General features: G+C 41.6%; 3 protein-coding genes across 4 annotated transcripts; 1 reads left to right on the top strand and 2 right to left on the bottom strand.

Moving 5' to 3' along the window:
* Positions 1–15,713: 15,713 nt before the first annotated feature.
* Positions 15,714–32,230, bottom strand: TRAM1 (translocation associated membrane protein 1). Its single transcript, XM_075416017.1, has 11 exons — positions 31,996–32,230; positions 29,035–29,098; positions 28,339–28,460; positions 28,029–28,145; positions 27,149–27,207; positions 26,673–26,757; positions 22,878–22,948; positions 22,690–22,794; positions 21,945–22,088; positions 20,816–20,976; positions 15,714–17,584 (listed from the first exon to the last, which is right to left on the bottom strand). Exons 1-11 carry the CDS (start codon positions 32,116–32,118, stop codon positions 17,511–17,513), a joined length of 1,125 nt encoding a protein of 374 aa, XP_075272132.1. The 5' UTR covers positions 32,119–32,230; the 3' UTR covers positions 15,714–17,510.
* A 5,583-nt stretch (positions 32,231–37,813) lies between these two features.
* LACTB2 (lactamase beta 2) lies at positions 37,814–52,633 on the bottom strand. 2 transcript variants are annotated; one of them, XM_075416016.1, is made up of 7 exons: positions 52,391–52,633; positions 51,911–52,074; positions 50,528–50,651; positions 48,107–48,285; positions 43,162–43,310; positions 41,489–41,566; positions 37,814–38,784 (listed from the first exon to the last, which is right to left on the bottom strand). In XM_075416016.1, the coding sequence occupies exons 1-7, from the start codon at positions 52,510–52,512 to the stop codon at positions 38,710–38,712; spliced, it is 891 nt and encodes a 296-aa protein (XP_075272131.1). In that variant the 5' UTR covers positions 52,513–52,633; the 3' UTR covers positions 37,814–38,709. The 2 variants fall into 2 exon arrangements, with proteins under 2 accessions (XP_075272131.1, XP_075272130.1); XM_075416015.1 differs by having other exon boundaries at positions 41,485–41,566; positions 52,391–52,631.
* An 8,061-nt stretch (positions 52,634–60,694) lies between these two features.
* XKR9 (XK related 9) lies at positions 60,695–75,352 on the top strand. The gene is made up of 4 exons (XM_009940536.2): positions 60,695–60,794; positions 63,747–64,310; positions 73,009–73,232; positions 74,305–75,352. The coding sequence occupies exons 2-4, from the start codon at positions 64,012–64,014 to the stop codon at positions 74,946–74,948; spliced, it is 1,167 nt and encodes a 388-aa protein (XP_009938838.2). The 5' UTR covers positions 60,695–60,794; positions 63,747–64,011; the 3' UTR covers positions 74,949–75,352.
* Positions 75,353–137,251: the final 61,899 nt, after the last annotated feature.

The following is a 137,251-nucleotide window of genomic DNA, read 5'->3' as shown; positions in this document are numbered from 1 at the left end:
TCTTCAGCGTCCCTAAAAGTGAACCAGGATTTCCTCTGAGTACTGAAGCTGACTCTCTCTTGCCCGTCACCCACTGTTTTTTTTCTTTTCTTGTTTTGGGATGGGGTTTTTGTGGTTGCTTTTTTGGTTTTGTGTGTTTTGTTTTGTTTTTTTTTAAATTTTGTTTTCCAGAGGGACAAAAAAATTGCACCTATAATGTTTTATTTTCCAAACCAAATTCAGACTTCTGGTCACCAGCACCTGTACCTCAGCACCGATTTCTGCTGGCTCTTTCTTGACTATTCCACTAGAAAGCGTTTCTGCTCCACAACATTTCCCAAGTTGCTAAAACATTTCTAAAACAGCATTACTCCTTTCCACGTTCTCCATGTGATGCTGTCAGAAACTTTCTAGTGGTATGTTTGTGAATCAAAGCTAGTATTTTACAGGGAGAAACAAACAGTAAAGGTCTAAGCTTGATCTACCTTTTTAGAAACTAGCATATTCATACAACGAATATGACTAACAGGAGTTGTGCTCCTCTTTTTCTCCTTCTCACCACTGCCTTCGCTACGAGAATGAAAGCCACGCTATGATGCCTGCAAAAATATCAAAGTGACCAAGGACACAGCTCCCCTGGTCCAGTGGTGCTGGAGGGGATTTGTGTTTTCAGAAAATTCTCTGAGGCATACAAACTACCATGACAATTTAGCTTCCTCCAAATGGATTATAAAAGAGAGAAGGGCAACGGAACAAACCACATATCTGTTACTGAAGAAAACACACATCTCTTAAGCAACCAAGCTTCCATGAGAAATGACACAGGGAAAACGAAATAATCAGCAAAACAGCTAGAAACAGATATAAAACCAAGCTTTTGTGCAAAGGATTTTCTGACTAAGGCAAATTTTCTTTACTCTATCTATGTAAAGAAAAGCAGATCCAAACTGCCCAGTCTTTCTGATTTAAAGCATATTTCTGGTTGTATTACAAAAAAAGCCTTCTTCAGGATACACCCATTGGGAAGTTCCAACGTTTTTGGTCATGTTGGCTGTCAAATACGCACATAGAGCTTTGTTCATGGGAAGGACCATTTTCTGTTTCCAGGCTCAGGCGCTTATTATAGCTTAGATGAAACCCTGTAATAAAACCCTTAACAGCCGCCAATTCTATCATATGCAAATACTTAAACTTCTGCTGAATCCCTGAGCCTGATAGGCCATCTACAGCCTTACTTGCCCCAAGAACATTGCCAAAGGTGCATTTGTTCCTCATCATTTCATATTCTAGGCACGGCCAAAGTGTAAAATTCAGTGTCGTGTTCATCTTACAGCAGGAAAAGAACTCCCTTAACATTACAAGCTCACAAGCAAGAAATTCAGAACAAATTCAAATTTCATATGTTGTTAATGGCTGAAAACTGGGTTTTAAACTAACAGACCCACATGGTTTTGTTAGCCAGCCCCTGTGAAATCTTGGAAAGAGCGTGGAGCACCACTAAGTGCGCTTGCAAGAACCCAGAAAACAAAACCCCCTAGAGCAAGCTGCCCACGGCCCTCCCCTTTACCCCTCCGAAAAAGACACAAACTCCTCTGGAGGAAGAGGACACTGCTTGGTGTCCAGAGGCTGCACCAGGCTAGCAAGTGCTGCTGCAAATACACGTCAGTTCTTATTTTTGCCAGAGAAGGGAACCCACGAACAGTGACAAGGCTGCTATTAAGGGAGCCATGTCTAAGCACTACAGACCAACTCTCTAGCCTGCAATCAACAGGAAGATACATCAAAAAGACCCCCAAGTGAGAGCCATTGCATGAGAACATAATGCAAAACGGCATGTAAAGAAAAATGAAACACAAGAACTGCAGCGTCTTTCATTTGCAACGCCACCTTTAAACGTTACTTAGGCCTTCTTCATTTGGTATGTCAAGAAAGCTCACATAAACTCTTTAGGCAGAGCTGGGATGAATACATAATGACAATAAAAGGTTTCTGTTAAACCATATCACTATCTGCTGCCAGATCACCAAGACTTTTTTGTCAAGGGCTAGATAAGAAGGCAGCAGATGGTCATCTAACCCAGACCTGTGGGTACCATATGGATACCTACAGCAGCCATTTGGTCATACCTACAAGATCTGAGGATTTTTAGGATCAGCTTAAGGCCACTTCCCAGTCTCAGGCTCACCAGCCCTTACACTTCTTCTCTGGAGAGCCACTTCTTTCCCCACAGCAACTGGGAATGCCAGCCTTCTCTGCCAGGTTCTCCCCACGGGACCTTGAGCCAAACAGCAGAAGACTTCTCCTTCCCACCCGTTAGCAGTTCCCTGACCAGCAGCCAGGCCTCCTTGCTCCTCTCCCCTCCTTTCCACACTTCTTTCGTTTTTCTGCTTTCAAGCTTTGTATCCAACATCTCCCCACAGCAACCAGCCGCTTTCCACCTGCTGCTCCCGTTTTGCTTTGGTTTATGACTGCTATTGCACAACGGGATGTATGGCCATTAGCCTGTAGCTGGTGGAGGTAACCAGACCCCCTCCTTAGGCCTTTTGCCTTCCCCTCTGCAGGTGTTTGTATCCCAGCTCAGGAATCACCTAATAAGGTGGCCAGCATCCAGGACTTCAACTTTTTCATAGATTAACTAGAATATTTTAGGGGGGGGGGGGGGGGGGAGGGGGGAAATACACATGGAAAAAATGCACCAGCAGCCCGCAGCAACAAAACACAGCCATTTGCTTTCTGAACTCATTTGCTGTTGAGTAAATTATGAAATAAAATTATACTTCCAATTGCTGCCTCCGAGGGAGCAGAAGGGAATTGGAGAGAAAAGCATAGCTCCAGCGAATGAGGAGATCATAGAATTATAGAATGGTTTGGGTTGGAAGGGACCTTAAAGATCACCTAGATCCAACCCCCCTGCCATGGGCAGGGACATCTTCCACTAGACCAGGTTGCTCAGAGCCCCATCCAACCTGACCTTGAACACTGCCAGGGAGGGGGCAGCCACAGCTTCTCTGGGAAACCTGTTCCGGTGTTTCACCAACCTCATGGTGAAGAATTTCTTCCCAATATCTAATCTAAATCTGCCCTCTTTTAGTTTAGAGCCATCCCCCCTTGTCCTATCACTAGACACTCTTGTGAAAAGTCCCTCTCCATCCTTCCTGTAGGCCCCCTTCAGGTACTGGAAGGCTGCTATAAGGTCTCCCCGGTGCCTTCTCTTCAGTTTTCAGCTCTGCTAGAGAAATCCTCCGACATGAGCTGTGCCTCATCCAGGCCATAGGTTCGGCGTTAATTAACCAGGGTGTGGTGGACGTGCTCTGATCAACTCCACTTTGCAGTTCTCAGGTGAAAGCTGATGTCGTCGAAGGTTTGTAATTGATGACGTTGCGCTTTATGCTTTTTACTTCACATTCTGTGTATCACGCACTTTGCCAAGAGACACTGAAACCTGAAGACAGAGCAGTGATAAGCAGGGAAAAGAAAGGCTTTTAACCCTGTAAGCGCCCAGACTTCCTGCAGACAGCATCGCTCCTGGGGAAGCCAAACACCGCTCCCTCTCGTAGCTACGGCTGACTGTCGCGAACCTGCCGTGCTCCACAGCTCGTCACAAAAATTCACGAAATAACAGCTTATTCGCCTACATTTGCAGCTCAATGCGCAGTCACAGACACGTTCGCACATGCAGAAGTAGAAGTATAATAATACGCCATGCACAGAGTTCATATCGGACATAAAATTTCACCTAGCATCTCTGTGTTAAAAGGCTACAAAAAAAACAACTCCTTCAAAAGGCTGATAAAACCAGAAAAGAAAACTTACCAGGGATCTGATATGCAGAAATCTACAACTCCACACAAAAGAGGCTGTACGCGATCGAGTTCTTCACATCCAAACACTGACTGAACTGTTGCCTTCTAGATAACAAAGAGTTAAACTCCCAGACTAGCTTGGAAATCAAAGATGTAAAACTACTGGATTCCTTCACAGAATTAATACAACCCCTTAAATCTCTTCTCGGGGTGTGCAGGATCCGATACAAGACTTTCTGTGAGCAATGTGGACAAGGTCCTGTGCAGCCTGCTCTGGGTGACCCTGCTTTGGCAGGGGGGGTTGGACTGGATGACCCACAGAGGTCCCTTCCAGCCCCTATGATTCTGTGATTTCAAGACTTTGGCGGCTCCAGAGACCTCAACAATTTATTTTTTAATTCACCTGAATGGCCACTGTAAGTCCAACATAGAGTGCAATGACACAGTCCCTTACCAATTAGGTATGAGATGTGTTCTTAGTGCTGTTTAACAGAGCTGTACCAATGCACTCTAATGGCTTGAAGCCCCCTCCCTCGCCCCAGTTTCCAACTTGACAGCAAAACAGAGGATGGCCTGTCATTTTGTCTTAATGCCGTGGACCCTTCTTTATGCAGATTTCCGTAACAAACTTGCATAACCAGATCCCCAAAGACAAAAAATAAAATAAGTAGTACTACTTCCAGTCAAGCTGCAGTTTCATCAACAGAACAATGAATTATTTTCTATACTTTCATTGCTAACAAATCACAACTTATATAAAAAGCCAAATATATTAGAATTTTTGTATGAAATATTACTGTACAATAAATTCCACCCCCAACATTGCAGTGTGAAGATAAGAACAGAAGATTATGGAATTACTAATATTTGTGTTCTCTTTTAACCTAGTAGTAAGTTATTTAAACAAGAAAGCATTATTTCATTACACAGAATAAGTAACATGATTATTCACAGAAGTAACAGCTAACTCAGGTATTTTCAGCCGATATCACTAAACGTTCAAATTTATCTAAAATACATAGCTACTGTTCTTTGTTGCAAAGAATGGTTGGAGACCAAGAACTAAAATACTTTGAACATAGGACATACAATGTCATTTAAACCCAGACAAAAAAAGCAAATGTGAGCTCTGGGATTTTTCCACCCCACCCTCTGTAAACGTCTTTCCAACTGTTCATTGCAATCAAGGTGCAAATGCCCTTGAAAGAGAAAAATAAAGAGAGCATAAAGGTGCTATTTTGGGAGCAAACTGAAGCTATGTATGTCCATGCTTTCCAGGAACTTGCAGCTGTTTTTTTTTTTCCCTCAGGAGTGCCTGCAGCTGATCTCGTTCTTTTAAGAAAAGTAGACCCATCCCTACAGCAGGAGTTTCCCCTCAAACAGCCTCCCCACTCTCCCCCATCATTAAGGAACCATAATTCAAGTTTAAATACTTTGGAAAGAAATTCCATTTTCCTGCAGCAGAGGAAGACTGATGCACAAACATTAGAGCAATCTAATTTTAGACCATTCAGACAATACGCTGGATCCTTACGCGCATTTATTTAAGGCTATTTATAGTCCTCCAGACGCTGCTGGAAGTGTAGTCATCCATTGCGGAGCTACTCCGCTGTACTCCGGTTTGGGAGGGAGGGAGGGAGGAGGCAATCAAGAGTCTGATTGTTCTGGGGAACACAGGTACGGAGGTGCTAGACGAAATGTTCATCAGCAGTCTGAGCGGAGATCAAAGGGTTTGCCTGCTTAGCGGCTCTGCTGCTGCCAAGAACCATGGGGACACCGCCGACCTTGGAAGTCCCAGACCGCACCAAATTACAGGCCCAGGTACAAACGCTGCTCATAGCTGCAGGCATGGAAAAGGGACTGTGTGCCAGAGCGGGCTAGAACACCCTGAAAAAGTTTTCAGCCCCCTGGGGACGCTTCTGAAACAGCATAAATGGCTACACTGTACCTCAGAGCCCGACTGCTGGAGTCAGCAGCTCCCTCGTGGGCACGTGACTTCCAGAACAAAGTTCTTCTTTTCGTTGTAGGCGCTTGCAAGCTCATCTAAACATTGGCACTCCACAGTCTCTAGGGCTGGGTTACCAGAAGGCCTCTCAAACCCCAGACTTTCTTTAGTTCTTCTTTTGAGTTCATTCTTTTTTTAAAAAAACCCACAAATATCAACAGATCTGCTGGCTTCAGATAAATTTTAACAATGCACCTAAGGCAACCTTTCCAAGGCACACACGCAGTGGTAGGAGGAAGAAGGGTCCCACCACGTCACACATTGAACCATAATTCAGGCCGGGCTCTCCATGGTACCACAGCAGCCTTTGGGCCATCAGCTCCAGCTCTTCTGCTGCAAGATGAGAACATATTGCTTCTCCAGTTCTCCTCGTCTGATACACAGACCATCTTTTATCACATCTAGATGCAAGTCCTGGAGCTGTTAGCAATTCTAGAGCAGACATGTTATTTTAACTCGCAGTGTCGTTCAGATATCCAGGTCAAAGGACTCTGAGTTAAAAGTATGGAAAATCCAAAGTGCTACAGCACAGTATTTTGTTGTCATCACAGCAAGTCTTGAGTAGAAAAACCTGCTTTTGAAATTATGGATGATTTTTGACAGCTTTCCCCATGCAGCTGAGTCACCTGGCCATGCAGAACCCAACGTGTTACCATTGTTCTTTAAAGCAGCAACTGCAAGGCACAGCAGATACAAATATATTTGTAGGTCACAGATCCTTAAGTCAGCATCCCAGTATCTCTGTGTGCTAAATATGATCCACTATTTAAAGAGAAACAGGTAGAAAGTTTAAAATGACTAGTCCAAGGTTCACCAAAAGACTCAGATTCAGAAACTGAACCTAACCCGCCCTGGCTTTCAAGTTAACGTCTTAACCACACTATGCAGCAGCTCAGTTTGGTATCAGCTCAAAGTCCAACCTTGGAAGCATGAGCAGGCTGCTGTTGGGGTGATCAAACCATTCTGCTCTGAACTCCAGAAGACAGCTCCTCGCTGGCAGAGAACAACTTCACGTTTTCTGAAATTACCATGGGCAAAGATAAGTAACTGATAAAATGGGAAAAGGACAAAACAAAGTGGCATAACAACTAATCAAGTACCTCTACCCTGCAGATTTCTGTTTCTAAAAATGATGCCTCGTGATTAGTTACGACCCTTTAGGCACTAGCTGATCTCCAGTGAAAGAGATCCAGGCTGCTGCCAGCGATGGGGGCAGGCCAGCAGCCCTCCTGCCAAGAGGGGTTAATTTGTTACCCTGCCTTCTTTCCAGACCTCCTGATCCCAGACCTTTGAAACGGCCAGTGTTTGCTTTCGAAACATTGCAGAACTAAGGTGCTATGGCCAGTTTCAGCCATATGCTTGCAGGCAATTGCTACTGTTGAAAAGCATTTTCCTGAATCATCTGAAAAATGTTTTAATAGCATCAGCAAGAACAGCAGCAGAGAACCACCAGTGCACGGGCACTACGCTAGAAACAAAACCAACAAGCCAAGGTAGACCAGGCTGTGCTCAAGACCAAACCTTTCGCTTCGATGTTGGCAAGTTACTGTTTATTTTCCTTGTGAGGAACTATTGTACCACTGATCAATGTCCTAAAACCAGTATCGTAATATCTCTGTTCTAGGAATGTAATTACACAACTAAACTAACATGCAAAAGCATGTGGCAAAACTGGAAAAGATAATGTGAAATATATATCAGGAAATGAAGTTTAAAATTAAAAAAAGAATCACATTTAGAAGTGAATGCACTGTTACGAGCTTCTTTCTGATGCACCTAAAATATAAGCCCAGAGATGAAGCATCCATTTAGGTGAACTAGGAAAGGTATATAAAAGCACAGATCATCAGATGTACACAACAGTTTCTGCACAAGAAAACACTCAGCAGGCTGGGAAGCCTCAGGCTTGAAACAGAGAGGTCTATAAAATCACGCGTAGCACGAGAGAGATGAGGAGGGAATGATTATTCACTACTTGAGACTCACACAAGGAAATCATCAGGTTTAAAACACAAGCCAAAGGAAATACTTTTTCCAAACAAGGCATAGTTAAATTGTGTAACTTACTGAGTGTTGTGGATGCCAAGTATTTAAATGGGTTCAAGAGGGATTATATAAATGCGTGTAGAATACTTCCATTGGTGGCTATAAAAAAAAAAAAAAAAGGGCAAAAAAGACACAACACAACAAAAGTTTTGATGCAACCAGATGCTTCAGAAGTCCCTAAGCTGATGACTGCCAGAAACTGGGTGGATGAAACGGGATGACACTTCTCTCAGCCACGTGTCCCTTCCCTGAAGAGCCACGAAGGCAAGGCACTGGAGCGCGTGGTCTCCTGGGTTCGTCCAGGACAGCAGCACTTTGCGAAGGAGCCTTACAGCCGCGGAGACAAGAAGTCTGCCAGGCTCCCCTGCAAGAGGAACCTCCAGGGTTAACCATAGTTTCTTTCGGCCCTCACTGCAGCTCATTCCCATGACTTCACTGACTTGTGGGGCAGAGAAGGGGAAGAGGGGAGAGCGAGCGAGCAGGAGCAGAGAAGATCAAGAGAACTATGGCACCATTCATGCCGCATCTAGAAACTACACCAACATTCCCTCCACCTTCTAAAAAATTTTCCTCTAGAAAGCTTCTGAGAGTTTTCTTGACAGCACAGACAGTTTACAATGTCTGAAAGGTTTTTTTTATGGCATGCTATGAACAAAATTTAAATACCAGTGCCAAGAATTAGAGTGATTTACATCATTCTCTCCAGGGTGGGGCACACTCTCTCCTCTGTTCAGTTCAAGGCTCCTAATATCCCCTGAGCTGCTGAGCTGCGTTTATCGCTGTAAGTTAAAAGGTTTCCATTTGAGATCTCCTCAGTTCTCGAAGCAGGGCAGACTTGGTGGTGGGGAAGCGGGGGCACATATTCCAGACCTAAGGGAATCAGCTGCTTCCAGCACAGCCGTAGCTCCTGGCTCCTGCTGCACTCCTGCAGGTCTCCGCGCAGCCGTCCGTCCCAAAAGCGACGGCCGGAGCAAGGGGAGAGTGCTCGCCACTGCACCTTCTCAGTGCAAGCACCCCAAGTCTTGCGACCCGCTTTCAAACGCGTTTCCGCAGGCGTGGAGCCACACAAACCGGCTTTTTGCACAACGCCTGTCTCGGAGGTCGGTGTAGCAACACCGCGCTGGTGATCGGGCCAGGCAGACGTTCAACCTGTCGACGGCAATTTAGCGAATTACAAATCAAAGCACATTCACAGCTCATAACGTGATTCAGCTAGTTTGCCATCTCCTACCAGGACTACTCAAATCCAGATGTTCAGGAAAATTCTGCCCGGACTCCACCAAAGTCCCACGACATTCCTGAAGGAGAGCCATATTCCTTATTACTCTTCCAGAGCTAGATTACCCTGCGCTGCAACGCTTTCCAGCAGCAAAAACGATCCTATCAGGGCCCAGAACAGCGGAAGCCAGTGCCTGATGTTTTCTTCCAGGCAGACTAGGGTAAAGTTACCCCAAAGACAACACCAAAAATTAGCGTAGCACACAATGTGCTACCCCAAACCTCTTTCTTCTATGTAAAAGGGCGCATATGCTAAAGGAACAAGCGGCTTCCTTCTTATTGAAGACAAAAATCTATAAGCTGCCAACTTTAATTTATAATTTCTGATAAGTTGCTTTAACTACTGCAGCTCCTGCAGCATCTGAAGGGAGATGTCCACAAGCAACGCTCCCACAAAATACAGGTCTCCTACTGGCAGACAAAAGCTGACATTTCTTTTCAGTGTAGGAAAGAATTTTATAAGCACCTCTAACACTAACTTTGTTTGGAAAGCATCTAAAACTGGTGGAAATACAGAGAGCAGGTCTCCCGTGCTGCCCTCCGCCCAAAGGATTAAGCAAAGAAATCAGCATCTGCCACAGCACCGCGTGCTTGCCTGCAAAGCTGAACACAGCCCGCAGATGTAATCTGAGGCTTGCTTTGCATTCTCAGCACTGTTTTTAATCGAAGATGTTGCGCTTTGGGGTTAAGATAAAGCTTTAATGCTGGAGGTCTACATCCTGCTCTCTCAGCCAGAAGCGAGGAAGTAGCTACTGGCCAAATAAGAACATCTTCCAACCCCTGCAAAATATAACATGGGTTTCATCATGATGTCACCACCAAAATCCAAAACTACAAGGAGTCGAGTCTAATTTAATTTGATGCTCTGTTTTCCGAGTTACAGCAGAGATACCGCTTAATAGGAAGCAAGTAGTTTCTGCTGGGAGCGCAGCACAGCCCTGGGCCTGTGGGTGGGTTTCTGCTGGTTACTGGACGCCCGGGCTCGGCCAGGCTGCGGTGGCCTCTAGTGGCTGCTCTTCCCGTGTCCCAAACTCATCATCATCGCACAAGTCGCCCAAACTCATCGCCGCCCGAGTCGTCTTGCGAGACGGCGGCTGCTCCCCTTCTCACCAGCATCTGCTGGATCATTCCGAAAGCCGCAGCAGGGCGAGATGATGGTCTGGGGAGGCGCAGCAGGGGAAAGATAGGGCAGGGCTTGTTACAATCGGCTTAGATACCATTTACGCATCAGTATCTGCCTGTCCTCACCAGCTATGGCGGAGTTCGTCACCCGACAAGGACACCCACTGGTAAGTGAGCTCTGTTCTTAAAATTGGATGTTTTCCATCGGTACTCTAACACATTTTAAGCTACAGCTTAACCTACACTGTCTAACAAGGAAGCCAAAAACCAGATCCGTATTCATGGCAGACTGATCTGCACTTACCATTTTCTTTCAATTAACTTGAGGATTTACACATTATGAATGCAACTTTTAAGAACGATTAAGTACTTCATTAGTTCTTCAAAAGCAACCATCTGCTTATCTTGAGGTGATCACAGAGATCCTGCATTCAGGGATCTGTAGCCAAGCCCCCACCACCCATGGGAAGGTAACATTGCCGGCCAAAGTTTGCTGGAAGCAGTCTACCTTTCCCTAACCAGGGTAAGAGCCCTCACTCCGTTCCCTACCACCTTGCCTCGATCACCAGCGCATCGGTGTAGAGGTTCACTTTCAGACTGGATGAAATTCTACTAAAGCTGAAGTCTACGAATGCTTTAATAGCTGCTTAGCTGGAGAGAGTGGACACACTTGAATTTGAATTGTCATCTCCCAGGCCACACCAGACACTGTGCAGTGCAATTTTTGTTATTCTCCAAGTTCATGGTTAAGCTTGAAAGCATCACCCAAAGGATAGGCAAGCATTACAGCACACAACCCCCACCTTCCCCAGAGGGAGGACCAATGGTTTCTCAAGCTGACAGAAGATGAGAAACTCAGAATTCCTGGTAACTTTATCCAAGCTCCAGCCCGAGTTACAAGGCATCGCTCTTCAGCCTAAGATGATGTCCTGGCTCTCTGTTTGCCGGTTCAAGCGAGTATCCCCAGACTGAACATTGTATTCGTCTTTGCCCAGGATCTCCCTGCTCCTGATGCTGCTCGACTGTAAGCAAGGCCAGATGCAATTTACATGCCTCCGTTTTTGTAACAGACTATTCAAGCATAGTTTTAATTTGATACTCTTTATTATGATATCCAGGAAAACAGTAACAAGGTGATTGCTTATTACAGCTTCCACAGGCTGGGGCTCCAGGCCTAATTGTCCTGGGTACACACACGCACACACACTCGCATACAAGAGACAACCCTTGCCACAAAGAACTTACAATCTAAATAAACAAAGATAATGATTAACTGAGAAACAAAGAGGAGGAATCGCCTGCGTGAGAACACACCAGACAGTCTTGGCTTGCCTTCTAGCCTCGAGTTCAAGAGCTGAAATTCCCATCCCGCTACAGAATTCATATCACCATGGGCTGAACTTTTTATCTGTTAATTACAATGCAAAATACATTCTTCAACATTTATAACTGACATGAGGACACACAAAGCTTAAGTTCTAGACCATAACTTGTCAAGTGGTATATAGCAAAACTACAGTCCAGAGAGCTCTTAAGTGCCCGCTTTCCCAAATGCGAAAGGCAGTAATAGTGCACTGCAACATGGAGAACACAACCATTCAGGAACACCAATTTCTGCTACACCAGTCAAGACTTACTAACATATTTTTTCACTTCAGAATATCAAATTGCCTAACACTCTTGTGTTTGGAATGAAGAGGTGACAACTGTGTTGTGCTGCGTGACAGTGCCTGACCTTTAACCACAATAAATAAGGAGAAAGCATAAATACTGAAGTGCTTTCAAATTATAAAGCTACACTTTAGCTGCTCTGATTCTGCAAAAAGTTTCAAACACAAAAAGAAGAAAAAGGAGTTGTCATTTCTGGCACTCGCATCACAGATTTGCCATCCTTGAGCTGGATAAAAGTGAAGTATTTGTGGAAACCTAAAATAAAAGTGACAGGACACACAGAAAGAGATCAAGTGTATTGGATTCAAAACTAGGTAGCATGTTTTATTTTTTTTTAAACCTGAAATAAAAGCTGTTGCCTTTTGTCAACATCAAAAGAACTTCTAGGAGGCAGGAGCCTGCTGCAGCTGCAGCCCAGTGCTCCTCACCCAGCACTCCCAGCAGGGGAAGCAGCGACAGCTGGAGATGCTAACAGCAGTTCCACCTCACTCGAAGGCACTTGCTGTCTGGACGGGTGCTATACCCAAACGCCACACTGCAATGCAAGTTGTATCGTCATGTATTCATCCTGCAGAGTTTCAGTTCCCACTAAGCGGGTCTGATGACACCCGGCAGGCATACTGATGCGCTTATTTCGCGCATGTCTGATCCAAAAACACTCCAGCACTGCTTCTATTTCAGTCCTGAAGAGAGTGCCAAATTCCTTCACGTATACAGAACTAGGCTGTACATCAGATCCTGAAGCAAGTAGTTCAGGGAGCAATGAGAAGAGGGGATACCCACCAGACACCCACCACAACAACCTGCAGTACAGAGTAAAAAAACCCCAAAAATAAAAAACCACCCACAAGCATGGGCTAATCCAGTCCTCTGAAGAGAATTCACAACTAGCAATGTGAGAAATTCAAATACGATGAACAGATAACTGACATCAGTCCTTTCAAGAGTCTTATTCTTTTTAAAGGATCTCCTAAGCTTTCCCCAAGCCTTAATTCTGTAGGACACACTTATACCCTGCACAAGCAGTAACTGAAGGGTTTGCACACGAAGACACCTGTTACTACAGTCTCCGGGCACCAAACCACAGCCCCCTGCAATGCAGCATCTCTTCGGCCTGCGAACGTTACGACTGTCTCTACTTCATGTTAGAGTCCCTTCAAGACCAACGTTTTCCACTGAGAACAACTAGGACCGCAACGACCAACACTGCGCAGGGAGCCTACCAAAGCTGCCAGTCTCCATCTTCTACAACACGGGCCCAAAGGGCTGAGTCACAGATGGAACCAAACCCAAGCATGACCGAGGAATCAGCTGGTGAACTTCTAGCAAACAGGAAAACGAAATGAAAGAAACAAAGCAACCCCCCCCCCCTCCACGTACCTAGACAGGCACGGAGTGCAATTCTTGCAGAGCTCTCTGGAAGACCCACTTCAACACATAAAGGGTTCACATGGAAAGAAAAAAAAATCCCACAACAAAAGCTGCAGTTTCCTGGCTGTTAAGAAAGTAATCTTGTTTTTTTGACCCAAGAGCAACTACATTTTCAGAATTCCTATTTCTACACCACTAGTATCACCTTGCACTGCTTGGAAACCTCAAAACTATGACAGATAGAAGTTATGTCAGTACAGTCATGCATATGGAGTATTTCCCCTTCCCCCCACAACATCTGCCAAAAATCCATTAGCACTTCAATAGTTTGGCATGCAGGAACTACCAGAGAGACCAGCCCCCTTCTGGCATTGATGACTGGAAGCCCTTCAATGAAATCTCCCAACTCATACTGCAATCTTCTGTAATTTTCAACCAAACGTGCAGCTGAAAGAGGTAGCTGCCTTAGAGCTTGATTCACCTTTCCCCTGCATCTTTTCTTCTGGCTTATACATAAATACTTGAGTACCTCCAGGGTTACTACCAGGCAACTAATCCAGCAGAAAAGCCACTAAGCGAACAAGCCAGCTGCAGCAGCCCCTGACCTAGCTCACCATGCACCCAGAAAGGCTTCTGCTGGACAAGGCAAGGGACAGAACCCCAATTCTGGCAGCAACCTACGTTACTTTCAGCTTCGCATGACCGTGAAAGCGCTCCCTTCTCTTGAAATTTTGCCCCTGACAAAAATCACCTCAGGTGTAGCTAGTCAGAAATCTGCACAGAGCAAAGGGACTGCAGATGTGTATTAACCCTCTTTAGACAAGTCCGATGACTTGTACTGAGGTACCACAGCGCTTATTACATTTCTGGATAACGTAACTCCATAAGCACAACTAAAATGATCAAAGAGAAACATATTTAGGAAAATTATCAAATGCTTACCAGTAACTGACTTTCCACATGCATCATCCCAACCCACTTCATTTACTTTCGGCATATTCTAAATTCAGCAGAAATAGCCCACACATTTTCTCTGCACAGCAAACCCCTTGATCATTCTTAAGTTTGGGCATGGGATCACCTGAGAAGCCCTTATTTCCAAAGAGCCACGTTCATGAATAATTCACACAGGAGAAATCAATCTTTGCAACTAGTCAAGAGGAGAAAGCATCCAGATAAAAGCAGAAACTCTGAAAATTAATTTCAGCTGCTCTGCATTCCTTGTTTGTGCTTTGAAGCTACATATAATTACTTAGAAGTAAAATACTGGGTTTGACAGTAGATTCTAGCACATAAACCAAACATACATTGTTGGGGGGGTGTGTGTGTGCTTGAAATCATCTGTTGTAAGTCTTGAAAAATTCTGACAAGATGGGGCAGGGAGGAGAGGGTTTAAGAAAAAACCAAACACAACAAGCCCCACCCACAGTCTGTATGAATTACTCAGTTCAAATCCATCTACAGGGCAATTTGTGGGACCCGGTAATTGACCAGGATAAATTACTACAGACTAAGCAAAAATTATTTTATTAGGCACAGGAATATAATGAGCTCTTCAGTCATTTCCATTTCTAATTTTCCTGATTTCATAATTAAGAAGGTATGATTAGACAACTAATCCTCCATCTTACTGAATCCCAGATTACAAAGAGCCAAAATGCAGTAACATTTGAAAGTCAGTTTTAAGCGACTCAAAAGAAGTTATCCAGGCAAACAACATTCTTATGCCAAAACAAGTAATATTATACTGGAAACAGAAGTCTCAAAATCTTCTAAATTCATGGGGGTTTCTGCCCCACATTAGAAAAATTAAAAATTATTGCTTTTTGCCTCATCCAAAATCATAAATGGGTATTTTTAGCTATGACACAAGACAAAAGAATCTGGCTTTCAATAGTCTACCCAGATTCTAGAACAACTGAAATTATTCCCCATTACTTGCCAGAAAGCAACAACTCCTATAAGGCAGGATGACAATTAAGCCATTGTGGAAACAAAAGTGTTTTTTTCAAAGTCCACAGGCCAAGAACATCCATAAGGCCAAAAGGAGACAAAAAGCAACATCAGGATTAACAGGCAAGAACACACTTTCTCTTGAAGTTTTTGGAAGTCAAACCAAAGTTTACATTCCAAGACTACTGTGACAAAGAATGAGGTTTACAAGGAAACAGTTTGCCTTAGGGAAACAACTAGTACAACCCTCAGACTTCAGTAAGTCTAAAGGATCTCAAGCAGAACCTTAAACACTCCCTTCATAATATGTTCCTCCACCCTGCACAATTTTGAGAGCCCCACAACAACCAGGTATCACAAGCAAAATGATTTAAAGTACCAGACTAGAAACTTCAAAAGATTGCCCGTTTTGGCTTCAGGTACAACTTGAGAGCAAGGCACACAGAATCCATGAAGGTCTTTTTAGACACAACAGACATGAAACGTGATTTTGTGCAGCGAGTATTTAATGCATACAATTCCCTCAAAATTTCCGAGTTCCAACTTTCCAGTTTCATGGTCAGATCAGACAGATTCACAGTCTCCCCACTTGAGTTTTATTTCTTCAAATCAAGATATGGTATAGCTACGGCCACTGAAGCATATTACCGGGCATGCTGCCCCAGAGTACTTAAGTTAAGCAACTCCAAGTCTGTCAGGTCCACTTCAGGAGCTGTGAAGCAAGCAGTTGGGAACTGTGACTGAAATTAGCTGAAACATATAATAAATTATACTGCAATAACTCTAAATAGCACTAAACAACTGAAGGATGAATAGTTACTTGTAGTCAAGATTTTGTACTAGAAACATTTATTCTGTACAGTAAGCAACCGAACTGCAGAAGATACAGAATGCAGATTTATTATTTTGTTGGGTATAAACTCAACTGTAGTAACAGTCTTTAATTAAAACTATTTTATTTATCAGCTTGATTGCTCATAATTACTCCTCTCAATCAATAAGCAGTCCAATACTTCGGTTAACTTGAAAGACTAATTTAGCAACTTCTTCTTACGACTGAATTAAACCTCTAACTCATTCTCTCAAGTGAAATAGATTGAATTATACCCATTACAAAAGGGTACAGAGGAAACATTAACTGCATATTAAACTGGAAAATTAACTGGACAAAGCTTCACATTTAATACAATTATGAGAGATGGATAACAGAAAAAAAAAATCTTAAGATTTTTCCAGTTGTAGCAAAGGGCACAATAAATCAATTTTAACAAGTTGTGGTCTTAAAATATTTTTTCATTAAAATATATACAGGAGAAATCAAACTATTTCCTAACAGAGGTGAAACAAAGCAAAGCAGTTAGAATGAAGGAATGTTTCTCATAACTTGATCCATTTATCTAACAAATTCCCTCTTCACGGAGCATTAGATGCCTCCTAAAACAATCACAACACCACACTGTAAGACCCTCCACCCTCTAAAATCAGACAGACAAGTTCTTAAAGAAGATCCAACGCACACTAATTCTCCAAGATACGTACACTTTAAAAGCACAGACAGGCGTTAACAGTGCTACTCAAATCAACTCTTTCTATGACCACACACACTCCCTTCTAATTTTCAAGTGCTAAAGCTACATCTCAAAAAGGTTTTTTGCTCCTTGTAAGAGATTTCTAACCAACAAACAATAAGACTCTGCAACATTTCCAATTAGTTCAGTTCAGTTTTGTTTTAATGATATAGGGTAACTCTTAGAGCAGATGTCGTGTAGCTAATAACTACAAAATAAAGAGGTTTACTGGTGTGGTCTTGGAGTCCCAATTTGAACTGTAAATTTGAATCAAGGTAATTAACTGAAGAGCCAGAGTATCTGAAAATGCATAATAAGGTTTTACTTCAATTTTGCATTACTTCCTGAAGACCTTGGAAAAAGTGAAGTTGATAGAACAGTATATATCACCAAGATTACAAAAACTGGAAGGAAATAATACATGGCAACAGTGATCCTCATTAAGTGAAATTATTTCATCACAATAAATGTTTAAAAAACTGTCAATGTTATTTAAAAAGTGTTGTATCCCCACCCCCCAAGTATTTGAAGACAGATAAACCTTTTTCTCTAGTCAAAATGGCTTTTAAAAAAAGTTTCTCAAAACAACAGCAATAATCAAAAAACATGAATTGTATTTTCTTTAATCCATAACATCTCTAGTGCTGAAGGGCCATCCATGTAAAAAGCTGATTCTTTGGGGACATTAGTCAATTAACTTAATAAAACCCAGTTTTACGAGGATTTATCCTTCCTGCTACGAGGCGAGTCTGCTCCATTTGAGGTTACTGTTCCATTTATTCCGTTTTCTAGAAAAAAGAAGAAAACATTTTTCAAATACAATGAGATGCTTCATATTTTATTACATTTTTGTAGGTCCTACACAAAGAGTCTTTTAACCTCTTTTCTGATGTATCTGCTTTGTCAAACCTCATTGTTATCATTCATAATGCAACAATATAATGAAGTTTTTACAAAGCGCAAAATTTAAAGTTTACTAAAGTCTGGTTTCCTGACATGGACAGACACTGAAATGCGTGTATTATATACGTCTAGACTGAAGAAGGAGACCAGCTATAATATTTTAGAAGATATTCTCTTAAGAAGTAAAATACTCAACCTGCAGATGAGACTGTGCTGTGAAATACTGCAGACACACAGTACACACATAACTCTCTGCTATAGGTCTTCCTTGTTTATACCACCTATTTCATATTTTAACTCTTGCTAAACCTACACTCCTTCACTTACCTTTACAAGCTTTTCGTATCTATAGGAAATTTTTATATACACATACACACACAATTTTTTAAGTATATACTTTCACACACAGAATTAATTTATGTTCTGATGAAGATATTAACATAGAGAAAATGGACAGAAGTAAAACACCAGTTAGATTTCAGAATTCAAGCACAAGACCAGGCATCTACCTAAGAATACAAAGCAAGAACTTGTCACCACCTGCAACTCTCTACTTCTCGACCAACGTTAAGCTCTCAAGAGTTCTAATCTGTACAAGCACCACAGTGACTATTTGATAGTGAAAGTTTGCCCTAGAACAATGAGCCACAATCTATGGATTTAGAATGCACACAATCTACAGTAACACGGAGCAACATGATACCACTGTGAATTTGAAGTATCCCCTTTGTTCAATGTCACCACAACCCAAGGAAGCAGAGATGTTGCCCGACAGGAAGCATATTTACAAAACAGACTGAAGAGCAGAGCACATAACAGGCTATAACGCTTGCTGCTTAACATCTCTGCTCTGACTTAAGAGCATCATTCTGACTTCAAGCAACCGTTGCGGTTTTTTGTACAAAACAACTGCTTAAATTAATGTTTTCCATCTGCAGATGTGTTCCAGATCACCACAGAGCATAGCAAATCCACAAAAACAATTGCTGATCTCTCCCTCTCTCCCACTACACCCACAAGCTCCCATTTATGCAAACAAGCAACTAAGAGAAAATAATAAAATCTGAAACACACATGAGAATGAGACAACACACAAGCCCAAATAGTCACACAGGACCAGTTCAAAGTCCATCCAACCTATTTGGCAGTAAACAACACAACCATTTTAAGCCTACGTAAGGTGGGCTTTGGATACTTTTCAAAAAATTTGTGTTATTCTTAAATCAAGAAGCATACAATCAATGAGCTAGATCCAAGCCAGCTAACTGAAATCATATTTCCTTAAAGTTAAGTCAAAACAAGTGTAAGTAAAACAAAGAACAAGAATCCACACGTGCCTGGGTACCCCACCTACATCACCAGTAGAACTTTTTCATTGTCATTTCTTGCGTTTGGCATAGAGTAAAAGTAACACGTTTTGTTGTACCCCGGCTCCCAAAAATCCATCCAACCACAAAAAAAAAAAAAAAAAAAAAAAAAAAAAAAAAGGAAGGAAAGAATCCCCCAAAGTCACTGTTTCAAAATGTTTAATTGCATACATTACTCCTTCAAAAACACCGTCTTGCTGCATCCTACGCAAGTGTTCCAAGCATATAACATTACAGGAGTCTTCAAAACAGAAGAATCTGAAACAACACTAACCTTCTGGATTTCAAAGTTCTTTCCTTTTCATTAAAAAATCAGCTGTAAAATTCACCAGTCTTTAAGATAAGCATAGCTCAATTATTTTGTGAATATAACCACAACTCCGATTAACTGCCTTTTTCACTATTTGTTTACCACTTGTAAGTCTCCATTGAAGATGGGTGAAAACCAGAAAATTCACCAAATTATATAGAATAGTTTAAGAGATTTTGAAAAGCTACTACATTTTGGACTCGCTGATTAAAATGCTGCCTAAGTTCATGCTTTACAAATATTTGCCATTAATTCCACAAAAAAACCAAGACACAATGAACATGAAGGTCTGATTAAGTGGGACATCTACATAGGAAACTACCTTCACTCAACTAAAAAAGTCCAACTGGATTTTCTGACAAAAACAAAAAACCTCAACAACACACAAAAGCCAAGTTGTGTTAATTACAGATCATCAAAGGGGAATATAGAAATACTCTAAACCCACAGAATTTTAATAAAAAAGAATCTTGGGGGTGGGGGAAAATCACTGAATTGATCTCTGACCACTGATCTCCATTCTCAGTGCAAAGGGTCTTCACACACATTTCGTTCAGTATATTAAAAAGTGGAACAGGTTGGCAATACATGCTTGGTAGCAAAGGATCATGCTGAAACAAGCTTTTGAAATGACTCAAGCAGTTTCAAGGAAGTGCAGAAGTTATTCAAGTAAACAGAAGTTTAACTGTTGGTACAACAGAAACACTGTAGTGTGGGAATATTTTTTTTTAATGGAGCACATAATTTTCCTTAGAAGAAAGGGCATTCAGTTTTATCTTTCATGCCCCTTCCATAAAAAAGAGTGTGACATAATCAAGAAGTCAAACCTGGAGTCATTAGTTCATTTCCAAATGCTTCTACATGGGTTTAGAGTAGTAAGTAGTTACTATCTCCCCTTGAAAGATGTATCAAAATTCTGTTTTTAGTAAAAACAGTTCAATATAAGCTTATTTACTGGATCATCGAACCACCTCCTTGCCCTAAAACCTTGGAGTTTAGTGATAATGAAAAACACGTTTGAAAGCAATTGTGAAAAAAATTTAGAAGTAATTGATTATGATAACAATCTAAAAATAATTCTGTTCCCTTTTTTGTAAGGGAACAAAATATAAGCATGACACATTTTGCTCAAGTAATAAAATTAGATATAATAAAAATCTCATGCTGCACTAACTAAAGAAACGGTAATTCCTTCATTCAGTCAATTAGAAGAGAAAAACCAAACAACTAATACATAGCTAATTGTTTTCATAAAAAAACAAAACCCCAAAGCCCACAACAATATTCACCAACACTGTTTCTGTAACTGAGTCATCTCACCTGCAAGTGAAACAAAACGTTAAAAAACACATAAAGCTGAAAATTTTTTAAAAAAAGCTCTCTATTACCTAAAGTTGTTTTTGAGAAGTCAAGGCAACAGGAAAACTGAAAATACAAACCTCGTTCTTTTCTGGAGGTCTTTCCTTTAGCTGTTACAAACTTCTTTTTCACTGACTGAGGCTGAGAAGAAGAATGCTCTCTCCACCTCCGAAGCTGGAAATTAATGAACTTCCACATCATAAATGCTTGAGTCATGCAGATGGAGGCCAGCACACTGATTCTAGAAACAAAACACAGGTAAAGGTTTATCGGTAACTTTATCTCATTATTCCAATAGAAAAAGAAAAGTAGAAGGCTACCTCAGAGAACATTTTGTATGTCATAAACTGCCTTTTTACTCAGGTTCCTCACACACATTAGAGTGATTCCTTCTAGACAACACGAATTTATAGGAGTTCAAGGGTTGGTGGGGGGTGTTTTGTGACCTCCCCCCCACAACATCCATTTTCTAAGCCATGCAAGAGTTAGCTCACATAGGCTGACTGGGCTTGGCACAGCTGAAGAGGACTAGATTCACAAGTGAGAGTGAAGTGTTTGCCTCTCCATAAAAACTGGGAAGCACTGAATTTCTTTCCTGCTTTCTCCTGTCTCGATATTACTCTTAAGGTACCAGGTAATAACAGCTGAAAATGGTTTAAGAGAGTCTTGCAGTTCTGAGTATCAATTCTGCAGGGTAATGCTGACATTGCAAATGTTTTACTAACTTCTTTTTCTGAATTTAATTCATAAAAAGATGGTTGGCAGAACGTTCTGCATCACACAGCAGCAACAGAAGCCATAATAAAGGCAGAGCAAGAGGTAGGAATCTTCAACCAGGACCAAAGATGCTCTGGACATAATGCCTTGACCTCTACGCATAAACTCCCTGCAACTATATCTAGAATTCAATTCACTAATTCTAAAACATTTGAAAGTAATCTCTGTAATTGGATATTCCTTTTAATTCTGTTTCTTCCGACAAAAAAAGCAAGTAACCAGTTACAGATTTCTCAGCTGTAGACTGTAAATTCTTCAGTTCATTTCACTGTACCTTATAACTTTGTTACAGAAAGTATTCCTGTTGATCCCATCAGTTGCATGAAAACACCTAACCATTCGGAATTACTAGCATTAACACCTTACTGCTTATATTGTGTATTTAATACCGGTTTAGAGCTCATGCTTAATTTGTTCCAAGGTTTACTGTACCTAACAGCCAGGATGTTAAAGTTTCCAGTACTGAAATTCAGCTGCTGATCTTCTGCTCTTGCCAGTCCAAAGCCAAAAGTGAGGACCGAGAGAATCAAGGTGAGAAGCCTTCCCAAAACAAAAAGAACTGCCCACAGTGAAAATCTACAAAGAAAAACACCGCAAACACTAAATGACTTTTCCGTTCACAACACAAGTATTAACAATGCAAATATTTACTCTACCACTAGAAATCATTTTAAATTGAAGAACTTGCCTAAATTCATCGTTTTGCACCTATCCTAAACTAGTCTTGAATTTTTAGCACTCACAGAAGACAAAAAGCAAGAAAAGCTCTGCCTCAGAATCTTTCTTTACAAATCAAAAGTATGTTCTGAAAAGTCATTTCAACTCAACAGAAAGTGCTTTCCATTACTATTGGAACATAAGCATGTTATTAGTTGCTACAGAACTGGGTATATTAGCAACCTACGCTGTTCCTTTCTTCGCAAATTTTTTTTTTTTTATTATTATACATAGTGTAAAATTTTATTTCATTTTATACCACTACTAACATTTACTTTAATAGGGAAGTAAGGTAAGAAAATAGTTATTTTAGAGATATAAATACTAAAACTAGCCTGGAAAACCGCTGCCTCTAAGCAAACACTGTTCAAACTTTCTTGTAATTTTGATTTCTGGTCAGTTAAATGCACAAGGCTTTGAGTCAGAAATGACATGATTTTAAAAGATAAAGTCTACTTACCCTTTCTGGTACCTTTCATCACTGAAGTAGAAAAGACGGGATATGTGGAAAAGAAATTCAACGAAGTAATGCAATACCAAAAGAACAAGTCCAAGATGGGTCAGACTATCAAAACAAACAAAAAAAAACATTCAGACATCTTGTTAGAAAGACAGAGAATGAAAGCAGCAAAAGTTTAGTTTACTTACTTCAGGAGATAGGCTCCAGCAATATGAAAGAGATAAAGTCCAATATAGACAATCTGGCGAAAGATATCTTCCTGTTAGGAAGAAAAAAGTAATCATGCATTATACACGATGTTATACATTATTGTACAATGTTACATATTGTTACAAACTATTCCCTAGTCTGGCAAATTCTTCTTTGTTTATCAACTACCTTAACATGGTCTGTTCTGGCACCGAATTACTCAACCCAGATCATCTAATTCCACACATAACTCACTGCTTACTTATCAACAATATTTGGTATCTTAGACAGGTGCTATTCTAAGAAAGCACATGAAACATCAAAAAGATGCCTTTTAAAAGGGCCCGTTTCTATCTGATATGACTACTGTGAATTTGTACTAGCTATTACAACACTTATTTGTTATGTATTACTGTATCATCAGATAACTTCCTACAGTTCTGCGTGTTTGCTGCCCATCAGATTGCTACAGAAATTAACAGTCTATGAACCAAAATGAAAAGGTCTCCAAGTGTTGCCATCTATATTAAAAATTCAAGATCATCCAAGATTCTGGCACACTGTTGCTGGCAAATAGAGAATATAGTGTTATTAATCAGTCACGGTGCGCCACATGGCCACACTTCGAGTCACAGGTTTCAGCCAGTCCCATTCAACTGAACGCTTACATAGAAAGGAAATAATAAACAGGAAGGGACATGAATTAAAGTATAGATGTACAGCACATGGAAAGCAGAAGGTGCCATCTGTGAACAGGGAATCACTGAAGTATGTTAGATCACAGTAAAAATCTGTCTTGAAGTGGTATGCAGAGCATATTCAGTTGTGCTTACGAAACTCCTACTTTTTGTAAAGATTCCCTAAACTTCCAGCAAGGGGCTTCAGCTTTGTCTTGTATATATGTAATTAAAAAAGGGCCTAAAAATTTAATCGTGCAAGATCTATGCTATGTTATGCAATACTCCACCTCAAAGCCAACAAAGGCACAAAATCAAACACCTGTGACAACAGCAAACACCACACATACTCAAAGAAAAAAAAAACAACAGGTGGAGAAAGACCTACGCTAAATGATCTGAAAGAAAACAAAAGTCTGAGTGCTTTCAGACAAATCAGCGAATAGTACAAATGCTCAAGTTTCTCCAAGTGCTACCACGACAAGCCTTCTGCACTTATCTCCAGAACCAAGGTAACATTTAAACAGCCCATGCTGTCTGCTTAGACAAATTGTCAGAGGCTGAAGGCCTGCTGGAATAACATAGGTGGAGCTATACACTACTATAGCGAAAGCTAAGAACCTCCTTCTTATCTATGTCAGCAGTACAGACAACCAGATCTGAGTAACAGAAGCCAGTTCCTTCAAGAGGAGGAATAAGGCAGAGAAGCCAAGATGGCAGAGGTTAAACTGTGGTGAAAGAAATATCAACTATGAACTTGCCAAAACAAATGAACTGTCACTCTTAAAACTTTGTGCAACAGACAGAGGCCAAAATTCTAAGCACTGACCCAGTAAAACACTACTATTCAATATACGGCACTTCTGCCACTGGTGACAGCTTTTTTGAAGTTACATTAAAAAAATCTCCACACTTGGATGTGAAGTCAAATTCGAGAAGAACCACTAGCACAATATGGGAACATCAGCTGCAGTGTATCTGCAGAACATCAATGTTTATACTGCGTTGGATCAGCATGAAAACAAAGCATCTCATTACAAGTTTCCCAAGCCTCTTCCAGGCTCTTGAACAAAAGACCTCCGGTTACGTAACACGTTTTGTTTCCTTGAATAAAGCAGAAATCTGGCAGCAGAGACACAGTCTAGTCACAGAGCAACAACAGCATCACAGAATGGTTTGGGTTAGAAAGGACCTTTAAAGCTCATCTAACCCAGCCCCCCCTGCCATGGGGAGGGACATTTTTCACTAGGTCAGGCTGCTTAGAGCCCTGTCCAACCTGACCTTGAACACTCCAAATGATGGGGCATCCACAACTTCTCTGGACAACCTGTTCCAGTGTCTCACAACCCTCATCGTAAAGAATTTCTTCCTATCTAATCTAAATCTACCCTCTTTCACATTAAAATCACTGCTCCTTGTCCTGTCTCTACAGGCTCTGATAAAAAGTCCCTCTCCAGCTTTCTGGTCGGCTCCCTTCCAAGTACTGGAACGCTGCAATCAGGTCTCCCCACAGCCTTCTTTTCTCCAGGCTGAACAACTCCAACTCTCTCAGCCTGTCCTCACAGCAGAGATGTTCCAGCCTTCTGACCATTTTTGCTGCCCTCCTCCGGATCCGCTCTGAGAGCGCCCACTGAGGGCTCCAGAGCTGGATGCAGGACTCCAGGTGGGGTCTCACCAGAGCAGAGTAGAGGGGCAGGATCACCTCCCTCGACCTGCTGGCCACACTGCTTTTGATGCAGCCCAAGATATGGCTGGCCTTCTGGGCTGCGAGTGCACATTGCTGGCTTGTGTGCTATGCTTCACCCACCAGTAACGCCCAAGTCCTTCTCGGCAGGGCTGCTCTCAAGCCCTTCATCCCCCAGCCTGTACTGATGTTGGGGATTCCTGTGACCAAGGTGCAGGACTTTGCGCTGGGCCTTGTTGAACTTCATTCACAAGGTTCACACAGGCCCAACCCTCAAGCCCTGTCCAGATCTCTCTGAATGGCATCCCTTCCCTCAAGCAAATGAATTGTACCACTGAGCTTGGTGACATCTGCAAACCTGTTGAGACTGCACTCAATCTCGCCATCTACGTCACTAATGAAGATGTTAAATAACACTGGCCCCAGTACAGATCCTTGAAGAACATCCCTCGTTACTGGTTTGCACTTGGATGTTGAGCCACTGACCGTTAACTCTTTGGAAGCAGCCATCCAGCCAGTTCCTTATCCATCTAACAGTTCACCCATCAAATCCATCTCTCTCCAATTTAGAGGTAAAAATGCTGGGGGGAATATATCAAAAGCCTTAACAGAAATTCAGGTAGGTGACATCAGCAGCCCTTCCCTCATCCACTGATGCTGCCACTCCACCATAAAAGGACACTAAATTAGTCAAGCATGACTTGCCCTTGGTGAAGTGACGCTGAAGAGTTTAAAACAGAAAAGTTTAAAAAGGAAACTCTATATGCAAAATGAGTCAGAGCAAAAACATGCAAAGAGACTACTTAAATTGGTCCAGAAAGGCAAAAAACGTGCTATTAAAAAGTACAGTAAACACAGTGTTTAGAGAACCTCAACGGAAAAAAATCCTAGGGGGAAAATGATGCTGTTAAAATTTTAGCGTTGAAAAATCTCATTACACATCTAATCAAAACTTCTGCTGAGGACAGTGGTATTTAAATCAAATCCCAGAGTTTAATATTCCTTGGATTTATTAAGTTATCCACTGCTTATATTCTACACCTATCTCCCAATTCATGAGGCAATTCTAGGTTTCGCTAAGACTATCCACACTACTAATTACAAGAAACAAAAAAAGTTTGAAAAAAAAATCTCACGTTCATCTGCTCAAGGGAAAATTCTTTTAGTAGATGAGAATCACTAGTAATTTCTACTTATATAACAAATATAGAGCAATTTTACTACAATTAGAAATACAGGATTTAACTGAAAAGAAAAAACCTACCTTCTCCCATGGACATCTGAGCACCCAGAACTCCATCACGAAAAATGAGTAACACAAACAAGAACTGAGTAGGGAATCTAGGGTAACACATTACTCTTTAAAGAGATTAACTATTCCACTGTTCAAGTTGATTTGTCTGGAGTTCTTTTGATTTACATTTTGAACTTACTTTTTTAGTTTTCTGGAAGTACAACTCTGGAAAAGTATGAAACCAGTATGCCAACTGTAAGATGTAGAAAAACTTCATTTGAAACCTGTACAATACGGCAAGAATTGAAGAATATTACTTCTTATTCATGAAATTAAAACATCTCAGAAAATTTCTAGTGAACTTATTTAATCACTGTCTCTAAAGAAAGAAAAATATAGATCCTTCCTGCCAGCCAACTCAGAAGATTTTAAAAAAATAATCATTAAGATAAATCTTGCAAAAACTCTCTTCTTCAAGAAACAGCCCACAGAAAGATAACTATGTATGCTACAAATTGACAGCGAAATCAAGTTCCTCCATAAATACGTGCAAAAATAATTTAGCGACTAATGTAGTTTTACAGACTACTCATTCTACACAGATCGTATGTGACACACCCTAAGTTTAAAACACTCCCTCCTCCCCCCAGCAGTCCTCTAAGGAAGAGGCCTTACGGAATCAGAGTGTGCGGATAGTCCCTCCACAGAGAGGTTGGATCTGATATATAGTTCTCCTAAAAAAAACCAAAACAACCCAGTAAACCCTCAAAGATGCTACTTCCTAGTTAGAAAGAATGAATAAACATATATACATGTATGTATTTATGTGTATGCACATGTGTACACACAAACGTGCACATCTACACACACAAGTAAAAGCTGCAGATCAAAAGATTTCCTTTTACAAAAAACCCCCAAAAGACAGCTGTAATGGCTTAGAAAAATAAAAAACAACCAAACAAACCAAGCATTCATTCAAGCTAGAGTGTCCTTATGAGATAAGAGGTTATTTCATCATCACTGCAGTCTTCCTTTGTAAACTGCTGACAAGCTTCGAGCTTAACTAAGAGAAGGAAGCTTTTTCAGGAGTCACTATGTTAAGGGAAAAATACAGTCATACTCTTCCCCTTCTTTGAAACTAAGCTCATACACATACAGCCACCAACAAAAAGCATGTCACCTGAAAGCACACACTACAGCAATCTGCCCATACACCCACATTCCCTAGGCTGCAAAAAATGCTGTGTATGATGCTTTTTCAACATTTATTTCACACTAGTAAGCCAACACAGAAGAACTACAGAGAATTAAGTACCATAATAAAGTTTTACCTTATTGAGCTGACAGCAAATCAAGTTAACTCAGACTGAGCAACAATAACACTATTAGACCTTCTACTCAGTTACGACTACAACCTACACCGAATCCCTAAATGTGTCCCCACTTTAATATTAAATCCAGCTAAAACCAGAAAAATAAGACAAAAACATATTTATCACCATAAGTGAAGTTTTTTGAAACCTCATAGCACAAACAGAAGAAAAAGCATACTTACAGAGACAAGAATACTTGTTCCCCAAATGCAGGAGAAAAGGTAGAATGCACTAAGTTGCCCAGACTCATTGAACTTGCTATGCTTTGTTTTTGAAAAGTGCATTTTCCTGTTAATTTTCTGAAACGAAAGTCCACTGTTATTTATATGCTGTAGTACTTAACATTTACCCGTTAACCGCATTAGAACATCTAAAAGTTTCAATGCATGTTTTAGCGGTTGCAAGCTTTAATGCAAGAGTTTACTTTTAAGTCTTAAAGTAATTAAAACCTGACAATTACCTTGATGAAAGGAATTAATATTTTGTACTTACATCCAGTACGTACTCCTGAATTATAGCATGTATGATTATTGCTACAAGCATGTAAAAGAAAATCGTAGCCAAGTCTTTGATGCCATAGTGATAGAGAGAGATTGTTTCTGCAGATTGTTCTTCTAAAACACAAACAGAATTAACTGTTAGGTACCAATACAGTTTAAGGGCTAATAAGTTCATTTCTCAAAGTGAAACCTTTCAGACAGCAGTAGTTTGTCGTCAGCTGAACAAACAGAAGCCACATTACTATCACCAGCAAGGTCATGAGGCCATTCACAGTCATCTTCTCCAGCACATCACAAACTAAATTTGATTCTGGAAAGACGTACTATCAAAATGAAAACTTCAGTGCACTTAGGAAGCTTATCCAAATGCATTGAAAGGGGACTATAAAAATATGTTAAACTATCACCCCGCTTTGACTAGTAAAGAATGTCACTTGCAAAACCAGAGGAAGACTTAATGTGAACTTAGATGGTGTTTTAGCACTAGTGATGAATCCAGCAGAACAGAAACACTGTCCCTAACCTAAGTACTTAAAATGGAGTTTTACTGAAAATGAAGTGCAGTCCTTGAAAACTGCCTTTTATCTATTCAAACCAACAAGTTCACTTCCCTTCAGACTAGAAAGTATTTCATGCTAATAACGTCTGAATACACTGTCTCATAACTAACCTTCTGCAAGATACCTACCTGTGGCAGGAATGGTAACATTATACTGAAGTGTAACAAAAATGACAGCTGCTTTTGCTGTAATCTGAAAGAGAAAAACCAAAAGTGCCATAAATTATCACTGAAATAAACTACATTAAACTGAAAACATTTGCTCATGGTTTTAGCACCCTTTCCCAGCATGCTTGTCCCCTCCCATAAAATTGATCAACTCACATCATCACACCAGTCCACCTGACTTTCCAGAGGCAGAACACATTGTGGGGTCTCTACAGGCTTGTTTACAGAATACCCAATCTCCTGAACGAAATATCCTCGAAAATGCTACTTATCGATTGTCTATTCTACAATATTAAAACAAAAAAAACATGCTGCAATTCTTTCTCCAGCCCATCCCGTATTATCATGTTAACAGAATGTACAATATCATGTAATCCTGAGACCACGATGCATACAGCAATGACTGAGAACAAACTTCATTTAAAACTGCTTTTTAATTTGACAAAACTTGAAGGTCAGGATCATATTAATAAATCTGTGAGTGATTTGAAAGAAGTGGACAGAAAAGGAGAAAACGCATAAAGAATGGGGAACCGTTTCAGGCCAGCTGCATACCAACTCAATACGATTAGCGTTCTTTTGACCCTGGGGATCCTTTGGCAAGAAATGCAAAACAAAAGAAATGAAATTTAGCAGTAGTGGTTGTGCTCCTTTATGACAGACAGTAAGAAAAAGCAGAATGAAAAAAAGAGGGGGGTGGGAGTTTGTTTCAAAGGCTTTTTTTTGGGGGGTGGGGGGTGGTGGTGGTGATACTATAAACCACTCAATAAACAAGCAGCAGCACAAGATCTTATTTATCAATATTCATAAATCAATTTTAAACTGTAACGCATACTTCTTGAATCCCAATATGAATCAATATGTCTTAACAGAGAGGGAAAAATAACCATGCTTTACAACATTTATTATCTGACCCGTTTCCCACTGCTGTAAAAACCTAGCATCCTTGTTGCATTTATAGGACCAACAGAAAAAAAAAAGCCACAAAAAACAGACTTCTTTATGAATCTTTGATGGATACTTTGGGTATCTGAAGATAATGATTAGGTTGCTACCAGCACTTATTATCATTCACAAGAAATAAGATTTATTTCTTTACAAAACTAGCACTTTCTCTACACAAGTACTAGATTTTCTAGGAATCCCTGAATACACAGTGGGCTGTACATGTAACTTCAGGGAATCCAACTAGTTTGCCTGAATTAGTGAAGCTGCCCAGGGTTCCCTATTCATCAACAGAGCCTTCAGAGGACAATTAAAAACGTCAGGCAATTCCAAACCGCCCTTTGAAGGCTGTGTCAGCTACTCACAAAGCCGTAACTCAGTTGCACAAATCAGGCAGCATAAACACCTTACCAGACCAACATTAACCACAGCGGGTGATTTCCAAGAGCTATATCAAAGCATTTAAAAAATGGCAGCAATCTCCTCAGCCGTACCACATCTGTACCAGCAAAGGCATACAGCCCTTCTACGCTGGGGCAGAAATCACCCTGGATTTAAAAAAAACTTGAAACAAAGACACATCCAATTCCTTCAAAAACTCCAACCCTACCAGTAACACTGTAAATACAGTAAGCCAGAAGCAGACATAAAAGGTTATGGTTTAAGTCCATCTCTTTCACCTCAGCCCCCAGAAAATCACCATATAGGTGACTTTTGATAGTAAACCCAAACACAGCAGCTTTCCTGGTCTGCCCTGTTTTTTCTTTCCCTATATATACAATGGAGCAGGCTGCTCAGAGAAGCTGTGGCTGCCCCCTCCCTGGCAGTGTTCAAGGCCAGGTTGGATGGGGCTCTGAGCAACCTCGTCCGATGGAAGGTGTCCCTGCTCATGGTAGGGGGGTTGGAACTAGATGATCTGTGACATCCCTCCCAATCCAAACCATTCTATGATTACACACACATATATATATATTCTTTTTTTTTCCTAGCTCCACTGGCCCCTAGTGCTGAGAAGTATCCACAGCTGGATAAAATTATTCTGAAAACCATCTGTGTAAGAAAAGGGCCCAGAACCCCGAACAAAACGGCTAAAACGTCGACAGGCCGACAAACGCCGGCCCCTCGCTCTGACGGGACGCCGCCGCCACCGCTTCGGCAGCCACGCAGGCAAGTGAACTTCTCAGCCGCCTCGGACGGTCACCGAGACGGGCCAAAAAAAGGCGCGTTTCGGCTCCGCGGCCCAGCGGAAGGCCTCGCTGCCCCCACCAGAGCCCCCTGACTTCTCCCGTCATTTCGGAAGAGCTTCAACCGCCGCATCCGACAGCGGGGCCCAGCCACGGCGGGAGGGGGGTGCTCGGGGGTGAGTCGGGCGCCAGCCGAGCCGCCCGGAGGGCCGGCCCCGCCGCGGGGTAACGGCTCCTCCAACCGCCCTCAGCCCCGTGAGGCGGCGCACGGCCCCGGTACGCGCACGTCACCGCTCCCCCGCCGCGCGGCCTGCCGGGAGCCGCAGTGCCGGCGGGGCCGCGCACACAAAGAGCGGGGCATCGGCCGCGGCGGCCGGGCCGGGCCGGGCCTCCCGCCCCCCCCCCGTTCCTCCTCCCCCTCCCCGCGGTGCGAGCGCGGCCGCACACTCCTCCCCCGGCCGCCGCGCTCCGACTGCCACGTAACCCCGCCGCCGGCAGGAACTCCCCGTCGCCGCGGGAGGAAGCGCGCCGCCCCGCTCCCCGTACCCTCACGGCGGCGGGGATGGAGGGGGGGGGGGGGGGACGGCCTCCCCTCACAGGCGGCGAGCGGAGACGGGTCCCGGCGGCAGCCGCGGGCCGATGCGGGGAAGAGGGCGCTCCCCGGGGGGCCGGGCGCGGGGAAGCGAGGATGAGCCGCGGGGAGGGCGCCGGCGCTGGCTCCTCCGGCCGTGCGGCGGGGCGGGGGGGTCGGGGTGGGGGGAGAAGCGGGACGGAGCCCCCGGTGCCGCCTCACCTCGAACATGAGCCCCAGCAGGAAGATCATGGCCATGCAGGACACGATGTCCGCGTGGTTCTGCACGACGAACTCGTGGCTCAGCACCGGCGGGTTCTTGTTGCTCTTCTTGCGGATCGCCATGGCGGGCAGGGAGCCGGGCGCCGCCGCCGCCGCCTCCTCCTCCTCCCCGCTGCCAGCACCGCTCCCCTCGCTGCGGCCAGGAAGAGGCGGGGGCGGCCGCGCAGCCGGGCAATGGCAGCCGCCGCGCCCGCCCCGCCCCGGCCGCCAGGAGCAGCCCCGCCGCCCGCAGCGCCCCTGCCGGCCGGAGGGCGCCTCCCGCCCGCCGCGCAGCAGCGGGTGGCTACTGGCTGGCGGTAGCCCGGAGACCGCGGCCGGCACCGGCTCAGCTCCCCGCTCCCGGTGAGGCAGCGGCAACAGAAAATGGCCGTGGGCCCCGCCGAGGTCGCTGCGGTGTGGGCCAGACTCGGCCGCCCCCGGCAACGCCCCCCCCCCCGCCATCCCGGTTCGCCGTCCGTTTGTCGCCAGCTCCCCGCGCGGCTCCGGCTGAGCTGCGCTGCCGCCAGCCGAAGCGGGGCACCCGGTTCGTCACGGTGGTGCGAACCGCGGGGTACGGGCGTCCCCGGGCTCCTGCCCACCCCGCGCCGTCATGGCACCGCAACGGTGTGACTGCACCCGTTACCCGGAACGGGGAACCCCGCGGCGGGAAAGCGGGAGGGGAGAGGAGCCGGCCGGGCAGCGCGGGAGGAAGGGCCGTGGAAACGGGGGCTGGCTGGGCACGGGAACCCAGCCCGAGCACAGGAGGCCTTGAGCGGGCTCAAACCGGTGAGCGAGGAGGGCCGAGGGACCAACACCGAGGCAGGAAACTGCCAGGCCCAGCCGTCCCTCGAACCCCCTGAAACCCGTGCTGCGTTCATTTAAGAAAGCTTCTGGCTGAGTGATACTCCCCGATGGACACACGGAGGAGAAACAGCTCGAAAAGTACTGTGTCCATCTGGAGTACTGCGTCCAGTTCTGGGCTCCCCACTTCAAGAGAGATGAGGAGCTGCTGGAGAGAGTCCAGTGGAGGGCTACAAGGATGATGAGGGGACTGGAGCATCTCTCCTACGAGGAGAGGCTGAGGGAGCTGGGCTTGTTCAGCCTGAAGAAGAGAAGGCTGCGAGGGGACCTTATAAATGCTTACAAATATCTGAAGGGTGGATGTCAGGAGGATGGGGCCAAGCTCTTTTCAGTGGTGCCCAGCGACAGGACAAGGGGCAACGGGCACAAATTGAAGCACAGGAAGTTCCTTCTGAACATGAGGAAGAACTTCTTCCCTCTGAAGGTGACGGAGCACTGGAACAGGCTGCCCAGGGAGGTTGTGGAGTCTCCTTCTCTGGAGATATTCAAGACCTGCCTGGACAAGGTCCTGTGCAGCCTGCTGTAGGTGACCCTGCTTCGGCAGGGGGGTTGGACTAGATGACCCACAGAGATCCCTTCCAACCCCGAACATTCTGTGATTCTGTGAAGTAGAATCCTTTTTGCAGTGTAGTCTTCCATCTATTTCCCGCCTCAGCCTTGAAAGAAATCAGGTCACCTCATCTCCACAGAACATAACAAACAGGACCTAACCGGGACCAGACATCCTTTCCTCAAGCTGTCATCAGCAAGTGCCTTGCGTGTCCGGCTGCGAGTCCTCTCATACGGGTGCAGAGCTCCTCGGCTGCAACTTGGTTTTGGTTGGACTTGATGATCTTAGAGGTCTTTTCCAACCTTAATGATTCTGTGATTGGTTTTGTTTCTGTCCTGACGATAGTGTGAATGGCTACACCGGAATGGAAAACAAGGCACCCTGCTGCCTCATACGAACAGTTCCCACACCTTCCTTCCACTGGAGTTCCCTCTTCTGCCGCGTGCTCCTTCTGGCCCTTTCGGCAAAGCGCGATGATCTGAAACACGGGACGCTGTCAGCCCTCAGTCCGCTCCTTGCCAATGGGCCGCTGGTCTGTGTTTCCAGGTTTCTTTCCAGATGCCTGGAAATACTGGCTTCAAAATGATCGCGTCGCTTAGGAGGGAAGTTCCTGACAGTCTGAAACAGGGGAAGCTTCTGGCATCTTCTCACAGAAGCCACCCCTGTGCCCTCCCCCGCTGCCCAAACCTTGCCCCGCAAACCCAATACATGGTTCCAGGTGGTGAGACTGGGGAGGACTCAGTGGAAAACGAAGGAGGCGATGCATGCTGAAGAGGCTCCACCACATAATAAACTACCAGCAAATGAGAAGCAGTATGCCCTGTCCACGGATGGGGCCTGTCGCGTTGCGGGGAAGCAGCGGAGGTGGAAGGCTGCTGCATGGAGCCCTACATGCCGAGTTGCTGAAGCCGCTGAAGGAGAAGGTGAATCGAGCCAGTTTACAGAGGTGAAAGCCATCCAGCTGGCTTTAGACATTGCTGATTGAGAAAGGTGGCCAGTGCTCTATCTTTACACCGACTCCTGGATAGTGGCAAATGCCCTGTGGGGGTGGCTACAACAATGGAAGAAGAGCAACTGGCAGCGCAGAGGCAAACCCATCTGGGCTGCCCCACTGTGGCAAGATATTGCTGCCTGGCTAGCTCAGGCAGTAGAACACGAGACTCTTCATCTCAGGGTCATGGGTTCCACGTTAGGGGTCTTCCACTCCTCGCATCTGTGAATCACGTATTTAAGAATTATCATTGAAATCCACATTCATCACAACATCTTCACAAACTTCAGACACATTAACCAAAAAAAAAAGAATTCCCCACACCAAAATCAAAATAACATCATCACAACACCAAGCAGAAGTGGACAATTTACACACAATCCATCCCTTGTCCCTTCACCACAATTACAACAAAATAATTCTTCACAATTATTCCACTCTCTTCACATTGTCATCACTCCCCCTCCTCAGCTGGACAGGGGAGAAGAGATATGATGAAAGGCTCCAGTGTCGAGACAAGGACAGGGAGAGATCACTCACCAATTACCGTCAGGGACAAAACAGACTGAACTTGGGGAGAAAAGGGAGCTTAATTCATCACCAATCAAATCAGAGTAGGAGAGTGAGAAATAAAACCAGATCTTCAAACATCTTCCCCCCACCCCTCCCTTCTTCCCAGGCTCAACTTCACTCCCGTTTCTCTCCCTCCTCCCCCCGAGTGGTGCAGGGGGACAGGGAATGGGGGTTACGGTCAGTTCATCACACGTTGTCTCTGCCGCTCTTTCCTCCTCAGGGGGAGGACTCCTCACACTCTGCCCCTGCTCCAGCGTGGGGTCCTTCACACAGGAGACAGTTCTCCATGAACTTCTCCAATGTGAGTCCTTCCCACAGGCTGCAGCTCTCATGAACTGCCCCAGCGTGGGTCCCTTCCCACAGGGTGCAGTCCTTCAGGAACAGGCTGCTCCAGCGTGGGTCCCCCACAGGGTCACAAGTGCTGCCAGCAAACTTGCGCCAGCATGGGCTCCTCTCTCCACGGGTCCGCAGGTCCTGGCAGGAGCCTGCTCCAGCGTGGGCTCCCCATGGGGTCACAGCCTCCTTCAGGCATCCACCTGCTTCGGCATGGGGTCCCTTCCACGGGCTGCAGGTGGATCTTTGCTCCACCGTGGACCTCCATGGGCTGCAGGGGGACAACCTGCCTCACCATGGTCTTCATCACGAGCTGCAAGGGAAGACTCTCTGCTCCGGCATCTCGAGCGCCTCCTGCCCCCTCCTTCTTCACTGACCTTGGTGTCTGCAGAGTTGTTTTCTCTTACATCATCTCACTCCTCTCTCTCAGCTGCTGTCTCACCACAGTTTTTTTCTTCCCCTTCTTAACTATGTTATCACAGAGGCGCTACCACCATCGCTGATGGGCTTGACCTTGGCCAGTGGTGGGTCCATCTTAGAGCCAGCTGGCACTAGCTTTATCAGACATGGGGGAAGCTTCTCGCAGCTCTCACAGAAGCCACCCCTGTAGCCCCGCCCCCCCGCTACCAAAACCTTGCCACGCAAACCCACAACAATGACTGCACCCGCAGTGACAGCACGAACCGAACAGTGCTCTTCCTGCTTGGGAACCTCTCCCGAATTTACTCGTCATCAACCACGTTTAAAGATATACCCACGAACGACATATTAAACGAAATACAAAAAAGCGAGTTAGCAAGAAACAGAATAGCAAACCCTCAAAAGGTTATAACCACCATCGAACTTCTAGGTCTCAAACCTGATAAATGATGCTGCCTCTCAGGGCAGGATCTTAAAATCAGCTTGCAGGAAGGCTGGAAACACAACTTGTGCTTCTTCCAGCTGTTCAGAGTTAATGCGTCGAATGCCATTTGCCCTTCTAGCTTGATGAGACAGAACCTGCCCCTTCTCCTGTTTTTATTCTTAACTTTTAATGCATTCTGCACAGATGAATGTGTTCAATATAAGGCATGTAAACAGGCTAATCCCCGTTTTTATACATACATGGCACATAGCTTACATTACCACTCTATTTTTAAATAAACAAGCACTCCTGACTTCTAATCTTAGAATCAACAAGGAGTCTTCAGACTTCTACAACATATCATAGCTGAGGTGAGTTGTCTATACATGTCAGCGACAGTGCCATCTCTGCTTTTAATATTCCCGAGACACCATCCATGCTCAATAATGACAAGTGTGGTTAAACTGCAATTTCCCATTTCTGAGAATGTCAGGCGTTTGCTGCAGCACAGCATGGAACACGGAACTCTCTGATTTGCATCCTCTCACTTTCTTCGCTGCCTGCAAATTCCAGCAACACTTTAACTGACTTCTAAAGCAATTTGCGTGTATTTAAAAATGAAGCATCTTACACCAGAGGAAAATGGTTCAGTGACATTTTGCCTGCCAGTAGATCTCTTCTTTGGCTCAGCAAGGTAATGAGACATCACCTCTTCATACCAGCTTCCTGCTGTCCGCTCTAGCCTGCTGGCATAGGTTCTCAGACCTCAGGACAGAAGATTGTGCCACTGCACTGATCCTTCTGTTTTCCCGAAGCAAAACTACATCATCCAGAGCTTGTGAATTAAGTTTTAGAAAAGAAAACAGTGAAAATTTCCTTTTCATTCCTAATAATGGAAAAGGTAACTATAAATTCATGAAATAGCTACAGGAAAACAATAATTATTAATGGCAAGAACTCCATGTGAAAGCTTCTGAGTAATTATGAAGAGAGAAACAATCCAAAAGGAATTGAAAGAAATAAGGTTTGTGGGAGGAGGGGAAAAAAAAAGTGGCTGAAATGCAAAAAATGCAAATGAACAGAAAATATAAAAGGAAATAAAACTAGGAGACCTGAAGATGACCCCAAAATGGCACTGGGCAGAAAGTTAAGGGAGTCACGATGTGGCCAAAAATCAGACCAATGAAATTTGCAAAAAGCATCACTTCGTAGAGCAGAAAGTTGTTATTTCCCCTTTTCAGGGGTCTGGTTACTACTTCAGAATACAGTTTCAGTTTTGGATTGCTGTTCCTGGGAGTTTTCTTGCACTGGATTTGGCTCAGTTGATCAGAACAAATGCCATCAACTTCATAAAATAATGATAGTTATTAAGACATGCCTTAAATACCCAAACATATGCATGTGTCACAAATGAAGGATTGAACGGGGAAAGGTTTTCAAGGATTTTCAAGGACATATATTTGTCTTTGGTAGTTTCAAACATCTCCTATCTGATTTTTTTTTTTGAGCTTGTGCCAGCATTAAAAGAAGTGCAGAAATCATAAAAACTTCACACACTTTGAATACACAAAGCAATGCAAATATTTACACACCATTCTGAAAGTTTAAGCTACACAGAGAACTGAACTTGCAGTTTAATCTTCAAACATTGTATTTTAATACACTATACAGTATCTTACAACCAAATACAACCTTTAGTTAAAATATTTGTAGTTTAAATGGATTTAACAGAAAAACTTGATGCTTGTTAGTTATGAAGTGATAGACAAACTTAACTTCATATGGTGTGCAATACATTTCTCATTTTGTACATCTTTTTAATCATATTCTTGCAGAATCTTATAAGATACAGAATTTACGACCCCGCTCCAACTCGGTGCATTTTTTGATACTGATTAGTTAAAATTAATGAATCCTTTGAATGAATTCCATAGAAATGGTGTTTCCACCAGAAGACAGAGAAGTCTGGAATTACTTGCAGCGTTTGTTAAAACCCATTGCACTGAGCAACCAGCAAAGACGTGCAAAGGCAGCTAGATTTAAAAAGGAACATAAACGCCAGTATTTACATCTGTTAACAAAAATAACTCAGTTTTTAGAATGTACAATTTACTAGAAAATCACTTTTTGAAAAGTACAAGCAAATTAAAACAGGTTTAGAATAACGTCTTTTCTATTCTTTCTACTAGAGATTTTTTAATGTATCTGATTTACGAAGTTTATAATATTGCTTTATAAAATTGCAATATTAAGTTTGTAAGACCTTGCTATTGCAGCTGGGTGTTTTATAACAGAGGTAACATTGATTTCTTCACACTCATTCCATTTTATTAATTCAGTACCTATCAGGTTATTTTTTAAGTTCCCATAAAGTAGAATATGAAAAAGATGAGTTAACTGACTGTGACATTGCTTTAAAATAGTGTTACTGTTTTTTTTACAAAAAAGCAAGAAGAATTAGTTTTTATTTTACATGTTGTCTGAGCTTATCATTAATATTTCTTCATGCAGCAACTGTGCAGATTAAAAATATTCTTGAGCAATCTTGCGTAACTTATAAATTGTTTCTCCACCTGAAGTTGGGAGATGCCTCACGTACTGTTAAGAACAGAACACCAAATTAGTCACAAACTAACACTTAGATGCTATACATAAACATTAGACTGTCTCAAACTTAACCTATACATGCATACGTATGCCTGTACATGTAATTTTTTTATTAAAACTACTGGAATTATTTCATTTAGGAAGTGCTGACTTTTAATGGAAGGTGATAAACATTAACTGTTTCACAATGTTAGCTAGCAATATAAAGAACGATTAACAAAAAAAGGGTTTAATAATCCTACACTTCTTTGAAGTTCAGAATATCAAAATTTCTATATATTAAGAAATTTGAGGAGGCAGAGCACTTGTTGCGTTTTCTGAAATTTATGAACTCTAGAGAAAACAATCTGTGCTGCTAAATTAAGAACAGTCAAATTATTTTTATCTCTTCATCAGCTGTCTTATAAAAATGCAAAACAATGACCAAGCTATTTAGATCCAAACATGGGAGAAAGCTCACATGCGCATGTTGTGCCATGCTTCTGTATACAAGACATTATTTTTCTGTTTAAAGTGAGAAAAGCAAATCTGTAAAGGCAAAATCACTTCTAACTGAAGTTACAAAAGTTACGTACCAACATAAACTGCAATCCCTGGAATGAAGTGGTGAATTAATGACTGCAGCAGACAGCATATGGCTGTAATTTGCATGGAGTAGCTCTCTTGTAACATTGTCATACGCCTGTCACATTCATTACAGATACTGACAACACGTTTCTTTGGAAAAATATTTTGTGAAAATTAAGCAGACAGTGTTATGACTGCAACTCAAGTCTTCCATAATGAGAACAAAACTTGAAATACTGCAACTCAGACTACGTGGAAAGGACATCATATCAAAGCCAAATGAAAGGGTAACACGAGTAGGCAAGCATTTGTATGCTACATGCTCAGAACCAACTTAATCAATTTTCCATAACAGATGTCCTCAGCTTGAACTGAAAAACTGACAAAGGTCACATGATGTTAAGTGTTTATCATAGATCTGGATCTAAGCTTGCATTTAAAAATTTAGTAGCCATTTCCACACTGCAGAGATCAGCATAGCATAACCCCAACTATTCTGATGAGACTACTTTCCTCCTGCTCTGTGAGCACAAACTGAAGATCAAACAACAAAACAAACCAGAAAACTTTAAAGGGCACTCCTTGTGCTTCGTGGAAAGTAGGAGCACACAGCTGACTCAAGGACCTCCAACCGAAGCAGAAGAGTCGCAACAATTCTGATTAGTATCTCCTGTGGTTATTTAAGCTTTCTAATAATTTCAAGCACTTGCTACTTTGTGAACAGACATCTGACTGAAGCTCCGTATCTGCTGTCTCTTCAAAATTCAAAGGTAATTTCTGAGGAAAGCTGAGCTATTTTTGTCCAGTAAGCATGAAAAGTGTGTTTTGGGAAAAAAAAAAAAATCAAACAAAAAAACCTGGCTTAAGAGATGAAAGTCACTAGCTTACTCAGACAAATTAATTCCTGGACATTCAAGATGCATACACACAGTCTTCTGCAGGGAAGACTGCAAGTCTGTCTTTAAAGAGAAAGTTAATTTATCCACTACTTCATCTCAACAGAAAATGCTGTTGCTTGAGCTACTTCAGCAGTGAAAGGAAGGGATAAACAGTCAGCAGCATATGATACCCCAGAAGTATCTTGTGGAGCCAAACTGCAGAAATGTGTAGGTCAATAATGCATGTTAATAACCCAGAACTGAAATCACATGTAAAAGCTGGTGCACTAAGTATCATGTTGGTAAGCTCCCATGGCATTCTGCACAAAATATGCTTAAAGACATAATTTTCTGCACTTCAGTAACGACTGTATCCACGTGACTCTGGTCTATTTTCTTCAAATTACAAAAATGAAGTCTCGATTGTTCAAACAATTAGTACCTAGTAGCTGATTTATCGTTAAAATAAACAGAAAGTCTAACTTGGAAAAAATACGATAATTTCCTGTTGTTATTCAGGTTGGTAAATGCTGACAATTTGAAACAGTTTTAAATATTCAGGTAATTATTTACTTCTAAGTAGACAGTCCTGGGTGGAGTTATGTAATGTACAGAAAGAAATATTTTCCTTAGCTTCTGGCTGAATAACATTTCCAAATGCGCATGCCATTATAGAAATAGAATACCCCACCTTGTTCACTAAAAGTAAAGGCAAAATGTAAAGACGGTAAACTAAATATAGTTGCTCTACTGAAGTACTGTACTAATCAGTAATTGTGAAAATTTACGCTGCGGGACTGCAACCGTCTCTAGAACACATACCTACAACAATACACATTTAGGAAAGGCAGAAACGTAAAATGTAATCCCATAAAATGCTATGGACATGCATATTTAGGTCTGAATTTCAGAAAACACACAAAGGTATAAACACTAGCATTACGAATATATGCCATGGTATGTTTTAAATCAAAATTTAAAGATATACGCATTGCAGTAATCTGTGCCCTAAGCATGTTGATAATACTTTATAAAATATTTCCTAAAAGTTTGGAAATACTGTATAACCATAGGCTTTTTGTATATAATCCTACTTCAGATTGCCTGAAGGACAGCCTGAAGGACAACTAATTGCATTTTTTTTTTCCCCTAGGAGACAATGCACTGAAACATAACGAGAAACAAACAGTACATGGAAAATCAAAATGAAAATGATCCTCCTTCCACCCCCCCATCCACAACTTACACACTCTTCCATCTTTTTCCAACTTCTTCAAGTGGACTAGTAGGTTATTTTCTGCTGCTGCAAGTAAATTTTCCGGGATCTCCTAATGGTACCACAAAAACGAATTTTGTATTTGTTTAAATATCTCCCAATTGTTTTTTTAATATACAGAACTAATGGTTTATTAACACAGATTTTCCTCTTCTGAATTGCTGTTTAACATTCAGTTAGCTATATAACGACAACAAATTGAAACGAGTAAATCAATTTTACACCAGTTAAACTAGTAGCGTAATAACACATTTTTGTTTACTGTGCTCATTTTCTGCGCTATACATTTGTATTATGCAAACTTTGGCCAACATTAAGAAGACTGTGCTCTTCTGACCTTGGTCGGCACTGGCTTGTCAGTGCAGCTGAGCATTCTTAAAGACAAATTTAAAGATGTATTTCTCCACAGATACCTATCGGTTCTGTTCCGTGACAATATTTGCATGGGTTTAAATACCATTTAACAATTAGTATCTGTAAATGAGTAAACAATTTAAAAATACAACAGCTTCAGGATGACAAAACGTCTCTTAAAATTTTCCCATGCTCATTAGGTAAAAAAGAGTAACATTTCTCAAAATCCTCCTCTTCAGACCTATCACCCTAAAAGTAAAGCCTTCTTTTTGAAAATTAAAAATTTTTCTCCAAACAATACAAGACTGGCACGAAAATTCATGACAAAACTATTCATTAGTTCACAATTCAATAAACTGTGAATCTTTAAAAAGCTCTGAGTATTACACTGGGTTTTTTAAGATGAAAGCTTTAGCAGTACTGAAAAAATTCTTATCATATAGTGACAGGACAAGTGGTTTGTGATTTACAGAAACATGTGAAAGGCTGTACACTTAAAACCTGTAGCTGCTCAGGCAGGAAAACTGCAGGCGCTGAACAGCCACAGGTAATGGTACATCAGCATCACAAAATGTTCAATGTGAAGCAGTCATTCTTTCGGAAACTGAGGATCAACAGAACCATGAAAAATGAGTAGTGAAGCTGTTACAGACCTGTTCACAAACCACAGCCACTGGCAACTTTGCCCTCTTCCTCCGAAGCAAATGGTGTATCTCTGCTTGCTAGGAGGGGTGACTGCCATACTACATGTACAAATTACTGAGGTTACATAACGAATGACGGAGGAGTGAAAAAGTACTCTCATGCCTGTCTAATGACGCCCGCAAGCTATGCAACTTCTGAGCGCAATATCCAGCTCTGTGGAACTGCAGCTAACCTGCACCCTCCTGCAGACTGATAAATCAGGAACCAGAAGTTTTAACCAATCTTTCACAAGACTTCAAACACACTTTGACAAATCAACAAGTAACAGTCATCTCACCCTTTTCACTTAGAACCAAGCACTACGACTTTATTTTTGCTTGGTCCCATGCAACTGTGCTCAGGACCATCTAGATAATGACATAAGAACTCCGTAAGAATCATCTGGGCCCCATTCCAATGAAGTGCTTAAACAATACAATTTAAAAGCACAGTCATATATGAATTCTGAACAAGCAGAAATCTTTTTTTTTCATCTTTTAAACAGCCACCATGGTCTTCACTCAAATACTTAAACTGCTAACATGCAATTTTATGAACATAACCTCAATTTTCTTTAGTTTGATCTAAAAACTTTCAATCAACAATTACCTTATATACTATCTTTACAAGCTCTGCGGATGTATATGATTTTCCAGCATTCTTCTGGAAAACATCTAGAATTTGCTGTTCACGTGCAGTTCGGTGAGAAATGTAGCCTTGGATTCTTGCATTTGCATCACGCACTACTGGGCCATGACCTAAATCAAAACACACATACCAGAGCACTATTACTTCAGTTTGTAGTTGAGTATGCTACTGAAGAATTGAATCATTCTTACGTAAACTCCGGTAGACTTAAAAGTTGTAAGAAGGGAGCAGCACCTCTATGTACCACCCTGTCAGAGTATCCTTGATGTTAAATTGTAAGACACTCTTTGCATGTTTTTTTTGGTTTGGGGTGGGGATTTTTTTTTTTGCATCTACATAAGCCAAATTAAAAATGTCTGCATTAAAGTCTGCAACTGAAAAGCACCGAGATGGAAAGGAAGAATCAGGATCTGAAAAGTCTGAATAGGGAATGGAAATACTTCAGATGTAGTAAGGAAAGCAAGGGAAGACTACTTGAGGCTATTAAAAGAAACAAGGAAAGGAGTTCACTGCTGAAGAGATTTTAGAGATGAGATTCAGATTATTATACTACCCCTGTCTGCCTGTCTCACTCTCCCCAAAGGATACTGATGATTTAAACTGATACCGGTCTTTGAACAGCAGTGGCTGAGGCAAAGGACTCATGTACCACTGTCCCATTGTGGGGCTATCCAGCAAACAGCGGCGAGAGAAGCAACATCTTTAATTCTGACAGATAAATTTTCCAGGACAGATCTTTAAAACTGACTCACACACTGTACTTTATTCCCTTAAGAACATACTTTCGTAAGTATGTTAAAAAAAATTAACAGAAGACAAATCAGTGAGGCAATCGGAATGCATCAGGCCAGGAACAAGCAATACACAAGAAAGGCTCTATGTGGATCATTTCATGCCTGGCTGGTTAATACACAAAACACACATGGTTTTTCCTGGACTTATTGTGGCACATCAGAAATGTTCAACTTACCGAAAGGTCTTTGAATCAAATTAGAAAAAGGCTTAATTAGTAAAGCACTAACTTTTGTGGAAAATCAAATACTGCCTCATGATACACTAAAATGACAGATGAAATGAAAATATTTTTCAGACATGAGAATTACATGCCGAGAAATTAAACTTAATGTTTTACCTACAGAGAAATTTACTTGCATGAATACTCATCACATGCTTTTTATAGCAAGGTTTCCTATTTCTTTGCCTGTATACCTCACCTGAAGCAGCAGCAGCAACTTCCAGCTCTGCCAGTCTAAACTCCAAATAATTTATAAAATCAGTAGAATAGAAACTACTGTAAAAAAACATAGCTTTCTTTTAGAAGTTATTGGGTATCATCCAAATCAGACAGTTTCTTTCAAGGTTCTCTGACTATTTAAAAAAAATCATCATACTCTCTACTTGTACTTCTGGGTTAACCGACTAAGTGGGTTTTTAGTTTTAAGGCTCTTTAAATTAAAGCTTATTTTGCCTGAGGACAGGGAGCTTATAGAAAAAGAGCAACTAATTTTTCATGTTTTCAATACCTGTGAAATAAAAAAGTGTCAAAGGAATCTATCCTTCAGAAAGACAAAATATTTATGGATATCTCAACTTATACAGTCACTCCAGCAGATCTGAAATTACTAAATATACACTGAAGCTTACCTTGTGTAAAGATAATATTATAAATAAAAGATCTATAACATCCAAATATAAAACTACACTGTCATATGCACATATATTTAGTGATTTGAAATATATTTAATCTGAAGCTATTGTTCCTTACAAAATAAGTTACAAATATAACAGTATCTCTAGTAAGTATGTTACCATTTATAAAAATAAAAGTTTAAATTTAGAAAAAACACACCAAGATGTACAGAGCAGAGACTATACTGGTAACTGCCCATTCTCTTGCATTCCCTGATGACAGAAGACACATTAAAGTATTCAGAATTAAGGCCTGCACATGGAATCACAAGGCAGTCTTAAAACCAGTCCCTGCTCTTCCAAGTGATTTAATTGACTTAGACTACAAGACCAATGTCAGTACCTGGAATGGAACCCACATTTTGCAAAGTTAAAGGCATTCCATATCCGTTACACCACTGGATCCACAGCCTTTGTGTACGCATATAAAGACATTAAAATGATGTCAGAAATCTTAGAACTAAATCCAGATGTGGATCATTCCCATCCATAATTTTTCGGGGACAGCAACACTGTTAACTTCAGCAACAAGTAAATTAATACCTGCATAAATGTAAAATGTTTCTGAGCATGTGAAATAGATCTCTCAAAATACGACCATCTTTCCAGTAATTCAGACTTTATATCAGCCAGCTTCATATTATTTGATCTCTGTATAGCCCAGATGATCAGAAACGGTAAGTTTTAACTCTCGTAACACCCTGTGAAGTAATATAGATGCTCTTACTTTACAGTAAATTAAAGCACAAAGGATAAAATTGAAGCAAATAATGGGCTTATGAAATCTTGCACAGATTCCTAACTCCAGTACCATTTTTTCCTGTATTCTCACGGAGCACCGTTTATTATTACGGGATGGGGAGCCCTCTGCTGACTATAATGCCCTCTTCTGGTCCCAAGGATTCTCATGGAATACTGGCTGTGAATACACTGTCACGAGCATTCTGCCTGAAGTAATTTCCACATTAAATTAAAAAAGAAACACGGAAGGGGAAGGACTGGCAAATCCAGCTACTCACACCTAACCAGCAGTTAGTTTGTTACAAAAATCCATGCTCCTCTAAATCTAATTCTGAGGCTGCAATGTGAGTGCTAAAGTGTGGATGGGGAACAGAGTATCAGTTCAAGAATTATGAAGACCTAAAACTGCAATAAAGTCAAAGTACTGAGCTTATCTAGAATGTGCTGGTAAATCAAACTATCTTCTGCTACAGCTACCATTTTATTGTAGTACATACCGATAGTACAAACCATTGCTCTGACTGGGCAACAGTCATCTTTTACACAATCGCGCATGCATTTTGTGATGCATGGATAAAAAACAAGAAAGTTAGTTCCAAATCATCTCAATACTTAGCTGCTGATCACTGAAAATGCTTAATATCCGACTGGCTTCCTAATTGCAAGTACAGCATAAGCATACCACAGCGTAGCAAACAGTTACAGATAAATGGGACAAATATACAACCTTGGTGAATGTGTAATCTAGATAAGTAATGATTAAGGAGAGAGTGAAATCCAACAGATAGAACTGATAAACCCAATAGAATTTGGCATATATGGGGTTTTGGAAGGCAGAAATTAAATTAGAAGAACAGACTGTGTTTTGTAGGTATTTAAGAAAGAAAGTAGAACATTCAGTTGATCAATAAATTGAGATTCTGCAGGCCAAAATATCCTTAGTTTTACCAGTATTTAGGTCAGTAACTATCAGCAAGTCACTATTTCTGTCTATGTCCACCTCCACATCCATGGAATCATCTATAATTATATTTTTCTTAAATAGCATTTTTATGCTTAGATCTTAAAAGCACTTAAAGAACATCTACTTCAAAAGAAGCATATTTTAAGAATGAACACAAAAGAGACTTGGCTATGTAGGCTAAACATAGATGGTTAATGGAGGAAGACAGAACTGAGAATGTAGACACAGTCGCTCAGAATGACAAGTGGAAGAAGATGAAACAGAAAAAGCTGAGACTTCACTCTGAAAAAAGCAAATGAGGATCTTAAACCTTAGTTACATAATGAATTCTTAAAATCCAGTCTTGTCAAACAAACACTTGGTTTATATGAAAAGTAAATGCATTACCAAGGTTTGGGGGAGATAGAGGAAAAAAAAATTAAAGCTAAGTCATAGACTGAATGAATCGGCAACTTATTTTTAGAACATAATGTTTGGCCTCTTGGCTTTTGTTCAATTTAAGCTAAGTCATTAACTAAAACAACCACTTGACGGTTCTGCAGCTTTCCAAGAGGAATTTGTGATTAATCTGTGCTGCAAAGGACAGGCATCTCTCTCAAGAAACACTACTGGGCTACTCACATCGGCAGTGCATGTGGGGATGCAAAGGACCAAAAGAACAACTATTATTTTTTCTTCCAGGGTAACATTAAGGTGCCCAGATAGAGTAAAATAAGAAAACCAGATTTGCTGCATGATGTCAACAGTGAAAGATTCTGACCTCTGTAGGCCTTTGCACACAGAAGCACAAGATTCACCCTCCGATGGAGAAATCTCAGGAAAGACAGATACCTATCACCGAAAAATTTACAAATCTTGCAAAGCACCACACCATAAAATTGTCATAGCCTAGCACTGGCAATATATTAAGTAATGAACTTGAATTGTTACATTAGTAATGGTGTTTGATTGTAACAGAATCATAGAATGGTTTGGGTTGGAAGGGACCTGAAAGATCATCTAGTTCCAACCCCCCTGCCATGGGCAAGGGACACCTTCCACTAGACCAGGTTGCTCAAAGTCCCATCCAACCTGGTCTTGAATGCTCCCAGTGAGAGGGCATCCACAACTTCTCTGGGCAACCTGTTCTAGTGTCGTGTCACAACGCTCATGGGTAAAGAATTTCATCCTAATAGCTAATCTATATCTACCCTCTTTCAGCTTGAAGCCATTCCCCTTTGTCCTATTACTACAGGCCCCTGTAAAAAGTCCCTCTCCAGCTTTCTTGTAGGCCCCCTTCAGGTACTGGAAGGCTGTGATAAGGTCTCCCCGGAACCTTCTCTTCTCCAGGCTATGAACAGCCCCAATTCTCTCAGCCTTTCCTCATAGGAGAGGTGTTCTGATCATTTTTGAACAGCCATTCATTTCCCTGAACAGCCTATGAAACTCCTAAACATGGGAAGCTTAAATTCTGAGAAGAGGTATTTAAAAATTATATAGTAAAACAGAGCAGTTAAAAACAGAACCACTTACCTGGATATATTAAATCTAGTTTCATTTGTAACAACCTTTTCAAAGTTTTCATGTAATCATATAGGTCTTCAATTACTGTTGTGCCTTCCCCTAAAATACAGTCACCGGAAAATACAGCATTTTCTTCTTCTAAATGTAAAGCCATATGATCATCAGTGTGTCCAGGTGTATATAAAACTCTGTTTAAAGAACAGCAACAAAAAAAAGTTTTTCATACAGCATATATGCTTCATTTTCAGAAGACAGAAACAAATAATGATAAAATCATACTTACAAAGTAGCCCACAAGACTCAGAAAAAAATACACCAAAAAAAGGCTGCAATGTTGATGTAAACAGCGTATAATTTTGTCTAATCCCAGTTCCTTTTCCCATACCATGTAGAGAACACAGATCATCCTCTCTAACATGCTTTTTCTTACATGACACATCATAATAAAAGTGCATTGAGGGAGCTGGCTAGTCGTGTAGAATTTGTTATGGAAGCTTTACAGAAAGCTGTGTTACAGAAAAGCTTTTGTTTATAGAAAGATTTGTTATTGAAGCTTTAAAGCTCTGAAGCTTTAAAAAAGAACAGTTGACATACTATTTCTGGATTGAAATATGTGAAGTTCTTGACATACGCCTGGCACTTAGCAGAAGAGGGCAAGGATGATGTTGCCAATTCTTTTAGAAATTAACTATAAACTTCGGGAGCCAACCCAGACAAAGGTGTGTCTTACGAAACTTCTTTTTCCCTGAAAGCCTCATGACACAGTGGAGCGGAGCTGTCAAATACAACAAGGAATCACAGTCTTCAAGCTGTTCTATGTGCAGGTCCTTAAACACCTGAATGGTAAGGATTTAGGATGCCACAGCCTGAGTACCGCATTAGAACGCAGCGAAGGGTGACCGGGCAGTTGGTGTGTATTCAGTAACCTAAGCTGCTACAGAGCTGCACTGCAGTGTCCTTTCACTGCAATTTTCGAAAAGCAGAAGGCCACATGCTGAGTCTGATTCAAAGTGAAAGTACACAACTCAGAGCAGCATCACTGCTGAAATTCATCAGAATCTTGGCACAGCAAACAAGCCAAGGCTGAACAGCACCCAGCCGTGTCAGTTGCAGGGCTGGGAGGTCAGAAGCACAGCACCACCTGATGCCACCACTCCCAGCTCTTATGGAACACCAAGTTCAGCAGAAACCAGGTGAGCCAGCGTCCTGCAGAGGCAACATGAAAGTCAGGCTGATGGGTTGCATCTCGCCTTTGTAGGAAGCGATATCCTCCAGTTCCTGATGAAACTTTAGCAGGAAGCTTAACCACTAGCATGGAAAAAACAAAAGAAAAAGAATCCAAGACTGCCTGGCACACCTTGAAAACCTGAAGGCTGCTAACTAAAACTGAACATGCAGATACTGCTATTTTGGAACCAGCGGTGGATCTAAGAGTATCCTTAAAGTGCTTACAGAACTAACTAGGTGAGAATACGTGCTTTCAACCAAGCATAAAGTTTGGCTGCATTATTCCAACCTTCAAAATGTGCCACCCATCTTACTTGGATTCATATTTAACAAGCTGTTTTCCATCTCTAAATTTTTGTCCACACATGGGCCACTTAGGGTAGTGAAAGGTCTTCAATATTCAATATAATACTTTCCATGTTTGTTTTTTTGTTTTTACACTAACAAAATAAAATGCTTTTGGTCAAACATATCCTTTATTTCTTCACTTTTTTCCAATCAGCCAGTTGGTATATGCTACAAGTGGGATATAATTCACATCTAAACTGAGGAAAATAAGCAAAATTTGTCCTCAGAAGGGTAATGCCTTGTTAATGAAAGAACTCTGGAAACAGAATGGTCAGATCTTTCTTTTGTGTGTGTGTTTGTGTGAGGCACGGTGGCTTTCTGTTTCGGGCTCATGCATGCTCACAACACAGGCAATATGCCCTCTGGGAAGAAACCTTACCAAACTGGCACCCTACAAGGACCTGACTGGTTAAAGGTTTAAAAATTATCACTTTAATGTTACGTATTAAATGTTTTAGTGTCTTCTTGGGAAATATTTTTAAAGTAAAAAGAAAGGCATGCTAAATAATCCATCCAGACTACCATAAACTTCCCCAAAAGTATGAATTTTAATAATAACTACTAGCGATGAGAAAGTATGTAAAATCCTATTTGATTTTCCTGAGGAAACATTTTTCAAGGGTGATGTTCTTAATTTCTCTGCTGAGGCCAAAAACCAAAGGCTAATTCCTGATAATCCTCATTCATAAAAATAATTTCTTCATATAAACATCCCCTGCTGATGAGAGGAAGTCCACATGTGTAAGTGTTGCAAAGATTAGATGTACGGATTCCTAGTCATTAGAAGCTGGGATACATATGTCAGAATTCTGAAGGAAAAAGTGATCCAGCAAACTTGCAGAAATTGGTGTTTACCTGAGTGTGGCTCCTTCTGTCTCTACCACATCTCCCTCTTTAAGATAAAAATATTTATGTCCTCCTTCTATTATTTCTTCACGGTGAGGGACACGGGGAAGCTTACAGATGCGATATTCAGAGTCTATTTAAAGAAAGCAAAGTAAACAACATTTTGAACTTGTTACTAACAAAGCTAATTCCACAGAAAGGCTACTTTTTGAAGAAGTACTATTAATTTTTACACGGTATGAACAGAAAACTAGAAACAAGAAATTCTGTGCATTAACTTTATGTTTGTCAAGCAACCTTCCAGAGCCACAAACACTGAATAGTGAAAGCCACTGAAGACAAAAAAAGCACAAGTTACAGAAATGTCAATAACTATTATATTTTACAAATGTTCCTTCTTGACTCATCAAGAGCCCAAAACCCCAAGTTTCTACAACAACCCTAAGATTTCTGCGCTCACGTTCCGCACTATGATTCACAGAAGCACCATTCAATATTTGCCAAACACTGAATGAAGGCTTTTTGACCTGCAACTTCCCTCAGCGTCTATCGTTCTGAACTGTGCGTGATCTGAATGCCTTAGCTGGAATAGCTATGGATAGCAACCCAGAAAGGTGTTTATATACCTTGCTAGTCTTTACAGCCATGCTCATGGGTTGACAAGACCAAAATTCTCGCAAGGACACTGATGTTGTTTTCAGTGGTGCCCAGGCTTCTTTGCAGGTAAGTACCTGGCAACTTTACAAAATCCGATAAAGCCTGTGACAAAGCTTCTGACGAAGTCCAACAATGCTAAGAAGAACCACATGCTTATTGTATTCCCAATTACTAAAGCAGAAATGTCTCTTACTGCTTATCAACATGAAATGCATATTTTTAGACCAGAATTTATCAGCAGACTGCCCTACTCTCTTTGCCCTAATGATCATGACCTTTGAATTTGTCAGCAATTACTAAAGGTCTGCTGTAAGGAATCTCAAAGTTATGCATGTTTCTTTTTCAGAGATTAAGTTATTTATTATTTTTACACAAGCGAAAATAATGGTCAAGTTGTCATTACTGTCAATATAGAAAGGAACCAGTATCAAGTTTTTCACACACCTGTTGAATACCATGTAAACTGCTGACAGTAATCTAGGTTCTCACTATTCACATGTAAGAAAAATTCACTATGAAGGTATGCACAGATATTAAATAAAAACTGTAGTACTACAATATTCAGATCATCCATTGTTCTCATTCTACACACAGCAACAGCATTCTGAAATTACACGTAGTTTATATGGATATTCCAGAAGAATAATTCAGCTGATTTGCACAGAAGCACTCAGTAAATTTTTTTTCTTGCCGCGTACCTAACATTTTTAACAATACCCCAAATCTCTGGCCTACCATTAGGGATGTTTTTGCAGACATCAGGTACTCCACCAGTATGATCGCGATGCCAGTGCGTCACTAAAATTTCTTGGATTGAGATGTTGAACTCTGACAGTGCCTGCTTTAAACAGCCAATATATTCAGGTATCGCCGGCTCCCCGGTGTCAATCAGGACTCTTCTACACACAGACACAGAAAAATAAAAAAAAGAGAGGGGGAAAAAAACCCCTGTGAGACGATTCTAAGTGCTAACGTGACAGTTAATGTTAAAAAAGAACACAACTTTGCACGGCACCTCCCAAAGAGGTCGCAGGAGCTCCCGCCCAGCACCGCCGGGCAGCGGCGAAGCCTGAGGCGAGGCACCCAGCCGCTTTCCCTCACGGAATTTCCCGCCTCAGCCCAACAGCCGCCCGGCCGAGGCGGCGGACAGGCCCCAAGCGGGGCGCCGCCGCCCCGTCCCCGTCCCCTTCCCCCGCCCCGAAGCTGGGTCGTTACCTGGGCCCGGTGCCCACCAGGTAGGTGTTGGTGCCCTGCAGAGTCATGGGCCCCGGGTTGCAGCCCAGCACCCGCACCACCCGCGACGAGAGCCGCTCGATGCGCGGCAGCAGCGACGACATCTCGGCAGCGGCAGCAGCACCCCGCCAACGCCAAAGCCGCCGCTTCCCGGCTCCGCTCCCCTCACACCGAAGGCCGAGGGCGGGAAGGCGGAAGCCGCCGTTCCCCCTCCCTTCCGCCCGGAGCTGAGGCGAAGCGGCGGCGGGGCGGCTCGGCTGCCGCCCTCAGGGAGGCGGCTCCTCGCTGGAAGATCGGCCTCTGGGAACGAACGCTGTGGGAATTCGGCGGGATGAAGGCGAGGAGCCGGGCTCTGTCACAGGGCCACTGCCTCTGCGAGGGGACCAGGGGCACAAACTGGGCGCACACTGAAACACAGGGGGTTCCCTCTGAACGTCAGGAAACGCTTTTTCAGCGTGAGGGTGACCGAGCGCTGGCACAGGTTGCTCAGAGAGGTTGTGGAGTCTCCATCCGTGGAGATACTCAAAAGCTGCCTGGAGACAGTCCTGGGTAACCAGCTCTGGGTGGCCCTGCTTGAGCAGGGGGGTTGGACCCGGTGTTCCCAGAGGTCCCTTCCCACCTCGGCTGTTCTGTGATTCTGTGAAATTTTGTCACTGTCATCCAAGTACTGATACTGTGTTTCCAAACAGCATTCGTTCTAGAGCCTGCCAGGTGATGAAATTCACCTGTTTGGCTTTGTGGTGTCCCTTCTGAAACAAAGAATCACAGAATGTTCAGGGTTGGAAGGGATCTCTGTGGATCATCTAGTCCAACCCTGCTGCCGAAGCAGGCTCACCTACAGCAGGCTGCACAGGACCTTGTCCAGGCAGGTCTTGAATATCTCCAGAGAAGGAGAATCCACAACCTCCCTGGGCAGCCTGTTCCAGTGCTCCGTCTCCCTCAGAGGGAAGAAGTTCTTCCTCATGTTCAGATGGAGCTTCCTGTGCTTCAGTTTGTGCCCGTTGCCCCTTGTCCTGTCACTGGGCACTACTGAAAAGAGTCTGGCCCCTTCCTCCTGACACCCACCCTTAAGATATTTATAAGCATTTATAAGGTCCCCTCTCAGCCTTCTCTTCTCCAGGCTGAACAAGCCCAGCTCCCTCAGCTTTTCCTCATAGGACAGATTCTCCAGTCCCCTCACCATCCTCGTAGCCCTTCGCTGGACTCTCTCCAGTAGCTCCTCATCCTTCTTGAAGTGGGGAGCCCAGAACTGGACGGAGTACTCCAGATGGGGCCTCACTAGGGCAGTGTAGAGGGGAAGGAGAACCTCCCTCGACTTGCTGGCCACACTCTCCTTAATGCACCCCAGGATCCCATTGGCCTTCTTGGCAGCAAGGGGCCACTGCTGGTTCATGGTCAACTTGTCATCCACCAGGACACCCAGGTCCCTCTCCGCAGAGCTGCTTTCCAGCAGGTCTGCCCCAAGCCTGTCCTGGTGCATGGGGTTGTTCCTCCCCAGGTGCAGGACCCTGCACTTGCCCTTGTTGAGCTTCATCAGGTTCCTCTGCGCCCAACTCTCCAGCCTGTCCAGGTTTCGCTGAATGGCAGCACAGCTTTCCGGTGTATCCACCACTCCTCCCAGTTTTGTATCGTCAGCAAACTTGCTGAGGGTGCACTTTGTCCTTTTATCCAGGTCATTGATGAATGAGTTGAACAAGACTGGGCCGAGTACTGAGGCCTGACCAAAAATTAGTGCCTTTCAATTGGCATTGTTAGACAAATTAGAGTGACTTGTTCTCTCCTTAAGGTACCTGTCACTGAATCACAGAATCACAGAATAGTAGGGGTTGGAAGGGACCTCTGTGGGTCATCTAGTCCAACCCCCCTGCCGAAGCAGGGTCACCTACAGCAGGCTGCACAGGACCTTGTCCAGGCGGGTCTTGAATATCTCCAGAGAAGGAGACTCCACAACCTCCCTGGGCAGCCTGTTCCAGTGCTCCGTCACCCTCAGAGGGAAGAAGTTCTTCCTCATGTTCAGATGGAACTTCCTGTGCCTCAGTTTGTGCCCATTGCCCCTTGTCCTGTCACTGGGCACCACTGAAAAGAGCTTGGCCCCATCCTCCTGACACCCACCCTTCAGATATTTGTAGGCCCCCTCTCAGCCTTCTCTTCTTCAGGCTGAACAAGCCCAGTTCCCTCAACCTCTCCTCGTAGGAGAGATGCTCCAGTCCCCTCATCATCCTTGTAGCCCTCCGCTGGACTCTCTCCAGTAGCTCCTGAAACTGAAGAATAATTTCAATTGAAATTAAAGCAGGTAATACTACTGCAGGCAACTTTACCAATATGAGAATTTCAAATATTATCTGATTGTTTTATACCTATATGAGATCCTCTATATCTGTTACAAATCAATGTAAATTCATAAGGTGATCATAGCAATACAAAGCACAATGAAGTATCTGGTGGTAGCATTTTTTTCGCTTAAATGGTTTTTCATTGTATGAAAATAGAGTTGCAACCCTGATATGTGATCTGGGGCCATTTCTTGGAGTTGCATGGGCAAACAGAATAGATTCCCACTGCCTTCTGAAGGGGCTAAATCCCCAAACATCATCTTGAGAAGCAAAATTCCACAAGACTTTTTAGATACAAACAACTTAAAGTATAGCATGGAACTGAAAAGCAAAGCTCTGTGGATTCAACAGAACTGTCATAAAACTTCAAAGTTTAAATTTTTTTTGTCTGCTTAAACTGTAATGTGGGCAAGCGATACATTCCCTACACGCTGGGAGGTCAGCTATCAAAGACTTTGACACACTAACAAAGGTCTGCATCCTGCCGTGTATGACGAGCTGGTGTTCCCCCCTGCCTCCTTCCCCCGTTTCTGGTGCTCAGTCTGCTACAGATCCCTGACGCGTTTGGCTTCCCGGGCAGCGCGAGGCAGAGGATGGCTCGAGGCGCGGAGGCAGCTCTGAGGGAGGCCCTGCTACCTCCCTTGCCATGCCGCACTCGCTAGCATCGACACACAACTCCACATTTTCAGCTGGCCTCCACGGTCGGAGGACAAGCGGTGCCTTTCAGCTGCCTGGTCAGACAGCAGCGGGGCGTCTTCAAAGTCTGGTGGCCGACAGCGTGCTTGCCTTTAGGCTGTTTCACGGATGCCGATTTAGCTACTGTTAGCACACTTGCGGTGCTAGCTAACCCTTCGGCTACACGAGCAGTAGGCATCTCCTTGCGGTCACCCGTTCAGCCAAGCAGTTTGCTTTGTGACACACAAGAGCCTTGCTGCCAGCACATTGTGCGGGCCCACGCTATGCAGCAATTAAACAAATGTACTCCTGGACACGGACTTCAATTACTGTTAATTGCCAGGCATCACAAAGCCACAGAGAGAAACTGTGCCACTGTACTGATGCTGGCCGCCCCTATATTGAGGCCTTCAAGCCAATTTCTTTGATTTATCTGATAAACCAGAACTTTACTTATTTTATATATAAACCCATTACATTTGTTTTTTATTTCCAAACTCACCAAAGCATGAACTACAGACGACAGAAAGGATGTCTCGAGTCAAAGAAAAGAAGCCTTTTTTGTGTGCAGATATGCTGCTGAAGCAAGCAAGAGACCCCTTGTACACCACTTATACTCCCCCTATAGACAATATTCCAGTCTCTTGCCATATCATTTTCCCGTATAGTGTTTTATAAGAAACTGTGACTAGACCTGAACTTACCTAATCATGAACTACCCTGTGACGCTGATTTTGTAGCACACATGTATATAGCTATTGGTGGTATGTTAAACTCATTCACAGTCCTTAGGTGAAGTTCAGTTGCTGTGTCATTAGAAGAAGGTACTACCTAAGCAAAGGTACGCTGTATATTTCAGCAGTTTCCTATTTCTAAGAAAACTGCAAAATTTTAGAGAAGATTTCTGAAATTATTTACCTGAAGATTTACATGTCACTGATAACTCAGAAATAGCAAGGTGCCAGTTATTTTTAACATCACAAGACTTTTTTTTTTTTTTAATTAAGTGTTGTTTGGGGAACTGTAGACTTGTTCCCCAGGGAATGCTTATTACTACTATTGCTGTACTGTGGTAAAAGAATACATTTTTTAGTATTAGGCAGGAGCTGTGAATCTGTTTTGTCTGGAGGTGGCAGCAGTGGGTGCCTTTGGAGAGCGAAGTGCAGGTTCTCCTGTCACCTTCATTTCCTGCACAAGCCTACCGATTTAAAAAGTCTGTTATTCCTCTTCTAATACAGGGGTTAACAGGCACGTAGTGGAAGTCCTGCTATTATACTCTCTAATATGGTACAGGCAAATATGAGTGTTTAGCCTCAAGTTCTTTGGTTCACTAGCTGTTTTACATTGCTGAAACAAAATTTTGAGGTGAAAAATATTCTGAAGCAGGGAATGTTAGAGTACCAGTCAAAAAAAAAAAAAAGAGGGCAAAAAACTGAGTTTCAATAAGCCTAAGGTGAGATTGTTGGTGATATACAATGTGATATTCGATGGAGGATTAATTTTCTACAACTACGAGGTACATAAAATGCAGTTTGGTAATTTTGAAAATGCGACGAGGTCATTGTTTGCATTTTTAGCACTCAAGAAACCTTTGAGTACTGGAACTTGGCTTTCTTCCCCATTTTAAGCATAATTGTTGAGGATAAATGCCTCTCCACTGTGGCTGTGTAATAGCCGTAATAGACTTAAGCACAAGCATGTAATTCTGTGATAATTAGACAGAATCAATTGAGTAGTGCATAGCAAATTCCTTGAGATACTTGTCTTCATAGACATTGCTATGTGAAAGTCTTGTTGAGAGCATTTTTTGTTGGTTGGTTTTCTTGTTATTTTAATATAATTCTTGCTGCTATTTAGAACACCTATTTTAACTAAGACATGCATGTATTTCTTGGTACTTGCAGAATTTTTCTTATGATGTTTTTATGCTTTTTACGTGGTACAGAGAGAAGTAAAGAGTCCTGGCCAAAAAGAAGTGAAGCAGATTTTGCAGAGAGAATGTAGGCTGCAAGATTCCTACATTAAGAGGCAGTGTTGTGTAGAAAATATAGAAAGCCAGATCATCTGGTGTTTAGGACATGATCAGGGGGGATAATGAAGGGACTGCGGCATCTCTCCCATGGGGAAAGGCTGAGAGAGCTGGGACTGTCCAGCCTGGGGAAGAGGAGGCTCAGGGGGATCTCATCAATATCTATAAATACCTGAAGGGAGGGTGCACAGAGGACGGAGCCAGGCTTTTTTACAGTGGTGCCCAGTGGCAGGACCACAATGTGTGCAATGGGCACAAACTGAAACACAGGGGGTTCCCTTTGAACATTAGGAAACACTTTTTCAGTGTGAGGTAGTTCAAGCACTGGCACAGGTTGCCCAGAGAGGCTGTGGAGTCTCCATCCTTGGAGATATTCAAAAGCTGCCTGGACATGGTCCTGGGCAACTGGCTCTTGGTGGCCCTGCTCGAGCAGGGGAATTGGACCAGATGACCTCCAGAGGTCCCTTCAAGCCTTGTCTGTTCTATGGCTTTGTGAGATTCTCCTCCAAATCTGTATGTTAATGCTGCTTTTGAGTTCAACTTTTGGGTTCACTGCAGAGGTGACCAGGGGTTCTGCTGTGGCAGGGTACCAAGTAGCAGCAGTGGTAGAAAACTGCTGACAGCTTGTACAAGTATATTGGAGTAATTAATGAAGCAGAGGAAGCTGTTACACTGAGGTGAAGTTATTGGCAAATACGCTCTTTCAAGCCATGCATTTTCTTCTGTAACATCCATTAATACTGGTGGCAAAAACATTTATTGACTTCAAAGCTTAAGTATCAAAGGTAAAGAGAGAATTACACAATGAATCTTCAGAAATTCTGGGTTTTTTGAGGTTGGTGTTTCATCGTGTTTGTTTCTATGCTAGTCCTAATGAGGACCTTAGTTTCCAATGTCTGGAATAAGTTGACCTTCCAAAGATAAAATATCCAATGTCCTGCTAACACTAATCAAAGCAGAGAAAAAAGGTCCTTACTAGCCCATTTGGAAGCAAATAAGTGTACTGAATACTGTAGGATTTTTGTCACAGTTTAAGAGATGTGCTTTCTTGGATAGCAAGTGTAACTAGAAAACAAATTAATCATTCAGACAGTAATTTAGCTCATGAGCTGCTTGATTTACAGTCCAAGAATCAGATACACAAACATTGTCTCTCTCTCCATGCTATAAAGTTTTTGACATTTTTTAATAACAACAAAGGTCACAGTAACGAGTTTGTGACTTGGCTGATTTAAGATGCCTTCCCTTAAAGCTGTGGGAACTTAGTCACTATTTAGGCAAAGCCTCTTGCAAATTTAAAAATGCTGAGATGGAGTTATAAGAATTTAAATCTATATACCAAGCTCAGTATATAATGCATTTATTACTCTGCTGCTAAATTATGTGTATTTTTTTTAGTTCAGTGAGAACATATCTCAGATGATGAATATTTATCATACGTAAAGGAATGATATTAATCATTGACTGAGATCACTGGAGATTTTTTAAGAGTTAAAAGAAAGCTGTGTTGTACTGGAGAGCAGCAGCTTTTCAAACCTGGCCAAGACCTGTGGAGAGGGGCAGTCTTGGTAAAAGCTGCTAAATGTGGATAGTCTAGTCCGTAGACTAGTTTGCCACGGTCTCATCTTGTCTGCAGCTACTCTTGCAGTCTCATCCACCGAGGTCCCAGTGAAGTGAAGGTTGTGAAGAACCAGAGGTGCAGTCCATTCCAGTGGATTTTATGCAAGTGGAACAGTCAAGGCCAGGGGAATACAAGACAGGATGGGCATGATGCATCCCTTTTGTTTTTCTTGGCTAGGATTACATAGGTTTATGCTCGTGTCAGGTGTTCAGTTTGCTGCAAAAGCACACAGTAGCTTATGCCCATGTTGAAAGAAATATTGTCCACAAATCTATATTTTAACACAGTGCTTTTATTCATTTGATCATTTATAGGACAGAACAGGTGTCACTGTAATTGCTGAGTTGCTTCTTTTCTGAAGTCTCTGGGATTTTATTGTGGACCAATATACAACTACATTTTTAATTAGTGCGTTCATGATGCTCAGAGCCCTTATGAAGATCTTGTTGGGCATGCACGGAGTAGGCCTATTGCCTTTGAATCATCACTGAGATTTAACACAGGTAGAAAGGCCTCTGCTGCATCTGTTCAGAAGCCGGTTATGGATAATGCATTGCCCCACTGATGTCCTAAGGTGTTTTCCTAATGTGTTGTCTTGCAGGGATGAACCACTCTGCAGTACTGCTTTGGATTCAGCCACTGTTTTTTTAGCTTTGGAAAACTGACTTGGTCCATTGATTCTGTTCTTCAAGTGATGACATGAAAATAACGATATTTCAAGGCCTGAAAGAATTGCTTAGGGCTAGGATGTTTCTAACCTATAAGGGAGAGGGAGCGCAAGTAAAAGCAAGCACTGATATTAAGTTCCCTGTGAAGACATTTGTAGGATTGTATCTCCTGTCGTACGAGCTAGAGAAGCTATAGAGTGCTCTGGCTGAGGGCATGCATCATCCTGTGCAGCATGGTCATAGAGGCTGAATCACACCACCTGCTCCTTGTACCCTGCAGCTCTTTTAAACATGCTCTAGATTTTCTCAGTAGCATAAAATTTGTGTGTTGAGTGCTGATAGCTCAGCAGGAGCAGACTCTTGCAAACACCTGTAGTTTTACCAGAGGAAAACAATTTTAATCACTTGTCCCTGGACACATGCAGTCTCTTCATGTATTATTGCATAGAAAAGCTTTTTGTACAGATTTCCAGTGCATTGTACTACAGTTTTCAGATATAGCCAAAAAGATTGTTCTTATTTCATAAATCTTTGATATATGCATAAAAATATAAAATAAATAAATAAATATAAAAAACCTCAAACACACATATACACACACATATACACATGTATGTTTCCATAAATATCTGTTGGCTTTTGCTCAACAAGTCTAACAAACTACATTCCAAGTTTGAACATGCGTATGCAGATATATACATATATGGAGGGGAAGTGGTACTTTTTTTTTTACTTTTGTGGAGCAAAGTGTGAAATTAGTTTATTGAAAGGAATTTTATAGTATATTAAACATAGTATTAAATATAGACAGGGACTTCTAAACAGAATTTTTAGAATAGAATTTTTATGATATATTCCTAAGAATGACAGTTCTTGGCAGGTAGCAAATCATTAACTGTCACGTGGTTTGCATGACTTCAGTTTCAGTTTCTGTTATATTTGTAAGCCCTTTAACTTTTATTGGATTGCAAGACTTGTAAAGGTACGGATGGGAAACCTGTGAATATGCAAATCTATAACTTTTTAAAGTGAAAAATCTCTGTCTGTGGCCAGTATTAAGGTAAGTCTGCATTTTGTAGTCACATTTTAAATGTATTGTGAGAACTGAAGGCCTTGCTAATCACATTTTACTGTTTCTGCTTTATCACAATATGATTTTGTAAAAGTATCTTTGTTTTTAGAAAAGGCTTATACTTATGTTGGCTGACAGACACTGTGCTCCTGTAGCTCCTGTCATGTTAGATCATAGAATAGTTTGGGTTGGAAGGAACCTTTAAAGGTCTTCTAGTCCAACCCCCTCTGCAATGAGCAGGGACATCTTCAACTAGATGAAGTTGCTCAGAGCACTGACCAGCCTGACCTTGTATGTTTAGGAAGACTGGGGACAATAAAATTCTGAGTGGTACAAGGCACTCTCTTCTGTGGCACCTAATTGTACCCCACCTGGCGCATGAAACCATGGTGCTCTTTGGAGTGCTATCATGCATAAAATAATAGGGGATGTTAAGGGCTGAGATCTTCAACAGAGATTTCATGTGCACCTGTGAGCAGGCATTTGTGCTTGGTCTTGGAATTAAGACATTGAACATTTGGGAATACAGATTTGTAAGTCTCTGACAGATTTTTTTTAGGTTCACATGAGCAAAACATAAACCCCATGCCTTACCAGCCATTCCAAGGCTCTTTCAAGACTAGATTCCTTGTTCAAGATAATTATGAGAATGTGAGCAAGCTGACATGCTTGATAATGTGTGGCTCCTCTTTTATCTCGGCTTCCCTGATGCCTTCGTATACCACCAAGATGTCCACACAGGTTTGCAGACTGCCAGCGTGGCAGCAGTTTGGACAGTACGTGTGTCAGAAGTAGAAATAACCGGGCTTACAACTACTCTTCATGCTGTTGTTTCAGAGGAGTCTGGACGTAGACCGTAAGACTTTCTTTCGTATTAGGGATAACATGATAATGAGATAATTCCTCTTTCTGAAGTGCTCAGATACAGAAGGATAGGGAGGTTGTAAAGAGGGACGAATCCAGTTATCCTAATTATTCATTTCAGGTACAAAATTAGAGGCTACTCCTTGCCACTCAAATGTCTAGTACTCATTAAATGTGAACCTTGGTATACTGCCTACTTTGGCCATAAATTGCCTACCCAAAGAACTTTCTGTCTGGATCCAGTTATTGACTTATCTTTTATGATCTTGTTTCCTGGAACAGTCAAATAGTGAACCTGTTCAAGGTTTGGTCTTTGTGTTTGTTGTTTTTTTTTTTTTAATCTGTTCTAAAAACTGTGCATAATGTTCTTGTTACAAAGAAGGATGCAGCTTAACATAGGTGGTACCTCAAGCTGCAGAATGACATGGTGTTCTAATATAGAGTAAATACAATTTCCCTTGGAATTTCCTTGAATGAATCTGAGTAATAAACTCTTAAGTTGGTTCATACACAAGTTTTCAGATACGAAACATTTGCAAACAGAAAGTTCAGTCTATGCTGGACTTTGTACCAAAGTCCACTTCCCTGAATCTGCCTGTGAATTTGATACAAATTGAATTAGTGATTTGAAAGAGATTAGTGGTAGTTTGTTGTAGAGAATAAGAAAGGACAGTGAAAGGATCCCAGCTATTCTAGCTGTGAGATTGCCTGATCTTTCTGACCTCTGTGGGGCCAGGACACGAAACCTAAGTAGGAGATAGAACAAGAGGCTAGAAGTAGCTAAGGCCTAGATCTAAAAAACCAGCGTTTAGACACCCAGCAGCTATTTAGGCTTTTATGTTCTCACTTGTCTTCATTAGGAAATTAAGAGCTTAAGTTCTCTAGATTTGTACCTGGCTCACAGTGTAGACTAGCCCAGTCAACACAAGCAAATAATTGTCATTACCTTTCAAAAGCTGTGTTCATGGGGTATTAACCAACTGTGTCATTTCATTCCTCTGTGGCAGCATGCCCAAATTCACCAAAATCCAAAGGAGACCTGCCTCCGCCCACACTTCCCCTGCCCTGAGTTCCCCAGCGCGGCTGTTCCCCGTGTATAGTCTGCTGCTGTTTGGTGGCGGCACCAGCCTGAACCGGGTGCTTTGGCACGTCCTGTGTCCCATCCTTTGGGATAGCTCCCAGCAGCTTTTTGCAAAGATATGTAAATGAAATAAGTGACTTTTTGTCATTTTAATGTTTGTGGCTTTGCGGAGGTGGAAATGAATGAGGCAAAGAATGTACTGCCTTACAGCTTTTCTGTTCACTTGGCAAATACCACAGGTCTACAGAGGAAGGATGTGCAAGGACTACTCAAAGAGGTCACAAGAATCCTTGCAATGTTAGAAAATGTAAATGTAGTTCGGGCTGTGAATTCATTCTGTTTGTACTAGACAATGGGGTTAGGTCATCTGTGTTTAGCTACTACTCACACAGCTTGGGAGACGTTTGCCGAAGAGGTGCAGAGTGCTTCAGGTCTGGCTCCTTACAAGTCTCTTTGACAGGAAAACTGCAATCCTGTTCAGCGCTGCTTGCTGCATGTGGAAGAAACAAGCAGACATGATAAAACCACTAGACGTATGAACACCAATGCAGCAACACAGTCAGAAATGACATAGTGATGTGTACTCTGATACAATGGCATGTACTCAGGACAGGAGTTTTCTCAGTGTTTTGTGCTGTGCACAGTAAGGGAGAAGGCCTCAGAAGTTAAAAAAGTGCTGGGAAGGAATGGATTTTTTTTTTTCCATAAACTGGTATTAAAAACTAGTAGAGGTAATCTTATTTCTTAGTGGTTTGCAACTCTTAGGAATTGTCTGAACAGCTGCTTGGTAAGTGGAGAGTCACTGTGGTTGGGAGAGTGGACGACCTCGGCAGGTTCAGAGGTGCAGCTTCTCTTGGGCTGATTGTTCACTGATATCTCAGTACATTCTGCATTTTGTACTTGCTTGTTTAAATGGTCATGAGAATTGCTGTGTGATACTTCAAAAGAAAACATTGTTACTGCTAATCTTCATATTTTCTTCTTCTTTTTTTTAGGAATGAGTAATGAAGAATAACTCCACCAATGAAAAAGTCAATTTACATTTGTCTTTTCCAGAACAGATGTGTATCAATGAAGTTAATTTAATATTTAAATCAAGAATACAGAAAAATGCAAGTCATTTCGCTATAGTAAAAATACACAACCCAGCTTTCCTGCATATAAAGCACTATGAGCAGACGGTGTCATCAGGAAAAAGACTCCACTGTAGGAAAGCATTTCGATTAATTCTGACTTTCCTTTACATGAAGTGAGGAGCGAATGACAACTGTGACAGTCCGATGCATGATGAAATTTACTAAGCAGAATTTTATTTTTTTAGTTTGTGGACTTCTAATTTACGTAGTTGATATTGGAGTGGACTTCTGGGTAGCTAGTAAATATTTCTATCAAGGACAATATTCTTGGAGTATATTGATACTGTGTTTTAGAGGTCTTTCATCATTAATAACTCAGATATTCAGTTACGAGTGGTTTAAAAATGACTGGGAAGGTACTGATACTGGGAAGCTAAAATGGATTTTTCTAGTTCATCTCTTTCAGTGTGGAATTTTTATAAGGTAAGCATGTTTAAAAATTCATTTTAAAGAAAATATATTCCTATAAGACGGTTTATTAAGAAAACCTTAATATGGCTTCAGGGACAAGACCCCTTCTGGCCTTAACAATGATTGCTCCATGTAAGCAAATGGATTTTTGTCTGCTTGTGCAGGGGTAAATTATGTCAGGTTTTGATAGAAATGCAGATCTTCTTTGATTTTACCTGTAAGTAATAATTCTTATCATTCACAGCCTATTTGATTCATCAGCCTTTTTGATAGGGCATATTTAATAAAATTGCTTGCTTTACAGAGTAATACTGTTGTAACTGATAAATTTAAGTTTCTAAAGTGATGTTGAGAAGGGAATTAATTTAATTACACTAAGCAGATGAGACAGCTAAAGTAGGAGGTAGTTTTTGAACCTGAGAGTCTAACCATATGCAGAAAACCCACCAAGATTCAGAAGAGAAATGAATAGTTGAATAGTTAATAAGAATACTTGCAGCAGTACCTGCAGGGACTGAGATAATGGTGACAGGAACCTTTGTTTGCTGAAAGACGCACGTCTAGGAATAGTTTAAGATACCATATGCTTAACACTCGATGGTGGCTTTTCTATAAAATTATCGTTATCATTACAGAAATCATTTGTGCTAAGATTTTACTTCCATTTTAAAATTGAGGTGAAAGATGTTGATGAAAAGTCCTGAATTTTAATTATTTTGTGTATGTAACATGCAAGAAATATAAGTGAATATACACTTACCGGAGGCACTTAATAAAATACTTATTTAAAAGGCCTCCTTTAACTTCCTGTACTATTCTGCGGACAGTGATGAAAGACATATTTACACCAATGTAAAAACTCCCCTCACAGACATTTTATTCACTTAATGTTGTAATGGATGAAGGAAAATGATGGAGCTCTTAGGTGTCACAATTAACTTTTGCATCTCAATATTCTTTTTCCTTTTGTCTGTCAACTTTACTTTCCTGCTTCTCCTCCTCTTACGATCCTGAGGTTTTAGACTTCACAGAGGAGTATTTACTGGGAGGTTTAATTTCGCTGGTGTCAGGTATTAGAAAAACTTAGAAATACTACTTTTTGAAGAAAAAGAAAATCCCTCTTCAGTTTCTCTGGACAGTTTCTTGTTCACTAACCAGATCCATGGATACAGGTTGGTTCATGTGAGCTATAGCAGCACCCGGCCACAGGGACTCTACCAGGTTCTGCCTTGTAGAGGGGATGTCTCGAGGCCCGTTGTGGCACCCTCCTTTTGTCTGTCCTCATGGCTTTTCATCTTCTGGTATGGCTAGGAGTGCCATTCTTGTGTTTGTGACTTACAAACCTGCCCCTCGGAGTTTGTTTCTTCCAGGGTAAATTAAAGCCATGACCTCTTTTTCTGATAATTCGTGTAACTGTTAAACCAGTAACTGCAGTATAGAATGTTGGAAGCTGCTCTTTCAACATCTGGGTGAAAACCTTCCTTATTCCCCTTTCTCTTCCACGACCTCATTCTCTGTAATCTCTTCAGGACTCCAATTCTAGTTTCACCATTGGCTTCGGTTTTACACTCACAGGTTGTCCCTAAAGTTTCCTGCTGATTAGTGCCTATCTCTGAGACCTCACCTTTCACCGCAGCTTTCAGAATTCAGACCCAAGCTCTGATAATCTACAGCTCTATATACTGTAACCTTGACTCAGCCCTTGTATCTATTCAAAATGCTGCTTTTACAGTCAAATTTTCATAGATTACCTTAACTTTAAGGTAATGTGTGAAACTCTTGGATTTCCCTTAACTCATACCCTTACCAATCAATACCTCTTACTATGAACTTCTATAATTTTCAAAGTTTCCTTTCCACATTTAGTCCTATCTGCTCTGAATGGTTTATTATCTAGCAAACATAGTTTTGCCCTTTGCACTGATGATGTTGTCAGCTTGGTCACCTGTTCTCTGTTGCACAACTGATATTTTTTCTATGCTGCCACTTAGTCAAGGCAAGTTTCCAAGCTGATATGTATAAATTACAAAGTTCTTTCAGCCACTCCTCAAAACTGAGCAGTGTGATAATGCATACTGTAAAGTATAAGCTGGTAACAGCAAGCTGACATCTGTGCTTATACCTTTGTGTCAACTATTACATGCTTCCTATGAGATGTGTTTTCTTAGGTGTATCCATGTACAGCTCCCTCCTTTCCTCCCTCTTAGTCATCTGATTTATCCAGTTAATGTAGACAATGAGTCTCTTGGGTTTGTCCCTACAGTCAATGGATGAAAATTGTTTTTGTCAGGAGTTGGGTCATAGGTGTTGAGGTGAGCTTCTCCAGAAGGTCATTTCGGGCAGGAACCTATATACTCCACTCACCACAGAGGAAAATATGGGCCTAGCCAGTAAATACTGACTTGGCCAGTGAGCTTAGGATGCCTGAAATTATAAGATGTGAATACACCTTACCAAATTATCTTCCTTCATTTCTTCCTTCTCATATGTCTTTTACACCTCTTGCTCCATCTTTGAAACAGAATGAACATTATGTTGAACATTATGTTATGTTTGTACAGTGCACAGCACAATGGGAATCAGTCTGGTTATGTTATCACATGACCAATGCTAAGTAATAAATACGGAAAGCATATGTGTGTATACACTTATGTACACATATATGTATATTAAAAATAGAGAAAAAAAAGAAATTAAAATTATTTCATCTCTAAAAAGGCTTTGGTTTATTTTAATGGAAAGAATGTAGACCTGTAATTATATTTCATATGAAATGTTATTCTCTGCAAGGAGACAAAAGTAAGTTGGTAAAGTGTATATTAGCTATGCTGACTAAAAATATTTTCAGCCTGACCCATTTAAATGGTTCACGCAGATGTTGTTTGAAGAACAGACTGTGGCATCACGTCAACATTAAGATGATAGCACAGTCAGTGAATGTGGAAAAAGGGGACGTTTCCCTGGGGCACCATATGAATTCTGGAGTCCATGGATGTGTAGCAGTTTGCAGCACCAGTCAAGGACACCTCCGGAAGACTAAGTTTTAGCAATTAATAACCTTCACGGTCAGAGTAACAGGCCATACAGGTGCTAGCCATTGTGATATTGGCTGCTGCTGTTGTGTCTCTTGACGCTTAAAGGTAGGCTGAAGATGCCCTGCATCTTTGAACAGGAGGGGATGAAAAAGATTTTTTTGGAAAGATGAATCCTAAATCCATGAAACATCAGAGTAAATAAATGCGAGTACTTTGCTGAACCTGGGATTATATCATAACATGTTTTTAAAAGGTGATGAGAAAAATTCAGTCAAGATAGGGGATGTTCAGATTTAGAACTTGTTAAACCACACCAAAACCAGGAACAGATCAAATGTGAGGACATGCCTCTGGTAATCTTTGTGTGTAACAGGAAGTTCCACGGGACAAAATAAACAGAAAGGTATTTAAGATACCAAGTCAGTGAGGTACAGAGAGTTAATGTATTGTCTTAGATGCAGCAGTTTCATGCCCTTAATCCAAACCTTTCAATACTTAGATGATTAATTTTAAACACACAGCAGAGAATAATTTGCCTTTGAATAAGGATTTATACAATGCTGCAAACTGCGACTGCCTGACTGGAGTTTAGAAGGGAAAATAATTGCTGCCAGGTCTCTCCCCCCCCCTCCCTGCATGAATTTCTAAATGGCACGCAAATCTTTATCAGTGTAGCTTGATGAGATGGGACATTTGGTGTAGTAGTGGGCCTGCTGTGGAAAGTCCTCAATGGAAATCTGAGGGGAAGCAGGTGATATGGAAGCACTGGCGAGTCAGCTTGCCTGTGATATAAGAAGGCTGTGACAAGTAGCTGTCACCTCTGTGAATCACCAGTCACACTTGGAGGGTGAAAACCTTCCTAATTTTACAGGAGACTTCAACTATCAAAGTGAATATGATATTTAGAAACACTGATAATTCTTTACTGTTCACATATGACAATTCCAGTTGTAAAGAAATTATAATTTTTTACTCTGTTGGATTCCAAGTAGCTTATTACCTTGGATTAATGAAAAAAAGATCCTCTTTATTGAGTTTAGAGGGAGAAAAAGTAAATGGTAACCTTGCATTTGACTGTATTAATGACATACTACCCATACCCATTTCACCTTCAGTTTAAGATGTACCTCCACTTAAAATACATAACCAATCTTTTAAATAATGTATTTTTACATTATTTACATTAACAAATATGTTAAATAATAACTTTTAAATAATGTATTTTTATTCCAGTTGAATTAGCTTTTTAAAAACTTTTTTTTTTTCAGTTTATGAAGATTGAAACACAGAATTTCTATACCAGTAGATATATTATAGGAATACAGATTATAGGAATATAATTACAACAGGTTCAGAGCAGGCACAGTGTTTAGGTGAGCTGTGGGCATGATAAAGGAGAAAATTTGAGCCTCACCTACCCTTTAGTACGGACTGAACTTTGCCCTTGGCTGTGAATGCAATTGTCCAATGTTAGGCCTAAGAGTTGGCTATGGACCTTTCCTAAAATGCAAAAATATTGCCTGCCAAATTGGAAGATGGGAACAGGAGTGTAAGCTCAAAATACTCTTAAAAGATGAAAAATTTGTCACAGTGAACTACAGTAACTGACACAGCCATGTGGAGCTCAGGGAACGTCATCTCGCTTAATACGTGCTCAAAGAGCAATTGGAAGTATTTGGACTTTTCTAGAAAAAACAACGTATTCTATACAGTATTCAAAGTCAGAAGTGGACTAACTGAGAAGTGGACTAACTGAAATAGCTGCAACTAGTGAAAAATACTGTCACATACCATCTTATAACACCATAAACCTAGTATACCACAGTCAGTTTAGAAGGAATATGCTTCCAAAAACTGACAAGTGATTTCGGGTGTACATCCAACCAAAATATTCCTTTTACACCATGTCTGGTTCTTGCCCTGTGTATCATCTGTGAGCTCTGCAGCTCGGAATTTGTGCAGCTGGTTTCCACTGCTTGCTGTTAGGACAAACATGGGCTCTGGTGAATGAGTCCATGGACAACTAACAGATTGGCCTACTCAATTGTTTTCTCTTTAAAACATTGCAGACTCTCCAGATGTTTACATCTTGGACACAAGAACGAGATGTTTTGGAATACTAATTGTTTTACAAACTGAAAAAGCTATAGATGCCTTGCCAAACAGTTCAGTTCTTTGCTTATGAGTGAATATTTGGAGAACAGTAAGATAAATACACAAAAACATAAAAGTAGAAAATAGTTTCCTTTGTGAGTAAATAATGGATTTAGAGCCAGCTCACAGAATCAATATATGGCCTGAATGGCATGGCTGCCATCTGCGAACCACTGCAAGCAGAAGAGCAAAGGATCTTCCCCTGAGGCTCCTCCGTAGTAGCATAGCTGCTCCACACCTACTACGGATGCTTCCACGTTGCAGTTCTCTCTTGTATGGTTGACATGCTTTAACACACCAGGGAACAAGTCATGATTCCTCTAGCATGCACTTAACCCAGGACCTGCAAATCCCACCTGTCTCACCTGTAGCTGTGGAAGAACCACTGACACTGTCTCCCCTGTGGTCAAGGGATTTGGTCTTTAAAAGTGGTAAAGGTTTTAAACTTTTAACACCTGGAGGAGCCAATAATTCTTCCTAGCTCCCTTTGTAAGTAGAAGGGGACTGTGCTCCAGTCTCATACTGGGATGAGATCCGGGTGCCTAATCATCTGCTGCCCCCTTTTTTCTACGTAAAGGAAATACAACTGCATGCATTTCATAGGATCCGTAGTGCTTATGATCCTGTGGGCAACCAGGGAATCAGCAACCTGCAGCACTTCAGCATGAATCCTGAAAACATCTCAATGCAGCCTGAGGGAATGGGAGTAGAAGGCAGGCTAAGGCACAGGACCTTGCCTTTCTGAGCCTGAACGTTAGCAGGCTTGTACAACTGTGTAAGATAACCAAGTGATGGTTTGTGGTGTTCTGCTCGATTTCCCAAGAAAATAGATCTGAATAAATGATGTAATCTTCATCATCCAGATGACTACATTCTTCTGTTGAGGCAAAGACCTTTAGCAATGTTTATAGTGCTAGAAAAATTGGCTGAACAACACTGAGTTTTCTTAAAAATGGACTGCTTCTGCTGGCCTTGCCTGCCGGTTATAGTCAAAATGGGTTCACTGGAGAGGAATATTGGAAGCTTAAGATGTCTGGGAACTGAATAGGCAGAAATAGACTTAAAAGTGATATCTGAAGGCTATTATGCTCAAAATCCTGTTTATGGGCAAACACAAGGGATTTATATACCCATAAAGCAAAGAACTTATAATTAGTGTATGTGAAATTGTAACTGTTGATTCCAAGAATCATTATTAGTCTAGATCTATTTACTGCAGGAAAAGAAGACTACTTCTATGCATAAAAAGTTTCAGTAATAACAATGCAGTTATAATTGTTACACACACGCATTTCTTAGTTCCTATCTCTTTTCTTTGTGTTTTGCTCGCCCTCCCTCTGCTCCTTAAGCAGTTTCATTCTGGTGCACGGGGGGATGTTACAGGTGTTACCAGTGTCTGGAGTCTTGCTGGGAGGAACATGATGTTCACGTTGATGGTTTCTTCTTCTTCGCTCTTAGGATCCACTTTGGGTCTTTTTTGTATGTCTGTTAACACACTTTTAGACTTTGCTTTCTCTTCATTTCTCTGCAGCTTCATGTTACATCCAAACTTCCTATCTATGGTGCCTTTTATGCATGTTAGATACAATCTCTTTGTTCTCTTTGTTAACTCTAAAACTAGATTCATCCAGCTCCGGGTCTGTATTTCTATAACTGACCATTGGTGAGTTTATAGCCATGGAGTCTCCAGTGTTCTGCCATCCCTTATCACCTTCTGCATGTATTCTTCTACACTGTGTCTCCACATCTTAGGACCTCTGCTATCTTACTGGGACTATATTTCTCTATCCTACATCATCATGTCTGTCATAAATACCTCATTCAATACAGAATATCTGCTTCTTACTGTTGCCTATGGAAAACTATGGCTGTACCACACAAAAATGCACAAAAATAAAATAAATTCACCATCATCTGGTCAACTGGAAGAAATCACCGTTTTTTTTCTGCAGAAAATACAAGCTAAACCAGGTAAGTCCTGGACAGGTCAAGAAAACTTCAAACAGAGCAAGCCTGACAAGCCCCAGTCCTGAGGCCTCGCAAAGCTGCTGCTGTGTTACTAGCAATGACAGTGCCTATTACGGTGCTGCAGAGTTACAAGGCTTAGTCTGCAATCTGCACAGCTGGTGTTACTGACCCCTCAGAGTCAAGTAAACAGCAGAAGGGAGCAAGCATTGCTTTGCTTCAAAACAGGAGTTGCACGCATACTTACAAGGATACTTCTCTCTGCTTTGACTTGTTCACTAGTTCCAAAAGATTCTTTGTTTGCCGCTGAACGGTTCAACTGGAAAGAGGTCTTTAGCTGTGAAAACCCATTCTTCTGAAATTGTCCCGTTTCATCTGTTATGCAAAGGAGCATTACCTACCTCGCTTGGCTTCCAAAGCACTAGAGCAATGAGTCAGATCATTCTCCAGGGCTGGGGGTCTGTGTGTGTGAGTGCATTAGGGACAGTGGAAATACTATAATTTCCAGCAGCTGGAGTTCTGGTCCTACGTCGGGTTGTAACCTCCATCCTGTTCTCTTAAACACAGCTGTAAAGATTCCTATGTAAACAATAGCTGGTTCCTCCCTTAATTGTCAAAACGGTTTTTAATTAAAACTTAAGCCTTCTCTCCCTTCTGAGGAGCTATGTCCACCTCCAGGCCTGTAGCAAAGGTCTTGAAAATGGGAGTAAGAGCTAGGTTTTTTTTATCCCTATGCATGGCATTAGAGATACACCGAACAGAAAAGGTTCTTTACCACAAAGAGTGCACACCAGTCGTGATTAACTAATTCCATAGATCTTTGCATACTGCTCTTTTAGAGGAAATGTTCATTTAGGCTTAATTGAAAATAAACCAGAACTGTTCCAAAAGTCATTCAGGTGCACTCATTTGCCAAGGTAAATGGCTGCTTCAAACAGCTTCTAAAACCACTCAGATTATTCGTAGAATCTGTCAACCTAGGAATCCATGTGTCTTGAAAATAATTTTCTGAAATTAAAGTCTTCCTGAGGGTTTAGAAAGGAACACTTTAATGATTTTTTCTTTTTTTAAGCCTGGTGTATATTTGCAATTTGTCAGATATTATCCTTGGGGCTTATGGATCTGTATTATACTTGCATAGAGGTAGATGTTCACAGCTGGATATTCACTGATACCCCTCAAAAGGATACAAAGTGACTGAGTGTCTCAAAGAGAGACTGAGAAGAGGTGCTAAGGGAAATTTCAGAAATGCAGTACTTGTAAGCAAATAAGAACCTAAATCTTTAAACTGTAATCTTTAATCAGGAAAGTCTCATTCTGTTCTGTTCTAGTAGTTTTTACATCGCATTGGTATCACTGGTCATAAATTATTATCTGATATCACTGATACCAGACAGATATTGGACTAAATTTTATCTTAGTAGAAGGTGCTGGATTACATTCAAAGATAAAATATGAACGGAGAATGAAATGGGAAAAATCCTTGTTAGGCTATATAATTTTATTGAGTTGCACTTTTAAAAAATGCTGTCCAATCAAGTCTCTTTTTTTTATAGGTATTGGTTTGCTTTGAAGTATGGCTGCCAAGCTGCGTTTAAACAAAGCAACAGCGGAGCTGCATCAGAAACAGACCCTCCCCACTTCATTCAAAAACAAGCTGTTGATGTAGTGACTGATATTAATATGCTCAGGGTGTTCAAGACTTTTCTTGAGACTGCACCACAGCTTTTTATCCAGATTTACATCCTCATGGAACACAGCAAAAACAAATTCTGGCAATGTGAGTCTGCCTTTCTCCTTAATTTGCAAGTTCAGCCTCTTACCCAAAAAGATGACTCATACGATTGGATAACATTTTAGACATACCTTGCAAAACATACACTCCAGTGTATAATTATTCTGCATTTAGTTAGAATTTCTGTCTAGTAGATGGTCTGTTCTGCTGAAGCCATGAGGAGGAAGATTTCACTGTAACAATTCATAATAGCCAATAGAAACATAACGATATATCACTTGAAAATAAGCTATCGAACACAATTAGTATACCATTTGCAGAGCAGTTTGTTTTGTGTGCTTTTCTTACAGTTGCTTTTAAAACTGCTAACTGGACATCTTGAAATCAGTAATGTATTTAAAGCAGCCCTGTGAGCTACCATCCTTAACATATTACAGATGAGGAACAGAGTCAGAAAAAAACTAAGGATATGTCAGCATTGCAGAATGTGATATGATGAAGTGATACTGGTTTGACCCCCAAAAGCAAGAGAGCAGCTGTACCAATTCCAGCTCCAAAACTAGCAGAATTATTTGCAACGCATTGACTTACTCAGGGTTGGAATTTATCTAACCAAATGGAGAGACCTGCACTGCTGTCTGGTGTTCCTTCATAGTCTGTGGAGTCAACAGATACTCTGACAAAATGGTCAGATGAACCTCATCTTAAATATGACCATATGCAAGGTCAAGTCTTAGTTATAGATTTCTACATTGTAGACACCCCAGTCAGTATCAGTTTCTGAAACTTTATGAGCTGTTTGCAATAACTTGGGCATTTTAAAGTCATCTGTGCGTGGAGATGGCAAATACGACACACAACCTAGCTGAGACCATCAATGGCCAGAGGCTGGGCAGGACAACATAACCATCCCAAACAGCACTTGATGCCTAGATTTAGGTAACTAAACTGAGCCTTACAATTAAGGTGACTTGCTCAGGAGCACAGATGAAATATAAAATTGGCATAAAGAAAGTGTTAAGAAAACATGAACTTGTTCAAAAGTTCATTCAGAAATTATAATGTAAAATAAGTATAGTTTATTTGGGTTTAACATTTATCCCTGTGTTTTGTTTAGATGCTGCCATTATTATGTCTTTTTGTGGTATCTCCATTTCGATGGTTGATTATCAGACATCATTACGAAAATCTCTGCCCGATAAAGATGAATTTCATGTGCTTCCCAAGTTAGTGTATCTTTTCTATAAACTGCTTACCATCACTTCTTGGATACTTGGTATTTCACTGATCACTCTACTAAGTGCTAGAAGTTCTGTAATTCTGCTGGTATTTCTTTGGATCTGCGGCTTCACCTGGACTTTGAAACAACACACGACATTTTGCAAGTCTAAGAAGACGGAATATCTGTACAGAACTGTTGTTGGAATCATTCTAATTTTTACCTTTTTTAACATAAAAGGGAGAAAAACAAAAGTTTGCATTTCTATTTATTATGCTACTCACACTGTTGTAACACTAAGTATTTTGTTTGCATATATGTTTTGGAAAACTTCCATTATCAAAGAAATACATTTTACAATTGTGAGCATCTTAACTATTCTTAGTCTGGTGTTAGGTATTATTTTTCTTGTTGCTTATTATAGCTGTTTTCATCCCACTGCTTACTGCAGACCACAAACATATTCAGATGAAGTCGATGCGGAGGCAGGACAAAAAGATAGAGTGGAAACTGGTAGATTTCAAAATTTCATAATGCATTGAACAGTCTCGGTTTCTTTGTGTGGACTTCAAAGCAAGCACTTGCTGGACAGTCTGTTTCTCTGTCATTGTTTCTCGTGTATCATCACCGAGTCGTACATAATGGACCAGAGTTATTTGCTCTAAATGACAACTGTTTTCTGTGATGCTGTACAAAGCCTTTATAACACGAATATTTCTCTCGGTGCTGGTCATACTCACTTTTGAAAAAGAAGCAATTTTATCTATCCATCCAACACAATTCACTGTTCTAGTTTTTAGCAATGCAAATAAAACAGGAAAAGCTAAAAGTTAATCAAATGAAATCTAGAATTAAAAACATTCTATTCATTTATGTAAATTCTGTTAAAAACAAGGCTTGCTTTTCTTTTCTTACGGAAGGAAAGAGGAGTGCATTTGAAATAACTGGGGCAGTGATCAGTTGTCTGTCTGCTTCTGCTCATTAATGTAAGAGCTGCAGGTCTTTAGATGAGCGTAGCTACAAACCGTGCTGTCTTCTCCCTAAATATCCCCTAAAGAAGAATAGCTTTGATTTATGGCTCAGTCACTGTCTTTCCATAAGGAAATTTGGGGAGATATTTTCAAGCGTTTTATCTTCTAGGTGTTTTAATGACTTCTTTATTGTTTTTGTTCTGCTGATCTTTCACACAACCTTTTGTATTTACGGGTGATGCCAGCTTGTTCTGGATTATAATAGCAGCCTGAATGATTTATGGGTGGCAACAGGAGTCTTGTATATAAAGGAAGAACTAGCTTCACAGAATCACAGAATGTTCAGGGTTGGAAGGGACCTCTGTAGGTCATCTAGTCCAACGCCCCTGCCGAAGCTTCCTCGAAGCTTTCATTCCCTTTGAGCTCTAAGATGTAATACTTCAAATGCTGTTTTGCACTGAAATAGGGGGCTATGCAAGGTATGCAGTGGTGCAGCTTCTTTTGTCTTTGTGGCTGGAGAAGAGAGAAGCAACTGTTCTGATGCATTGCACTCACAGGGATTGGGAAATGATGGAATAACCAGCTTGTCCATCAAGATTTTTTGGCAGAAGGCAGAGTGAAATTAGACAACATTTCACTCCTATGTTCAAATGCTAAATCAACAGCAAAGCAAATAAGGTTGACAGCCACAGCTTCTTCAGAAATAAAATCTAAGGTGGAGTCTTTCAGAGCTGCTGCATTTTAAATCCGAATTATGAAAACTGGGGCTCTTTCTCTCCCCTCCTTTCCCCTTCCAATAACTCACATTTGCATTTAGAGTAGCCACAGGCAAAGGGAAAAAACAGGGTTTGAGAACAGAGACTAGAGATAAGAAAAACTGATAAACTTTGCCAGGAGCCAAATCTGTTAGCATTATTGATTGACAGCAAACATCCCTGAGACTTTGGTGGAAGGGCTGGCGCTATGATTGATTACTGGGGTGCTGAAGAGCTGTGTCTTGCACCTTTTGTGTTAAATCCGTGGACTGCAGGCTGCCTTTTTCTTGTGACCCTTCCAGCCTCAGTAGAGCTCAGGGAAGCTTCTAAATGTGTTTTTTTCCTGTTGCAGTTCCATAGTTCTCTTCACCAGGCCAATCACTTACATCTCCTTAATCCTGCTCAAGGAAATTAATTTCTAGGTGCATAGTTTGGATTGAATGGTTTGCCTTTCTGAAAAAGCGGCATAGTAGGAAGAATTGCTTCTAAAATCACACATTTCCACTTAGGGGTAACTAGAATGTGGATCCAGAAGTTAAGACATTAAAAAGCACAATACATGAAACTTTAGCAATAGTTTTCCTAAAATGAATATATAAAACAGTACTTTCACTTCTCTCTCCTCTGGAAAATAGAGATTTGTTTGGCCTGGAAAGGCTGCTTAGGTAAGAGAAAAAGCCAAAGGCTCTATCCTGCTTCATGGACCATGATTGCCCTAAGTTCTGCCTCCTTTATCTACAGAGTATTTATTACTAGTGATGGTGCCTTCGGCAGCAAAATGCATGCCTGGTTTTAGGCTCTTTTTGCTATGAAAAAATAGGATCCTAAATAGCAAAGGCTATCTCTATATTACTTCACATACTTTTATGCTTCGTTCATCTGAAATCCTAAGAAGGGACTAGGGTAAGGTAGGGTGGAAAAGGGAGAATATTATGTCCATCTTGCAGAAAAGTACAAAATTTTGTGTAACTATGATTTGGAAGAAGACCTCAAACTTTGTACGTTATCTGAGAAGCAGATCTCTGGGGAAATATGAGCTTCTGAGAAGTCCTAGTGTGGGAGTTTCAGCCCTGGGGTCTTCAGGTTGTCTGCCTGCTGCCAGATACCAGAAATCTGGAGCCTGAATTGCTCTGGAGGAAGGTTAGTTTCTGATGAATTAAAATAAATTTGTCGTGGTGATTTTTTTTTTCCTTTCAGTGAACTGATGTGCTAGTTTTTGCCGGGGTAGAGTTAATTTTCTTCATAGTAGCTAGTATGAGGCTAAGTTTTGGATTTCTGTTGAAAACAGTGTTGATAACACAGGGATGTTTAGTTCTGCTTAGCACTGCTTACACTGAGTCAAGGCCTTTTCTGCTCCTCACACTGCCCCACCAGTGAGTAGGCTGGGGGTGTCCAATAAGCTGGGAGGGGACACAGCCAGGACAGCTGACCCCAACTAACCAAAGGGATATTCTGTACCATATGGCATCTTGCTCAGCATATAAAGCGAGGGGAAGCAGAAGGAAGGGGGGACACTCAGAGTGATGGCATTTGCCTTCCCAAGTAACTGATACTCGTGATGGAGCCCTGCCTTCCTGGAGATGGCTGAACACCTGCCTGCTGATGTGAAATAGTGAATGAACTTGTTTTGCTTTGCTTGTGTGCGTGGCTTTTGCTTTACCTACTAAACTGTTTTAATCTCAACCCATGAGTTTGCTCACTCTTACCCTTCCAATTCTCTCCCCCATCCCACCGGAAGCAGGGGGGGCATAGTGAGCGAGTGTCTGTGTGGTGCTTAGTTGTCAGCTGGGCTTAAACCACGGCAACTGAAAAAATTCCAAGTAAAAGTATTTCATTGCCATCTCTCTGGCCAACTCCAAACACTCATTTTCTTTCATGGGAGAAAGGCTGAATGTTGTGCTGCGTTCTGTTGTTCTCCTTAGGTCTCCTCATTCCCTAATCTGTGACACTGAGAAAAATGCTATACTGAAGCTGAGTCAGGAAGAAAGGCATCTGTGTGGCTATTTATATCACACTAATACAGACGTACACCAAACCCAATTACTTAAATTTCAATCCCTATTTTATGCTTCTAAGTCCTAGTGGATATAAATTTAGGCATATACTAAAACTGGGAAATTATGCAGATTCTTTTCATAAAGCTTAAACAGATCTTCAGTGTCCTCACACAGATACTGTAAACGTCTCCGTTTTGCTGTCATCAGAGGACCTCAAGAGATGTGAATTCCTGTTAGATTGTCCCCTGTAGACTTGTATTTATTTATTTTCAACTTTAATGTCCTCCCTTTCTTCTTGACCTTGAGTTCAAGATTGTCACTTGATTCCCTCCATTTTCATAGTTATGAAAATGGGTTCTAATTAATTTGGTCTTTCTAACTCTGAATCACTGTAGCAGGGAGCAGAGAGGACAAGGAAGCACATGAATTGATTCTAGACACATTTCATATCACCAGTGACCACTTCAGACAAAACAAGAAGAGCCCCACTGCACCTAAGTGTAAAGTTCAAACAATAGACTTCATACATATCCTTTCTGTACCTTGACTACTCTTAAAATTCAGCTGCCACTCAATTCATGCATTGTGCCTGACCTTGTCATTTTAATCTAACTGCAAATTGAAAACAAATGTCTTTTTTTCTTTTTTGTTAGGTATGTCCATTACATCTTACAAGAAGTATTTTAATAAATTAAATAAAAATAATAAACAATTTCTTCCTGTTTTGACTACTGTCAGACCTGAGTAAGAGGGACAACATTCAACAGAACTGTTTTAATTATCCTACTAATATTCAACGTGCCATTTGATGGCATTGGTAAGCTCACCTGATGTACCACAGATAGCACTGATTTATGAAGCCATAATTGGGTTTCCAATAAACATTTGTCAAAATAATGTATTCATTCAAACCAAAGCCTTCTTTATTTATTCATATAAAAGAGCACTTAACTTTCAACAAAGAATTGCCTGCCATCAAAAACACTCCATAAACGGAGGAAATTTATGAATAAAGTGGAACGCAGTACCAGAGGGTGATCGGTGGAAGACTAAAGTTCACTTTAACCCTTCAGAGCACTGCGTTCCTCTTCGTGCTTGTTAGTAGTATTATACATATTTCTTTCTAAAAGCCCCAAGCCCAAACATTAACCTCTGTATATTTAGACATTTAAGGACCAGCTCTTTTTTTTTACCATGGAGTTTTACATCTCAAAGACAGTTTCAAAACTAAGGTCTCTCATTTTTATTATGCAGTGCAGAAGCATGCACATAGCTCAAAGGTAGCTGGTTTTAGGCTTAGCTACACTCTGCCCACAATTATCACCATGTGTATGCTCTTCCAAAAAAAGATAAGCTTCAAGTGGTTAAACAACTTACTTTATCTGAACCCGAGGCAATACGTGCATTTGTCATTCATTCCAGCTGAAGAGTTTTCCAGTTCTATTTCTTGGCGCTTTTTACTTCCTAGCATTTTAGTTTCATTTTACAGCTTTTTAATAGCAAAGTGGCAAAGTAGATGGGCCACACAATCAATATTTGAATGGAGTGCAGATAACCCCTTTGAATCCATCTTCACCAGAAAATTTTCTTCTTTTACCTCCAATTAGCTAACATAGAACAGATACCAGTCACACTGAAGATTTCCACTGTGCAGGTCTTACATTCATTAGCTTAGTGAAATGTAGACCTTGGTGGGACCGGGAGTGATGCTTCAAATTTACCTTAGCCTGCTAACACCTGTTGAAACTACAAACTGCACTGGCCTTCCTATGATTGTATGTTTGTATTTTTAGTGCACTTTATTTCTGATGGTGAACACAGCTGTAAATAGAGCAGAATGAGAAAGGATAGAAAGGATTTTAAGTGCACATTCATGCTTCAGAAACGCTAGTTTAAATGATGCCGCTAATGTCAATACAAAATTTTCATCATTATTACCATTATTGGTACTACCATTAGCACTTTGTCCAGGTGTCTAGGATGACAATACTAGAAGAATATATATCTATTGCAACCTGACTGCAACAAACACTTGGTATTAAAGTTCTGTTGTGCTTCGTCTGCTCGACACTTGTAAGTGATCTTAAGTCTCTCTGATTAAGCACAGGTATTTTCTAATAGGAGCCTACAAACCTTTTGGAAAAGAGATGGTTACCTATTTGGCTCTGTAGAGAGTAGGTCAGCTGCTGAAAATCAAGGGCTAAATGTCCTTTGACAATTCCTGGCTGCTGTGAGAAAATAAATGACACAGCGACATGTTTGAAAGTTACTTGCAAATACAAAGGTGTGAAGTATTCAAGGCCACGCTGGATGGGGCTTTGAGCAACCTGGTCTGGTGGAAGGTGTCCCTGCCCATGGCAGGGGGGTTGGAACTAATGATCTTTAAGGTCCCTTCCAACTCAAGCCGTTCTATGATGAAGATGGAGGGGAGGGCGTAGCAAACAGAGACGGTGGGAGCTAGTGATAATCAGTCCTATTCCATATAGCATAGTGCACACGTTGAGTCAAGCCTGAAATGGGTTATAGTGTAGCAGAGCAGAAAGGGACCTCAGTGATCATTTTATAGTTTGTTTGTCCTACAGCAGGGCCAATGTGCTTGTGCCATTCCTGGCAGAATTTTTCTAACTTGTTCTGAAAACTACAATGTCCCAAATAATCTTTCCCAGATCTACACAGTCTTGTTGGTCAGAACCTCCTATGTCCAGCCTCTTTGCTGCAGTCTAAGCCCCTTGTTGTCCTCCCTGCCTTGCAGAGCAGATGGTTGCCGCCTTCTGTGAAGCAGTATATAACATATTTGAAGATCATGATCATGTCTCAGACTTCTCTGCATGCCAAACATACAAAGCCACTTAACCATGTATGTCCTGTCTTCTAGACCGCCAATCCTTCCTGCTGCTTTCTCTTCCAGTCGACCATGTCCTCCCTGAAGTGCAGCACTGATAACTTATATGCAGTACTCTAGCTACTGCTGAGCATATCAGATGGATTACCTATGTCCATAGGCTATAATCCTATTTTTATATCACAGTTACAGTTTTTATCTTTTTTTACAAGATTATGACTTTCAGTGACTCATGTTCAATCCACTCTAGCACAAATATTTTTGTGCAGAAGCATTGTCTTATCTGTTCTTCCCGCTGTGGGTGTTTGACTTTCACTGAAAGATAAAGTTTAGCTCCTGCTTTCTTCAGGGCCTGGCTACCTTCACAGAGATTTGTTTCTGTGAATATTCAGCCCAGGGCCTAGAAAACAGCTTCTCCTCTTCAATGCCAAATGTTACTGGTCCTGTTTAGTCATCAGAATTTGGCTGGGTCTTCATGTAAAATTTTGAGAGACTTCTGGAAAACACCATTGTATTTTTACAATTCATCTATACCTATATTTGAGGTTTTCCAAAATTATGTCCCAAGTGAAGATGTGCATCTTTAGTGAATCTTGCATTATTCAACTGCAAGAAGAACTGCATTCAGCTGGTTGAAGTTATGCTGTGTGGGAATATATGCCACTGCCACGACAGAGACTGTAGGCTGTTGATTGCTTTGTAAATCATCAGGTCTTCGTTATTCTGTTTGAACTGAACGAAAAGGCAGAGTGAGAAGAAAGAGGACTTTTGTAATCTGGGCTCTGGAAAACGATGTCATACAATAGATACAGCAACACAGAAAGATTACATATGACAGGTCTCTCCCAAGCTGTTCTGGGCTGTGTTTTGCTGTGCTTTGGTAATTCCTAAACTTAGATTTAAAAGGATAAGTCTTAGTCACTTGCCAGTTGCTTCTGTCAGCGCTCTAAAGCAGCATAACCAGTACCTCATGTAGCTCTGTGCTGCTTTGCCACAGTCACGAATGTGTGGCAGCGTTATCTGAGTGGTGTTGGTACCCTTACTTGTAGGTTGGCATTTATCTCTGTTTTCTGCCGTGCAGAATTGATTCAAATTTGATGTTAAGTTGCATAGGGTCCTCTACAATCAGTGGAGAACCCACCCCCCCCCCCCCCCCGAGATCACACCGATAGGACTGTCCTCCTGTCTACCCTGCCACCTATTCAGGATGTGATGAATCTTCCTTTAGAGGTGCTCTTTCCCTTTGACTGCAGAAGAGACGTCAACAGGATGCTGTTTAGGTAGGTTAAATTAGGCGATATAACTGACCCTTTGCATAGTAATTCTATCACACGTAGCAGAACTCCAGTAAATTATCAGTAAGAATCTTTCTTTGGATTGTCTGTGTAGGGAGCATAGGGATATTAGTTGGCTATCTCAACCACTGAAAAACTAAAAACTGAATGATGGGAATGCATCTTCTTTCTCCTACAGACAAGGACTTCTTTGAGACGCTGAGATCCTTCAGATTTCATTTGCTTCTTCTGCATAATGGCTTACATATAGTATTTCAAACTGCCTTATTAAAACCTTTGGACCATTTCTGAACAGCATGTTGAAATAAGTAACCTTCCTCTGAAACTTAGTATTAACATCTTCAGTGTAGTAAGCAGCCGTCTTGAGTATTTTAAAGTTAAATGCCTATCAAATTCTATCACATTTTGCTTAGGTGCAAATTGCTGCTATGACCCTATAATGTTTTCTCACTTGAGAAGAAAAGTGGAAGGAACTCAGCCCTGGCAAATTCTCCCTGGGTTCTCTACCACAGCATCGACTACATGATCTTAACCAAGTGTGACCTTATAGTCTGCAAAGCTGAATGGCACAGTTACATAAACGCAAGGGAAAATAGGCTACACCACATAACATGGAAGAAGTGCCTTATAAACAACTTCTTAAATGACACTATCAGAATTTGCATAGGCTAACGAACTTGTGCTTTAGCAAACAGTTATCGTAATCAACAGATTTTGGAAAAAAGTATAATTAAGCAAAGTTATTTTTCAAGTAGCGTGTCCATTTCTAGTGTGTTCTGTTAAGCAGTCTGGGAAATTTTATCAAAAGAAATAAAAATGGCAGTTTCAAAGAAGAATGACTACTGTCTAAAAAAATTGAATATCAAATTATAATTGGTGATTTAATGTTTATAATTATAATCAGACTTGAGCAACAATTGTAGCTATGAGTAACTAATTTTTGCCTTGCTCTGAGGAAAAAAAAAAATAAAGAAAATCCAAAAAGCCTTCTCTCACTTACGTTCTCCCAGCCAAATAAATAAGATTTACATGTATGTATTCAGAAGCATAATTAAAGCAGCCAGGTGTGGCCTTCCTCAGTCAGAAAGAAAACCAAAACACAAAACCACAAGGGTGTTTGGCTTTCTTTTTCTAATGAGGGATTGTGCATGGGAGAATAGAAACAAATAACTTGCAGGCCTTGTCATGGGCAATAATTGTTTTCACCCCACCAAAAAGGGCTGACCTCTGACGCTCAGCAGTTACCAAACTCCACATGTCAGATGGGTGGCTCCTTGTTTGCTGGTTAATGGCTACTTATTCTTGGGTGTTTTGAGAAAGGATGGAGTGAGTTTTCAGCTCAACCATTTAGAAAGAAAGCACCAGAATCCCCCTAAAATACTAAGTCTTCCACTTCTAGCTTCCATTTTTCAAAAAAATGTGCAAATGTGTGACTGTAAAAGTAATGATTTATTTGCTGCTTACAAAAGTCCCAACAATATTGTGTCAGTGGTATTGTATGTATGTCCCAGACAGCCATACAGCAAGCCAAGAAATCTACATGATTTAAGCCATCTATCTGAATTTTTATTTTAGAGTTTTTTTCAGCAGTAAATTAGAGAGAATCTGTGGTTATTGATACAGTTTACTGTAGCTGATCTCAGGAAGTTGACGGGTGTTGCTCAGGGGAAGAGAGGAAGAAGAGGCGGGTTAGTCCCTGCCCTGTTTAGCACAGAGCCCATTTTTTAGCTCAGTCTAGAGTGGTCCCCCGCTTGTACCCACGGAGAGGGCAGGAGCCCAGCTCTTGTAACCGGAGGAAAGTGGCAGAGCCTGGCTGTGCCGCCAGAGCAGCACCTTGAAGAGAGGCTCTAGAGCAGCAGGGCTGAGGGGCAGCAGATCTAAAGATGCTTTGAATGTTGCCTGGTTCCCTTTCTTCTGCAGACCTGATTACTCTACATACACGGACTATTTTTCCACATCTTTTTCCTCTGTGTGTCAGTGTCCCATCCACATGTTAGCATGCCATGCAGACTCCCCTTTTCTTTCAGATGAGGAATGTTGTATAGTCCACCCCTCTCTATACCAGAGGCCCTGTAAACCTTTTCCAGGAATTTTTTTCCAGTGTCTTTTCCACCCATCTTTCCTGTCTAATGCAGTCTGTTACTCTCCCATTTCAGCCATTTTACTGCTTCTGCACACTCATCCTCATTTTCCCAGGTCTTGTCCTGCTCCCACATGCATTTATGTGCTTTTCCATCCTCCAATGTCTACACCAATGCCATTGCTGTACTTGTATCCCTGACGTAATTTTGTTACTCACTCATGACTTCTTCTCTTTCTGTATAGCTGGGTCACAGTCACAGACTGGTTGAAGATGAAGGGGACCTCTGGAGGTCATACAGCCCAACCTCCCTGATGAACCAGGGCCAACTAGAGACTGTCAGGGAATTAGCAAGTTAAGACATACTATGTTGGAACATGCTAGTTAGTGCAGCTGACCATTCTTTGATCTCTAATCAAGTGCAAATGTGTTTGATTAGTGGTTTATCTGAACAGATACAAAGGTCTTAATTTGCCCTTCCACATTCTTTCATATCCATCCAAATGTCCCCCAGCTAAAAGGGGTTGTCTTCTGCCATCTGAACTCCAGGGAACAGTCAGCTGTGACAGGCAGAGGTTAGTATGCTACATCTGGACAGACAGAAGTGGCGTCGAGTTATCTGCAGGTCAGGAAACCAGACAAAAACAGCAACATTTAAAAAACCCTAATTTTGACAGTGATAATCTTGGAGGGGTACTGGTAATAAGTGAAGAGGAAATGTTTTCAAACAGCAGCGTGGCTTCTAAACCAGGAACATTGTTGTATGTTGCAGCTGTAATAGGACTGAATCTGGGGAATTTCTGTAACTACAGAAAAGCGGCAATCGAAAGTCTTTGAAAAAAACCATTCTTATCACATAATATAATCACAAATGTCTTGAATAGCCAGTGAAAATGAGGTAAGAAATGCAATTCCTGCCGTTATTGCCAGAGGCTATCACATGATAATTATAGTTGTAGTTTGGAATTTTGGCTGGGAGAACCTGAAAAAGGAAGCATACTGTGAAAAGACCCGGGACCCTGAAATAACATTGTGACTCATAAGCAAGCCACAGTACTTAGCGTTTCCAGGTAAAACTGGGAAATATAACAGGGACCCAATTTCCAGAAAGAGCTGTAGTTTTTACAAGTCTTTCTACACCTAAATATTAATAGAAAAGCCTGATATAGTCTTCCTCATTTATGCTGTTTGTGAAAAATCTTGGCCTAAATATTGTTCTAATACCCGAAGACCTTTCCTAAGATCACTCCTTCTGTAACTTCCTACAGACTGAGGTTGATCAGTCACACCTTCATTGCTTGTGGCTGTCCCCACAAGATGCAGACTGACTGTGCCGCAAAAGCAGGAGCTCAGGGACTGGCTCTAAACCCCTTGCGAAGGGAGGCATTAACCAGTGCACTGCGGAGCGCTGCTTAGTGAGCACCTTGGGCCCAGAGAGTTTGTTAGTGTGGATACAGCGCTGTGTAAAAGTGAGTAAGGGCCTCTGGGCTTCAGCCAAAATATCCCCACAGTACTTCATTGATCAATGTGGATGGACTGGTTTGAGTCAGTAACCCCAGGACTCCAGAGTCTCTGACTTCTCTTTTTAACTTAACTGTATGTTCCTATAGCCCAACTTACATATGTCTGTATAATTCACATTTATTTTAAGTATTTTACTCTTATTACTCTAGGCATATAGCTGACTGCAAAAGGAGAATCTCTGCCGATGGTGTCTTCTACGTAACAGAGCAAACATGATACTAGCAAAAATAACAAGCAGCACCACAAAATATTAATACATATTATGAAAACAGATGGTTGTTGCTGTGCTGGGAGGGGCAGGATTGTTTACTGTACAAGCAACCATAAGTGTGGGGGCTGCTTTTAATTTTCCTAATCCTCCCTTGCCATCCTTGGTCTGTTGCTTACCAACTAATCTACCTCATGCATAAACTATTAATCATCAGTTCTAGCATTCATTATGCAGTTGATTGTCTTTATCTAGGCACTATTTTCATTTGGAATACAATTTCCATTAGAAACACATTCTCAGCAGAATTGCTAAAAAGACTGCAATCTTTGAAGTAGGAATCTGGGCATGGTATGGTGATTTCCTTGCATGGTAATAATGTCAGAAGCTCAGTTTGTGAAGAAAACATTCTCCATTTTGGAGATATAATTGCTTAAGTTATTATTAAAGAAAGAAGTGTGATAAAGGGACAAAAATTATTTCACAGAGTAAATTTTTTTAGCAACATTTTGTATCACTCCATTGTACTCCCTATTCACCTTCTAACTGTTAAGTATTCCCCCCCACCTCTTGTCTTGCAAAGATGGGAGGTTGACAATGCCAGGGGTAGAATTTCTTTTTTTATGTATAAAAATTTACAACACAGGCAAAGGCATGTTTTCAAACCATCCTATGCTATCAAGTCAGTCTCTTCGTTTAACCACTGTCAGCCTGAAAAAGGTCAGGAATCTGAACATTACATTTTTTTAGAAAAGTTACCACATGGAAAAAGCAGCATCAGTGTTACTTATATGGAGTATGGGTGTGGGATAAGGAATTGTTAGCTGCTTCTCTTTTGATTCTGTGGTTAAATAGCCCCAGTTCCCCCAGACAAGAACTTGAGTAGAGCTAGTAAGTACCCAGAGAAGTTCTAGTGAGGTACTCAACTCGTGGGCTTGAGCACATCTGTAGCTAAGCAGTGCAGGTTAGGTACATGTCCTGGGTTCAGCTGGGATGGAGTTAATTTTCACAAGAAGATGGCTGGGCTGACCCAAACAGCCCATCAAATGGGATATTCTATACCATGTGAAGTCCTGCTCAGCATTTAAGTGGGGAGCTGGCTGAAGGAGGGGCTTTTGCTACTAAGGAGCAAGCTGGGCATTGGGTGGTGAGAACATTGCATGTTGTATATGCTTTTTATCAGTATTACTGATGTTTTCTTCTCCCTTTGCCATTCTGTTAAACTGTTCTCATCTCAACCCACGAGTTTTTTGCCTTTTTCCTTCTGATTCTCCTCCCCATCCCACCAGGGAGAGGGAAGGAGTGAGAGAGTAACTGCGTGGTTCTTTGTTGCAAATTGAGTCAAAACCACAACACTTTGACAGGATTTCCAGCAAAGATCTCACGTTGCTGGTGAGCCCAGGTGAGAAGGTAGGAGAGCAAAATAAAACATTTTTGGTGCACCCGGCAGGAGACTCAAAGAATTCGAGATACAGAGAGTAATGGAGAGGTAACAGGCAAAACATGGACTGAACAACGTGAAGAGAGCAGAATAATTGTGGAGAATTATTTTGTTGTTGTGGTAATTGTGGTGAAGGAACGAGGGGTGGATTGTGTGCAAGTTGTCCACTTCTGTTTAATGTTGTGATGATGTTATTTTGATTTTGGTGTGGGGAATTCTTTTTTTTTGATGTCTCTGAAGTTTGTGAAGATTGTGTGATGAACGTGGATTTTAATGATAGTTCTTAAATGTGTGATTCACAGAGGCAGGGGGTGGAATGCTGTGGGTTTGTGTGGCAAGGTTTTGGTAGTGGAGGGGGGCTACAGGCGTGGCTCCAGTGAGAAACTGCGAGAAGCTTCCCCCATATCTGACAAAGCCAGTGCCAGCTGGCTCTAAGGCGGACCCACCACTGGCCAAGCCCAAGCCAGTCAGCAATAGTGGTACCGCCTCTGTGATAACATATTTAAGAAAGGGAAGAAAAAAACTGTGGTGAGACAGCCGTTGAGAGAGAGGAGTGAGATGATGTGAGAGAAAACAACTCTGCAGACACCAAGGTCAGTGAAGAAGGAGGGGCAGGAGGCGCTTGAGATGCCGGAGCAGAGAGTCTTCCCTTGCAGCTTGTGATGAAGACCAAGGTGAGGCAGGTTGTCCCCCTGCAGCCCATGGAGGTCCACGGTGGAGCAGAGATCCACCTGTAGCCTGTGGAAGGGACTCTGAAACAGGAGTGAAACTGAGCCTGGCAAGCAGGGAGGGGTGGGGGGAAGGTATTTGAAGATCTGGTTCTATTTCTCATTATCCTGCTTTGGTTTGATTGGTGATAAATTAAACTTTCCTTTTCTCCCCAAGTTGAGTCTGTTTTGTCCGTGACGGTAATTGGTGAGTGATCTCTCCCTGTCCTTGTCTCGACCCTTGAGCCTTTCATAATGTTTCCTCTCCCCTGTCCAGCTGAGGAGGGGGAGTGATAGAGCAGTTTTGGTGGACACCTGGCATTTAACCAGGCCAAATTGTCAGCACAGACAGCCAAGGCTTATCAAGAATTGAAGGGCTCTGGTTAGGTCTGTCCAGGAAACTGTTTTGGTTTGGCCAATATCAGACATGGGGGAAGCTTCTCGCAGCTTCTGACAGAAGGCAACCCCGCTACCAAAACCTTGCCACACACACCCAAAACATTATGTAAATACAGGATGAGACGTTTGGATTTACCTGAAGAATTAGAATTATTCCAGAATTATGTAGGAATCTCTAGATTTTTACAAAACAATATTTCAATCCCCTATTACCCAAGACTCGCTCCATCAGATGAAGGGTTGATCTGCTGTTTGATTGAATGGAATAATAATTTAAGACATGGCAGTTTTAAGTTGCTTAAAATTCCTTGAGATACTGAGTAAATCACCTGCCTTGGAAGATGAACTGTATGCCTGGCCTCTCTAAGCCAGAAGAGCTGCAGTTGAACTCCAAACTGAGATAATATTTTTTTTCTCAACACTTTGGTGAAAGGGACTGTTTGCACCAATATTATGCCATTCTACAACTCCACAACATGATGTATGCAGTTCTTATTTCCCCATACACAGTTCTTACTTCGCCGTCTCAGAAAAAGAAACTAATACAATTACAAAAGATACCTGTAGGGAAACATGCATGATAGAAGCTACTTCACAACTTTTATCGAAAGAACGAATTATATCAAAACTCAGACTAGAGTGAACTGAAAGGTGATATACTACAGGTCTACAAAATTGGTATTGACACAGAAAAGGAAATAATCACTCCCTATTTGCTTATCTATTGTGATATGAGAAGGAAAGATCAAATAAAATAGATATGCCATTTCAAAACAAAAGGAGAGACTTCTGTATGCTATAAACGCTCTTGCTATAGGATGTAGTGAATGTTAAGAGATTGTGTGAGTTTTCCCAGACACTGGAAAAAAAACCCCAACAAAAAGCCCCCGAAAACACAGAAGAAAAATTCTTTGAGGTCTAATAAATATAGACACAGTTTTGTCATGAGCTTGTCCCAATCCCTCACCACCAGCCTAAAAGACCCTTACCTCCAGTCCAGTACAATTGCAGGGGATGGAAGAACAGGACCTGAAGACAGAGTACTGCCAAGGTTTTTTTCATATAATGCAGCTGTTGGAATTTATCATCCAGATTCTCTGATATGCTGTTAGCGATGCAGTGTCTCAGGAAACTGCATATGCAGAGATCCATACTTCAATAAGCATACAGTTCTGATTTGTTAATGATGACTCTCAACTTCTAATAAGAATGGATTGCTACCAGCACACTAACAACATCAAGGACAGATGAGATGGGTAAGCACCTATCCCACCATCAGTGTAAAAGTGACAAAACACAAAACAAATAGGAAACACAATGGTTTGACCACTTCAGTTCCAACTGCTGAGCTGCTGCTGCTGAATCTGACTTGGTATCAGATTAGGGAGAAAGAAATTAAACAGAGCAGCGGAGAAGCAATGATGCTTTTGCTCTCCCTGGAAAAGAGGCCACGGCTATCATCTGTTACACGTGTAACTCCATCTCATGGCATGCCCCAATCACCTGCAGTTATATTAATGGTGAGTGGAGTGGTATAACTGGTATCTCTTCTGCCCTTCATGAAAGCTCAAGTCTTCCTTTTTCTGTAGAATCCTCTGTAACAATAACTATTTTAGTCAGATGCCACTGCCCTCCATTCTCTGTTGTCACACCAGAAGCAGTGCCCTTTCCTCTTCAGGTTATTCTCTAGGCTTATTTCAGAGTAGATTCTTACAACTTTGGCAAACAGCACAACCCCAAGCATGCTACAAGCGCTGTTCGAACAGGATTTATTTCTTAATTCCACTTATTTTATTGAAAAAGAAAAAAGCTCCTGCTCCTACCTGTCAGTCATTCAGAACAGGAATCTCTGACTTCATGGTAGTGAGTTGGGTCAAACTTATGTTGGGAGCAAGTTGCCACCATTCATCTCGTGGTGTGTTTTTAAAATGCTCCTTGAACTAAACAGCTATTTGTTTCATCCCCACTATCACAACCGTTCCCAGAAGATAAGCCAGAAGTTCTGTATTTGGTTTCTCCTCTAAACTACGCTCCCTCCTATAGTCACACTAAATATGAACTAGAATATGCAGGTGTTTATCAGAGTACTGGTTATGTATTTTCTAAGGTAACTTGGAGGAGACGAACAAACAAGCCTTTAATTAATAAATTAAATGTTGGTCTGGCATACATAAAGTAAACAAGGGAAAAACATAAGCCCTGGGGACTAGGGGCTGACAGTGAAGAAATAACACCTCACTTTTGGCAGAACTCTACCTTAAAAAGGCTTCCTTAAAGTGACACAAAGTCTTTTATGGGTGCGTACAAGGGATTTTTTTCAGAGCACTGACATGCATATGCATGAAGAAGGTAGTCAGATTTAGGCTAATGCATACACAGGAACAGAGGGCAACCATCCAAATGCAGGTATACCTCATGGAGTGGTGGGACTAATACCACTTACCAGTTAATCAGGTCGTTCAAAAAGCAGTGTAGTCAAAGAAAATTGGAGTCCAGTGCCCTAGGTTTGTAGTCCTCATCCTACAGCAATAATGAAGCACCTCTGCAGCCAGTTACCAGCTCTCTGCTCTACACTTTCATCCCTCCTCCCACATTTGTTTCTAAACTTCTTTGAATGGTAAAACACACCACATAAATCTCTGCCAAGGAAGATGCTTGCCGGCTGATGCAGCCATTTCCTGTGAAGTTTCTTTTCCCAAAGCCTCTATATTTTCCTAGGGATAGTTGTTTCATTGTTACAATAAGCTAAGACTTCTTGCTCTAAGTAGGGAAAGTGGCCAACAATATGATTTAATATATAAATGAATTTGTTGTCACCAAAGGCTTCCAGATAACACTGACTTCACATCTGCTATGTAAAACTTGTCACTAACCTAGCAACAGTGTATTAGAAGGGTTTTAAAGTTTCCATTTCTCCCTAGAGTAATACAACATACCTCTGGCCATATCAATGGCACAGTTTATGAAACAGTAACAAAAGAAATGACAAGAAAAATAATTTAGCAATGTTTTTCTCTATTGTGTTTTCCTTCCTGAATACCAGATTTCTTACTTGTATGGCGTTTCTCAGCGGCATCAGCTTCCACTGAGTGCTTAGTTTTTGGGGGACATTACCAGGGAGAAGCAAGAACAGGGCTGCACCACAAGGACAGACAAGCCAGGAGGTGACGGTGACCACAGCACCGACAGTGACCTTCCCAAACAAATCACAGTCCCACGGTATCTGAATAGGGTCCTGTTGGTGATGACAGCTTCAAATGACAGTCTCTGACAAGCCAAAGTAATGATTCAGGTCCAAATTCCAGCTGAGGACACCAGTCAAGAACACTGGAGACAGGACCAGGAAACAAGGCAGGTCTAGGGCCCATCCAGGAGACAGAGCTGGAAATAAGGTTGAAGAGAAAGTTACCTACCACACAGGCCCACTATCTATCCCGGAAAACCAGTCAACCACCCAGGACTGAACTTAAATGGGGCTAAGCCAAGGCTTTTGATTTGACAGACTCTGGTTAAGAAGGGAAAATCAGAGGGAGATTGCTCAGTCTCACCAAAATCTCTCCGCATCTTGCAATACTTATGTGCCCAAAACAAGCAGGAAACCTAGGAAAAAGTCAAGCTTTGTCCTGCTGAGGTCAGTAATAAAATTCCCATTGATTTCAGCGGGGTCAAGTCTTTACCTCGCTGTTTCTCTTCCTGAGCTGCTGTTTTGAAGTCCAGCGTGGTAATAAAAATAATTAGAGGAAGTGCCACAGACTCTCTTTTTGCAAGCCTTTTCTGGAAGTCATGTGGATCCCTCCTATATCAGTTCATTTTACACTCCCTCCTTTGACCCTTGTGTCAGGCTAATGGCTTTCTGATTAAGAGTCAGATAAACCTGCTCCAGAGCGCATCAATATCACTCCCTTTTGGCCAGAGGTCTGGGTCAGCGACGTGAGCATGAAATATGCCTTTCCTCCTGACCTGCTGATGGAAAAATGTTGTGCTACTGTAGGCCTTGCTGGTCTGAAGTAAAGACAGCCTAACAAATGAACCAGGAGTGGGGTCCTTCCCGTGGTAATTTTTTATACCCAAATTGTTTGATCCTCTTCATCACAAACTTTTACTGGCAATACTTTTACCCCATCTGTTTCTGGAGATGGATGAAGGCTATGAGTGTTCTGTTGTCACAGACCTGGGGATTTGTGGTTGTTTTTTTTGCCTTGAGAAAAATAAATAAAGTGGGACAGTGTGACTAGTAACATGCCAAGAATTTAAACACATAAAATGCATAAGTTAGTGATTTCAATGTTTTTCTTCTCTGAGGGTTGTCACTGTACCGTGTTCAGCAAGTAACTCCTCCTAAGATTATCCTCTGCTCTGCCCTCAGTGTCCCATGCATTCAGGTAGTCAGAAGTACGTGGCCATCCGTCTCGTAGCTAGGAACTGTGGAACTGATACAATGTGTGGGATTTAGGTGTCTTCCTAAACCTAGCAGGGAATGCATACGTGCACTAGCTGTGTAGTCCGTACACTCAGAGCTCCGCAGGGTGCTCTGCAACTGACTATCCAGTATAGATGGGATTCAGTTGCCTAATCATGTAGTCTAGTGACTTTTTTGATGCCCCAGGATATTTCACCTGATGACTATTTCCTGCTCTTGAAGGGCAAAGATTTTCTGTAGGTCTTGTACCTAGCCTCACCTGGTTCTGTCCTGAGTATCCGAGAGCATCTCAACCAGCTCTAGGCATCTGAATGCCTCTTTTGTTTATTTATCTTTGGATAAGGTGAATTTTGCTCTTGGCTTCATTGACTGTATTGACTAGGTCTCCACTGATTACTCTGGGAGCTTAAGATGACCTTAGCTCACAGCAGACACTTAAAGTCTGGTGACTTGCTGTGTGAAACCTACTCCTTGTGCCCCTACGTAAGAGTACCTGAAGGTACTGTGATCTTCAAGATCACAATGAGTATTTCTCAACGTGCCCTGGTTTAAGGACTGTTTATTTGGGTTAGTTTGCCCTTCCAATCACTGTGGTGCTGGTGTTCTCACATGGGGCCTTAAAAGGTATTTAAGATGTGGAGGAACTTGCACTGACGAAACACAACAGAGATCGATTTTGTATCATCTCATGATTTTTCATTTAAAACAAACTTACTGATCCAGGAGGTTTTGTTCATGTGTTTGGCCACTTGCTCACCAGTACCCTTTGGAAGACCTGCTGTGCCACAGAAGAAAATATTTTTTTCTAGTTGGGATTATCTGTTAACTCAATCACTACCTTTGCCAAAATGCCAAAACCTCACTGAGCCTTAATTTTGCTAGAAGACGCTTCTATTACAATATGACATTATGATATTATATCTAATATAATATTATTCATATGGTGTATAGTATTTTGCAGTGTCTTCACAATAGCAGCCTTATGTTAACAGACATTATTACTCCTTCAGAATTGTACAACTCTGTCAGTGTGTTGCTCCGTATAGTTAGTTTGTGCTAATTTGTGAAGTGCTGAGGAATTAGTGGTAGTTGCACAGCCTCTGTAAGTCTCAGACGGTGTTCTGGTCTGAGACTCTTGGGAAGTTAATGATTTTGGGTAGAACAAAGGAATGACTCCCCTCCTTCTTTCCACTGAGCAGACATGAAACTGCTCCCTGACCATGAAAAGGAGACAGAATTGCATTAATAATCTCCTCCTCAGACTACCTAATAGTTCTATTTATGAATAGCAAGCTAGATTTATATTTACATACTATTGTTACTCTGCAGATCAACAGAGCTTTGCAGCTTGCAGAGGAGACCTCAGCTTCTGGATTCTATGTGTATTTCGTTTTACTTTCCAAAGAAGAGAGTTGACACACAGGCAGCAAGACTCCATTGTATACATACTTATATATGTGAATTAAATTTTTTAAAAAGATGTATGCACTTTATTGATTGGAAAATGGCATATTATACTGATATCAAAGATCTCACAGCGATGCACGTACCCAGGAGACAGAGCCTAATCTTCGGTGTGTAAATTTAATTTGATCATTTCCTGACTCGTGCTTGGCTGATGCTAACCCATTCACTTTCTCATAAAGATAGTATTTATAGAGAGCATGTACAAACATAGACTATATTTCATTCAATTTTGTTTTAGTGATTTTGTATTCTAGTGCATCTGTTTCTACTGAAATCCTTTTGGCATAGTTGATTCATGTTAAAAAAAAATTAGCTATCTTCTTTATCCATTAAGAAATCTAATCTTTGCTTATACCCTCCAGACTTACTAAGATAGCACAAATAAAGGCATTTTAATGGCTGTACGAAAGATGCTTGTTTGCATGCAGTTGGGGGAGGCAGCAGTAGAACCATTTGCACATAGCAGCATCTGTGGCAATTTTAGCAAGACAGCCTTTTGGTAACGGTCTTTACAAACTAAAATAGATTTGACTTCCAAGAAAAGACAGACACTATTAGTTGCTTTTGGTGCTCTATGACACCTGGAATGTTTTGTATGTTTTTTACAGATGTTACATCCCATTTCTGCCTGTTCAGCAATGAGCCAGTCAGAACTACTCCTCCTTTTAATGCTGCAACAGCTATTGGAATGGTTATCGCGTGCCCTCTGCTCGCTCCTCCAGCTCCAGGAACGAATTTCTAATAGAAATGAAAGATCAGGCTTCATTTTCTATCATCTTGTCTGTTTTAAGTGCTTCCTTTTTGACACAGGACTAATTAAGCTTGAGCTTTAAGCCAACTGTCTGATAGAGGATATCAGACCCTCCTATAGTTCTATGAGTGAAAGGTTTCTAGTTATTTTCCTGTGCAATTTGTGAGAACAGCTGAAGTAGAAGGACACACACACCTAGCACCCAAACAAGGCCTGCATTATACTCCTACAACATCTGGAAAAATCCCCTGACCTCACTGCAGTTCGCCTCTTGAGCAAAACTTAGACTTTTGGGGGCCAAATTCCATCTTTGGAGGTACATGTAGTTTCTTCTTAAGAGAAATCACTTGCAAGCTTATGACAGCTAATTCTAATCCTAATATTTTTATTAGAATTGTGGACAGTGATTGTGAAGGAATTGTATCAAAGACTGTGATTCAGATTGTAAGAGTTAGTTCTTGCATATGGTTGAGGGGGAGAGCAAAGCATAAGTAAATATTTTCCTTTTGGATAGTAGCATGCGTGAGTCACTCCCTAGCGCTCAGCCTCTCCTACCTCTTAAACTGATGTTCTTTCTTAACTCCATACATAAGCACTTGCTTTGCTGAGTCGAGCAATGGATTTAAATGCTTGGTGGCACTGCAACCTAAAAGAGCTACGTGTGTTAAAAAAGGATTGTCTGATTTGTTTCAAAGCAGAAATGGATAACTGGAAAAACACAGCCCAGCACCATAGGCTCTCTATGTGCAAGTGCTTTAATGATCCCCAACTTTCAAAAATTTGTCAGACACAAAAGCAGTACTAATCCGATTAGTAACTGTGATTGAGTAAATCTACTGTAAAAATGGACCATGCCCTGTTTTGAACATGATACCATGCTGGTCATTTGAGAACTGCCACTGTGAAACATAAAAGTCTCTTTGATGGAATATTTATTTCATGAGTTGAAAAAAGGGATAATATAGCATTGTTTGTTTTCAAAATCACTTGTAAAATTTTATTAGCCAAGGAGCCAATATTCAAAATAGTCAAGGAAAGACTTGTGCTGTGCAGTAAGAGAGAGATGAAAGCTCATCAGAGGGGAAATCAAGTGGTTCAGTCCAAGAATTGCTCGCTCTACTTCTTTGAGCTGCAGCGCCCTGTAGGAATAGAAGGAAGACAAGTATTTTGGAAAACCATATTCGCTAAGTTGAAAAAGTCAGCACTGTTGTGTGGCCTTGGAAACTCTCACCGAGCTTTCTATCTGCCCTCCAGAATATTTCTGCATGTCACTTTGGCAGTCACAGCTACTAATTTTAAAGCAGAGAAGTGTCTTCATTCCTTGGGGCTCACACACACTGCAATTAGTCTTATTATAAAATGCCAAAAAATCTCTGGCAGCTAAAAGAAAGTCCAGGGAAATGTCCGCACCACTGATGAATGAGTTCCTTGAAAAGAAGTAGCGGTGGGCATGAGCCACGACATTTGGATCTCGATCCAGGTCTGGAAAACCTGAGGATTGTGTTTTGGCTAGGTCCACTATATATATAGAAGGAGATCAGCATTTGTATCCAGATTTCATTAACTATTTCTTTTAAGTGCATGCACATGTATGCACGTGCACAGTTTACAATTGTTATTCAAACTTCAAATAGGACAATAAATAATCCTGGATATAAAACGTCTCATTTTTCATTCGCCCACATGTAGTGGCATTTCCTTTCTGGTCAGAGTGTCTAAGAGGTTGTCTTGAGTCAGGAATGCTTGACCAGCCCCTCTTGCTCTAACACTAATGTTCTATTTACCTAATTAAATATTAGCTCAAGCTGTTTGCATGGTGGAATGTGCCAGCTAGTGAGAGGAAAAAAACCACTTTCCTAAGCCAGAAAGTGCATTTTTCAGACACGAGAGGTAAATTATAATCCCAGCTGAAAAGTTTTTCATTTTTTACAGAAGAATGAATTCAGCTTATAATGAAGGTGCTTTCATTTTGTTTGACAAAGTGGAAAAAAAAATCACTTTTAGGATATAGCGAAAGCTTCATTTGTCCCACAACAAGCCTCTCGCTTCACGTTCAGTTTGTCTGCATTTTTGTACGGAAGGAAACATTTGAGACCACCTGCGGCAGAGGCTGTCAGGACATCACTCCTGCTTCTCCCTCCGCATCAGAGCACTGGCAGCGGCAGGGGACTCGAGCCCCGGCCTCCACAGTCCCAGACCCGCGCCTTTCGGTGCCCAGCGAAGTTTCTGAACTACTGCAATGGGAGACAGTGATTCCCATCGGGAAGGGAGGACGTGCCTGGCGCCTTATGTGGAGCCACGGAGGAGTCGTCGTGATGCCGAGGGACCTGTGCCAGCGGGGTTGAAACAACATTTTTTGATGATTCACTTGTAATAAATGCAGACAATTTAAAATTTCCCTTCCTTAGGCTGTGCTGTGCTCATTGAGAACGGGAAACAAAACCAGACATTTTCAACCGTTTTAACTATGATTCGAGCTCTTCATATTTGTACATATGTATCTGTGTTTGAGCATGTATAGATAAACACGTATATTTTAAAGATCTTTTCGAAGAGCGTGCCTACTAATAAAGACAGATGCGTGAAAATAAAGTAGGAGGCTAAAGGATATTTTATCTAGGCTGGGGTAAACTTTCTACAGGGTAAATACCAATCGTCTTTGTTCCAACCCCTTTGTCCCAACCCCAACAACCTGCATTTGCAGCATACATTCTTTTCGTTTGAAGCGTAACTGAATTTTTGCCAGCAGTTCAACAGGTGCAAACTCTAAAGACAAAAATAACTGTGTCACCAGAATTGTGTATTTTGATCATTTTCCTCATCAGATCCTGTTGTAATAGAGGCACTGCAGAGATGCTCAGCTTATGAATATGAAGTAAGGTATAAAGTAATTTCCTAGGGCTGAAAGAATGGGTCATAAAAAGACCTGGAAGAGTTTGCATGCTGCTCCTCAAGAACACAGATAAAAATCTAGTACAATTACTTTCTTTTAAATATCAAATGATCCACTCTGTACAAAAATACAAAGGAAACAGTGACCATAGCACACACCTATTGAGACTCTAAAATGAATCTTTCATCTTCAGATAGTCAATTTATGACATAGATTACCTATCAAACAATGACACACATGCAAAAGGACAAGGGGTAATAAATATATAGTATTTTAGTGCATGGTAACTACAGCGGAATCAATTCTCAAAATCTGAAGAAGACTGCAAAATAATCCCAGTAATTTCTGATGTCTATGAAACATTATGACACAAATCAGGCCTGTTATAACACAATATGGATTTTCTCACCAACATTTTACTTCCTGATGCAAACTGAACTTAAATCACTATTCTTTTACACTTCCAGCATATTCTTTTCCAGTGTATTTCAAAATCAGACTGTTTGCTGGAAAAAGCCCTGTTTGTATCGGAACACAGGAATTGTGTATTTTCATCCTTCTGAACTAGGAAATCCCAAAAGTACAGTGTCCCAGGCTGCTTGTTAGGGATGATGGCGTGTGTAGAGCAAGCCATGAATAACTCTTTTGTTTCATTTCCAAACAGCTTTATAAATAGAGCTCACTTACGATCTCATAAACTTCATTCTATCCCGAGGCCTTTCTGCACAGCTTCATTTACACATGCACAAATTGAGCATTTAAGAGGTTTACTTTAGTTTGATAATGATCTATTAGGACTGATTATAAAATAAAATTAAAAAATGAGATACCTAGTACAAATATTCTTTCACATAAACAACACATCACCTCATTTCACTGCGGTCTCGTTTCTGGATCTGGAGTATCAAGTTCACAACATTATTCTAGGGCAAAGTGACTTGCTCTTGTAACGTAACTTGTACTCTTTCAAAAACACAGAGCACCAGATCTTGAGCTTTTCTGGGGAAGATCCTCTCAACAGAGGCCATAGTTGTAAATCAGATGAGATTTACACATAGGTATGTACATGTGCATATGTGTGTGTGTGGAGGAACAGAGGTGGAAGGACGGTATTAGTAGTGGGGACTTACACCATCCTGGTCATGTAAAAACTGCATTCAGTGTATCACTGGTTACTATTTAGGCTTCTTTGTTTTCAAGTTGTAATATATCTCAGATAGCAATTCCTGATCCCTTGCCCACATTCTTTTCTTTTAAATTCCTTCGTAGGCTCCTGTCTTACAAAAGATTATGCATCTTCCTAATCTTACACATGAAGCAAATGGCATTCCCTCTGAGGTGACCCTGCCTTCTCGCCCTGCGCTGAGCAGTGGAAGGAACGGCTGTGACCACTGCCACCATGCTGCTGTTCCCCAGCAGAAAGAGTTGGGCTGGGGAGAGAAATTCAAAATGAACAGGCTGAGGACAATACTGGATGCTGCCTCACACCAGTGTCCGAGGTCCTCCATCAGATTCAGCAAGGGAGAGGTAAGAGAAACATGCCAAACAGGCACAAGTATATCCTAGATACTTCATCTGCTGTCACTGCTGGCACCCAGAAAAGGGCTGTCAGTCATAGCTGTGGTGGCTTAAAGTGACTGGAAGGAGTCCAAGGCAGGAGGAAAATCTATTGGGGAAGAGGAGCACTGCAAAGAAGAAAGGAGGAAGAACTGGAAAATCTCTCTCTCCTGCCAAATATGCCAAGTATCTCTTTATTGCTCTGTTCCTCTATTATTTTTCTGCTAAACTTCTCTGTGATCAGTATCCCAAAGCTATTCTCCAGCGAAGTAATGAAAGGAAAGTCCGGTCACCCACTAGTGCCACAGTGCACCCTCCAGCCACTGTGCAGATGGTGGAACTGGACTATGCTTCACCCATAGCATGATAGACTGAGGATGTAAGCGGGGCCAGGTTTGCAGAGAGAGGCAATAGCTTGATATGTCTCTTCATGTGCTCAAGAAGAGAAAAAGTGAGGTCCACAATTTCTTTTTTGTATCTGAAGAAGGGCTTACATGCCTGAAAGTTTGTTGCTTTATTTGCCAATTCTGTCAACCAGTCTAATAGCAAATATCTTGATCTCTCTTTAAACTGTGCCTCACCTATTGACTATAGACTGTCAGTCCAATATCAGCAATACCTGAAGTGCCAAAACAGATAAATGCCATAGCACATTCTCTTTAGCGAAAAATACAGATGAACATGTAACCGCTTTACTCACCTCTCTGTGACTGTTAGCAGAGCAGACCCTGCTGACTGGTTTTCTTCTGGAGAGTCCATGAGACCAACTGCATAACCGAAATAACTGGAGACAATACAGACACAACAATCTTAGTTTTCATGTCAAATCCAGACCATTTTTAAAGACCCAACTAATTTTTCTTTTTTTTACCAAGCTTTCTACTTACAAGTTATTTTAGGTGTAACACTGCAATTTTCCGGTGCTGCAAGGAACCTGTGACAGTATTATTGGGTTCATCCATGGATAAGTGGTCCTATGTATTTATAACCAGCACAAATAATTATGGCTGAGAATATGCAGACAGAAAAAGTAAAAAGAAAGGGTAAAAATGATTTTTAAAAAATGTCTGGATCCAGTTTTTTTTTCTTCTGGAGAACTTCTAGTCCAGACAGGTATTCCCAGAGAAGGCTGCAATGGTTTACTGTTAAAAAATGCCCAATTCTTTGTTAGTTGTTTACATTTGATGAGATATACAACATCCTTACACGTAATGTGAAAGACTGAGCCAGTCCCTGCGGTCAGCTTGTTCCCACACTTGAAACACACACCTTCTGAAGACAGTTCCATTTGCCTGCTGCCAGAGGAGCCAACCCACTAACACAGCAACCGGGCTCCACTGCCAACAGACATGTGGCCGAGCCCCAGCGTTGCTTTCTGATTAATCCACACTGATCATTAGCTCTAAATACCACTAAGTATTACCTATCCTAAATATCTCCCGATGTTTTATTTGCTGCAATCCAAGTTAGCTGATCACCAGTTCAAGCACAGGAAAGTCTGTCTCACAGCATTCTTTCTGCAGCAGGAGAACAATGGAAGAAATTTGGCAAGTTTTGAGGCTTCGCTCTTTTTTGGGGATGTAATCACTTTTTTGGTCGTTGTGTATTTCTGCAAGGTGTGTATATATATATATATAACTGCTTGGAGTACTGAAAAGGCATTTTAACACGGGACAACAGGGTAACAAAAACGAAAACTGTAAATCCACCCGCCACTGAAGTTAAGGATGTCCTCTCAGTACTTTACACAGAGATGACGCATGGCAACAGCGTGCGAACCCAGGTATTCAGCTTATTTTCCGACTCCACTCTGTAGATTTCACCCCTGCCAGCCAGTCGAGGCCTGAGTTCATGAACCAGCGCCGCCCCAAGCGCCCCCGCCCGCAGAGCCGGCCCTGCAGCCCCCGAACCCGCGCGGCACCGCACGGGGGGCTCGCAGCCGCCATTTTGTCCCTCACGGCCTCCTCTCACCGCGCTCTGAGCGAAGGGGACGCTTTGAGAAGCAGGGGTGTCCCCGCTCCCCACCCGGCGCTCCCCTCCCAGGACGCTGCGGGGCCGGCTCGGCCGGCAGGTGGCGCTGCCCCCACACGGATCCCGCGCGGGGCGGGGGTGGGGGGAGGGGGCGGGCAGCGGCTCCCCGGGGCGCGTCCCCTTGTCCCCCCCTCGGGGGTCCGTGGGGCCGGGCGCGAGCCTGGCTGTTTCTGGGGGTTTTGTTTTTAAAAAACGCGTGTTTTGTGCTTTAGCAGCGCATACAGCGGGTCACGTGTCAGACCGGACCCGACACAGCTCCCGCGGCGAGGGTTTGCTGGGCTGTTGAGGAGTGTGGAGTCATCTCTGTGTGTCGTTTTGTGACAGGAACAATGTCTGTTACAGGAATAATGTATTTCTAGAAATTGTTCCCTGACACTTTAAAGCTAAAAAACCCCCCCCAAAAACAGTAATTCTGAGATATTCCAATTTTCAGATTTAAGATATTCAGCCTTTTCTGGAAACAGAGCTTGTGGCGGCTCAACCAGAGAACCCCAAATTACCGGTTACTGGTGAAAACCCCCGCCTGCGAGTGCCGAACCTCTTGCTGCCGCTGCGCTCACCGATAAAAATCAAGTGGCTGGCGTTGCTGTCCAACAGATTTTGGCCCTCGGAGCAGACACAATTATGCCGTCTCGTGAGATTGTAGCCAAGTCAACAGCATTCATTCAAACCTTTGTTTTTTGCTGGCCGAGCCCCAAAAGATCTGCGTTTAGGTTGGAAAGCGAACAACCACCCAACTGGAGAACGAGGTGGGAAGCGATATTCAGCCCTGGTCTGGGGGCTCAGTCACCTTCAGAGCTCCAGGAGGAAGGAGCGCAGAAAGGTGATTTGGTCACGGCTTTGGTTCACCCCTTTGTACACACGGGGCCCGCAGAGGTTTTTGGACCTGGATCCAAGAGCCTGTGAAATGCGGGAGCTTTCAGATCCAGGCTCTCGGTTTGGTTTGGCTCCACCTCTCTGCTTTGAACTGTTTGGGTGTTTACTTGAAACTTGTCCAACTTGTCCACATTTTTTTTTAATTTGGAAAAGTGAGCTGGAAATGTGACCGACCGCCTTTCTTTTGGTGGTGTTTGACAATTTCAGTTCTCAGCAGAAACTAGAAATGAAACTGGCAGGTTTCACAACTGCGGGCGCTTCGGCTGACCATTAGTGTTGGGTGGTAGCAAGGGCAACGAGGCGCAGATGTGAGCGTGCCTGAGTGGCCCTAGGTGTCTCCTCCCCTCTTCTTTCTTACACTCCAAGCATCAACAGGGTGAAATGTTCTTATATGAAAATCTCTTGGAGAAGGGGCGGTGTTCAGGCAGCACGGCTCCATAGATGCTGCAGACAGAAACAGACCGTTCTTGATTCACACAGCTTTTCTGTTTTGAACAAGAAAGCTTGACGAGACTTAACAAAACAGAAAGCTGCTGTTGTTTTGTGTGTCTTTGAGTGTTCTGTAGCTGTAGGCACTTGAAATGAAAACCCACTAGCTTCAGAGAGCTTTTTAATCTTCTTATGTTTAATATTAGCTGAATTTTGATGCACCACTTATTCCTCTTCCACCTCTAAAAATGCAATGAAGTAAAAATAATCAGAGCATCTGCACTGATCCTTGGCTTCCATAACTACGCATTATTTTTATTTGAATTGTTACTCTTTTTTATTTCAGTTCTTACTCTATGTCAATTTTCCTACTGAGATAGTGCTTATAATCAGCAAAACATGATTTTGAAAGTAACTGTTGATCTGGTTTTATTTGAATGTTTAATTGAAATTTAGCTGTATTCACTGTACGATTTCATATTGTCCTGGTCATTTCACTCCCTACGTACTTTGAGTTGTCCTAAATTATTACAAGCCTATTTGTGTCTACAGCTCTATTTAAATCTGCTTTCTAGCAATGGGAATCCACTGCGTTGCCTTAAAACTGAAGCAAATATTTGCACAACTGGAGTCTCAAGTATATGTGGGTTTTCCTTATGTAATTTATAAAACAAGTTAGGGACAAAAAGTGAAAACTGGATCTTTATATTGTGCGAAGAAAAATGTACGTGTCAGGTAAGTGTACAGGACCGTGGGCTCATGCAGGGGGGTCAGTGGCACACACAGATTTTACATATAGCCGTTATGCTCAGTCATTTTTCAGGCACACACATTCAACAGTGGCACACAAAGTTGATTTTAAAAAAGCCTCCCTGAGTGAAAACTGCACAGCAGATCTCCACAGACAGCAAACTGCACTTTCTGATGTCAAAGAGAAGGTAGTTCAGCATCTTTCTGTTGGACTTGCAGAGTAAGTGCTGAAAAGATTTCTGGGAGATTTTCCGTGTTACTGATGCTACGTGCCTCTCACAAAGAGGTTGAGTGATGACTACAATAAGTCAAAGATAGTAGCTAGAAATATAAGAAACAGGGTCACAGCTTACTTCTCTTCTAAACCAGAATAAATTGCTTGACGCTTCAGGGTGAAGAGCTTTAAATTTGCAGAATGGATTTGCTTGAGCTGAAAGTCTTTGAAGAGCTTGACCTGTAACTTGTATGCTCCTGTTCCACTGCCAGCCCAGCCCCATAACTCACCCCGAGAGAGAGTGACAGCCTCACCTATAAAATGATGTCCTCTCCTCACTGGAGAGCTCAGGATTAGTGTCCTTGAAAACGCTAACCGAGGTTTGAAGGTATCACATGGCTGCTCGGAACAGCAGTGATGATGTTTGTGGAACCGTTCACTGTCTCAGGGCTAATCTCCGGGATAATTTAGATTAACCTTACAGATCTCTGGAAACCCCATTCCCCGTGATGGACTATCCCTATTATATCCAGTCTCAATCTGAAAGGTTTAACCCAAGCTGACATCACATTATATCAAAAGCTTTAAACTGATCTATATCTAAGTAACCCTCCAACCTTCCTCAATTAGACTTTACCTTTAGCTTTAAAGTCTTTTCGCCCCCTCACAAAAACACCGTATCTACTGTGAATAATGCTGACCAGAGAAAGCAGGACGTCTTGTGTTTACTTTGTCAGAAGATGGATCGCTGTGGCAAAGAGATGGGATGTATCAAAGAGCTGCCCCCGCTCCTGTTTGGGAAGGTTTTGAAATCGAGCAGCCCAGGGTGGGAAGGGAGTGGTTTTTTTTCACCTTAGCAAAGGTACCTCAGGGGCAGGCTCTGCTTCTGGCATGGGAAGCCAAATTATTCTCTGTTAGGTATTTATAGCCATCATTACAACTTCGACTGTGCAGTACATGGCCAAAGGCCACTGGAAGCATAAAGAAACATGAACTAAAAGTGTAATTTCAGTCTGGAGCTGGAGTAAAAGAAATAAATCATGCAATGTGGAAGGATTAAAAAAAAAATTAGCCTGTCAGAAATTATGCAAACAGCTGCTTTTTTTTTTTTGGAAAAGGTGCTCTGCTGCTGGGAGAAAGGTGTTTATGTCTCAGGGATTTTTGCATGGCAGCCAGAGCGCTTCTCTCAGCGAGCCTCCCACCGAGGCGGCTGCCACCTGTTGCCCTGACAGCCCTCAGGTCCCTCCCCAGCACAAAGCTTGGCAGAAGGACACTGCAGTGAAGCAGGCCAGCAAGGTCTCAGCCTGTGCTGATACTGCAGGGTCTGGGGCCGTGAGAGCCTCTTCTTACCTGCAGACTTAGTTCTAATGGCTCACCTGGCCTGACCTGCACCACCCAAGCATTCTCGCTTCCCCCTGAGTATTTACCACCAACACACTCAGGACGAAGAAGTCTGGGCAGAGTCATCCAGCTGCTTTGTGCTACATCTATGGAAAATGTCAGATTCAATAAAATTCCTGGGGGGGATGGGGCAGAGAGGAAGGTGACTGGGTGAGTTATAATCAGGTTTTTAGGCAGGTAAAAGAGGTCCCATCCCCCCCCCCCCCCCCCCCCCCCCTCGCCTTTTTGTGCATTTGTTAGACTGGACCACACTATAGAAAGTATGGAATCCCTCTGAAAACAAAAGATTACCCAACTCCTTAGCACTGTTCAAACTGTTCCTGTTCTCCCTGGGTCATGGCAGATAAGTTTTTACTTTTTGGCAGTTTTGGACAGGTTGAAGACCAGTTATAAAAGAAAAAAAATTATGAACCTGAGAAAGGCAGGTCAACCATCGTTTTTTTCAGCAGCTATGAAAGTTTTTACTTCCAGCCTGCATTTCAAGTTCTAGTGTCAATGATGGAGCAGTAAAAGCAGCTGCAAAATAATGATGCAAAGAGGCCATGTGTCTTATGGTTTATGTACAACACAGAAGCTGACAGAACACTGAAGGCTGTAACTGTTTGGGAGGCACCAGCCTTTGGAGAACAATTTTTTTCGGTTTCCAAGTTGGTTGTGCCCTGGGGAGTACTTAAGGGATTGTTTCTCTGGTCTCTATGATTTCACAATTATGCAATCTACCTCCAGGGATACAATCTCTTGACTCAAAAATAAAACAAAGAGCTTAATAAAAATTAGTACAAAGGCACAATAGGAAAATGGATTTAAGGAGAAAAGAAGGAAATTTCCAAGCATTCCTACAAAGGTGGCTAAATTAAGCCACAAATTTCTTCAACTTAAATATAGAGCAAAAGGTGAAGCACACAGTGATCACAGAATCACAGAATGTTCGGGGTTGGAAGGGACCTCTGTGGGTCATCTAGTCCAACCCCCCTGCCGAAGCAGGGTCACCTACAGCAGGATGCACAGGACCGCGTCCAGGCGGGTCTTGAATATCTCCAGAGAAGGAGACTCCACAACCTCCCTGGGCAGCCTGTTCCAGTGCTCCGTCACCCTCAGAGGGAAGAAGTTCTTCCTCATGTTCAGACGGAACTTCCTGTGCTTCAGTTTGTGCCCGTTGCCCCTCATCCTGTCGCTGGGCACCACTGAAAAGAGTCTGGCCCCATCCTCCTGACACCCACCCTTGAAATATTTACAGGCATTTATAAGGTCCCCTCTCAGCCTTCCCTTCTTCAGGCTAAACAAGCCCAGCTCCCTCAGCCTTTCCTCATAGGACAGATGCTCCAGTCCCCTAATCATCCTCGTAGCCCTCCTCTGGACTCTCTCCGGTAGCTCCTCATCTTTCTTGAAGTGAGGAGCCCAGAACTGGACACAGTACTCCAGATGGGGCCTCACTAGGGCAGAGTAGAAGGGAAGGAGAACCTCCCTCGAGCTTCTGGCCACACTCCTCTTAATGCACCCCAGGATCCCATTGGCCTTCTTGGCAGCCAGGGCACACTGCTGGCTCATGGTCAACCTGTCACCCACCAGGACACCCAGGATGTGGGTGATGTTACCCCAAGTCCTTGTAGAGCTGTTCTGGTGGCTCAAAGCAGGTTTCAATATAGCCTTGGAGGATTTTTTAAATCCTCCATTGTAGGAACCATCAACTCCTTTTAAAGTCTGTGCTCCATCGATCCCAAGGAGAACTGACCTGTGGTATATTGGATTTAGGAATCCTCCAAGTAGTATAACTTCCCTGTGCTGTTCTCCTTAGATATGCCCGCTGTGCTTAGCAGCATAACACTTTGGCTGTGGTGATATGACCTAGGAAGAGACCCCATGTCTTTGTCCATTTAATAAGTCCATCCAATGATAGGCTCAAAGAGGAGTAGGTGCAAGCCTGTGTGAAAAGAACTGGTTTGGATCGTTGACTTAATTTTTATAACCCACAGATTTGCTAGATGCGGTGTTTGACCATACACCGTACATGTAGCTGACTTGTCCTCCACTTTGTCCTGTCATCATCCATCCTCAGAAATAAACCATCAATGAACAACTCCTGGTGTTTACCAGGACACTTTATCTGTGCTGACGTTAGCTCTAGCTGGCTTGTCTTCCTGTGCTGATGCAAAACAGCTGGAAAACTGCTCCAAGGCAGCAGCTGCCAGTTCCTTCAAATAAGTTGCTCTGAAGTTTTGTCTTTTAACCTGTGGGAAGATCATGGTTTGGGGAGGAGGAAGTCAGGTCAGGTCCTGCTCCCAGCTCTTGCACCTAGCAGATGCTTTCAGGGCAAATGGAGATCCACATTCTCCCTCAGTCCAATGTATGTGGACAACGGCTGTCTAATCAGATATCAGCTGTTCCAGGCACTGGGTGGCCTGCTCCTTCATTCAGACACCAGATGACTTAGTGGTCCTAAACAAAACGCCCTTTAAAAGTTGAAATCACTTTGGTGCGTGTGTTTCATAGAGCTGCAGAAGGAACACAAACAATCGCACAGCATTTTCATGTGCGTGCGCACACGCGTCCCAGTTAAGGTAAACCAATATGAAGTCTTACAGTGTGAAATGGCATGGGAAGAGATTTCAGGAGAGTCTTTCTCAGTGGTTTTTTTCCCAGATCAGAAAGGGAGGTTTGTCCCAAAGATGTGGTGTACAGCTGGCAGGAAATCAGGCAAGACCCCAGGATCTGTGCAAGACGAATGATCTGAGCGGGTAATAAGGTTGTTTCCTCCTGCTTTTATACACAAACAACCTTATTTCAGGAAGTTCCGACCACTTGTCTTTCCTTGTGTTTCAAATTCAGCTCCCAGCAATACAGGTACTAAAAATCAACTAGCCACTTAAAAAAAAAAAAATCTATTTAGTCAGGGTATGGTTGTAAATAAAGTGGTAAACTCGACAGCCAGTATAACTGACTTTGTTTCTAACTGCCCTTACAAGCATCCTTCCCGCTGCCTGCCCCAGGGATCCTTGCTGCGGTGCAAGTGATCTCACAACTATTTCCTTCAGTCTGTGGTGGATTTGGTCTACATTTCAACTACATTTCTGTTTTTTGTCCTGGAATCACTAATAGTGAGTCAAAGAATCAGTTCAAATGCGGTGATTTATGTGAGAGTTAAATGCCACTGAAAGGCAGAGTAACTGCTTCTCGGGACTGATTGCCGTTGCGACGTTTGGTGTTTTTCTTAAAAGTCCCAGGGAGAGTTTCATGAGAATCCGGTTACTTTAAATTTAAAATAAACCCCAACAAGTTTATAGGTCCTCAAAAAATTGTGAAGGAAATGTGAAAAGAGAGGCTTTTTAATGGCTTAGAAGCCAAAGAACTGAATCTTTAAGCCCAAACCCTGAATGTTTAGCATTTGAACGAGGATTTAAAACCCATTGCTGGTTTTAAGGTAAAGATTTATGAATGATTGCTTTGGTGATGCTGAACAAAGCCCTGGGCCCTCAGGCTGTATATCCTCTGTACTTGCTTTGGGCCCCAGGAAACATGGTTTTACTGCAGAGTTTAGAGACCGGGAAGGGCTTCATCTCATCTGACTTTGGTGATTAGATAGATGTCTAGGTCTAACATAGATGCCCCCATTGTAGTACTCAACCTGAAACTTTACTGACTGCACCGTACTGCCAGGTGGGAAGAGCTGTTAGAAAAGTGTTCTCATGATGTACAAGAGACAACGGCTTGTAACAACCACATGCCTGCAAGCTAAAGCCCTGTCACAAGGACAGAAAGCAGATATGGTAGGATGCTCAAAGAATAGGGTCAATTGGGCTGTCAAGAGGAAAGTCTTGGGCACAGTGGCTACAAACTTCCAAGGTGGGCACATGGCTCATGGGGACATCCTGGTGGCAAACCATGGCCATAGCAGATGCTAAGCGGGTGTTTTTGGGGTGGCCGTGATCCCGAGGACAGCCTGTGGCAGGGCTTGCAGATGATCTGGGAGACTCACTGCGGGCACTGACAGCAAAACTGCTCTGGGCAACAGGCCCTTGAAACATTGCAAAGCCTTATCCTTTGAGTCAAAGGCAGGAAGGACCAAAGCTGGCAAGGACGGGGAAAGGACAGGCAACTCCAGGCTGGATGCAGTAACGCCAAGGAGCTGAGGCTCCTGAAGAGCTATTTTGTACCTGCTGGGGTGAAAAGGAGTCGTTTGGTTTGCATTGGTGTCATAAAGTAGGCCCCAGGAGGGAGATCCCTGCGTTGAGTCACCTGTTGTGCGATGTGTGTGTACCTCTGGGGCTCATCGGAGGGAAATCTGAGGCACAGCAGCAGATGCTGCCTGGGGCGGGAGTGACGCACCGTCAACACTCCTACACCAGCAGTTAGAGGAGTGCGGTTCTGCAACGGGACTTCTGTGTTTCTTAAACTTAGGCTGCTTGAGTAGCCTCTCTTCTTTGGACGAGGAGCAAGGAGAAGCAGCTCAGCTCAGCTGCAGTCAAGGCCATGCATTTACTGTCTGCCATTAACAGCTTAGAGTAAATGAAAAATTGGTTTTGTAAGTAACACGCTTTATGTTTCCACCCGTCTCATTAAAGAGATATGGCTGTAGAGCATGAAACAGTCCAAGCTAAAGCGGTGAATCCAGCTAACTGTTAGCTGCAGGTCATGTCACCCATATGTTTTGAGTGCTCAGACAGGGTAAAAGGCTGTAACTCTCCAAACTAAAGCATTTCACCGTAATTGATTAATCTTTTGGCACAGACCTTTTTAAGTGCTTTATTCTCTGGGTGCCATTTTTCACATTTTGTCTCCATATTAAAAACTGCAGTGATCCAATCAGCTCTCAGAAACAATGACCTATGACTCATGTAACCATTGACAGACTGTTTTGGAACAACTCACAAAAAGCTGAAATGCATTAAACTATTCAGCTAATACATAAATAGAATACAGGGTCAGTTTGCAAGCTGTTTGTTAATAGACTAAAGGGCTCCCTTCCCACAAAAATAATTTAAAACATGATTTATCCAGCTTCTTTCAGAACAATTCATTCTTTTCAGAGTCTCCTCAATGCAAGTTACAGATGTTAAAGCTAGCCTGGCTATAGCTGTCAAGGACAACCTTTTTGTGCCTTTTGGATCATTTCTGGCTCCTTATATGTTAGCACAAGCCTAGCTGTCTATGGTAACCTGGCCTGCAGATAAAGTTCAAGAGTCTTCTTTAGTCTTTCTATCGGTTCAGCAGTGGAGCCCCCTTGATGTCGAAGTGTAGGGCATTTTCTGTCTGTACAGGATTTTCTTGTGGTTTCCTGGTTCAACAAGCTGATAAAGTAGAGATAAAGTTCTTCACCTAAATAGGCCAAACACTGAGGCTGTGATCAAGAAGCTGGCCGAAGGATTGGATTTGACTGGAAGAGGACTGGGAATTAGTGCTTCAAATCTGTTTATTTTGGAAAACCTTTTGTTGTTCTGAGTAGGTGCCAGGTCTCATTGCAGAAAGCTGGAAATGCTAGCTAACTGCTAAACCCCATTTTCCCTGCAGTGCAATTAAGAATACAGAGCTATCAAACTGTACAACAGGAGAGGTTAGTGTAGTCCACTAATCTGTTTTCAGTAGTGTCCAATGGCAAAAGCTTACAGAAGTGTGAAAGATTAGAGCAAATAGATAGTAATAAGTCCAGTGCCTGTTTGGAGCTCAGGGTCTTCCTCACCTAGACAAATTACTCGGTTTTCTGATAGCCCTTAATGAAGTTTTTTTCTCTAAGTTTGTACAGGCAGTGCTTAAATCCATGTAACCTCTCAGCATCCATTATGTTCTAGGGTTTCATTAGGGATAGGGTTAACCTTCTTCTATTCATTTTGATCATAACTCCAGATAATTTTAATTGATGCCACGTACTTTTAGTGTACCGTGCGACAGCAAACAGTTGCTCCCCGTTCAACTTCATACCACACAAGATTTTACAGATTGCCACCTTTATTGCCTTGATTGCCTCTTCTTCGGACTAAGCATTTTAGTCTATGCTCAAGACATCTGATCAGTCATATATATCTTTCCTTCTCAAATTGTAATATAGACATTATGTCTCATTACTGGTGCATGTAGCTGAATGTGCCAAAATACATTAGTCTCCGTAAGTCTGAGTTATTGGGACTATCTGATAAATCTGGCTGCCAAATCAAAAACTTACTTGTCAGATTTCTGGATCTGCCCGTAGATCCCAAAGCCTGCAACGCTTCCAGCCTCTCCACCGCAGCACATACTGCGCTGCAGCCTGGGCTAGTTCCCTCGGCACCAGGCTTTTAGTGGTCACACACATTGTGCTGGCACTCTCCTGCTCACTCATTTACCTCTCCTCATTCACTCCGCCGCACATTTTAAGCCAAAACAGGAGCCAGACATGACATTGCACCTGCCTGTCCGCGGTGCACAAATCCTTTTAACCATTGCTGACGCCTCTGCTGCCCTGCCGTGCCCTGGCAGCCGTGGGCTCTGGCAGCACCCCCGACCGTTCGCTGCCAGGACCACCTGTGCAGCAGCAGGCTGGGGGTCCCTCTGTTGTGTTGCCTTGTGGCTCCTCTGGAGTTGTTTCCATGCCGGTGGGAGCCAGTGGGCTGCTGGCAGGCATGGACCGGCGCCAGTGTGTAATTCAACGTGCAGATGTGGTTAGGTGCAAGCTGCAGCACACTGCGTAGAGGACAGATGTGACTGAATGGAGGAATACACACGTGGCGTTACGTCACTGGGTTCAGGTGGGCTTGTGTTGGTACATGGCTGTAATTTTACATATAATTACATGCATTCTTTCTGGTCTTATGAGGCTTCTCTTTCAAAGGTCAGTCATGTTGTCCAGATATGTTTTTCTAATGCTTTAATATTTAGTTACGATATTACAGAACCATGAAGGTATTACTACTGGCTTACCTATCAACATCCATCCTAAATGATCCATATTGTGTAAAGCAATATATTTTAAAATGAAATACAAGTCTAAAAAAAGCAAACAGCTTTTAAAATAAACACATTACCTTTTTGTTTCAAAAGTTAAAATAAGTTACAAAGATTCATTATTTTTCACACATGGTTGTGCTTTAAAAGGCATCAAATGGACAGAGCTGAGTTTCACAGCCAGAAGAAAGTCACTGGCATCCTCTATAAATAAAGCTTTCCTTTCTTTTGCTCTCATGAGCCAGGTGCTCCAAAGAGTTGGCACTAGAAGTCAAATCTTCCCAATGAGGAAAAATAGCAGTGTATAAAAACGTGTAACTTGTAAAAAGAGAGAATAGGTAAAACTTTGTGCCTTTAAAAACATGTCAAACAAGACCGGAGTTCGTGCTTTTCTTATGAACTGTAAGCTATGAGCTTCCTGGGATCACAGAGATCACTTTGCAGCTTCTTAGTTGAGACAGAGGGTCTCTGAAAACTTCCTGGAAAGAAAGTAAGAAAAAAAGAAGAGCGTATTTTTGAATGACAGTGGTAAAATTTAATTCATTAGTGAGGTCATCTGGTCATTGTGAGTGCAGCTGTGCTCACCTCCAACACTCTTAAATTTCGTTGGTGTGAAATCTGCATGCAAAATATAACTTTCTATTTTTCAGCCTATGAGAATGTGCTAGTCACTTATCAATCATAAACGTTACACGTATCCTCAGTCCTAAGAATCTAAGGTAAGACGGGAGAGGTAGGAGTACTAAGTGTGGGTGTTTACAGGGAGAGTGACATCAGAAAGGCATTGAAGGCTACTTATGATTACATCTAAATAAGTTTAATTATACATACTGGTAAAAATACATATATGTTCTGGTTTCAGCTGGGATAGAGTTGATTTTCTTCCCAGTAGCTGCTGTGTTTTTGGTTTAGTAGGAGAATAGTGTTGGTAATACACTGACATTTTCAGTTGTTGCTAAGAAACCAAGGACTTTTTTTCAGTTTCCCATTTTTGGCTAATGAGCAGGTGTGCAGGAGCTGGGAGGGAGCACAGCCAGGCAGCCAGCTCAAGCTGGCCGATGGAAATATTCCATACCATGGAAGTCATGCTCAGAGTCATATTACTCTGTCTTTATCTCAGCCCACGACTTTTACTTTTTGTCCATTCTCCTCCCCATCCCACTGAGGGACGATGGGAGGAGTGAGTGAGCAGCTGTGTGGTCCTAGTTGCCAGGTGCTGGGTTAAACCGTGACAATATATTGAATGAACATTTTTATTCTGTCTGCATATATGTATGTAAAAAACCAACTATCTTATAAAATATATAGAAACTTATATACCCATGACCCCAACCCTGAAGTCTAAGGGTTATCAATTCTAAGAATCAGAGGTATCCCATCTGGTTTTAGAAGTTAGGAAACGACGCAGTCTAGTAGAGAGGCTATAGTTAATCCTCTGTTTGAGGTAAATCTCTTTCCAAACAAAGTCTGGAAGCAAAAGAAATGGGACACATCTTCCTAATGGGAAGGCTTTAGGACATGCTAGAAAACATGTCTCAGAGCTTGTTTAGATACAGATGATCCTCCTTTGCGTGGGAGGAAGGGGGCAGACTAAATAATGGCTATAGTCATATCCAGGTCTAATTTCTGACTCTATGAGAACAGCAATACTGTGTTGGATACTCTTCCATAAAGTCTGGCTGCTCCTCCCCAAAACTGATAAAACAGTACAGAGAAGGCAACAGATAGGTTACATACAGCTGTAGGAATTTCTGTCATTCTTTGCTATGGTATTACACTAATGGAGAGGTAATGCACCAACACAAGTTGAGTTTTGCTCACCCTCAGTCTAATTAGAGTTAATGTTTGTTTTATTATTCCTTAATACGTGGAGCCAACCTATTTCTTATCATCAGTGTGCATTGATCCTGAAATAACTGAAATGAATTATCCTGCATAATCATCAACAGAACAGACTTGTGTGCCAGCTTTGAAATGAGGATGCAGTGGGCAGTCAGATGAGCAAAGCCTTGGCAACCTAAAATGAATCACGTTTTGATTTCGCTAGTTTTAAGAAGAAACCAGCTATTTATATGTATTTTCTGATTGCTTTTGGTGAAGTGGGAAAACCATTGAATATGTAGAGAAAGAATTATTTCTTTTTCGAGTCTAATCTAACCTGCAAATCATACTCTCCATAACTTTCTTATACCATCCACGCTATAGAAATCCTCAGCTAAAAACATTGCAGCCATAAACTTATAGAAGTATGAAATAAAAGATCAGCCACTTGCGAGGAATACCTGTGGTGATATTGTTCTCAAGAAATACTTTAAAATCAGTTAAGAACTAATGGAATCAATGGCAACTGAAATGTATCTCGTAGCCAGTCAAAATATTCACTATCATAAGGTGAAATCTGTAGGGATCCAAACCAAATAATTCTTGAAAAAATTAATGACACATATACAGCACTGGCTATATTCTTGCATAAACAAAAGTCTCTTCTCTGAGAAGACACAATTTTCACCTGAAATCCTGGTGTGAACACAAGCTGACTGTAGAGATACAAACCCCATTTTAATGTTGCAAAAATTAACTGAAATTTAAAATTAGCAAAATACACAAATTCGTGGAAACCTGCTATCTACGAGCGGATGTAACCTGGTAGAACTAGGATAGAAGAAGCCACCACAGCAGCCTGGGTCATCAGTTTCAGTGTCATGTTTTGCAGGAAGGTCATAAATTAGGTGTCTATAATTGTGTTACTGTTTTCTGTGGGAAAAGAAGGAAGAGGTGGCTAAGTTGTTAGCTGACAGCATTATGCATAAAGCTATGCTGTGGCCTAAAAATTAATTTCAATCTATTGTTATTGTCTGCACTTATTGTATTGTATGTTATTGTTATAAATCTGCAGCATGGTTTTCTGGAGCTAAGTAGACACAGCGGGATCAAGTTTAATGCTGAACTGTTACCGGGGTGTCATGGAGTGAAGCAACAGCAACTTTTTTATCTGCAAAAGCAATTAGACATGAGTCTCACAAATGAATTGGTTGGTGAGTGGTGCTCACAAGAACACGCTGCTTTCTCTTCACACCTGCCCTGTGTGGCATCTGACAAACAGTAGTGAGCTATTAGCAGTTATTGACATTTGTCAACTCTCTGGTTTTCTAGCAGGAAAACGGAAATGGCAGCAATCATGCCCAATTTAGTTTCTCATGATGTCAGGACTTCGAGGACTCACACACACATCAAGAAGCGCCCAGAAAAGGTTTACAGATGTGCGGAAGGCAGTCAGCTGTGACAGTGATGTTGCCAATGTTGCACATGGATCAACTAACGATTAAGATATCAAAAGCGATCACCGTAGCTTACTGACAGCGAGCTCAATTGTTTGCACCTGTTTCCCCTGCATTACACATGAGTCTGGAATGGATTACCCTGCCTTGTGCTAGACACATTTCACCTTTCCACACCATGATGTACTCCAGCAACATCTCTGCTAAAGATCATGCAACTCACTTTGCCAGAAGGACCAGGAAAAAGAATGAGACAATTTGCTGCCTGTTTTCTCTTTGGTGAAAGATTTCAATTGCTACAGGGATTTAACAAGGACTTACTGGTTTAAACAAGAACTCATTGCTTCTCCTTTGCAAATTTCAGGTACTGACTGAAAGCCATATGGTCAGACATCATCCTGACCACTTAATTCCGGAAACACACCTGGGCTTGGTCTCCCATGCATAAAATTACCTCCTGTTCTTACCACAGTATTTGTAAAGGAACTCTGAATACTTTGTGGTCAGATGTGTAGCACAGGGGAGCTTCTGATCAACCACGTTTGATCAAACTAACTCTGGTATCGGTAGAAGTAAAGATGCAGCAACCCAGATCTTTTCCTCAAGGGGAGCCCAGAGCCGCAGATATTTCAGAGCATCACAGTTTCCCTGGACTTGCCGTCCAGGTTTACCCAAACTAATTAAATCTAAGCTGCCATGAGCATGTCTGGCCATGCTGTCATCTGCCCCCCATCGTGCTATAGGTGCAGGTTTCATATGGAACTGTGGGCAAGCTGCTAGGATCAGGCAGCTGGAAGTCCGCACAGATTTTATGGAGGGAATTATAATGTAGAATCATCAGCCAGGAATTATGGCTGATTTGTCCAGATTTCTTATCAAAAGTACATTGCTAGTAGGGGGCTGGTGAGAAGACTGGGTTTGGTGGTCTAAATTATTAAAACCTTCCAGAAACCAGGAAGAAATCTTCAGAGAAAGCCAGTGTCAATTTAGAAATAGTTTTCTTTGAAAACAGGCTAAATTTGTAAAGAACATTCAGAACAAATAGTGCAGCAGTGTGTCAGGTACCAAATGTCAGGGCTGACATATGCCAGTTAGTAATGTAGCTCTTGCATGAAGACAGGAATGAAAAGACATAAACCAAGCCCAAAGCATCTCAAAATTAATGGATTATAAGTATCACATTATTTTCCTGTGTATCCCCAAAGCAAATATCTTAATGGAGTTTGTAATAATTTCCAATTTTTCTGCTGCATGATGTTGCCACCTGTAACAGACTTGTACATGTTTGCAATTAGTTATTGCTTCATTTTAGGATGTATGATTTACCTGAATGAATGAAAATAAAATTCCAACCTCAGAGCATTTTGGGCTTTGCTTTGTCAATACATTAATCTTACTGTGATTAACACCCACTTCTATTCCATCACTTTACTTTGCAATGTTTTGTCTTCATTTTCCCTGTAAACTAATGCAGATTCTCAGTAAGACATGACAGAACAACATAGGCATGTTCCCAAAATGAGAAAAGTCTGTATATGTATATGGAGAGTAGCCCTGCAGAGAAGGACTTGGGGGTACTGGGGGATGAAAAGCTGGACATGAGCCACCAGTGTGCACTCCCAGCCCAGAAGGCCAACCATATCCTGGGCTGCATCAAAAGCAGCGTGGCCAGCAGGTCGAGGGAGGGGATTCTGCCCCTCTTCTCTGCTCTGGTGATACCCCACCTGGAGTCCTGCGTCAAGCTCTAGAGCCCTCAGCATAGGAAAGATGTGGAGCTGTTGGAGCGGGTCTAGAGAAGGGCCACAAAAATGATAAGAGGGCTGAAACACCTCTCCTATGAGGAAAGGCTGAGAGAGTTGAGGCTGTTCAGCCTGGAGAAGTGAATGCTACGGGGAGATCTTATTGCAGCCTTTCAGTACTTAAATGGGGGCTATAGGAAAGATGGGTAAAATCTTTCTAGCAAGACCTGTTGTGACAGCACAAGGAGCTATGGTTTTAAACTCAGAGAGGGTAGATTTAGACTGTGCATAGGGAAGAAATTTTTTACCATGAAGGTGGTGAAACACTGGAACAGGTTGCCCCGAGACACAGGGCAGGCCCCATCCCTGGAAACAATCAAAGTCAGGTTGGATGGGACTCTGAGCAACCTGATCTAGTTGAAGATGTCCCTGCTCACTGCAGAGGGGTTGGACTAGATGACCTCTAAAGGTCCCTTCCAACCCCAAACATTCTATGATTCTATGTTGGATCATTTGGGCGTTGTGATATATAATAATGTGGTATCTATTTTACTGTATTTTATATATTATTGTAGATATCACACTGTTACTAAAGACTAAAATTATAAATACGTAGAAACTATAGATAATATGCAAGTATTTGGGAATAAACTTAGATATATGGGTAGCCTATTTCAGCCTGTGGGGCTTGTTTCATTGCGTTAATTTTGCAAATAAGCTGAAGGAACTGAATAAACCGATACTTTCAACAGCTCATGGCTAAAATCCAACATTGGATCTGGCATTTTCTGAAGAAGCATTTGAAGTCAGAACTTGATCCTATCAGATGGAAAATTGTAGAACCCACAGGAGAGGGATGGAACATCCAGATGACAGGACACTGAAATGAAAAACAAACTATTCTTTGCCTGTGCTCCTGTGGCTTTGTAGAGCATAAATATCAACACAGGCATTCTTTGAACACGTCGGGAACACCATATCAGCTCTGAAAACACATTAGCTCTTTCTAGACTGGTCTTCATCTCTTGTTAGCCTTGTTTTTGGTTCATCATACATGCTATAAATATCACAGTTAGCAAACACCAGTCTCCATTGCTCTGGCTGGTGTTCACATCATCTTGGCCTCATGGACCAGGCACTGCCCTTGGACTCAGAGGAGCTGGATGCTATTCCTGTCTTTCCTGGAAACTGGCTGATATTTTGTCTCTATAGATCACTGTTTTTCAACCTATAAATTGAAGATAAATCTTATTAGGCTACTACATAAGAGGGGAAGAACTGACAAGAAGCCTTATAAAGGTCTGTGATTACTTCTGACAACATTCACAGAAGCACAGAATGGTTGTGGTTGGAAGTGACCTCTGGAGATGATCTGGTCCAGCCCTCCTGCTCGAGCGGGGCCACCCAGAGCCAGTTGCCCAGGATTGTGCCCAGGCAGCTTTTGGAGATCTCCAAGGACGGAGACTCCACAGCCTCTCTGGGCAAGCTGTGCCAGTGCTTGGTCACCCTCACACTGAAAAAGTGTTTCCTAATGTTCAGAGGGAACCTCCTGTGTTTCAGTTTGTGCCCATTGCCTCTGGTCTTGGCACTGGGCAGCCACCAGAAAGAGCCTGGCTCTGTCCTCTTTTCACCCTCTTTTCAGGTGTTTATGTACATTGATAAGATCCCCCTGACGCTTCCCTTCTCCATGCTGAATAGATCCAGCTTTACACCTCCTCATAGGAGAGATGCTCCAGCCCCTTCATGACTTTTGTGGCCTTGTGCTGGACTCTCTCCAGTAAGTCCGTATCTTCCTTGTACTGGTTAGCCCAGAACTGAAGCCAGCATGCTATAGGAGTCTTACCAGCACTGAGTAGAGACGAAGGGTCACTTCTCTTAACCTGCTGGGAACTTTGCCTAGCGCATCTCAGGAGGCTTTTGGTTGCCTTTTCCATGAGGACATGCTACTGTTTCGTGTTGAATTTGGTGTTCACCAGGATCCCAGGTCCTTTTCTGCAAAGCTGCTTTCCAGCCAGCATGAGCTGGTGCCTGGAACTGTTCCTCCCCAGGGGCAGGACTTTGCACCTCTCCTTGTTGAGCTGCATGAGGTTCCTCTCAGGCCCATTTGCCAGCCTGTTAGGGTTCCTCTGAGTGGTCACATTGGGTTATTAGTTAATTTTTTTGCTTTACTATTTATTGATCTTTTTTTCAGAATGAAACCAAGACTTCTCTTCTGTTCCATATAATTAAAGTTTAAACAAATTAGAAGAAAACTAAAAATTTAGCAATTTTCTTTATGTAATGCTTTATTCAGACATACTTGTCACAGTATTTTCTCAGAAATTATTTCTCAGACAGGAGAGTCATTAAGGTAACCCTCTGTAATCAGTGGAGCACTGAATTTTTTGGGGAATAGAGCAATAGCTAATTAAGGTCAAAACATATTCTGTAGATCATGTTCATAATCTTAACACATGCCTGAGTTTATTTTATTAAAATCATATTCCTTTTTTTTAGATTAGAAATGACCGTGAATTAGAAAGAGGCACCTAAACAGCAGATACCCATTTTACTTGTGTTGTAAGCTGTCTCTGGACTGGAAAGATTTAATTCTGATGTCACATGTGGATCCCAAGTGCAGAAGTCTGCACATGCCATCTTGTGAAATCAGCTACTATGTCTGAGTGAGCAAGAGGTGCTTTACAAGATTCTCTGGCATGTGTGAAAATCATGAAACAGATCAACTTAACTGATTTTCCCTTTACAGCAAGTCATTTGGATAGCTTTCAAATAATACTAATAAGCATTAAATATTCAGCATTTCCCACGATTTTGTTATTGTGTTTATTTCTGTTTAACCTGTAAGATGCTGGCCAGAGCCAAGGCTGTCTGAAAGACAGACGACAGCTGGACTGCAATGGAGACTGCCAAGAAAGTCAACCATGTGTTCAGAGTTTTGGGCTGTTTGTTTCAGGCACACGTGGTTTAAAGCAACCGAGTATGCCACATGGAAAACTGAAGAGTGTTCTCCTCGGTAAAAAAGTCAGAATTACACAAATTAGAAAGCAGCAAAGTAGTATAGGGGCCTTTTTGCATTTCAGTGTTTTATAATAAAATACTTTTTGGGGGTGTACTTTTTCTCATCTGTTTATTTTTGTCTGCATTCAAACAAAGCTTATATTTTAAAGGACATTACAAAGGATGTCATTTAAATATCTTTCAAATCCAAAACAAACTCTTAGCATATAGATGTTTCAAAACATCTAACCCTTGGCCCTTAGGAATAAAGTATGCCAATAGAAGACTTCTACAGGGTTTTCTTTATTTTAAAAAAGTCATTTATATGCAACTGCTGCTGTTCGTTACCTAAAGTCATTATTTCACAAACCTTAGTAAAGTAAGTGGATCATAGAAATGGGACAGACATTAACTGAAGTACATGGTCAGATTACAGAGATAAAGTGACATGTAAGAAGGCCCCAGACTATTGGGCCATAGTTCTAGGAAATATTTCTTTACAATTTAGAAAGATGAACCCACTATTAGTGTATAAAGAATTCCCTTTATGCCATGCCACAGGTAAAACAGAAAGAGAAATGCACTATCCAAGTTGAAGTACATTTATTTTTACGTTAAGTATTAGACTAGAATCTGGGCTGCTAGCTTTCATACAGGCAAAGCTGGTGGCTAAGTCAATGACTTTAGAGAGGTCTAAGGGAGTAAATGCTCGCATGCCAGTCTAGCTAGCTGTCCAAAATTACAACTGTATAAATATTTTTTGAATTGCATATATATATAAAAGATAATGGAAAATGGATGACCCCCCTCACAGAGGAATGCATTGTACAGCAGCAGAGGAAGGAAAACAACATTTTCTTACAGTCAGAGGGGAAGGGAATAATGCAGATCAGACAAGAACAGAAACTTTTTAGGAGCTGATGTTGGCAGTCCAGCAGATCAAAGTGTTTGCAATGCATAAATGTGTATTTGTCCTTTATGTTCAGAAATGACATGTCATTCACTATCATTATTATTAATAATTATCAGAAACAAGATCTTCCTCATTAATTTATTTTTTGAGGTGAAACCGAAGGTACAACACCATGCTAGCAAACTGTTACAGGTCAGCAGTGCGGCTAATAGCTAAAGCATGATCTAACATGATTGTATAAAATCTAGCAGAAAGGGAAAAGAAAACCAAGAAACTGTTACAAATGTCTCATGAGATCTGTGCAAGAGACCCTGGGATTCAAGGGCCACACTTAAATCCTGGGTAAGCTTTTACCTTTCATCACATGAGGTAGGAGGGAGTTCCAGAGTTTAGCTATTTGCTGTGCATGTACACCTATATACCTTTCGTCTGCTTGAAACCTACCACCTAGTAATTTCATTTGATGCCTCTTAGGCTGAGGTTAGGAAGAGACAACGAGCAGTTGATCTGCCGTGCCACTCTTCGTTTTGCAGACCTCTATCACAGCCTCCCTCAGATGTCTTTTCCAGGCTGAGAAGTCCTCGCTGTTTCCTGCCTGAACACTTTCCTGTCCCTTTGACCATCCCTGTTGTTTTTGTCTGAATCATTTTATGCTCTGCTGTATCCTTTGTGAGAACAGGGACCTGAGTTGCACAACACTGAAGACGTGGGCAGGCTGTCTGTGCAGCTGCGTGATGATGAGCAGACCTTGCTGCCCGTCATCTGTGAGCACATGGAGTGACACCTGTCTTGTACAGAGCCCTGGGAACTTCCAGGGTGACCTTCTTTCTGCCAAAGTGGCTTTTTAGTCCTAGCTCCTGCTTCTATTACTCACTCTTGCTTATGTAAAAGTTTGATCACTCATTCAAAGTACTGTAATATTTTTCTGAGCCATGACTTCCCTTTACAAAGGCTGTGCTCACTCTGGCACCTCTCATCCCAGGACTTTCTGATGCTGGCTGAGCACAGAAAGCGGTAGGTGACACCTCCCGGGAATGTGCCCAGAAGCATCCTGACACAGAGGCAGAATACTTGCAGCTGAAACAGGCACAGCTGGAGATGGGTCTTAGCTCTCCACAGAAGGTAAGATTCGAAAAAAATGTGAAAAGACAATTTTTCCAAAAATGGCTCTTGCCAAATTTACTGTATGAAGACATTTAGTTTATACAAATTGCACTTTAGATATACAGAATTTGAAACACTTACACACATTCGTTTATATGTGCACACTATCTAAAGAATATATGAAAAAAATTCTCAGCCAGGTCTACAAGACCCGTGTGTTAGAAGCAGATGTGGAAATGTAGCTGAAACCATGGTCCTGCAAAATCTATACCTTCCTTTTCAACCCCCAAACCCTTGGACTTTGTTGCCATTTATTTTCTGTAAGTTTTCTAAGATGAGGTCCAGTCTATATGAATGAAGCTTCCTTTGCTGTAGCTGGATATCTGTTTCCTACGCGGGGAACTGAGGCAGAAAAAGAGCAAATGAATGACTGAAGGTCACACAGGCCACGCAGAGCAGCAGGCGTGGAAGAGAGTTCACATTTTCAGGCTCAGGTTAATGCTAAGCACAGGACCGTGCAGCTTCCCCAAGTTAGGGCTAATTTCATCTACAATATCGGTAACAAAGGGGACAAAGACATTTCAAAAGGGTGATTATTTCTCTCCAGTTCTATTCAAACTAGCTTTGTGAGTACAATCTCATGATTGTGAACGTTCACAGTGCTTCACTGCTTCTGAGGAAAAAAAAGTTGTTTGCCTCGGGGCTATTTGAGCAGAAAGAGAAATGTCTCACAGCGTTGGGGAACAGTCTGTCTTAGTCAAATGAATCACACATATATGGCTATAAGCAGTACAGATGTGTTGTAATCACTGCTTAATAATTGCTTTCAGATCAAATAATGTTAAAGAGATTACCACATCTGTAAGATGCTGTAAGTAAAAGCACAGGACATTTTGTACAGACTGATTTAGAAAAGCAAGCTGTTATTTATAGGGACAGCAACTTGGTGTTTTATTACTGATGCACAGCGAAGCAGAATCCACATTTTAAGTGCAAGAGGAATATAAATCATCTCAGTGCTCTCACGATTGCAATTTTATTAGCTAAGCCTTCCTTCAGCATGGTCTTTGATTTAGAAAGCACCTGTAAAGCTGTTTGTGCCTTTTGTGGGTACTCCCCAATTCCTCCTGGATGATGTTTATCATTCTGCACGTGTGCTATGAGCATTGTTTGAATTATTTCCCTTGATTATCTGAAAGTGTCTCACCATAGTCCAGAATGAAATTAAGCATCCTGCATGCACTCATTTCTGTGAGACTTTCTGTGAGAGCTTAGAGACTAATCAGCTACAAAAGCATCCACACAATCACCAGAGAATCAGCAGGTTTCAGCTCTGCGGCCATTAGGTTTGGTTTGTTTTAGTTTTCCTTCCCCTGTCTCCTCCTGCTCTTCAGAAACAGGTGGTATTTATCTAAGCAGCCTGCACTGGGCAGCTGACTGATGGTCCCTCCAGCTGGACATCTTCTCTACATTTAGTTCAACCACACCTGCTTCAGATAGCAAACAAGAGGTGTTTTTATCTTCTGTATCTGGAGGAAAAGGGCGGGGGCTATGTGAGATGGGGGTAGAGGAGGATGAAAAATCCTGGACCAATCACACCTCTTTCAGCTGTAGCATTCCGTGATGTTTGCAGAGCCCATCTGGTCTTGTACCAGAGAAAAAAGAGTGAAGTTCAAGGGCTTTTTCTTTTGCTCTGTTACACTACTCTCTTTAACACAGTTATTTCATTATCTCTTACTATCATTTGATCAGATTTATCTTCCATTAAAACTTCCTTTCCCTTGAAGTAGACAGTGACATGAGAATGCATGCCTTTCCAAGCTTTTATTGTTCTGAATTAAGAAATGGTAGAATAGTCTCATGAAAGATTAATGACTTCCCGTAAGCATCTTTGTACCTGAGGACAAGCAATTACAAAAATATGTCCAAAAGAGAACAAGAAAGGATATTAGCCTGTATTGGCTAGGTATTTCCTGGCAGACAGCAAGCTTAGCTTGTTACACTGCCAGCATATTTAGAGTGAAGGCAACTTCTGTCTTGACCCCATGTATCATATTTTGTTTTGTACATTAGTAACAATGTTGTCCTTGCAAGAAAAACTGACACTTTACAGGTATTTTCCTTGATGCTTCATTGTACTTCAGGTCCCATTTATGTGCTAGTACCTGTTTCTGAGAGGTAGCTCTCTGCTCAAAACTAACACTTAAGGACTTGGAACAAAATATATATACTTTCAGATGCTATTTCGTCCTTATTGATTCTTGTTTCCTTTCCTATCTTTTTTTTTTTCCTTGCACGGGGATTTTTCATAAAGTTTGCTTTGGGCTCATAAAGCGAGTGATGTCAAGAATATTTAAGATTGCCTAAATCTTAAATAGTCTCTAATACTCTAGATACTGAAGTAAACGTTTCTCGTTTGACAGTATTTCTGTCAGAGCCTTTGAGAGAGGTTGGAAACCAAAGCACCTTCTGTTTCTCTAAAAAGAAAGCTGGCACTGCAGCATGGACTGATGGCAACTTCTCTGTTTACCCCACTGGTACGTTGCAATTAAATGGATAATCCTGATGACAAAATATTGCGAAGGATCACAGTTAAGTGTATAAAAGCCAGCGGAGGGGAGGCTCTCTACCACATTGTGACCCTGGCACACTATCCCGGGAAGGGCAGTGAGATGCCCATGGGGTCACCTCTGTGACTGCCAGGTAAAGCATCTGGCACGCACAGCCTTTGCCTCGCACCTGGTGGGAGCTGGTGTGCTGTAGAAACTCCTGTAAAATCCCACTGGAGGGTCAGCTTGTGATGATACTGCACCTGCTTCCAAAAGCTGAAGGGTGAATCTACAGCCTGCCTAAAAACGTGGGATTTAACCAGATTTAACTGTGATGCGCTTGGTTTCCCTGTCTAGATCCTCAACACTATGGTTATTTTAGCATAGATGGCTAATCTGTGTAAAATTACTGAATTTCATCGTTTTGCCAGTAAAGCCAGTAAATACGGATTTACTGATTTTGAGAGAAAAAAAAAAAAAAGTTCTCGGCTGGGAACCTGGGTAAGCGCATTCCTCGGGGAACCACGTTTCATGAAGTCTGAGATTCTTCAGTGAACTGTACTATAAAATGTCTCCTTTGAAGAAGATGCTATTTCATGCCTGCATATGGGTGTAAAGTCGCCTGTTCTAAATGTATAAGAATACGCTGTTCATGTAGGACCAGTATAGCACAGTCTATTTTGACATTAAAACAGTTTTAGTAGTGAGAGGACCAGATGCGAAGAGGCTGTTACTCACAAGAGAGTAAAGTTTTGTTATGATCATTTTTGCAATGTCAGCATAATAAATCAAGACGAGCAAAAGCAGCGCAAGTAAAAGTGCATTATTCATTTTTATTCAGCTAGATTTCCTTAAGTAAAAACATAACCTGCACTTAACGCACTCTAGAGGAACGAGAAACATTTGTAGTAAAACTATCTTTTGTTTCAACGGAGGAGTTTTTTGTTTCAGCTTATTGCTCTGCAGTTGCACTGCTAAAAGCTGAGACCGAAGGATACTTACCTTTGAAAATACAGCAGGTGCACGGGGATACATCAGGTTCTTAAATCCAAAAGAAGTAACAGCTACTTTGCTATGGTCACAAGGGGATACTTATCAAGAACTTCTTAGGAGACTTTCTTCTGACCTGACCTGTGAAGGCTATATTGGATGGGCTCACTGCAACTTAAAAAAAAAAAAGAAAGAAAACACCATAAATCTTTTTTTACAAGTAAGTGACACCTTAATTTACACTATTAAACACGCATAAAGCAGAAGAACTGGGTTAACCAGAGGGACTATTGTACACTGCAAAAAGTGACAGACCTAATTGAGGCAAAAAGAATGAATGACAATGAAATTAAAATAATGAGGAAAGGGGGGGAACAGTCCTTTTAAACACTGAAATATGTGAAAATCAAACCACGATTTTGACCCTACTTATGGACCAATTATTTTGACCAATAATAATTCCTACATAGAATGGCCTAATAAAAACCTGCTGTTGTTCCTAGATGGGTTAGCCACTTTTCCCACTGCCAGTTTTCCACAATGAAATTATGTAAATAGGAACTTTTTTCTTTAGAGTGAGATCATGCAGTCATCGCCCACAAGTGTCAGCACAGTAAGGCAGACATGCAGGAGACTGCAAAATTCAGAGCGCTGAGCAGAGGATGGCATAGTCAAGGCAGAAGCAACCCGTGCAGACATACGTTCAGGTGGGAGAGCAATTGCAGGATGTGGGACTTTCGCTGGCTTAGAGAATACACTATGCAACAGCGTATTGACTTCAGCATGCTGGATTTGCACTTGATGGTCTCCAAACTTAACTTGATGGTGTGTGAAATATCCTGAGAGCTCATGGAGTGGCAGCTGCCCCAAAAGAGTGGGAGTGCTGCTGAAAGAAATTCCTACTTCTCTAACATCCTGTCATGTCTTTGTAAAATACGAATGGACTGAGTTCCCACTAATCCTAATTTCTGAAGCAAAAAAGCAAACGTTACTAAATGTTTTGGAAGGTGAAGGTTCCAGTTTTCAGGACTCTTGAGAAAAGTGACGGATTATGTGTTCTTATTGAATGCTTTTCTTTTTATCTTGTATTATTGCTTTCTGTTCTATTCTCAACTCCAGATAACTCGCTTATTGTATTTTGTCTGGCAGTATCAAATCTGATTTGTTTACTGCTTCATATTCCTCACTGCATTTATCATGATTTTCACAACTGTTTATTTTTTTTTTCTTTTTTTTTAGTATCTGTTACAGACAGGAGTAACTCTACGCCAAATTAATCATCTTCCTCCTAAGTTCAAATCTGGTTGCCTGAAGAATTAAAATGTTACTGGATAGGATAGTTTTCCATGCAGCTTTTGGTGTATCAAAAACCTTCTGTGGAAGTGAACGCAGAAGTGAACAGCAGTACACACAGAAAACACAAGGAACTGCTCTTCTTTATGTGAGATCATTCCAAGAAAACTGCGACAAGCCTGAGCCAGTTATTGTCTTACCCATTTTGATGTCAGGTGAAAGGGAGGTTAGCATGAACAAAAATACATTAAAAATGTGGCTGTTTAAAGTTATTGTTTGCAGAGAAAGCAGGAAAATGTCTTCAGTTTCTAATTTCTACATGCATCGTTCCTGCCGTGGAAGCGTGGCACGCTCCAGCCAGCAGCCCCGAGTGACTGAAATACTCATATTGAGCCTGGTCTGACTGCATGTAGGTCTTTCAACAATGGGATTTAACATTCTGACCTAACATTTAATGTATTAATCCTAATTTTATGCTGATACTAAGACTCTCTACTGTATTGAATCCACCTAGGTTAATTCCGAATTACGTCTCTCCCACCCACTATCAATAGGTCCACTGTTTTGTTCCCCAAACTGACCACCCACTTTTATGAGAATCTGCAGCGAATTAGAAAATCTGTCATTGCTGGAGGAGCCGGACAGCTAGGATACGGCCTGTCATTCCTTCCATACAATACACACCCTTTGTCTGCTATCTCTTAAACTAACCTGACATAACTTAGCCTCCCGGTCAATGGTATCTTTATTCTCTCCCAAGGAATGCTTCGTTCACCAGCGTTATTAAGAAATTTCTGGACAATGTTTAGTGGCTGCGCAATCATCCAAGGTTCTATTAAAAAGCCATCTGGGTAATTAATAGCACATTTGTTCTCAGCCTCCTCCCAATTTGTCCATTAGTGGAATAAAAGCACAGGACAAAGGGTAATGCGGTTCAGTTATATTTTACAAGAATTCTTCAGGAAGTTGAAAACACATGATAGTTTTCCAAAGATACATATGTTTATGGGCACTCTACGAGAGCGGCAAAACTGCACAAGCCAGGGGCTCTTAATCAGGCTTCTCCCCTGTCGATGGAGGACTGACTATTAACTGCGTGCTGCCTCGCGTTGATGCTCTCCAGCCTGAGATGGGGAGGCTGTGTGAATGGTCACCTTCATCCCAATTCAATTACAGCTGATAAAACTGGTTCCAAGATCCACGTCAGGGCACCACATCAAAAAAGGCACGCATGACTTTTATACTCTTTCACCTGATATTTGAAGGCTTTTCCGAGGTTTCTTTTTAATGTCTCCTCTTGAAAGCGGGATTACAGCCTCAGGCCACACTCTCTGAGGTTGTTTTATTCTTTTCCTTTCTTTTGCTCTTTCTTTGCCTTCTCCCTTGAAAGCACACGAAGAAGAAACACTTCAGGATTTCAGAAGTTTGTTGTTAAAATTAAGAAATACTCCACTTGCGCTTGGAGTTTTAGTCTTTGTATTCTTTTTTTGACTCCTACAAGGAAGATAGTTGCTATTATTTTGTGCCTGTTGGAGTAGAGAAAAGCCAAGTCTGCATCTTTTAAACTGCTGTGAAATGAACTATGGCTAAATAGCTACGCTTCAGCAGCAGGGATCTCTCTTGTACCTCAGACAATTAAAACTAGTGTTTGTGTGTACACAGTTATAACCGGGTATAGGGCCAGAGCTGGTGTAAATTCAGTGATGAGCTCAATAGGACTGTGATGATTTACACCATGAGTGGATCTGGCCTCTTGAGAAAATGAGCCTAAAATTCGTCAGCCGGTCAGATTTTTCATATATATTATGTGGATAAAAAGATGGATTGTGGATGAAGCATGATTTTTCATTAAAAAACATCTGCTTTCTGTGGAAATTTTTGTTTCTTGGGGTAAAAAAAAGAAATTTCTGAAAACCAAGACTAATTTATTTGCCTATATTGCCTCAGAGACTCAGGGGGATTATATATCTGTTGTTTTATTTGTCTTAGTGGGCTACTCACTGCAGGGAAAAATGCAACTCCCAAATCAAGCATGATATGACATTGTCATGGTTCACCATCTCATGGAGATCGCAGCACAGATTCAGAGAGCCTGTCTAGACAGCACGTTGTGTTCATGTGTACATGCAGTCCGGCACACAGAGCACTGTGACAGTGTTTTGGAAGCCACCGACCTCCACTTTTCTTGATTTTTATTTTAATTTCCTTGATGTGAGGGCGCTGGTTTTTAGCTGATTCCCTTGTAGATACAACCACTCAGTGTCATTTGAGCTTTCTTGGATCGTGCTTTCGTTTCTTACCAGTCCTTAGCTTTCCACACTGATGGCAACTGTCCTTTGTCTTGTATCTTAGCAGATAATTATGGATCAATAACAAGCAGTGTGTGAAATTACCATTTTCAACGTGTCTGGTGAACTGTTGCAGTTAATGGGACTTCCACTCAGGTGACAAGGAGCCATTCTTTATAATTCTTTTCTCCAAAGAGAAAACAGAGCTTTTTATTAATATAATTTTGTTTGCAAAACAATTTTTCATTGAAAAATGGGAAAACTTTACTGTTTCCTATTCCTCTCTGGTCTATGAGATAAAAAACTAAGTCCCATCGACAGCTTTTTCCCACCTTTGTGGAGATTGTTGGGGTTTCAGCCTGGATTTCAGCCAAAGCAAAGAGATGGTAGAGCACAGAAGCAACATAACACACACACAGTGGGTTTTTAATTTACTTTGCACTCCAAAGCTTCCCCCCCACTTGTGTGAAGGAGCGCTTTCCACAGCAGTATAAATATTTGTTGACACTTCACAGCCTCAAGTGCCTGTAAGACTGTTGCATTTATGAAGTGCTCTGTAAATACTCCAAGGACTTAAGGTCAGTATGTCTAACTGTGCAGCACCCATATTTAAATTTTGTTTGCACGCTGTAGTCCTGCTGACTTAAGTAGTGCTCTCAGTAAAGGTCACCAAAGCCCTTCAGGTTTTTCATTCTTAGAGTAATCTCATTAAAATTAACAATGTGCTTGTAATTCCGCAGATTCCGATGGACCTGCAGCTGCCTTGCTCTTGCCACACCCGCCAGCAGGCTTGCCAGTCTTTTTTGGTGTGGCATGGCTTCTCCTGCACAAAATGTTCCTTTGTGTCTCAGTTCTGTACATCACACTGATATATTCCTGAGTGCCGTACCGGGCAGCAGTGCCTCTCTGGGTAATATTTCTCTTGCATGGGGCCTAGAAAGCTTAGCAACTCACCCCACACGTGGCCCTGGGAACTCGAGCATGTTTTGTGACTTCCTTGTGTGAGCACAGTAATCAGGCAGCACGTACATGCTTCTTCATACATCCTGCATGAAAAGGGGCAGGAAGACCACGTGGAGGAAGAAAGGACAATGGTACCAATGAGTTGGGTTAAAAGTCTAAAATTGCTCAGGTGGAAAGCACATGTGGTAGAAAAAAGGTTCAGAAAGATTTCCACCACAGTCCGTCAGCTCACAGCTTCCACGGATCCCAGCCACCACGTTCACAACCTCGGGACCCTTCTGGGCAGTCCCTCCAGAGCTGCCAGTGACGCTCGGTCATCAGTTGCACATGCCCCTCTTTATGTCTAAGTTAGCCTGTATGGGAGAAGCATATAATCTTAGAATAATATTTAGGTCTATGTTCACGTATGCTATTGGTGTAAAAATCCCCTGAATCTCTGAATCCTGCAGTGATGCTGGTTGTACCTGGTGCTTACACAGAATGACTGAGCCTGTTTTGTCCGAAGTTTTACGTGCTATTATTTTTGTTCACACTTTCCCTTTGGATTTTGCTTCTTCACTGGCTCTCATATGAATGCTTCCCTCCAAGAGATTTACAGAAGTGTTTTGTCATAGGGCTCAACTGAATTGCAAAAAATAATTTTAAGACCTGTTTTAGACCCTTGTGCGAAGTGTGCTGGTAATTAAATGCTGGATAACTTCCCCAGCTTGCTCTACAAGCTCAGACAGCAGACTTTTTAGAGCAACCAGAATTCCTCTGGGTCAGAGGCTGTGTTTCAGTGAGGAGAGCTGGACATTTTTTGTATGTTTTGGCTGAGCTGCCTTGAAGAAATTGGCTCGCTTGCACCTGAGGTTTTTAACTGAACTCAGGAACTTTTGATTGCATGGTTGCATTAGGTACAAGGCAAAAATGACTGATTTTGCAGGTCATAGCAGGCATTTTTCATTCATTGTCTGCTGTATTTTAGTTTCACCATCCTTTTTCACAACAATATAGAATTTTGTGTTTGTTTTTGTTTGTGAGACTGTGTGTGCACTGAAAGAAGACTGGCTGACCCTAAACTACTTCCATAGGATATTTTTGTCCCATTGACTTTCTGACAAATGAAGGGTGCCTTCTATAAAACTTAAAAGCAGTGCAAGCTGAACTGTTTCTGACCCGTACTTGACCTATTCAGCTTCATCTGCTCCTGACAGACTTTTCAACAGTGAGCTCACAAAACTCTCTTTTTTGCATTACTTTTGGATAAATCCAGGAGGCTATTTTTCTTCTTCACTGTTTTAGTTTCATTGAGGTTTGCATATCACTATTTCTGCTTGCTTTTTACTCCTCAGTTTCAGCTTGTAAGAAAAGCACTTTATTTACTACTGGTAGTGGAATGCATTTCCAAATGATGTGACTGTGCTGAGAGCTTTCTGCACATGGAAGAACAGGAAAATTTAGGAAGAAGCTTCCCAAACACTTAATTGAAATGTATATTCTAGCTGAATATATGCAAAGAAATCTGCATATGGCAAGCTTAAAATACTCCCTGGGGCTCTCTGTCATGTGTTAGAGGTGGTCGAACTGAAAAGGAAAAAAATCCCACAATTTCCTCTCTTCTGCTTTTCTCCTTATATCTCTCAAAACAAAGTGTTCTGTAGTCAACATAATTGCATTTTAAGTAGTTTCAGTTTTAGTATTTTGAGTCCAGTTTTCTGCCATATGAAGTATATCCTGTGAGGTGTTGAATATATACTGAAAGCAGTAGGAATAGGATATAAACAGTAAGCATTTCCTGGAAAGCTTTCCAGTGACAGAGGACGTAGAAGTAATGTTAAAGTCTTTTTTCTTCACTGTCTTGTTTACTGAAAAAGAACCATGAAGAGATGATTAAAAAAAGAACCATGATGAGATGATTAAGCTACTATTTTGGTTTGCTTTCCATTGATTTTAAGTTTATGGGATGAGTAATAATTTGTTTTTCTCAATAAGCTGTGTCTTTTATGTAGAAAAATATGAATGGAAATTTATTTGTTTTCTTCTTTATACAGGTAATTAGAAATTAGGCCAAAGAGATTGTATGGAGTGACTGAAGGAAATCCTGTACTCTTCAGAACACTTTTATCTGCACAACAAGATAGCAGCAAAAATCACCATGCTGTACCAGACCACTGTAGTAACTTCTTCCAATGATTAAAGACAAAAATCTGTTCTATAGAAATCAACATGCTTTGTCCCTGTTAAGATAAGCTCATTAGAACACCCAGAATAGAAACATATGGACTACATTCAAACAAACAGATTATGGACTAAATTAACCTGATAGATCTACATTGCCTTGATCTATACTCATGAACTTCGGTGTCTGAATGTGACACACAAAGAATTCAAGTGGTCTATGCATTCACTGCCTCAAAGAATTTCACCTGTATTGATGAAGTCCATTGCCCTATAGTTCCTGCTAGTGTTTTACAGGCTTTTGCTACTCTCTGTGGAAGAGGTGGTCTCATCACAGGCATTGAAATGATGTCAGAGTAGCATTTCTAAAGAATTCCATACAAAGGAGAGAGGAAAAAGGAAGGCTGATGCCTGCCTTACTATTCTTTTGTGCTGTCTGAGACAGTAAATCATGTACTACTGTGTCCTGAAGCCTCTGTCCAGAGAAAGGCTGTGAATCCATTCTAGTTGCAGGGACAATTTTTTTTCCTTAGGATAAATGGTAGATTTGGTAACATATTTTTCTCATTTATCTTCAGCAGTTTTCCTGGGGATATAATATCTCTCTTACAAACTGATTCTAGAGCTACCAGTGCAATGAATATTATACTAGAACACAGCATAAGCACACTCATCATCCCTGATGTCATCAGTCAGGTCTCAATGGGCATAGTGTGGGATTTTCGGTTGTGTGTGGAAACAGAGGATATTACAGCTATGTCCTGTTCACAGGCCACAGCTTAGCATTTTTTTCCTATGTTCCATAAAGATGTTGGCAGAAGAGGAAGGAGTACAGGAAGACCTGTATTTCTGGATTCTGAGATGACAACTGAGTTAGATTTGTAAATAGCAAGCAGATGATTATGAAGAAATTTTTGTTGACTGATAATGAAAGCCAGCTGAGAAGTGCAAAGATTAAATAATAATGTGTCTGGAAGTCATACATCGTAATTAATCTTCTTGTCCTGTTTATTCAGACACCTGCTACTGAAAGGCCTTTGCCAGAATGTAGTAATCAAGAGGGGGACATAGCTAATTCCCCATATCCCTCCAGATTGATTTTCTGATTAAAAGTTTACATTTTCAACCTGACCTCTTCTTGGGCCAGGTCATTAAAAACACTTTACATCACTAGTTAATTCTGGTTTACAGTGCAATACAGTTTATAATGTCACTGGTTCCATTGTTAAAAAATCAAGTCTGTTATACCCAAACCAGTTATATAGAAAAGCGTTAAAAAATATTCAGATGTTTTTCTGGTTTTGAGCTTTCCTATGTTGTCTTATCCTTGATTTTGTTTTTCTAAGTCTGAAAAATTCAGATTTGAGTGCATATATCAGAACACGTGCCTCCCATTTGGCTGTTTGTTGCAGACTTCATTTTCCTACCCTAACACACTGGGATGAGATACGCTTCTGCCATACCCTGCCTTTATCTTCCTCTGCTTCTCTTCTCACCCTTCCTTGCCATCATCTCAGTATCCTGCTCCCGCCTGATATCTGTTTGACCCAGCCCACCCTCTTCCTTGCACAACCTCCTAGCCTCTCTCACAGTTTGCCTTTGCAGTGTGTCCCTGGTCCTTGGGAATTCCCCTAGCTGTATCCTTGCATCCCTTTCTGCAATTTCCCTGCTCTAAGCAGTTTTGTACCTCGTATATTTGTTTATATTTGTATATATTGATATTTGTTACATTAACAAATTCAAGATACTTCCAAAAAACAAAATAATCCTTTTCCTGTTGCTGTAAATGTGAGGTCACAGCTCTAGGTGTGATTTTAATGATTTTCAGTTTCTCTCTTGCCTCTCAGGACTCTTATTGGCTCAAAGGTATAAAATGGATGAAACACGGCTTCTGTGTGAGTGACATTCATGCCTTCTGCCACGGTTTCTAATTATTTCAGATGAATTGTCATAGGACAAACTACTTACACACCCAGAAAAATCCAAGAATCAGAATTTTGTTCCTATCCATATCACTGCCATGGAAAAAGTTGCCTGACTGGGAAGTCTGCAGTCCAATTCAGGTGTGCGCTTCACTGAAGCAACTTGATTCCCAGAGTTCCGTATGTCTTGTTGGAAAATGGTAAATGCTTGATTACATTTGGTTTAGTAGCTTGGAGCTCTCATGCAACCATTTCTTCACATGTTCCTCCGTTTCTTTACCAGAAAGTATCCTGGAGGTTGAGCTGCTCTTTTCCTCATTCCTCCTTTAACTCGTGATGTGCTGGAGTATACATAGCTTTTCTAGCAATGCAGGTGGCAGATTTAGTGCTGGTGCAAATCAGGAACCTCTGGCAGAACTATGCTTTCTGATCTACCATAAAATCCTTCCTGAAAACGATTGCCTTGAGAGGAACAAAACAGGAATAAGTAATCTGAAAGATACATTTTCCATTGGGTCCCTCATAGTCTAGATATTGTCATACAGTTCCTTCAAAGTATATCTGTTTCCACAGATCTGTTTGGAAAGGCAGAGGAAAAGGATGGGTGAGGTTAAATGCTAGGATATTTCAAGAGGTGTGATTATAGTTCTGGATGCTAGTCTTGTGCATAAAGTTTCCCTAAATATTTTGTACAAGCTTTGTATAAACCACTCAAAGAAAAAGTAAGTTGGATCTTGGGAAATGAACTGCAACAGATAGTCACAGCTCTGTGTATGTGCTATTATAACAGAAGTTTCAAAGAAAAAAGCATGACTGCCGCCAGGAAAGTAAAAGGATACTTTGCATATCTGAGCAAGTTTATTTTCTGCAGCTAAAGGGATTCAGAAGACCTGTAATAGCTAGAATATGGAATTGAGTAGTCTTGATATGAAAGAAATTATAAATCTTGGAGTAGAAATCCTTATTTTCTTCTGTGTCCTGAAAAATATACCTGCTTGAAGCATCAACATGGATTACCATCATATCTTGGACTGCCTTAACATAGCTCATTAACGGAACATAAATCACAGAAGTACTGTCTCTGGTTGTGTGTATCACTGCTGTTCAGCCAGAAAGATTTCACTGGACTACATGGACAATTTATGTGTGACATTCTGGAGAATTATGAATCAGCCAAGCTTAACCTTAGGGCCCCAGGAAGATATAGAAACACTCTCTTACACAAAACAAAATTGTAAGCAATAAAATAATGAGAAACATTAATTAAAAGATAATAAATAATAAAATGATGAGAAGCAGTCAGAACAGATTGCCAAAAGCAGACTGAGCCAAAGCTAACTCCAAATCTAACTTTCTTGCTTGCTGAATAATTAGTGTGATGGATAGGCAGGAAAAAATAATAGTGACATATTTTGCCTCTAGGAAAGTTTTAGAAAATACAATCTCCATGTGCCATATTTATAAAGAACAGGAAAATAGTATTTTGGCTATCCTAGGACAAAGCTAGGTCAAGAATAAAGATGGAAGTGCTTCAAAGCGTGTAGCCAAACAGTAGTTATATCTGATTTTCTGTTATGTATATAAGTAGGACTCTGCAAGGATGTCTGTAGCCAGTATCATTCAGCACCTTCAGTATAGCCTTGGCTGGTAGATTAGAGAACATGTTCACAAAATACACAGATAGATTAAGTCTGTGAAGAGCTACTAGCAGACTAGAATAAAGGATCAGCATTTTAAATCAAAAGTTGAGAAATTCAGAGATCACTTAACTGGATTAATTGAATTCAATAGAGAAAAATGCAAAGAAAAGAAAAAAGAAAACCTCTTAAAGTTGCAGAATAAATGGTTGCAGTAGTAATAAACAAGTAAACAAAATAAGAGCCAAAGGGAAGTATGATTCTTGTTTTTAGTGTTAAAAAACATTCTAGCTAGAACTCAAGAAAAAATATTTTATTTGTCTTTTATTAAGCTTTATCTGGATGTCATGGTTTAACCCCAGCTGGCAACTAAGAACCAGCCAGCCATTTTTGCTCAGCTCCCCCCTTTTTCCCTGTGGGATGGGAAGGAGAATGGGAAAAAGTAAAAACTTGTGGGTTGAGGTAAAGGCAGTTTAACAGGAAGGTAAGGGAAGATATAACAATAATAATAATAATAATAATAATAATAATAATATACACAAAACAGGTGATGCATAAATGCAATTGCTCACCACCTGATGAACAATAGCCAGACCATCCCCAAGCAGTGATCACTGCCCCCCAGCCAACTCTCCCCACTTATAAGCAGAGCATGATGTCATATGGTATGGAATATCCCTCTGGCCAGTTTGGGTCAGCTGTCCCAGCTGTGTCCCCTCCCCGCTTCCCGTGCACCTTGAAGGCCAGGCCAGCGTGAGAAGCTGAAGAGTTCTAGACTGCTTAGCAACAACTAAAAACATCAGTATGTTATCAACGTTATTTACACCCCAAATCAAAACCATAGCACTACACCAGCTACCAGAAAGAAAATTAACTCTATCCCAGCTGAAACCAGGACAGTGGACTAATGTTTCCATATACCTCCTTTCAAAAAAGGCGCAGATCAATTAGAGACAGTCCAAAATGACGATAGCAAAAGAGCTTTGTAAAACATAGACCACAAGAGACATTAAGTTAGCAAGTAAAGATGCACCTGGGAGATATGAAAAGATTAACTACATCTATGGAAGCCAAAGTGTCACCTGCCAGGAA

The sequence above is a fragment of the Opisthocomus hoazin genome, chromosome 3 (genome assembly GCF_030867145.1).
Source record: "Opisthocomus hoazin isolate bOpiHoa1 chromosome 3, bOpiHoa1.hap1, whole genome shotgun sequence".
NCBI lineage: Eukaryota > Metazoa > Chordata > Aves > Opisthocomiformes > Opisthocomidae > Opisthocomus > Opisthocomus hoazin.
This window is presented reverse-complemented; position numbering and strand designations above follow the sequence as displayed.

Excerpts from the sequence above, each read along its gene's own strand:
- LACTB2 (XM_075416016.1), bottom strand. The coding sequence starts at position 52,512 with ATGTCGTCGCTGCTGCCGCGCATCGAGCGGCTCTCGTCGCGGGTGGTG. Across the intron at positions 52,075-52,390 it reads CTGGTGGGCACCGGGCCCAG|AAGAGTCCTGATTGACACCG; the intron begins GTAACGACCCAG and ends GTCTGTGTGTAG. Across the intron at positions 43,311-48,106 it reads ACTAGATTTAATATATCCAG|GTCATGGCCCAGTAGTGCGT; the intron begins GTAAGTGGTTCT and ends GTTTTGATTTAG.
- XKR9 (XM_009940536.2), top strand. The coding sequence starts at position 64,012 with ATGACAACTGTGACAGTCCGATGCATGATGAAATTTACTAAGCAGAAT. Across the intron at positions 64,311-73,008 it reads CAGTGTGGAATTTTTATAAG|GTATTGGTTTGCTTTGAAGT; the intron begins GTAAGCATGTTT and ends TTTTTTTTATAG. Across the intron at positions 73,233-74,304 it reads CAAAAACAAATTCTGGCAAT|ATGCTGCCATTATTATGTCT; the intron begins GTGAGTCTGCCT and ends TGTTTTGTTTAG.
- TRAM1 (XM_075416017.1), bottom strand. The coding sequence starts at position 32,118 with ATGGCGATCCGCAAGAAGAGCAACAAGAACCCGCCGGTGCTGAGCCAC. Across the intron at positions 22,795-22,877 it reads GCTGGAGCCTATCTCCTGAA|TCTGACCCATCTTGGACTTG; the intron begins GTAAGTAAACTA and ends TTGTTTTGATAG. Across the intron at positions 20,977-21,944 it reads TTTAACATCCTGGCTGTTAG|AATCAGTGTGCTGGCCTCCA; the intron begins GTACAGTAAACC and ends TTTTGTTTCTAG.